Source organism: Podarcis bocagei, assembly GCF_964188305.1.
Source record: "Podarcis bocagei genome assembly, chromosome: 13".
NCBI classification, from domain to species: Eukaryota; Metazoa; Chordata; class Lepidosauria; order Squamata; family Lacertidae; genus Podarcis; species Podarcis bocagei.
In genome coordinates this window covers 44,316,926-44,447,396 of record NC_138138.1, presented here as the reverse complement: position 1 = coordinate 44,447,396, position 130,471 = coordinate 44,316,926, and the positions used below count along the sequence as shown (strand labels likewise).

The 130,471-nt window shown below is 42.4% G+C and overlaps 6 protein-coding genes, 1 long non-coding RNA gene and 1 pseudogene across 8 annotated transcripts in view; all 8 read right to left on the bottom strand.

Annotated features, from left to right (window-relative positions):
* Positions 1 to 27,023: 27,023 nt before the first annotated feature.
* LOC308571934 (vomeronasal type-2 receptor 26-like) lies at positions 27,024 to 37,675 on the bottom strand (the record flags this gene model as incomplete). Its single annotated transcript, XM_081167586.1, has 5 exons — positions 37,122 to 37,675; positions 34,105 to 34,405; positions 30,811 to 31,038; positions 28,732 to 28,858; positions 27,024 to 27,925 (listed from the first exon to the last, which is right to left on the bottom strand). Exons 1-5 carry the CDS (start codon positions 37,655 to 37,657, stop codon positions 27,024 to 27,026), a joined length of 2,094 nt encoding a protein of 697 aa, XP_081023712.1. The 5' UTR covers positions 37,658 to 37,675.
* Positions 35,038 to 35,680, bottom strand: LOC308571957. Its single transcript, XR_014001618.1, has 2 exons — positions 35,203 to 35,680; positions 35,038 to 35,163 (listed from the first exon to the last, which is right to left on the bottom strand). It is a non-coding gene; the product is annotated as an uncharacterized lncRNA (long non-coding RNA).
* A 5,376-nt stretch (positions 37,676 to 43,051) lies between the features above and the next one.
* Positions 43,052 to 48,390, bottom strand: LOC308571936 (vomeronasal type-2 receptor 26-like). The gene is made up of 4 exons (XM_081167588.1): positions 47,539 to 48,390; positions 46,187 to 46,414; positions 45,038 to 45,164; positions 43,052 to 44,011 (listed from the first exon to the last, which is right to left on the bottom strand). The coding sequence occupies exons 1-4, from the start codon at positions 48,370 to 48,372 to the stop codon at positions 43,110 to 43,112; spliced, it is 2,091 nt and encodes a 696-aa protein (XP_081023714.1). The 5' UTR covers positions 48,373 to 48,390; the 3' UTR covers positions 43,052 to 43,109.
* An 8,288-nt stretch (positions 48,391 to 56,678) lies between these two features.
* On the bottom strand, positions 56,679 to 71,043 carry LOC308571952 (vomeronasal type-2 receptor 26-like). The gene is made up of 6 exons (XM_081167610.1): positions 70,921 to 71,043; positions 68,395 to 68,686; positions 66,428 to 67,288; positions 65,685 to 65,912; positions 61,528 to 61,654; positions 56,679 to 57,673 (listed from the first exon to the last, which is right to left on the bottom strand). The coding sequence occupies exons 2-6, from the start codon at positions 68,521 to 68,523 to the stop codon at positions 56,772 to 56,774; spliced, it is 2,247 nt and encodes a 748-aa protein (XP_081023736.1). The 5' UTR covers positions 68,524 to 68,686; positions 70,921 to 71,043; the 3' UTR covers positions 56,679 to 56,771.
* Positions 71,044 to 74,235: 3,192 nt separating this feature from the next.
* LOC308571837 (vomeronasal type-2 receptor 26-like) lies at positions 74,236 to 86,715 on the bottom strand (the record flags this gene model as incomplete). Its single annotated transcript, XM_081167452.1, has 6 exons — positions 74,236 to 75,335; positions 80,968 to 81,094; positions 82,209 to 82,436; positions 82,949 to 83,809; positions 84,994 to 85,285; positions 86,498 to 86,715. 6 exons carry the CDS (start codon positions 86,713 to 86,715, stop codon positions 74,434 to 74,436), a joined length of 2,628 nt encoding a protein of 875 aa, XP_081023578.1. The 3' UTR covers positions 74,236 to 74,433.
* A 966-nt stretch (positions 86,716 to 87,681) lies between these two features.
* On the bottom strand, positions 87,682 to 97,349 carry LOC308571836 (vomeronasal type-2 receptor 26-like; annotated as a pseudogene). Its single transcript has 7 exons — positions 96,494 to 97,349; positions 94,744 to 94,971; positions 93,682 to 93,808; positions 92,897 to 92,984; positions 90,452 to 91,278; positions 88,162 to 88,253; positions 87,682 to 87,918 (listed from the first exon to the last, which is right to left on the bottom strand). The product of its transcript is annotated as a vomeronasal type-2 receptor 26-like (transcript).
* A 9,141-nt stretch (positions 97,350 to 106,490) lies between these two features.
* On the bottom strand, positions 106,491 to 111,205 carry LOC308571835 (vomeronasal type-2 receptor 26-like; the record flags this gene model as incomplete). Its single annotated transcript, XM_081167451.1, has 4 exons — positions 106,491 to 107,392; positions 108,977 to 109,103; positions 109,630 to 109,857; positions 110,369 to 111,205. The coding sequence occupies 4 exons, from the start codon at positions 111,203 to 111,205 to the stop codon at positions 106,491 to 106,493; spliced, it is 2,094 nt and encodes a 697-aa protein (XP_081023577.1).
* Positions 111,206 to 123,284: 12,079 nt separating this feature from the next.
* LOC308571931 (vomeronasal type-2 receptor 26-like) overlaps positions 123,285 to 130,471 on the bottom strand; it is a 20,165-nt gene continuing 12,978 nt past the window's right edge. The window contains exons 2-5 of the mRNA XM_081167583.1: positions 128,022 to 128,882; positions 127,282 to 127,509; positions 126,058 to 126,184; positions 123,285 to 124,221 (exon numbers count right to left, since the gene is read on the bottom strand). Of these exons, the coding sequence (XP_081023709.1) occupies positions 123,320 to 124,221; positions 126,058 to 126,184; positions 127,282 to 127,509; positions 128,022 to 128,882 (2,118 nt within the window). The 3' untranslated portion in view covers positions 123,285 to 123,319. The remainder of the gene's footprint in view (positions 124,222 to 126,057; positions 126,185 to 127,281; positions 127,510 to 128,021; positions 128,883 to 130,471) is intronic.

The following is a 130,471-nucleotide window of genomic DNA, read 5'->3' as shown; positions in this document are numbered from 1 at the left end:
TTAACACTTGATGTCTGGAGCAGGGCATTGTCTCTACTTCACTTAAAAACAAACAAAGTTTTTTTTATGTCATTGCAAAATTTGGCAGGGTCTTGTACAATGGATAAAAGTGGATGGGGGAACATACCATGCCCCAAACAGCAGATTTCCTGGACATTATCTGGCTTTGGCAGAATTGCAACTTGGGTTAGATGCACATTTCTTCTCTGGAGCTTCATCTTTCTTCTTCATGATGCACATGCCCCATCACACAGCAAAATGGTGCTGATTCTTCTCAGACTTTATTTATGAACATTTATTTCACTTGTGAATCAGCTGCTAACTACTTTCACTGTTTGCCTGCGGAACTGGATTTTATCTGCAGTTTGCCATAACTTCTCTGTATCTTTAATTATGTTGGGTGTGCTAAAGAGGAATAGTTATTGTACTGGCTCCTACCTGTTTTTTGTAGCTGTAAGCATTTTCCCCACTTCCCCAGCTTATTTGACATGCCCTCCTCACTAATTTTTCCACTGGCGCCTAAAATCTTATTTCTTTTATCCAGTAAGCAATTCCCCCCTTTACTCAGCAGCTCAATTCAGATACCCTCCTAACTAAGCAGAAAATGATGCATAACCAAAAACTGCTGGTGAGAGAGAAGCCCACTCTCCCATCAGTGTCATTCGTTATATACTGTAAGTGATCTAAATTTGTGTGTAAGACGTTAGAGTTACATATTTTTTTCAGGTATTGCACTAAAGGTAAAGGGACCCCTGACCATTAGGTCCAGTCATGACCGATTCTGGGGTTGTGGTGCTCATCTCGCTTTATTGGCCGAGGGAGCCGGCATACAGCTTCCAGGTAATGTGGCCAGCATGACTAAGCCACTTCTGGCAAACCAGAGCAGCACACGGAAACATCATTTACATTCCTGCAGGAGCGGTACCTATTTATCTACTTGCACTCTGACGTGCTTTTGGACTGCTAGCTTGGCAGAAGCTTGGACAGAGCAAAGGGAGCTCACCCCATCACGGGGATTTGAACCGACGACCTTCTGATCAGCAAGCGCTAGGCTCTGTGCTTTAGCCCACAGCGCCACCCGCGTCCCCACGGGTATTGCAACCTTCCCCTTTATTCAGGATTGTCTGTCTGTCTGTCTGTCTGTCTGTCTGTCTGTCTGTTGTTTGCTTATATTACAATTATGTACCATCTTTATTTTCCAAGAATCTCAAGGTGGTGTACATGGTTCTCCTTGCAATTTCATCTTCACCCAGAACTGATGCTGAGGAACCTGCCTCTTCTCTATGCAAGCTAATAGAGGTATTGATCATGAGTGTCCTACCTGCGGAATCTTATAGATATCCAAAATAGTTGCCACATAAAAGGAGATTTCAGAATCCAGTCCCCCAATGACCCCAGTCAGACTATTTTCAACATCACATATATAGTTAGGGACACATTTCTCCACCATGGATAAAAGCAGCAGTGTGGCAAGATATGTGCTCCTTGCACTGATATAGCTGTCATATAAGTGGAAGCCCAAGGTGATATTGGGTAGGATGTGAGGGTCTTCCTTGATCTGCTTGACTGCAAATGCCAAGGCCACAATGTGCTGGTAACCCTTAGGCACCACCCTAGAATAAGAGTTGCAAATGTATCAGCAGGAACTTCAAAATAAGTATTCTTTTACATATCAACAGAGTAGTTAATCATATCGAGTTCAGTGGGGTTAACTCTCAGTCTGATCCACTATTGAATAGCTCTTATCAATAGAAGGTTCTCTCTGATGTTTATTTGAAATCTCCTTTCTTGTAAATTGAATACCCTGGTTTGGAGCAAGAGAAAACAAGCGTGTTCCATCTTCCTGGTGACAGTTCTTGAGATGTTTTACAATGGCTATCATTCCTCTCCTCAGTCTCATCATAGATAAACATTCCAAACCCCCTCATCCGTTCCTCATAAGGTTTGCTTTCCAGACCATCTTTGTAGCCCTCCTCTGCACATGTTCCAGCTTGTCAATATCCTCCTTAAATTGTGGTGATCAGAACTGGACACAGACTTCAGGTGACCAAGGCAGAATAGAGCAGGACTATTATTTCCTTTCATCAGGACACTATACTTCTGTTGATGCAGATTCCTTGACCCTTTCCACATGTACTACTGGCATGCCAAGTTTTCCTTATCTTAGATTTGTGTATTTGTAGGTACCATTTGTAGTTTTTAAATATTTTAAACTCAGTAGTATCTAGAGTAGGGGTTGCTAATGTGGGGCTCATGGGACATCTTCCCTCACATGTCTGAGGTCTTTTTCTGACACTTACAAAGTCTCTGGTCTCTCTGGTGTCTCTCTGCAGTGACTTCCTTTTCGTGAGTCAGTGCTGGTCATTCTATACTTCATAATAAGTACCTTTCAGTGCTGAAACAAAGCTTAGTCTAAGTTCAGAAAATGAAAGCATAAGGACATTCAGCCTCAGAACAGGTTTTTAAAAATACATTCTTACTAATAGTCTAGTAGTTCAGATAAAGTCTAGCAAAATGGGCTGCTTATAAGGCCTCTCCCAAACACACAAACATGCATACATGCAATTCAATACATTTATATTCATATCTCTATCCAGAAATGGGAATTTCTCCTATAGTCTCTTAATTCACAAAACATTTGTTCCTTCTTTTTGCACCAGCACAAGTCCCATTCATATCTATAGTGGATTCCCCTGGTAAAAGGGTAAATGTTTGTTGCCTCACTCATTATTCTGAGGCTGCAACTCTAGGTTTGATCATTCTTTTGATGTAATACAATGAGTGGCTTAGTTCTTACAGAAGCTCTTCAGGCAGCGCTGGTGGGGGTTCCTCAGTGAATGTTGCTGGAGAGGCGATGAAGCCACCATGGAAAACTATGCCACCAATGAGGAACTCTCCTGGCTGATGATACGTGTGAAGTGGACGGTGTGGACCTTGGAGCCTGCATTTTGCTATGTGAGCCTCACATACATTGTAAGAAATCAGTTCCAGCAGCAAGAACACTAAAAACACCATCCTTAATACAAAGGCAACTCTTTGTTTTATGCAGAAACTATGTTTTTTTTCTGGCAATACTAGAATAGGTTTTTCCAAGATAAAAACTGTCTCATTTAAATGGTAGATTAATTTCCTGAGGGGACACAATATGGAAGTATCCAAAATAAGACTTGATGATCCCAGACAATATTTAAAGAATTCTGGTTAAGTTGTAGTATCCTTTGTGTTATGTTGCCAGGGGCCAGAGAAAATATACAGGGATTTTTGAGGAGCAGCATATTAATTATAGCCCTGTTAATAACCAAGCAGGAGTGTAGTTGTTCATCCAATGCTCAGGATTCCCTGTGGAATTGCAGAAGAAAATTGCTGAAGAAAATATTCAGAACTGTTATTTTAATTTCCCTTTCATTAGATAATAATAGACCAGTGGTGTATGGGTGAAATTAGAAGTTAGAAGCTCATAATAGAAGACCTTGTAGCCAATGAAGACTCCAACATGTAGCATGGTGCAATCTTCATCTTGGAATTTGGCTGAGTGGACCTGGAGTCACACCAGCATATGGCATGTCTGGATTGGCTGCTCATTGCTGTTCTGTAGGTTTACAGTTGTGTCCACTGGCTCTCAGCCTCCTTCCCCTGTGCCTTGGGAATGCATGTTTGCCCAAACCCTCAAGGGCAAATGCCCTTTTATACGACTCCTTTTATAGAGCCTTGTGTAAAATCTCTCTTGATTCTTTCAGCCTATGTGAGCTAGCACCTTGGGGAGAGAGAGGATTCTTGAAAACTCTCAGACCACACAGTTCCTACAGATGCAGCTGTGGGTGGTCATGATTCCCAAAGTTGCTGATCCTGACTTTCTAGCCTTTTGGGTGAATTTAATTCAGTGTCCACCTTCATTCAGGGATGCTGATATCTCTGGCTTCTTCTGCAAACTTCTGCATTTTATTTTTTAAATATGTATTCTGCTTCACTTCCACTAGGGCAAGAGTTGGGGATGTGTGGCACTTCCAAAACCAATCAACCCCAGACAGTATGGAAAATGGTCAGCAATGATGAGGGCTGTAGTCTAGCAACATCTGGAGGACTATAGGCTTCCCAGCCAAACTTTAGGGGATTAAAAGCAAATAACAAGAAAAGAAATAATATGTTTGCCTGTGTTTTTATATCTGCTGTATCCCACTCAAAGTGGCCGGGGAAACTTAGCCAGGTGGGTGGGTTATAAATAATAAAATTATTATTATTATTTCTATTATTATTATTATTATTATTATTATTATTATTATTATTATTATTATTCGTCCTACTTCCTTCCATTTCTGTCTCCACTTGAATACCCTGGACCTTCTGCAGGGAGGGCATAATCTTACAGACAATACTTAACAAGCATAATCCACAGATGTCCACAGAAAAATAAATGTTTTAAGGTTTAATGGGGCTTACTCTGGTTTACTTGCATTCTCCATTCATTATGGTTAGATCTAATCAATTTTATCTGCTCATCAAACATTTGATGAAGGGTGCCAACAGTCAGTGGAATTTCCAACAATATACTTGTCACATATATGATACGTATATGTATTAAGTATAGAGTGTTCTGATACATCACAAGTATTGGTGAAATAAAACTTTTCAATTGTAGCTCCCTATCTGTCAAATAACGGGATGCGGGTGGCACTGTGGGTTAAACCACAGAGCCTAGGACTTGCCGATCATAAGGTCGGCGGTTCGAATCCCCACAACAGAGTGAGCTCCCGTTGCTCGGTCCCTGCTCCTGCCAACCTAGCAGTTTGAAAGCATGTCAAAGTGCAAGTAGATAAATAGGTACCGCTCTGGCGGGAAGGTAAACGGCGTTTCCGTGCGCTGCTCTGGTTCGCCAGAAGTGGCTTAGTCATGCTGGCCACATGACCCTGAAGCTGTACGCCGGCTCCTTCGGCCAATAAAGCGAGAAGAGCGCCGCAACCCTAGAGTCGTTCATGACTGGACCTAATGTTCAGGGGTCCCTTTACCTTAACTATCTGTCAAATGCGTTGCACAGTGAGGTCTGCATGGTCCTTTGCTGCCATCTTTTCCAAGAATGAGAGGGCAGAATTCATTTACATTTTCTTATCTAGGACTCTGAATTTCTTCTAGGAGACATGATTCAGAAAAAATCTTGTGGGGAGGGAAACCCAATTCAATGGCGAGTATGTTACAGTACATTGATAAACTATGGAACTCACTGACACAGGAAACAATGGTGGGGACAGTGCATTTGCAGTTGGGTACGGCTTGAAGGTTTCCCACAGGTATCTGGTTGGTCAGTGAGAGTACAGGCTGCTGGACCAGATGGGCCATTGGCCTGACTTAAGAAAATCATCCTTCATTTCTACGATCTTGGGTATGGATAGGTTGATGGCAAAATCTGTTAGCAGAACAGAACAATAATTCATAAATGAATATTCCAATATTCCATGGCCTGCAATAGTCCAGTTTCACAGATCCTACTATGCTGAAAGCTGTGAAACAAGTTTGATCACTGAGAGTTAAGGACAGATAAAGATTTACTTGCACATATTTTGACAAGAATTGCTTTGAGTCTTCTTATTAGCACATGCTACAAGAGAATAATGTATGTGTAAACATATGATTGTTTTTTCAAAGCAAATAAGTCAATTTTACAAATGAATTTTCAATTATGGGAATTTGGACTCTAGAAAAAATTATAAAAGGCAGCAGCTGAACTTATATTTCCAAATATTCTACTGTTCACAGAGAAAAGCACGAAAGACAGCAAAGGGCAGGTTTATTAATTCTTTAATTTTTCTTCCTTATTAGCTGTTCTCTATTGTTCAGCTCAGGCCTCAGAATAATTATATAACATTTGGGGGAAAAGATGCAACCCAGCAACCCACCACCGGAGGCTAAGATGGAGAAGATCTCCACAGCTACCATGTATTTTCCCTTGGTGCTCAGGTAGGAAGGAGTAAAGGACAGCCAAACACTGCAGAAGACCAACATGCTGAAAGTGATAAACTTGGCTTCGTTGAAACTGTCTGGTAACTTCCTGGCGAGGAAAGCCACAGCAAAACTTACACTGGCCAGGCAGCCCATGTAGATGAGGACACAGTAAAACAGTGTTACAGACCCTTCATTACATTTTAGTATTATTTCTTCTGTCATTGAGTGCATGTCTACATCTGGGTATGGGGGAGAGGTTGCCAGCCACACAGTACATATCCCTGCTTGAACTATGGAGCAGAAAAGGAGAATGGAGTGGCCTAGTCCTTTTCCCACCCATTTCCTCATCCTGGATTCTGGTTTTGTGGCCATGAAGGCCAAAACTACCATGAAGGTTTTTGCCAGGACACAAGAAACAGCGGTTGAGAAGATGATACCAAAAGCTGGTTGCCGGAAGAGACATGTGACCTTGTCAGGTCGGCCAATGAAGAGCAAAGCACAAAGGAAGCAGAACAGGAGAGAGATGAGGAGAGTGTAGGTGAGGTTTCGGTTGTTTGCAATGACAATGGGTGTGTCATGGTGTTTTATAAATGTACCTAGTACCAGAGCTGTGATCAAGGAAAGGAAAAGAGAGAAGCAGGCGAAACTGATGCCCAAAGGTTCTTCATAAGACAAGAAGCTGATATCCTTGGGTAGACAGGCATCACGGTTCTTGCTTGGATAGTGTTTGTCTGAGCATTTATTACAGTCATTCATATCTGGGGGGAAACAAATATATTAGGTGATACTTTTCAGCTTGCTGAAAAGTTTATTTTCTGTCTGAGAAGGAAAGAGCTCTATTTAATTTAAAGCACATGTCTGATGCTCTGTAATATGGTATTGTTGCAATCTAAGCTTTCTCTGTCTCATGGATATGCCAATAAAACACATGAGACCGTGAGGGGAAAAGTAGTCCAAAGTGTTTAATTCTGCACAAAAGGTTTAGCTGGGGATAACTCCCTAAAACAACTAAACATCATACAAAGAGTTTCAAACAGTTTTTTACGTTTGCCATAAATTCCACACATTCCATTAAAGACTCTCCTCCCTGCAAGAGAGGGGAGTGGTTGTGGGCGGGAGCCCGGACTCCGCCCTGGCAGGGGCCTTAGCCCCTGCCCCTCCTTACCTTCTCCTACCCCTCAGTCCTCGTCGTCCTGCAGCGAGTCACCCACCCTCCACTCCCATTTAGCTCAGGGTCTAGGTTTTTGGCCTTGCTATGGACCTTAGGTTGGTTGCCCCGGTTGTCTGGGGGGCCTGGTAGGAATTATTCCATTTGGCATTAGGCTTTTTGGTTTTTCGCCTACCTCGTAGCAATCGTCACAACTTTTGTGGTATTGGTGGGTAGGTTAGGCATTGGATTCATGTGTGGCCATCGCCTATGCTATCTACCGTGGGTTATTCCGTTAAAGGAATCTGGCGGTCGTGTATTCCGTCCGATGCCTGCTTGACAGGAGGCCATGGCACGACCCTCGGTGACATCAGGGGGTGAGCCTATAGTTGGATGAGCATCAACAGGCTCCACCTACTGTTGAATAAACCCACCACCTATAGGCATCCAATGCCTAAGCCAATACCATTTCACTGCTGTAATCAATCAAGTTGTGGCCTTTTCTTGCCCATTAACCTTATATCACGTGTCCTTGTGTATTTATTTCACTTAGCGGGGTCGGGGCCCTCGATCCACAAGTTTTATTTCCTAACCAATCGAAACACTTTGTTTCCCTCACCCCATTTCCTCCTAATGCACTTTGTTGTCTCCTTATGATTGGTCCAAATCACAGTTTAAACGAAGGAGTTTCCTCATGGTCTGCTAAAATTTTATTTCAGGATTAGATTTCACCTCAGTATTGTATTTCACTCCAGTTACCGATTATAGTCTGACCACAGTCCGAGCATACTCAGTATGTCAAAACCTTATATGGTATGATTTTCTGTACAGTGGTACCTTGGGTTACAGATGCTTCAGGTTACAGATGCTTCAGGTTACAGACTCCGCTAACCCAGAAATAGTACCTCAGGATAATAACTTTGCTTCAGAATGAGAACAGAAATTGTGCGGCAGCAGCATGGCAGCAGCGGGAGGCCCAATTAGTTATAGTGGTACCTCAGGTGAAGAACAGTTTTAGGTTAAGAACGGACACCAGAACAAATTAACAATGGCTACAGCCAGTGCCATTGGCATCTGAATGTTTATGCACACTAGCCTGGGTGCAGCCTGTGCAAGTCAGAAGGAGTGCCAAGGCCCACTCTAGATATGCTCAGGACGCAAGATAGAAATGTGCAAAGAGAAAGGCACACTTGGCCAATCCACATAATGATCAACTCTGTTCCGGAAACCAATGTCCCCACTGTGGAAGGACGTGTGGATCCAGAACTGACCTCCACAGTCACTTACAGACTCATTGTTAAAACTGTGTTTATGGAAGACAATCTTATTCAGCTATGAGTGATGGAAGAAGAAGAAGAAGAAGAAGAAGAAGAAGAAGAAGAAGAAGAAGAAGAAGAAGAAATGCTTTGAACCACATACCATCCAACTACTCTGAATGCATGGTCATTCTCATTTGATTAGCATATTTAAACTATATGAAAGGCAATGATCAGAAAGAGGCAGGATCACACACATAGTAGATCATCTATTTTGAAACGTAAACTCAACTGTCCTTACAACACCTTTCAATTATTACTTTTGAGTCTGGATCTATTTAATCTATTTATTTTCCCTACCATATTGGTTTGCAATCTTCCCCTCTGCACATGGGATGCAATCGTAGCAGCAAGGTGGCTGTCCCTCCTTCACTTTCTTGCTGGATCCTGGAAGACATGTCTCAGTACAGAGAGAAAGAGGCCGAGTCTATTACGTAAATGAAAGAGCAGAAGGATCAGCAAGAGAACAATGAGTTTGGAAATCTTCATGTTCCTGGGCCCCTCTCTATGATGCAAAGCTGAATCAGCCTTTCAGCAATATGTAGAATGGCTATATTTTTTTAGTAGTAGTAATGGTTGAAGTGATGTCATACTCCCTCTATTGTTCTGGGATGTGTAGGTTCCCCACTTTTTAGCAAGAAAGGCAAAATCTTGGGGCTTATCTATCCTCTTTTCTTCAGTTAAAATCATTATTTTATAATGTTAAGAAATATTTATAAAATATTCATAAATATAATAAAATAAAATATTTGCCTTTATTCCTTGAGTGACTTCTATCAGTAAGCTTTTTGCTCTTTATGTGGTACTTGGATGCTTTGGTCATATTCTACACAGTGACATGTAGTTTATTTATTTTTTATTATGATATTTATTGAATTTTTTTTTAGAATTACAATAGAAAACAAGGCAGAAAAAGAGAAAGAAAAAACAAGAAAAAACAAACCACATCAAACAATACGAATTCAAAAAACAGAAATACACCACAAACACTCAAAAACAAATCCATCATTCTCAAATCCTCAACTGTCATTACCTTCTTTCTTTGACCTCCTCCTCCTCCCTTTTTTTGTATTCTGATTATTAATTGTCGCAGCAAATCCTTTCCATATTTCATAATATTCTGTCATTACATTACCTTAATCTATTTTAATCTTATCTTATTATAAAAAATCTTAAAGTTTAAAACTTAAGTCTTGTTTTTACCGACTTCTCATAACCATGATATTCTTACATAATTCTTGAAACATTTTTGCCAAAGCCAAGTAATTTCGTTCCAACATTTTTCTAACATTCATCCATTTTATAAGACAATCCTAGTAATAAAAAGAAAATAAAGACAATCCAATCTTCATCCAACGTCCCTTCCTCCTGGTCCCGGGTTTTGTCAGTCCTTTTTATCTCATCAATCTAGCGTGTTAACCTGGCAATCTTGAATCTGAGGCCCTTAAGTCTCTTCCATGTCCCTTTTTTTTTTTTTTTAATAAATTTTTATTGGTTTTACAGCATTTTTGAGAAAAACAAACAAACATAAAACAAAACAAACATACAAAATAATTTCAAAGATATTTTCATAAACCTCTTTTCTTGGACTTCCCCATACCCCCCCTCTCTGCATCCCAGTGTCCATATTTGAACTAGCAACTCCCAGATGTTACTTTCTAATCTCTGTCATCTTAGTCCTCCTTTATTGTCTAACCTTGTATCCCTGTACCCTGTTACTTCTAGCAACCACAACATTTTAACATTCGTTGAGTTTATAATAGTCCTTAAGATAGCTTTTAAATTTTTTCCAATCTTCTTCCACCATCTCTTTGCGTTGGTCACGGATTCTGCCTGTCATCTCAGCCAGTGTCATATAGTCCATCACTTTCATCTGCCATTCTTCCAGAGTAGGTAAATCTTGTGTCTTCCAATACTTTGCGATGAGTATTCTTGCTGCTGTTGTGGCATACATAAAGAAATTTCTATCTTTCTTTGTCACCAATTGGCCGACAATGCCCAAGAGAAAGGCCTCTGGTTTTTTAGAAAATGTACATTTAAGTACCTTTTTCATTTCATTATAGATCATTTCCCAGAAGGCCTTTATCTTCGGGCATGTCCACCAAAGGTGGTAAAAAGTACCTTCAGTCTCTTTACATTTCCAACATTTATTATCGGGCAAATGGTAGATTTTTGCCAGCTTGACTGGGGTCATGTACCACCTGTATACCATTTTCATAATGTTTTCCTTTAAGGCATTACATGCCGTAAATTTGATACCAGTGTTCCATAACCATTCCCAGTCATCTGACATAATGTTGTGTCCAACATCCTGCGCCCACTTAATCATAGCAGATTTAACTGTTTCATCCTGTGTGTTCCATTTCAACAGCAAGTTATACATTCTAGATAGATTCTTAGTATTGGGTTCTAGCAATTCGGTCTCTAGTTTTGATTTCTCCACTTGGAAACCGATTTTCCTATCCTGTTTAAAAAATTCCATTATTTGGCGATATTGAAACCAATTTTCTACTTTGTGCTTCAATTTCTCCTGACTTTGTAGTTTAAACTTGTCTCCATCCTGTTCTAAAATTTCCCAATACTTCGGCCATCCGACCTCCATATTGAGTTTCTTCACTGCTTTAGCCTCCACTGGTGACACCCATCTAGGGGTTTTATTTTCCAATAAGTCTTTATATCTTATCCAAACATTAAATAATGCTTTTCTAACAATGTGATTTTTAAAGGTACTGTTAACCTTGTCATACCAAAGATATGCATGCCAACCAAAAGCATTATTGAAGCCTTCCAGATCCAAGATGTCCGTGTTCTCGAGTAGCATCCATTCTTTCAGCCAGCAAAACGCTGCTGCCTCATAGTACAATTTTAGGTCCGGCAGGGCAAAACCCCCTCTTTCTTTAGCGTCAGTCAATATTTTGAATTTAATTCGGGGCTTTTTGCCCTGCCAGACAAATTTCGAAATGTCTTTGTGCCACCTCTTAAAACATTCCATCTTGTCGAGAATCTGCAAGGTCTGAAACAAAAATAACATTCTAGGCAATACATTCATTTTAATAACTGCAATTCGGCCTAACATTGACAATTTCAGATTTGACCATATTTCTAGATCTTTTTTAATCTCTGACCAACATTTTTCATAATTGTCCTTATACAAATTAACATTCTTAGGTGTTAAATAAACCCCTAGGTATTTGACTTTCTTAACCACTGTCAAACCTGTTTCCTCCTGAAATTTCTCCTTTTCCATATCTGTTAGGTTTTTCCCTAAGACTTTAGTTTTTTGCTTATTCAACTTAAATCCAGCCACCTGGCCAAATTGTTGAATTATTTCTAAAACCCTTTTCGTACTAGTGTTTGGCTCTTGCAAAGTCAATACTAGGTCATCTGCATACGCTCTTAACTTGTAATGTTTAGCTCCGACCTGCACACCTTTGACCTGCTGGTCATTTCTTATCATATTCAGCAACACCTCCAGAACCGAAATGAAAAGTAATGGGGAAATTGGGCACCCCTGCCGAGTTCCTTTTTCTATCTTAAGTTCCTCAGTCACAACATTATTTACAATCAGCTTAGCTTTTTGTTCGGAATATATTGCAGCCATACCATTCTCAAAACCCTGGCCTACCCCCATCCCATGAAGATTCTTCCTCATAAAACTCCAAGAGATATTATCAAAGGCTTTCTCCGCGTCCACAAAGATCAATACTACTTTAGTGTTTATATTCACCTCCAGCTTTTCCAAAATGTCTATTACATTCCTTACATTGTCAGCTAGGTGTCTTTTAGGGAGAAAGCCTGCTTGGTCTTTATGAATCTTCTCCATCAAAACTCTTTTAAGTCTTTTTGCCAAAATGTCTGCAAAAATTTTGTAATCCACATTGAGGAGTGATATCGGGCGGTAGTTCTTGAGTTGAGTCTTTTCAGTCTCTGACTTTGGTATGAGTGAAATATATGCCTCTTTCCACGATTCAGGTGCCCTTTTTCCCTCAAGAATCTCATTACACACTTCTCTTAGTGGTTGAATCAACCATTCCTTCAGCGATTTGTAGTATCTAGAAGTCAGTCCATCTGGTCCCGGAGATTTGCCCAGTTGCATATTCTGAATGGCAGCCTCTATCTCTTGTTCTGAGATTCTCTGGTTCAAGTCCATCTTACTTTGCTGAGAGATGTTTTGTAATCCATATCTTCCAAGGAATTTGTCTATATCTTCTTCATTTTGCGGGCCTTGGGTGTAAAGTTTTTTGAAATAACTTAAAAAGCAATTTCTAATTTCATTAGGTTTAGATATGTTCTTTCCATCGACCTCTAGGCTTGTAACTGTATTTAGTTTCTGCCTTTTCTTCAATTGCCATGCCAAAAGTTTACCACATTTATTTGCTGATTCAAAAGTCTTTTGTTTCATTTGCTTTATCTTCCATTCAATCTCTTGGTTCATCAATTCCATATATTGAGTTTGATATAACTTAATCTCTCTTAAAATGTCCTGAGACTTTGGTTTTGTTCTTAGTTTCCTCTCTCCTTCCTTTATCATTTCCAAGATCTTCTCTTTTTTCTCATTTTGTTTTTTCCTCTTTATTGAATTTTGTTGGATCAAAAATCCTCTCATAACAGCTTTACTTGCGTCCCAGATCACTCAAGTCTCTTCCATGTCCCTTCCGCGGCTCTTCTTCATATTTATAACTGTATTTTCCTTTGTCTCCTGCTCCTTTCACTCGTGGGAACTCCAGCTTAACAATGTTTTTGACCCTTCTCGACAAATCAGCCCCTTTTCCATAGTCCACACTAAACTCCATATGGTATTTAAGAACATGTTTCAAAGTCCCTCCAAAGTTAAGAGCCCCCACAACCCCAAACATCTCACGGCCCATTGCCAGACTCGAAAAGTCCAAACATCCCTGCATAGGGGAGGTCTATCCAACCCCCCATTTCCAAACAAAACCAAACTTTATCTTTCCAAATCTGGCTTTTTCCAAGTTCATTTGTCAAATCCAAAAGCTCATGATCCTGCTGGGCCACAGCTCCCTCCATCTCTGGCGCCCCAGATTCAGCAACATCCTCTTCCCTCATCTGTTCTGTCAGGGCATACTCCTGATTTAATTCCTGGGTGGGCTCCATATAATTTCCCATTGCCTGTTCAAAATTTCTGATCGCATCAGTCATCAAGTCAGTCTTCTCATGTAGCTGTTCCAGTAGGGCATTTGTTTTACAGAGAGCACACAACAGAGCTTCTGAATACATTGTCCTGCAAGGTCAGAGTCTATTCCCACGATTGTAATCAGTAGCAGCTGCAAGCTGGTTACAGTTTCACAGTCTCCCTCTAGGTGGAAAACTTCTATTTGTTCTTTCTTTTAAAGACAAGTCTGACAACAAAGTTTCCTTTTTCAGATATTTTGTCAATATTTGTTCCTTTAAAATGTGAACGGGAACAATGGAATCACTATGTTTCTCTTCTTTTAGCTATCTGTCAAAGACGTTTGTCTCTGGTCAATGAGCTTCAAAAAACGTCAGTCCTGACACCCCGCTCCAGGATCAAGACGGTGGAAAGTTACTTTATTTTGCACTCACTTCTGCAGGTTTAAACAGTCCGAAAGAAATCCCCCCTCTTCTCCTGCTTCCGAAGGGGGTTCAACAATTTTAAATGATGAAAGTTAACCTTTTACAAGCGATTTTCTGAGCTCTAGTTTGCCATGTCTTTGCTTCAATCTATCTACAAAGAAACAGAAGGCTGACTTCCTGTTTAGACCTTCCCGTTTCAGTGCCAAATTGAAGTAAACTTTTAAGTCCAATTTTCCTTTCTGCTCGCAAGTCCTTATTTAAAGTGCAATTGTCCGAGATTTAAGTACTCACGGGTGATTATTTTAGAAGCTAAATTGTCCCAGGAAAAAGGCAGCGCTCTCCGGCAACGGCTGTGCGGCTTCACTCCACGGAAGAAGCAGTTGACTCTCAGCACCGCGCCACTTCCCCCCCTTCGCTCCGGAGCCCGTTAGTGGGTTCCTTTGAAGTAACATGTAGTTTAAAAGACAATGAGTAGACATGCAGGTGAATATTCATTGCGTATGCAAGAATGAATCTCCTTGGAATTATCTAATTATACAATCCTACCTGATTAAACCAACTGTTCCATGTTATGGCATCTTCATCAATGATGAATGATGGTTCTGGAGAAGCCTGTGGATCTATCGTCCCAACACTCACTCTTTGCAAACTTTGGTTGGAGAATATAATCCAATTGACAATATTCAAGCTAGATACCACCTCACCATTCTGGTTGATGAAGACCACATCTCCAGTTGTATTGTTAAATGAGATACTTCTCAGAAAGTGATGGAGCTAGATTGAAAACAGACAAAGCAGGTTTGTAAAAGGCTGCAGTTCTAATACATGGCTAAGGTATCTTTATCCTGTGGGCAGGACCTACAGCAAGTGGTGGGTGGTGATACAGTCAACTGTGTGTGGAGTCAGGTCCAAGGATGGAGAGACCACCAATTTTCTCTCTCCCACATCCCTCACTTCGTTTTAACAACCTTTCTTTATCTCCCCCTCCCCACACCACTTTCCCTCTGTCCCTCTTCATCTCAGGAGACACCACAATGGTGTGCAACCACATGCTCTGAGGGAGGATTTTGTGTATATGGGATAAAGAGAATGCTGAACATCTCTCTCGATCATTACCGCTGCTTCTTATCTGTGAATGCAGTAACATATTAGTGGTCTGCAAACTTCTACCATGGAAGTGATTTTCCTTGTCTGAGATGAATGAGCAAGTTGACAACATTTTGGAAACCCATATCTTGTGGGGGAATAACAGGCCTCTTCCAGATGAGGATGTTTAGCCTATTACCTGCCAAAACTGTTGATTCCGATTCTTCCCTCTCCCTCTGTATGCCATTTCTCTGTGCCTGAGTCTGGATGTGGACATGGTATGTAAAGCATGGGCCATGGCATAGACAGCACAGTGGATACTGTAACTGTGGCCTGTCATGCTCATTTCAAAAAATGATCCAGGAAGGCTCTCCAGCTTCTCTTCTCCAGTGCAAATATTCCCCTCCACCTTGTCTGCAGTCATATCCGGGAACACACATTCAAAGGCCTGCTGCCAGAAGTCCCTGATAAAACCGTCCCCATCTGTACTGGAAGGGTTTCTGTGCACAACATATTGATGAAATCCTGGTGGGTTTCTGAAGTGAATTTCAAAGGATATAGCACCATTGAATATTCCTGCATCCCAGTTCCTTTGAATGACTAATGAAGCGAACTCAACCTGGGCCGTTATTATCCATACTTTACTTTTTATATTGTATATCATGTCATCATGTACTGATAGGTATGGAAGCCATCTCAAAATTGTCATGTAATAAGATTCTCCATAGGCAATTATTATATTAGCTGTACTGCTAAAAATTTTATGAATTATAATTGCCTCCTGCTGTAGCAAGCCATACATTTCAGAAATAAAACTTAAACTGGGGATTCTTTCTAGGAATGCAAAGCAGACACCACTCTTGGTAAATATTGGAGAGATGGTTTGCAGAAATCTTTCTCCATTGTCATTGTCCATTGCAACGACTCCAATCCATGTCCACCTGAAATGCAGAAGCAAAGAGAGAATTCCCTCATACTGAAGGGCTTCTGAGGCTGCCATCTGGTAGAAGGGAAGCCCTGGGCTTTTATCATTCATCACTGGAGCAGAGCCATAAATGAGCTAAAAAGTAAGTGCAGGAAGAGAAGAGACAAAGTAGATTCATTTCACAGTATTCATATACATTATGTGGTGAACCCTGTTAGTCATATATGCCCTTTGTCAACATTTCAGGGTTTGGTGCATCTCTCTCAGTTATACAAAAGACATACATGCAGATGGGCTGAAAACTGGGATCATCTCCCATTTGTGATTTGGAAACCTGTGCTTTGCTGAATGGAGAGGGGCACTGTGTCTGTTTTTTACTATTTTTATGAATCTTGTTAACACTTGATTCTGGAGCAGGGCATTGTGTCTACTTCACTTAAAAACAAACAAAAGTTTTTTTATGTCATTGCAAAATTTGGCAGGGTCTTGTACAATGGATAAAACTGGATGGGGGAACATACCATGCCCCAAACAGCAGATTTCCTGGACATTATCTGGCTTTGTCAGAATTGCAACTTGGGTTAGATGCACATTTCTTCGCTGGAGCTTCGTCTTTCTTCTTCATGATGCACATGCCCCATCACACAGCAAAACTGTGCAGATTCTTCTCAGACTTTATTTATGAGCATTTATTTCACTTGTGAATCAGCTGCTAACTACTTTCACTGTTCGCCTGCGGAACTGGATTGTATCTGCAGTTTGCCATAACTTCTCTGTATCTTTAATTATGTTGGGTGTGCTAAAGAGGAATAGTTATTGTACTGGCTCCTACCTGTAAGTTTTTTGTAGCTGTAAGCATTTTCCCCACTTCCCCAGCTTATTTGACATGCCCTCCTCACTAATTTTTCCACTGGCGCCTAAAATCTTATTTCTTTTATCCAGTAAGCAATTCCCCCCTTTACTCAGCAGCTCAATTCAGATACCCTCCTAACTAAGCAGAAAATGATGCATAACCAAAAGCTGCTGGTGAGAGAGAAGCCCACTCTCCCATCAGAGGCATTTCTTATATACTGTAAGTGATCTAAATTTGTGTGTAAGACATTAGAGTTACATATTTTTTTCAGGTATTGCAGTAAAGGTAAAGGGACACCTGACCATTAGGTACAGTCGTGACCGTCTCTGGGGTTGCGGCGCTCATCTCGCTTTATTGGCCGAGGGAGCTGGCATACAGCTTCCAGGTCATGTGGCCAGCATGACTAAGCCACTTCTGGCAAACCAGAGCAGCGCACGGAAACGCCATTTACCTTCCCGCAGGAGTGGTACCTATTTATCTACTTGCACTCTGACGTGCTTTTGGACTGCTAGGTTGGCAGAAGCTGGGACAGAGCAAAGGGAGCTCACTCCATCACGGGGATTCGATCTGACGACCTTCTGATTGGCAAGCGCTAGGCTCTGTGCTTTAGCCCAAAGCGCCACCCGCGTCCCCACAGGTATTGCAACTTTCCCCTTTATTCAGGTTTGTCTGTCTGTCTGTCTGTCTGTTGTTTGCTTATATTACAATTATGTACCACCTTTATTTTCAAAGGAACTCAAGGTGGTGTACATGGTTCTCCTTGCAATTTCATCTTCACCCAGAACTGATGCTGAGGAACCTGCCTCCTTCTCTATGCAAGCTAATAGAGGTATTGATCATGAGTGTCCTACCTGCGGAATCTTATAGATATCCAAAATAGTTGGCACATAAAAGGAGATTTCAGAATCCAGTCCCCCAATGACCCCAGTCAGACTATTTTCAACATCACATATATAGTTAGGGACAGTTTTTTCCTCCATGGATAAAAGCAGCAGTGTGGCAAGATATGTGCTCCTTGCACTGATATAGCTGGCATATAAGTGGAAGCCCAAGGTGATATTGGGTAGGATGTGAGGGTCTTCATTGATCTGCTTGACTGCAAATGCCAAGGCCATAATGTGCTGGTAACTCTTAGGCAGCACCCTAGAATAAGAGTTGCAAATGTATCAGCAGGAACTTCAGAATAAGTATTCTTTTACATATCAACAGAGTAGTTAATCATATCGAGTTCAGTGGGGTTAACTCTCAGTCTGATCCACTATTGAATAGCTCTTATCAATAGAAGGTTCTCTCTGATGTTTATTTGAAATCTCCTTTCTTGTAAATTGAATACCCTGATTTGGAGCAAGAGAAAACAAGTGTGTTCCATCTTCCTGGTGACAGCTCTTGAGATATTTTACAATGGCTATCATTCCTCTCCTCAGTCTCATCATAGATAAACATTCCAAACCCCCTCATCAGTTCCTCATAAGGTTTGGTTTCCAGACCATCTTTGTAGCCCTCCTCTGCACATGTTCCAGCTTGAGAGCCAGTGTGGTGTAGTGGTTAAGAGCGGTAGTCACGTAATCTGGGAAACTGGGTTCGTGTCTCCGCTCCTCCACATGCAGCTGCTGGGTGACCTTGGGCCAGTCACACTTCTGTGAAGTCTCTCAGCCCCACTTACCTCACAGAGTGTTTGTTGTGGGGGAGGAAGGGAAAGGAGAATGTTAGCCGCTTTGAGACTCCTGAAGGGGAGTGAAAGGCGGAATATCAAATCCACACTCTTCTTCTTCTTGTCAATATCCTTCTTAAATTGTGGTGATCAGAACTGGACACAGACTTCAGGTGACCAAGGCAGAATAGAGCAGGACTATTATTTCCTTTCATCAGGACACTATACTTCTGTTGATGCAGATCCCTTGAACCTTTCCACATGTACTACTGGCAAGCCAAGTTATTATCATCTTAGATTTGTGTATTTGTAGGTGCCGCTCTTACTTTTGTCCAAGTTTTTAAATATTTTAAACTCAGTAGTATCTAGAGTAGGGGTTGCTAATGTGGGGCTCATGGGACATCTTCCCTCACATGTCTGAGGTCTTTTTCTGACACTTACAAAGTCTCTGGTCTCTCTGGTCTCTCTCTGCAGTGACTTCCTTTTCGTGAGTCAGTGCTGGTCGTTCTATACTTCATAATAAGTACCTTTCAGTGCTGAAACAAAGCTTAGTCTAAGTTCAGAAAATGAAAGCATAAGGACATTCAGCCTCAGAACAGGTTTTTAAAAAGACATTCTTACTAATAGTCTAGTAGTTCAGATAAAGTCTAGCAAAATGGGCTGCTTATAAGGCCTCTCCCAAACACACAAACATGCATACATACATTTCAAAACATTTATATTCATTTCTCTATCCAGAAATGTGAATTTCTCCTGTATTCTCTTAATTCACCAGACATTTGTTCCTTTTTTTTGCCCCAGCATAAGTCCCATTCATATCTAAAGTGGATTCCCCCAGATAAAAAGGTAAACATTTGCTGCCTGACTCATTATTCTGAGGCTGCAACTCTAGGTTTCATCATTCCTCTGATGTAATAAAATGAGTGGCTTAGTTCTTACACGAGCTCTTCAGGCAGCGCTGGTGGGGGTTCCTCAGTGAATGTTGCTGGAGAGGCGAGGAAGCCACCATGGAAAACTATGCCACCAATGAGGAACTCTCCTGGCTGATGATACGTGTGAAGTGGATGGTGTGGACCTTGGAGCCTGCATTTTGCTATGTGAGCCTCACATACATTGTAAGAAATCAGTTCCAGCAGCAAGAACACTAAAAACACCATCCTTAATACAAAGGCAACTCTTTGTTTTATGCAGAAACTATGTTTTTTTCTGGCAATACTAAAATAGGTTTTTCCAAGATAAAAATTGTCTCATTTAAATGGTAGATTAATTTCCTGACGGGACACAATACGGAAGTATCCAAAATTAGACTTGCTGATCCCAGACAATATTTAAAGAATTCTGGTTAAGCTGTAGTATCCTTTGTGTTATGTTGCCAGGGGCCAGAGAAAATACACAGGGATTTTTGAGGAGCAGCATATTAATTATACCCCTGTTAATAACCAAGCAGGAGTGTAGTTGTTCATCCAATGCTCGGGATTCCCTGTGGAATTGCTGAAGAAAATTGCTGAAGAAAATATTCAGAACTGTTATTTTAATTTCCCTTTCATTAGATAATAATAGACCAGTGGTGTATGGGTGAAATTAGAAGTTAGAAGCTCATAATAGAAGACCTTGTAGCCAATGAGGACACCAACATGTAGCATGGTGCAGTCAGCATCTTGGAATTTGGCTGAGTGGACCTGGAGTCACATGAGCATCTGGCATGACTGGAATGGCTGCTCATTGCTGTTCTGTAGGATTACAGTTGTGTCCACTGGCTCTCAGCCTCCTTCCCGTGTGCCTTGGGAATGCATGTTTGCCCATACCCTCAAGGGCAAATGCCCCTGTGATTCTGGAGAGGTTGAGTTGGTGCTCCAGGTCCTGCTGTATGACTCCTTTTATAGAGCCTTGTGTAAAAACTCTCTTGATTCTGTCGGCCTCCATGAGCTAGAAACTTAGGGAGAAAAAGTATTCCTGAAATCTCTCAGACCCCACAGTTCATCCAGGTGCAGCTGTGGGTGGTCATGATTCCCAAAGTTGCTGATCCTGACTTTCTAGCCTTTTGGGTGAATTTAATTCAGTGTCCACCTTCATTCAGTGATGCTGATATCTCTGGCTTCTTCTGCAAACTTCTGCAAACTTCTGCATTTTATTTTTTAAATATGTATTCTGCTTCACTTCCACTAGGGCAAGGGTTGGGGATGTGTGGCACTTCCAAAACCAATCAACCCCAGACAGTATGGAAAATGGTCAGCAATGATGAGGGCTGTAGTCTAGCAATATCTGGAGGACTATAGGCTTCCCAGCCAAACTTTAGGGGATTAAAAGCAAATAATAAGAAAAGAAATAATATGTTTGCCTTTGTTTTTATATCTGCTGTAAGCCACTCAAAGTGGCCGGGGAAACTCAGCCAGATGGGTGGGTTATAAATAATAAAATTATTATTATTATTATTATTATTATTATTAGTCCTACTTCCTTCCATTTCTGTCTCCACTTGAATACCCTGGACCTTCTGCAAGGAGGGCATAATCTTACAGACAATACTTAACAAGCATAGTCCACAGATGTCCACAGAGAAATAAATGTTTTAAGGTTTAATGGGGCTTATTCTGGTTTATTTGCATTCTCCATTCATCATGGTTAGATCTAATCAATTTTATCTGCTCATCAAACATTTGATGAAGGGTTCCAACAGTCAGTGGAATATCCAACAATATACTTGTCACATATATGATACGTATATGTATTAAGTATAGAGTGTTCTGATACATCACAAGTATTGGTAAATAATAATAATAATAATAATAATAATAATAATAATAATAATAATAATAATAATAATTTATTTATACCCCGCCCATCTGGCTGGGCCTCCCCAGCCACTCTGGGCGGCTTCCATAAAAACCAAAAATACAGTAAAATATCACACGTTAAAAACTTCCCTGAACAGGGCTGCCTTAAGATGTCTTCTGAATGTCAGGTAGTTGTTTATTGCTTTGACATCTGCTGGAAGGGCGTTCCACAGGGCGGGCGCCACTACCGAAAAGGCCCTCTGCCTGGTTCCCTGTAGCTTTGCTTCTCGCAATGAGGGAACCGCCAGAAGGCCCTCGGCGCTGGACCTCAGCGTCCGGGCAGAATGATGGGGGTGGAGACGCTCCTTCAGGTATACTGGACCGAGGCCATTTAGGTCTTTAAAGGTCAGCACCAACACTTTGAATTGTGCTCGGAAACGTACTGGGAGCCAATGTAGGTCTTTCAAGACCAGTGTTATATGGTCTCGGTGGCCGCCCCCAGTCACCAGTCTGGCTGCCGCATTCTGGATTAGTTGTAGTTTATGGGTCACCTTCAAAGGTAGCCCCACGTAGAGTGCATTGCAGTAGTCCAAGCGGGAGATAACCAGAGCATGCACCACTCTGGCGAGACAGTCCGCAGGCAGATAGGGTCTCAGCCTACGTACCAGATGGAGCTGGTAAACAGCTGCCCTGGACACAGATTTGACCTGTGCCTCCATGGACAGCTGTGAGTCCAAAATGACTCCCAGGCTGCGCACCTGGACCTTCAGGGGCACAGTTACCCCATTCAGGGCCAGGGAATCCTCTACACCTGCCCGCCTCCTGTCCCCCAAAAACAGTACTTCTGTCTTGTCAGGATTCAACCTCAATCTGTTAGCCGCCATCCATCCTCCAACCGCCTCCAGACACTCATGCAGGACCTTCACCGCCTTCACTGGTTCTGATTTAAAAGAGAGGTAGAGCTGGGTATCATCGGCATACTGATGAACACCCAGCCCAAACCTCCTGATGATCTCTCCCAGCGGCTGCATGTAAATGTTGAAAAGCATGGGGGAGAGGACAGAACCCTGAGGCACCCCACAAGTGAGAGCCCAGGGGTCTGAACACTCATCCCCCACCACCACTTTCTGAACACGGCCCAGGAGGAAGGAGCGGAACCACTGTATGACAGTGCCCCCAGCTCCCAGCCCCTCAAGACGGTCCAGAAGGATGCTATGGTCGATGGTATCAAACGCCGCTGAGAGATCCAGCAGAACTAGGAAACAGCTCTCACCTTTGTCCCTAGCCCGCCGGAGATCATCAACCAGTGCGACCAAGGCAGTTTCAGTCCCATGATGAGGCCTGGGCTAATTGTAAACATGATGAGCTAAGCTAATTGTAAACAATGTGGTAACTGAGGAACTTAAGATAGAAAAAGGAACACGACAGGGATGCCCAATTTCCCCATTGCTTTTTATTTCGGTTCTGGAGGTGTTGCTGAATATGATTAGAAATGACCAGCAGGTTAAAGGTGTACAGGTCGGAGATAAACATTATAAGTTAAGGGCATTCGCAGATGACTTAGTATTGACCCTACAAGAGCCAAACACTAGTACGAAAAGGGTGTTGGAGATAATTCAACAATTTGGTCAAGTAGCTGGATTTAAACTGAATAAACAGAAAACTAAAGTCTTAGAAAAAAATTTAACAGTCATGGAGAAGGAGAAATTTCAAGAAGAGACAGGTCTGACACTGGTTAAGAAGGTGAAATACTTAGGGGTTTATTTGACATCTAAAAATTTGAACTTGTATAAGGACAACTATGAAAAATGCTGGTTAGAAATTAAAAAAGATCTAGAAATATGGTCAAATTTGAAACTGTCAATGTTAGGCCGAATTGCAGTGATTAAGATGAATGTATTGCCTAGAATGTTATTTTTGTTCCAAACCTTGCAGATTCTTGATAAGATGGACTGTTTCAAGAGGTGGCAGAAAGATATCTCGAAATTTGTCTGGCAGGGCAAAAAGCCCAGAATTAAATTTAAAATACTGACAGATGCTAAAGAAAGAGGGGGATTTGCCCTGCCAGACTTAAAATTGTACTATGAAGCAGCAGCATTTTGCTGGCTGAAAGAGTGGATGCTCCTCGAGAACACAGACATTCTGGACTTGGAAGGTTTTAATAATGCATTTGGTTGGCATGCATATTTATGGTATGACAAAATCAAGGTGCATAGGGCCTTTAAAAACCATATTGTTAGAAAAGCATTGTTTAATGTTTGGATAAGATATAAAGATCTGTTGGAAAACAAAACCCCTAGATGGTTGTCACCCTTAGAGGCTAAGGCATTGAAGAAACTCAATATGGAGGCCGGATGGCCGAAGTATTGGGAAATCTTGGAACAGGAGGGAGATAAATTGAAATTACAAAGTCATGAGAAATTGAAACCTAAAGTACAAGACTGGCTTCAATATTACCAAATAATGGAGATTTTTAAACAGGATAGGAAAATCGGCTTTCAGGTGGAAAAATCAAAATTAGAGACTGAACTGTTAGAACCCAATACTAAGAACTTGTCAAGAATGTATAATTTGCTGCTGAAATGGAATACACAAGACGAAACAGTTAAATTGGCTATGATTAAGTGGGCACAGGACATTGGTCATAACATTATGTTTGCTGACTGGGAATGGTTGTGGAACACCGGTATTAAATTTACGGCATGTAATGCCTTAAAGGAAAACATTATGAAAATGATTTACAGGTGGTACATGACCCCAGTCAAGCTAGCAAAAATCTACCATTTGCCTGATAATAAGTGTTGGAAATGTAAAGAAACTGAAGGTACTTTCTATCACCTTTGGTGGACATGCCCGAAGATTAAGGCTTTCTGGGAAATGATATATAATGAAATGAAAAAGATACTTAAATGTACTTTCCCTAAAAAACCAGAGGCCTTTCTCTTGGGCATTGTCGGCCAATTGGTGTCAAAGAAGGACAGAACTTTCTTTATGTATGCTACAACAGCAGCAAGAATACTCATCGCAAAGTATTGGAAGACATCAGATTTACCCACTCTGGAAGAATGGCAGATGAAAGTGATGGACTATATGACATTAGCCGAGATGACTGGCAGAATCCGCGATCAGGGAAAGGAGACGGCGGAAGAAGAATGGAAGAAATTCAAAATCTATCTTAAGGACTATTATAAACTTGCTGAATGTTAGAATGTCGAGGTTTGAGTAAGAAAGGGTTACAGCGAAATAAGATTAGATTGAAGGAAAGATTAAGAGGACAGAGGTCTGACAGATATATTTAGAGTTGCTAAAAACTTTTGGACATTGGGATGCAGAAAGGGGAGGTATGGGGAAGTCTGAGAAACACGGTCTATGAAAAAAAAGGTTATGAAATTATACGTGTTTGTATGTCTTTTTATATGTTTGTATTGTCTTAAAAATTTTGTAAAACCAATAAAAAATTTATATTAAAAAAAAAATGAGGCCTGAATCCCGACTGGAAGGGATCCAAATGGTCCGCTTCTTCCAGGCGTGCCTGGAGTTGTTTGGCAACTGCTCGCTCAATCACCTTGCCCAGGAACGGAAGATTTGAGACTGGGCGATAATTGGCCATCGTGGCCGCATCTAAAGATGGTTTTTTAAGAAGCGGTTTAATATTTTTAGTATATGTGCTGCCGAAGCGAGCACTAAGAAGCGGTTTAATAACCACCTCTTTCAGCGGGTCTGGGAAGGCTCCCTCACAGAGGGAAGCATTCACCACCCCACGAAGCCCATCACCCAGTCCTTCCCGGCTAGCTTTTATAAGCAAGGATGGGCAAGGATCCAGGAGACAGGTGGTTGGTTTCACTCGTCCAAGCAGGCTGTCCACATCCTCGGAGGTAACAGATTGGAATTGATCCCACTCAACTTGACTAGACAGAACTCTAGCACTCTCCCGCCCCGGCCCTGCTCCCACGGTGGAGTCTACTTCTTTCCGAATCTGAGCGATTTTATCTGCAAAAAACTTTGCAAAATCATTGCAGGAGAACATGTGGCCCGTACTGGGCCCCGATGTTGCAGGTGGTTCCGCTAAATTGTGAACCACCTGAAAAAGTCTCCTGCTGCTGTTTTCTGCAGATGCAATAGAGGCGGTGAAGAAATTCTTCTTCGCCGTCGCTATCGCCACTTGGTAGGCTCGACGTTGAGCTCTAACCTGTGTCCGGTCAGATTCGGAATGAGTTATCCGCCACCGGCGCTCTAGCCATCTCAACGATTGTTTCATTGCCCTCAGATCCGTGGAAAACCACGGGGCTGTCCGGGCTCCATGCAATTGGAGAGGGCGCTTCGGAGCCAAACAGTCAATAGCCCTGGTTAACTCCACATTCCAGCGGGCCACCAGGGAATCAGCTGAAAGGCCATCAACATGGGATAAAGCATCCCCTACCACTCTCTGGAAACCATTTGGATCCATTAAGTGGCGGGGCGGACCATCCGAATTGGTCCCACTTCCCTGCAGAGGGGACGGGTCGCAGAGAAGTCCAGTTGCACCAGGAAGTGATCTGACCATGGCACTTCTTTCGTTTCGCTCTTACTTAGTGTCAGATCACCAACATCCATAGAGGTAAACACCAGGTCCAAGGCATGTCCACGGCTATGGGTTGGGCCAGACTTATTCAGGGACAGCCCCGTGGTTTTCCACGGATAAAACTTTTCAATTGTAGCTCCCTATCTGTCAAATAACGGGATGCGAGTGGCACTGTGGGTTAAACCACAGAGCCTAGGACTTGCCGATCAGAAGGTCGGCGGTTTGAATCCCCACAACAGAGTGAGCTCCCGTTGCTCGGTCCCTGCTCCTGCCAACCTAGCAGTTCGAAAGCATGTCAAAGTGCAAGTAGATAAATAGGTACCGCTCCGGCAGGAAGGTAAACGGCATTTTGGTGCGCTGCTCTGGTTCGCCAGAAGTGGCTTAGTCATGCTGGCCACATGACCCGGAAGCTGTACGCCAGCTCCTTCGGCCAATAAAGCGAAATGAGCACCGCAACCCCAGAGTCGTTCATGACTGGACCTAATGGTCAGGGGTCCCTTTACCTTTACTAATCTGTCAAATGCGTTGCACAGTGAGGTCTGCATGGTCCTTTGCTGCCATCATTTCCAAGAATGAGAGGGTAGAATTCATGATTCAGAAACAATCTTGTGGGGAGGGAAACCCAATTCAATGGTGAGTATGTTACAGTACATTGAAAAACTATGGAACTCACTGACACAGGAAACAATGGTGGGGAAAGTGCATTTGCAGTTGCGTATGGCTTGAAGGTTTCCCACAGGTATCTGGTTGGTCAGTGAGAGTACAGGCTGCTGGATGAGATGAGCCATTGACCTGCTTCAAGAGGATCATCTTCCATTTATACGTTCTTGGGTATGGAAAGGTTGATGGTGAAATATGACTGTTAGCAGAACAGAACAATAATTCATAAATGAGTACTTGTATATTCCATTATGCTGAAAGCTGTAAGACAATTTTGATCATTCAGAATTAAGGACAGATAAAGATTTCCTAGCATATATTTTGACAAGAATTGCTTTGAGTCTTCTTGTCAGCACATGCTACAAGAGAGTAATGTATGTGTAAAAGTATGGTTGTTTTCCTCAAAGCAAATAAGTCAATTTTACAAATGAATTTTCAACTATGGGAATTTGGACTCTAGAAAAAATTATAAAAGGCAGCAGCTGAACTTATATTTCCAAATATTCTACTGTTCACAGAGAAAAGCACGAAAGACAGCAAAGGGCAGGTTTATTAATTCTTTAATTTTTCTTCCTTATTAGTTGTTCCCTATTGTTCAGCTCAGGCCTCAGAATAATTATATAACATTTGGGGGAAAAGATGCAACCCAGCAACCCACCACCGGAGGCTAAGATGGAGAAGATCTCCACAGCTACCATATATTTTCCCTTGGTGCTAAGGTAGGAGGGAATAAAGGACAGCCAAACACTGCAGAAGACCAACATGCTGAAAGTGATAAACTTGGCTTCGTTGAAACTGTCCGGTAACTTCCTGGTGAGGAAAGCCACAGCAAAACTTACACTGGCCAGGCAGCCCATGTAGATGAGGACACAGTAAAACATTGTTACAGACCCTTCATTACATTCTAGTATAATTTCTTCTGTCATTGAGTACATGTCCACATCTGGGTATGGGGGTGAGGTTGCCAGCCACACAGTACATATCCCTGCTTGAACTATGGAGCAGAAAAGGAGAATGGAGTGGCCTAGTCCTTTCCCCACCCATTTCCTCATCCTGGATTCTGGTTTTGTAGCCATGAAGGCCAAAACTACCATGAAGGTTTTTGCCAAGACACAAGAAACAGCGGTTGAGAAGATGATACCAAAAGCTGGTTGCCGGAGGAGACATGTGACCTTGTCAGGTCGGCCAATGAAGAGCAAAGCACAAAGGAAGCAGAGCAGGAGAGAGATGAGGAGAGTGTAGGTGAGGTTTCGGTTGTTTGCAATGACAATGGGTGTGTTGTGGTGTTTCATAAATATACCTAGTACCAGAGCTGTGATCAAGGAAAGGAAAAAAGAGAAAGAGGCCAAATTGATGCCCAAAGGTTCTTCATAAGACAAGAAGCTTATATCCTTGGGCAGACATGCATTCCGGTTCTTGCTTGGATAGTCATTGTCTGGGCATTTATAACAGTCATTCATATCTGGAAAAAACAAGGATATGGTCCTTAGCTCTATCGCCAGCTTGCTGAAATGCTTACTTTCTGTCTGAGAAGAAAAGAGCTCAGCTCAAAATAAAACATATGTCCAGTACTCTGTTATGTGCTTCAGAGTGATGTCGTCCTATAATCGACACAGGCAAGGCCATTCCTCCTCATGATATTTGAATGTATCGTCACACTAGCTTGAGTGCAACTTATGTAAGTCGGAAGTAGTGGCAAGGACCAGTCTGGATACGATTTTAACCACATACCACCTAGCCACTCTCAATGCAATTTTATTCTCATTTGATTAACATATTCCAACTCTCTCTCTAAATTTTGACCCTGTATACCCGCATCGTTCAGCCTGTATGCTGAGATTAAGGTCTGATTGCCTTTTGTCAGTTCTCCCATTGCAAGATGTGAGGTTACAGGGAACCGGGCACAGGGCCTCCTTTGTAATGGCGCCCACCCTAAGAATGTCTGACCATCAGATGTCAAGGATATAAACAACAATCTGACTTTTAGAAGACACCTGATGGCAGCCCTATATAGGGAAGCCCTTATTGTTTGAAGTTTTACTGTGGTTGATGTTTTGATTTGTTGGAAGCTGTCCAGCATTGTTGGGGCAACCCAGTCGCATAGACTGAATATATATTATTGTTACTACTGCTACTACCACCAATATCTGAAGGAGAATGAGGCAGGGACACACATACAATAACTTTTATCTTCTTTTGAAACTTAACCTCAGCCATCCCGACACCTTTCAATCAAATGGACCCATTTGATCAAATTTTTTCCCTTACCATCCTGGTTTGCAATCTTCCCCTCTGGACATGGGATGCAATCATAGCAGCAAGGGGGCTGTCCCTCCTTCACTTTCTTGCTGGATCCTGGAAGACATCTCTCAGTACAGACAGAAAGAGGCTGAGTCTAATGCATAGATGGAAGAGCAGAAGAATCATCGAGAGAATAATGAGTTCAGAATGTTTCAGGTTCTAAGGATCCTCTCTATGTTTCTAAACTGAGACAGAATGCCTCTACCAAGAGCAATTGCTACTTTTCTTTTTAGTAGTAGTAATGTTTGACGTGATGTAATATCTCCTCTATTGTTCTGGGTTGCGGAGGCACATTTTGAAGTTACTCTAGTGTCCCTGTTAATCTTGTTATAACCGTTACTTCTTAGTATGTTGTCCACTAGGTAGACATCTCTAGAATTGATTTGGTGTTGGTGGCTACACCTATTCTTGGACCCATCAGATGCTTTCTGGGGAAGAGTTCCTTATAGTTCCAAATAAGGGGTTTTTGAGGAATGTGTTCTGTATGAGTTCTCATACAAAAATAAAATAAAAATTATGGACAAATACATGAATTGGAATGATGCTATCCAAGAGATTTAGCACTGAGCATGTTAAGGGGAAAATATACTTTACAATACATATTTTGAGATACCTCTCTTTTTTCAGACTGATGCATCCATTCCCTATGCTCTTCACACCTTTGCTCTCAGCCCCCTCCTTCACTTTCTGTATCTTCACCACTTTTCCTGCTTCCACCTCTTCCACTGGCTCCCTTGGAAGACTAGTGGTATCCTGAACCTGCTGCTGCTGTCTGTTTTCACTTTTTCCCTCCTTTTCCCAACCACTTCATTTCTCCACTTTTCTCGCAAAAAGGCAAAATCATGGGGCTTATCAATTCATACATAGTCTTTCACTCAGTTCAAAACCAGTATTTAATATTTATAAAGAAATCCCAATTTCTTTGGTTTATTTTGCAATAATTTTCTTTATATACTTAGGATTCTGGTTGCAGTCTTTCAGAGGGGAAAAAAGAACCTATTTAATTAGTCCAACTGACCTCCTGTGTGCACTGTTTGATGTAAGAATGTTTCAAGGTCAACATGACCATGCAAAAATCCACTGGATAGCTAATTGGTCTTTCAGATGTACACCCTCTAGTGCAGGGAAAGTGTATGCCAAGGCCGTGATTGGCTGAAAGAAAACATGCCCTCCTGTGTCTAGGCCTTTTCATAGAAAAACTGGTATTTGACTTGGGCCTACTGATCCACATTCAGATGAAGATAGTGTGATGTAAAAATCACATTTGTGTGGATGAAGCTTGTGGTGGCGGTCTGTGAAGGGTTGGGATTAGGGTGAGACGACCTAGCTTTCGCTATTTTCGTTTCAATCAGATTCCCCAAGGTAAGTTTACACTGTTAGTCTTGCTTAACTGTATTTTATAGTAAAAGGGTTCTTCTGTTTTGTAACCTCCTTAATGAAATATTTGCCTTTATTCCTTGTTTTGACAGAGGGCTGCCTTCGGAGGTCTTCTAAAAGTTGTGTAGGTCTTTTTCCTCCTTGACATCTGGAGGGAGGGTGTTCCACAAGGAACACTGTTCTAGGGATATACATGGTGAATTGGCTTGTTTATTTATAAAGCGCTTTATCCAAACCTTTAAGCCTGGGATTCCCATGGCAACCTCATACAGCTCATTGGTGCATGCCCAGGCCCTCTCCTCTACCATTTTCAATTATTTTTGTTAATGAAATGAATTTTGCATTTTAAACTGAAGATGGAGCCAAAGTGACTGTAGAGTGGCATCTAGTGGCTCCTTAACTTTTCTCCAGAATGTTTCTGGATCCCACATGGGGCCTATAGAGAAGATAGAGGGAGCAGACAAGCTGGAGACATAAGTTACATAGAAGCAGTGGTGGGCTTACCTGCCCCTCCCCAATATTTTATTCAAGTTGTTGACCCTGCTTTGGCCATCCACTAATCAGTAACTTGCAGTTCAAAAGACAGTGATTAGAAAGGCAGGGGGATAAATATTGCTTAAGCTATATTGAATCTCTTCTGAATTACAGTAGATAAGAATGTGGACCTACCTGATTAAACCATCTATGCCATATTATGGCGTCTTCATCAAGGGTTAATTTTTGGTCTGGAGGAGCTTGTGGATCTATCCTCCCAACTCTCACTCTGTGCAAACTTTGGTTGGCGAATATGATCCAGTTGACAATATCCAAGCTAGATGCTGCCTCTCCATTCTGGTTGATGAAGACCACATCTCCTGCAGTATTGTTAAATGAGATACTTCTCAGAAAGTGATGGAGCTGGATTGAAAACAGAAAAGACAGGTATTTAGAAAAGACTACAGTCTAATACAGGACCGAGCAACCTTTTTTCCTGTGTGCAGAGCACTCAGTGAATGGTGGGTGGTGATTTAGGCAACTGTGAGTGGAGTCAGGTCCAAGCATGGAGAGAGCCAACCCATTTTCTTTCACAAGTATGCCAGTCTCCTTTTCTTACCCAAATTATTGATAGTCTCTCTCTCCCTGTCTACCTCCGCTTCCACTGTTTAATGTTATGGAATGGGGAATTGGACCAAAATATTAAATTCCATGTTCATTTTCTTGAGGTTAACTGATGATGTCATAACTTCACAATATACCGTGATTTTTTAAAAACGGTGACAGAAGTTTTCAGTCCTGCCAACTTTTGCTATTTTAAACAATGTATTGGAAAACTTTGACGCTACCTAAGCCTTGTAATGCTGGATTCAGCTGATACTACTGTTGTTAATGCATGACTGACCCACAGACATTACCCCCCAGTCACCTCAGAACAAGTTGTAGGAAAATATGAGAAGTGTGAAGGAATCATGCTTATTCTCTGATACGAGGAATTAGCATCTTCACTTTTGGTGGCTTCCTGTTGGGCATATCTTAAGGACAAACCTTTCATCCCAAGTTCATTTTTTTGTACTGAGAATATGTGACTTGTATGATCAAGTTGGCTGTGGCTTTGTCTTCTTCACCTGGTCTTTAGGATTGCTTTATTTTGTATTACCTTTAAGACTTAGAAGAAATATCCACAGGAATTGCTCTGTTGCTAAGAAATGTCTTTGCAGTGTGTAAAACAGAGGTCATTCCTAGACTGTTTGAAACTATAACAGAGGGCAACAACTTTAGTGTTGTCTCCAACTATGCTTTCCTCAGACCCATTTTAATTAAGGAACCTAAATAATATTACAAGTTTCACTAGGAAAGGACAAATTTTACCAAGGAAATTCAGGGTATACAGTGGTACCTCAGGTTAAGTACTTAATTCATTCTGGAGCAAACAAACTACACTATGAAGCCACAATTTCTTCTTGGCTTACTAACTGTGGTTTGTTTGAGCACACCAAATGAAAATCACTGGCTTGGATTTATCACAAAGTCAGGGACCATGGTTTGTTTACTCATCCTAACAGAGGAGTGAGGCTGGAGCAATCTCCACATTCATTATAAACTTTATAATGACGTGCAAACTGGACATTCAGGTTACAGACTCTGCTAACCCAGAAATAGTACCTCAGGTTAAGAACTTTGCTTCAGGATGAGAACAGAAATCTTGCAGTGGCAGCGGTGCAGCAGCAGTGGGAGGCCCCATTAGGTAAAGTGGTACCTCAGGTTAAGAACAGTTTCAGGTTAAGAACAGACCTCCAGAACAAATTAAGTTCTTAACCCAGGTACCACTGTACTGGCTTTTGCAAAGTAGCTGTAGAAATGTACCAAACGTTTTCTGGCACATTATGAGTTGAAACAAGTGTTATCAAACAAAATATTTGTAAATATGATGCAAATGATTTCTGAGAGATGTGATTTATTTGTCAATATGCCTAAAGGTAAAGGTAAAGGGACCCCTGACCATTAGGTCCAGTCATGACCAACTCTGGGGTTGCGGCGCTCATCTCGCTTTATTGGCTGAGGGAGCCGGCGTACAGCTTCCGGGTCATGTGGCCAGCATGACTAAGCCGCTTCTGGAGAACCAGAGCAGTGCACGGAAGCACCGTTTACCGTATTTTCTGCTCCATTGGACGCACCGGACCATAGGACGCACCGGACCATAGGAGGGGGAGAACAGGAAAAAAAAATTTTTCTTGTTCTCCCCCTCTAAAACAAGGTGCGTTCAAGGTACATTCACCAGAGCTTGTGGGGCTGGCGGTGGGGGGAAGCGCTGCTTTCCCCCACCGCCAGCCTCAAAGATCCCTGAAGCCTTTGGAGCGCAGCGCCCCGCTGCCCTGCAGAGGTTTGCGCTCAGCCATCCCCAAGCTAGAACAGCGAGATGGAGCCCTCCGTCTCACTGTTCTGGCTTGGGAACAGCCTTGCTAGCTTCTGCAGGACAACGGGGTGAAGACACCCCGCTGCCCTGGAGAGGCTGTGCGCGCAACCGTCCCCAAGCTAGAACAGCAAGACAGAGCCCTCTGTCTCGCTTTTCTGGCTTGGGAACAGCCTTGCTAGCTTCTGCATATCAATGCCTTCTTCTCTGTCAGCAGAATTATAGATTCATTTCTGGACTCTGCCCAAATGTTTGAACTCTGAGAGGACAGACTAAGGTGACAGCATTTTGTGAACCCATACATATTCAACAGAGTGGGGTGGGGTGGGTGCCCAGTGCCATATAATATTTCCAAAATAAAACCGTAATCCTCAAAAGGATGTGCCAGACTGAAGACTGTTGGGAGAACCCTCCAGGCTATCAGCAGCCCCCCCCCCCAATTTCTCTGAGCGTCCTCTGGTGAGCATTGCTCTGGAAAAGGCACCCCCTTCCTCTCCATGGCGCTCCAGCGACATAAACCAGCTTGGTTTATGCACACTAATCTTCTGGCTTAACACAGCAAGAAGAATGAAGCATCATAGTTATAAACTACTATTTGTTTACACTATATTACATGGACATGGACTCTCTCTCATCCAGGCAAACGTGAAAGTACATCACATAATACATACAGCTTTATCCAGTTCTCACGCTTCCTCACAAAAAGACTGTGTGATTTGCACTAATCACAAAATGCAGCCTCGGAGGAGTGAAATTACGAAAGTGTGAGAAAGAAGGCTATCTGCAGAAGAACTGCAGGAAGGGCCAGAAGCCCAAGAGATCTGGGGCAGGAGGGACCAGTGGCAAGAATTGTACCAAGCCTAGCTCTACCCAGACACATGCTTTGATCACACCAAGACCTCCCCAACTATCCAGAATGAAGCATCTTTGCCCTAGTGCATCCCTTTCAAGGAGGTAAGACGTAGGAGGGGGGGGGATGATAGGTCAACTGTGATGTCATGCACTCCTCCTCCCCCAGTGTTGGGCACAATTCTGATTATGAGGAAGCAACAGAGCTCTCACTGTTGAGGATGTACAACCTTTACCTGTGGATTCAGTTTCTTCCCTCTCCCTCCATACACCATTCCTCTGTGTCTGAGTCTGGATCTGGACATGGCATGTAAAGCATGGGCCATGGCATAAACAGCACAGTGGATGCTGTAACTGTGCCCTGTCATGCTCATTTCAAAAAATGATCCAGGAAGGTTCTCCAGCTTCTCTTCTCCGGTGCAAATATTCCCCTCCACTTTGTCTGTAGTGATATCTGGAAATACACATCCAAAGGCCTGTTGCCAGAAGTCCCTGATAAAACCGTCCCCATCTGTGCTGGAAGGGTTTCTGTGCACAACATGTGCTGTTTTATCAGCCGTGACCCCCGCTAATTGATTTACAAACCTCGATTAGCGGTTTATTGCTGCCCGGCACGCTTCCACTCCAGCTCCTCACCGTCACGGCCCAGCAGAGCTTCGCACAGCGTTGTAAAACTGTCACCTGCTGGATTCAGCTTCCAGTCAAACACACAGAGTCCCGTTTGTCTCTATACAGCTTTTATTTCCAACATTTCTCAGGTATTTCCAGGGCTAGTTGCAGCCATCACTGCCCTGCGTCTGTTCCCCACAGCTCACATAGTGGGACTGGCAAACTTTGCCCAAGCTCCGCCCGAGCTTCTAAAAATGACGTCAGAATGGTGAGGCATCATGGGAACAACTTAACCAGTTAAGTTCCAACTCCAACACCCCCCCTTGCATCACATTCTGACCACACCTTTTTGAGTTCAACACCTTCCCCTTTGCCTTGTGCTCTTTCCCAGCATCTTTCCCAGGCACCTGTTGAACTCCTTCAACACTCCCAGAATCACACTGTGCGACACTTTTCCACGCACCCGTGACCTGAAACCCCCCTGGCCCACTTGGGCCAGCAGTTGTGTCTTCTCCGTCAGACGTCTCCCCCTCTGACTTGACAACCCTTCCGTGAGCTTTCTCCATTACCGGAGATGAAGCCTCACACCTGGACACTCCTTTCACAACCCTTGGAGATGCCCAAACCTGCCCTGAACCCTGACCCTGGACCTGGTCCCCATCACCGGGATCTGAACCCTGATTCTGGACCTCATCCCTTTCACTGGGTTCAGCCACAGCCTCCCTTCTCCCTTGAGAAGACTTTGCACCCGTCACCTCGTGACGTATTTCCTTTTCCTTGAAAAACTTCTCCAGAGCGGACCCAGTAAACTGTGACCCTCGGTCGCTCTTGAACCCTTGCACCCTGGTGGAGAAACTTCGTTCCACCCCCGCAACCCATTCCTGGATCAGTTGCGTCACCTCCCCCTCTGATTTGAGAGAGAAACACCAGCCAACCTGGCTGTGGTCACCTGTCAGCGACAGCACATACCTGGCCCCACCCAGACTCTCAGACCTCTTGGGTCCTGACAGATCTGTGAGAACCAGCCCAAAGGGCTCTTTGGTTACCCTCCCAAACCCGGGAAAACCAAGCACCTTTGCACCTTTGCATGCCCTGCACCCTTGGGACCTCCCACATTGTGTGATTTTACACCCTTTTGTGCACCTGTGCAACTTTTGCACATCTTTGGGAACCTTAGCACACTGCACCTGTGCTTTAGCACACTGCACCTGTGCTTTACCAGCATTCCCACAACCCTCCAGAGGTGTCTCCAGAACAAAGACGTTGTTCCCCCTCTGCATGTTGACCCGTTGTCTCCCTCCTCTGAAAATGGAACAGGTGTCATTTTCAAAGCACATTTTTGAACCTCTGCTTCGTTAGAGCAGATACAGATAACTGACAACTATTCAGTCCCGGCACAACGCAGATCTCTAGCTCCTCCTGTGAAGGAGAAAAAAAAACACGTTAGCCACACCACAGACTGCCTTTTTGTGTTCCGTCTGTGAATAAAACAATTGTCATCCCTGTCAAAACAGCCCTGCATTTCCGCAGCTTCCCAGCAGATGTCTCTGGAATCAAGTTGCAATTAGCAGCAGAGCCAATAACAACACTCTGCTGTGGCCTTGTCCCACGAGTCTCTTGCTGGCACCTGGTACGTTCACCAGCCTCAGTCTCACGCCTGGTTGTTTTTCCAGACCAGTTGCCATGGAAACCCAACTGGTTCCCATGGGAATTCAACAGTTTGACCTTGCAAACATCCTGTCTTGTCTCTCTGCTCCGGTGGGGGCAACTGCCACGCAGACGTTGAACTCCAGTGGAAAAACACTGCCTGGGGCTCCTCCCAGCTGGCCTCCTTCTCCTTCTTCCGGAAAAACACTCCCAAAAACTCCTCCCAGCTTCTACAGCTGACGTCAGCTTGCCTTTAACCGTTAGGCACATTTCCAAGCTCTCTGTAGCCTTTCTGCACAGCGGCTTCAGCTTGCTTGCCTGCTTGCCTCAGACTCCGGCCTCCCGTTCTCCAAAGGCGCCCCCAAGCTGTACTCATAAGACTTCCAGCTCCCCTGGCGTGGAGAAACGCTTCCCTGCTGTTCTCAGCTCCTTGGCTCCACAGCAACGCAGGCACTTCTCTGCATCTTGCAGCCAGCTGCTTTCAAACTCCGCAGCTGCTCCTTTGCCTCTTAACACCAGGCAAAAAGTCCTTCCGCCTCCTGCCGGCCCCCTGCTCGACACCGCAGATCAAAGCTCCCGACAGTTTTACAAGCGGTGATGACCCATAACCTGTGCTGTTTTATCAGCCGTGACCCCCGCTAATTGATTTACAAACCTCGATTAGCGGTTTATTGCTGCCCGGCACGCTTCCACTCCAGCTCCTCACCGTCACGGCCCAGCAGAGCTTCGCACAGCGTTGTAAAACTGTCACCTGCTGGATTCAGCTTCCAGACAAACACACAGAGTCCCGTTTGTCTCTATACAGCTTTTATTTCCAACATTCCCCAGGTATTTCCAGGGCTAGTTGCAGCCATCACTGCCCTGCGTCTGTTCCCCACAGCTCACATAGTGGGACTGGCAAACTTTGCCCAAGCTCCGCCCGAGCTTCTAAAAATGACGTCAGAATGGTGAGGCATCATGGGAACAACTTAACCAGTTAAGTTCCAACTCCAACACAACATACTGATGAAATCCTGGTGGGTTTCTAAAGTGAATTTCAAAGGCTATAGCACCATTGAATACTCCTGAATCCCAATTCCTTTGAAAGACAAATGATGCGAACTCAACCTGGGCCGTTACTATCCATACTTTACTTTTTACATTATTAATCAAGTCATCATGTTTTGATAGGTATGGAAGCCATCTAAAATTTGCCATGGAATAAGACTCTCCAGAGGTCACCACTACGTTAGCTTTGCTGCTAAATATTTTGTCTTGTATATTGGCCGCCCGTTCTAGCAAGCCATACATTTCAGAAATAAAACTGAAATCGGGGATTCTTTCTATGAATGCAAAGCAGACACCACTCTTGGTAAACATGGGGGAAATAGTTTGCACAAATCTTTCTCCATTCTCATTGTCCGTTGCAATGACTCCAATCCACGTCCACCTGAAATGCAGAAGCAAAGAGAGAATTCCCTCATACTGAAGGGCTTCTGAGGCTGCCATCTGGTAGAAGGGAAGCCCTGGGCTTTTATCATTCATCACTGGAGCAGAGCCATAAATGAGCTAAAAAGTAAATGGAGGAAGAGAAGAGACAAAGTAGAGTTCTTTCACAGTATTCATAATCATTATGTGGAGAACCCTGTTAGTCAAATATGGCCTTTGCCAATGTTTTGGGGTTTGTGTGGCTCTCTCTCACATATACAAAAGACAAACATGCAGATGGGCTGAAAACTGGGATTATCTCCCATTTCTGGTTTTCAAACCTTTGATTTGATGACTGGAGAGGGGCACTGTTTGCTTTGTTTTATTTTATTTATAAATCTTGTTAACACTTTGATGACTAAAGCAGGGCATTGTCATTGTGTCTATTTTACTGTTTAGGGAAGCTTTTAATGTTTGACGGATGATTGTATTTTAATATTTTGTTGGAAGCTGCCTAGAGTGGTTGGAGAAAACCCAGTCAGAGGAGTGGGGTATAAATAAATTATTTTTATTATTATTAAAAAACAAAACAAAGATATTTTTATGTCATTGTAAAATTTGGCAGGGTCTTGTACAATGGATAAAACTGAATGGGGGAACATACCATGCCCCAAACAGCATATTTCCTGGACATTATCTGGCTTTGTCAGAATTGCAACTTGGGTTAGATGCACATTTCTTCTCTGGAGCTTCGTCTTTCTTCTTCATGATGCACATGCCCCATCACACAGCAAAACTGTGCTGATTCTTCTCACACTTTATTTATGAACATTTATTTCACTAGTGAATCAGCTGCTAACTACTCTTACATACCATGCCCCAAACAGCAGATAACCTAGACATCATGTAGCTATCTAAAAATTGCAAGCAATTTCCCGTTTCCAACAGCAATTCAATTTGGATACCCTCCTCACTAAGCAGAAATTGCTACATAACTAAAAACCGCTGTTGAGGTAGAAGCCCACTCTCCCATCAGAGGCTTTGGGATATCAGTGGTGTAGATGTGTGTGTCAGATAGGGGGAGTGACATATATTTTTTCTGGTATTACAACCTTTCCCCTTATTCAGGTTTCCTTCTTTCTTTCTTTCATCTATTATAATTATGGACCGCCTTTATGTTCCAAGTATCTCAAGGTGGTGTACATGGTTCTTCTTCCAATTTCATCTTTCTGGTATTGCAACCTTTCACCTTATTCAGGTTCCTTCCTTCCTTCCTTCCTTCCTTCCTTCCTTCCTTCCTTCCTTCCTTCCTTCCTTCCATCTATTATAATTATGTACCACCTTTATTTTCCAAGGATCTCAAGGTGGTTTTAGTGGTTCTCCTTCCAATTTCAGCTTCACCCTGAACTGCTGATACACCCTGAACTGATGCCAAAGAACCTGCCTCTTTATGCAAGCTAATAGAGGTATTGTACATAGGTGTCCTACCTGCGGAATCTTAAAGATATCCAAAACAGTAGCCACATAAAAGGAGATTTCAGAATCCAGTCCCCCAATGACCCCTGCCAGATAACTTTCAACATCACATATATAATTAGGGACAAATTTCTTCACCATGGATAAAAGTAGCAGCGTGGCAAGGTATGTGCTCCTTGCATTGGAATAGCTGTCATATAAGCGAAAGCCCAAGGTGATGTTTGGTAGGATGTGAGGGTCTTCGTTGATCTCCTTGACTGCAAATGCCAAGGCCACGATGTGCTGGTAACTCTTAGGCACCACCCTTGAATGAGAGTTGCAAACTGTTTTAATAGGAACATCAAGAGTTATTTCCTTTTCGATATCAACGCAGTAGTTAATCATACTGAGTTCAGTGGGGTTAACTCTCAGTCTGCTCTACTGTTGAACAGCTCTTATGAATAGAAAGTTATTTTTGATGTTTAGTTCAAATCTCCTATCTTGTAACTTGAATACCCTGATTTGGAGCAAGAGAAAACAAGTGTGTTCCATCTACCTGGTGACAGCCCTTGAGATATTTGAAAATGGCTATCATATTTCCCCTCAGTCTCATCATAACTAACATACCAAACTCCCTCAACCGCTCCTCATAAGGCTTGGTTTCCAGATCATCTTTGCTGCCCTCCCCTGTACATGTTCCAACTTGCCAATATCCCTTACACACCTGAAGTCTTTTTCTGACTCTTACAACATCTCTAGTCTTTCTGGTCTCTCCCTGTAATGTCCTCGTTTTCATGAGGCAGTGATGGTCCTTGGAATTCACTGTATTCTATACTTCTTAATAAGTACCTTTCAGTGATGAAACAAACAGTAGCGTAAGATCAAAAAAATGAAACCATAAGAACCTTCAGTATCAGAACAGGTTTTTAAAAAATCATTCTTAGTAATACTCTAGTTCAGATAAAGTTTATCAATATTGGCTATTCAAAGGAGCTCTCCCAGACACACAAATATACATCATTTTCAATACATTTCTATTCATTTCCCTATCCAGAAATTGGAATTTACCCCATATTGTCTTAATTCACAAGAGATTCCTGAAGTTTTTTGCCCCACCATATGTCCCATTCAAATCTAAAGTGGTTTTCCCCAGGTAAATTAGAAGAAGTTTGCAACTCTATGTTTGATCATTCCTCTGCTGTAATAAATGAGTGGCTTAGTACTTACACAAGCTCTTCAGGCAGCACTGGTGGGGGTTCTTCAGCGAATGTTAATGGAGAGGCGATGAAGCCACCATGGGAAACAATGCCACCAATGAGGAACTCTCCTGGCTGATGATACGTGTGAAGTGGACTGTGTGGACCTTGGAGTCTGCATTTCTCTAAGTGAGCCTGACATACTTTGTAAGGAAACAGTTCCAGCAGCAAGACCACTAAAACCACCATTCTCAATTCAAAGGCAACTGTTTGATCTACACAGAAACCACTATTTCTCTGGCAATAGTATAATTAACTTCTCCAAGATAAAAGCTGTCTCATTTGAATGGTACTTTATTTACCTGAAGCGATACAATCTGGGAGTATCCAAGATCAGACTTGAGGCTCCCAGACCCTATTTAAATTATTCTGGTAATTTTAGTATCCCTTGCGTTACTTTTGCCAGTGGCCATTGAAAGTCCACAGGGTTTTTTGAGAAGCCACAGCTTTAATAATAGCCCTGTTAATAACCAAGCTGGAATGTAGTTATTTATTCAATGCTTGCAAACCCCTGTGGTATTGCAGAAGAAAATGTGTTTATCACATATATGGAAATATTGTGTTAAATTCCCTTTCAGTGGATAATAAGGGGCCAGTGGTGTATTGGTGATGTTAGGAGTTCATAATAGAAGACCTTGTAAACAATGGAGACTCCAAAATGTAGTACGGTGTTGTCAGCATCTTGAAATTTAACTGAGTAGACCTGGATTCACATCAACCACGTGGCATGAGAACAATGGCTGCTCACCACTTTTTCAGGGGGCGAGAGTTGTGTTCCCTCACTCTCAGCCTCCTTCCCCAATAGCCTAGGCACACACATTTGCTGGCCTTTGAAGGGAAATTCTCCTTGGCCGGTGGATCTCAAAAGGGACAGGTCTTTCCAACCCAAAAGGCACTATAAATGGGCCGCTCATTGGTGTCTCCCATAGGGCACTGCCTTCCTGGCTGTAGGCATTGGCTGCTGTCTCATCTGGCCAGGCAGTGAGGCTTAAAAGGGCAGTTGCAGGAGGCTCTCGCAGCACGGTTGGGTGAAGAGCGACACCCTCCCAGCCTCCCTTATTATTTCCAATTACAATTCACAATTCCAATCACAATTCATAACACTCGCATCTATACTAAAAATGCAATCCGTGCACAGCAATCAAAGTTTAATTTATATTTTGTGTGTTATTTCATATATTAAGAAAGGAGATGATTTGTCCCCTTCCTCCACCCCCAGATGAGAACAGGAATTGAATTGTGGTGGAGTCTCCTTCTTTGGAGGTCTTTAATCAGAGGCTTGACAACCATATGTCAGGAGTGCTCTGATGGTGTTTCCTGCTTGGCAGGGGGTTGGACTCGATGGCCCTTGTGGTCTCTTCCAACTCTATGATTCTATGATTCTATGAATCTCGATGGGTGCTGTTTGCATAGGAGCACCCTGAAACTAGCTGGATCAAATTTTTCCCCAAACCAGCTGCTAAGCAGAAGTTTCTGCTTTCTGCACGGGGCGCAGAATCTTACAGACACTCATTAACAAGCATAGTTAACTTGCTGTATAACAGTGCAGATGTCTATGCAGAAATAAGTGTTTTAAGATTTAATGGGCCTTACTCCCAGAGAAGGGAGCACAAGCTGGCAATGTAGGCTCTGGTTTATGGTTGAAACTATGAGAAAGCAGTGGCTTTTTGCCCTTAAGAGCTGTATAACAGGAGGTATAATTCAGAGGTTAAGCCTGGATTCCAGAAAACTGAGGTCCATTATAGGAATACAGATGCAATCTGAAGATTCTCTTTCCTCTTTGATTCCACTTTCAATCTGATTAAACTCTGGTTTACTTGTATTCTCCATTCATCATGGTTAGGTCTAATCAATTTTATCTGCTAATCAAACGTTGGCTGAAGGATGCCAACAGTCAGTGGAAAGTCCAACAATATACTTCCCAGAAATATAATACGTATTTGTATTAAGTATATAGTGTTCTGATCCATCACTTGTGTTGGTGAAAATAAAACTTTTCAGTTGTGGCTTTGTTGAATGCTTTTCCCAGTGAACTGTGCATGGTTCTTTGTTGCCATCTTTTCCAAGCACCAGGGCAGAAATCATTCACACTTTCTTAACTAGTTCTCTGAATTTCACCAAGGAGACCTGATTCAGACAAAATCTTGGGGGGAGGGAATCCAATTTAATGGGGGGTGAATTATTTCACAGTGCATAGATAATATATAGAACTCACTGCCAAAGGAAACAATGTTGAAGACAGTGCATTTGCTTTTGGATATGGCTTGAAGGTTTAATCTCACTGTAAACAAGTGGTACAGTGACAATAAAGTATTTCTATTTCCCACAGGAATCTGATTGGTCAGTGTGAGTACAGGCTGCCGTACAAGATGGGCCATTGGCCTGACTCAAGAGGATCATCTTACATCTCTATGATTTTGAGTATGGATAGGTTGATGATGAAATCTGACTGTGAGCAGTACCAAACAAGAGACCATAAATGAATACTCAAATATTCCATGGCCTGCAATAGTACAGTTTCACATTATGCTGAAAGCTGTGAGAATTAAGGCTAGATACTGTGCTCACTTCGGCAGCACATATACGAGAATTAAGGCTACATACAGATTTGCTTACTTGTATATTTTGACAAGAATTGCTCTGAGTCTTCTTGTCAACACATGCTACAAGAGAATAATGTATGTGGAAATGTATTCCTCAAAGCAAATGAGTGAATTTTACAAAGGAAATTTCAACTATGGGAATTTGGAGTCTAGAAAAAATTGTAAAAGGGAGCAGCTGAATTTATATTTGCAAATATTCTACTGTAAACTCAAAGAAAAGCACAAAATACAGCAGATGACAGGTTTCTCATTTCTTTAATTTTTCTTCCTTATTAGCTGTTCCCTATTGTTCAGCTCAGGCCTCAGAATGATTATGTAACATTTGGGGAAGAAGATGCAAACCAGCAACCCACCACCGGAGGCTAAGATAGAGAAGATCTCCACAGCTACCATATCTTTTCCCTTGGTGCTCAGGTAGGAGGCAATAAAAGACAGCCAAACACTGCAGAAGACCAACATGCTGAAAGTGATAAACTTGGCTTCATTGAAACTGTCTGGTAACTTCCTGGCAAGGAAAGCCACAGCAAAACTTACAGTGGCCAGGCAGCTCATGTAGATGAGGACACAGTAAAACATGGCCACAGACCCTTCATTACATTCCAGTATAATTTCTTCTGTCATTGAGTGCATGTCCACATCTGGGTATGGGGGAGAGGTTGCCAGCCACACAGTGCATATGCCTGCTTGAACAATGGAGCAGGAAAGGAGAATGGTGTGGCCTAGTCCTTTGCCCACCCATTTCCTCATCCTGGATTCTGGTTTTGTAGCCATGAAGGCCAAAACCACCATGAAGGTTTTTGCCAGGACACAAGAAACAGCAGTTGAGAAGATGATGCCAAAAGCTGTTTGTCGGAGGAGGCACGTCACCTTGTCAGGTCGGCCAATGAAGAGCAATGCACAAAGGAAGCAGAGCAGGAGAGAGATGAGGAGAGTATAGGTGAGGTTTTGGTTGTTTGCAATGACAATGGGTGTGTCGTGGTGTTTCATAAATGTACCTAGTACCAGAGCTGTGATGAAGGAAAGGAAAAGAGAAAATGAGGCTAAACTGATGCCCAAAGGTTCTTCATAAGACAAGAAGCTTATATCTTTGGGTAGACATGCATCACGGTTTCTGCTTGGATAGTATTTGTCTGGACATTTATGACAGTCATTCATATCTGGGGGGAAACAAATATATTAGGTCTTACATTTCAATTTGGTGAAAGGTTTACTTTCTGTCTGAGAAGAAAAGAGCCCTATTTAAATCAAAGGACATGTTTAGTACTGTTTTATGCTATGCAATGTAGCATTGGTGTAATCTAAGCTTTCTCTATGTCATGGATATGCCACTAAACCACATGAGACTGTGCGGGGGAAAGTACAGTGGTACCTCGGGTTACATACGCTTCAGGTTACATACACTTCAGGTTACAGACTCCGCTAACCCAGAAATAATACCTCGCGTTAAGAACTTTGCTTCAGGATGAGAACAGAAATCAAGCGGCAGTGCAGTGGCAGTGGGAGGATCCATTAGCTAAAGTGGTGCTTCAGGTTAAGAACAGTTTCAGATTTAGATCGTATCTCCGGAATGAATTAAGTTTGTAACCAGAGGTACCACTGTAGTCCAAAGTGCTTAATTCTGCACAGAAGGTTCAACTGGCCTCTGGGGACACCGAGGAGAGATGCAGGCAGGTTCCCCCGATGTGGCTTCCTCTTTGGGTGGTTTACCCTTACTGACTTCCTGCAAAGGGGGCAGGAGTCTCATATAGTCCTTTGCCAATGCCTAAGCCAATACCACTCACATTTCTGTAATCAATAAAGTTGTGGCCCAAAATTTTGCCCAATAACCTTAAACTAAGATTCTGTGTCAGTGTGAATCTTATTCTAACAAGGGGCTGGTTTGGGGGCCTTGCCAAAGAAGAAGAAGAAGAAGAAGAAGAAGAAGAAGAAGAAGAAGAAGAAGAAGAAGAAGAAGAAGAAGAAGAAGAAGTGCTTTGAACCACATACCATCCAACTACTCTGAATGCATGGTCATTCTCATTTGATTAGCATATTTAAACTATCTGAAAGGCAATGATCAGAAAGAGGCAGGATCACACACACAGTAGATTATCTCTTTTGAAAAGTAAACTCAGCCGTCCTTACAACACCTTTCAGTTATTAGTGCTGAGTTTGGATCTATTTAATCTATTTATTTCTCCTACCATCCTGGTTTGAAATCTTTCCCTCTGCACATGGGATGCAATCGTAGCAGCAAGGTGGCTGTCCCTCCTTCACTTTCTTGCTGGATCCTGGAAGACATGTCTCAGTACAGAGAGATAGAGGCCGAGTCTATTCCGTAAATTAAAGAGCAGAAGGATCAGCAAAAGAACAATGAATTTGGAAATCTTCATGTTCCTGGGCCCCTCTCTATGTTACTAAGCTGAGTCAGCATTTCAGCAAGATGTAAAATGGTTGGTTTTTTTTAGTAAAGTGGTACCTTGGGTTACATACGCTTCAGGTTACATACGCTTCTGGTTAAAGACTCCGCTAACCCAGAAATAGTGCTTCAGGTTAAGTACTTTGCTTCAGGATGAGAACAGAAATCGTGCTCCGGCGGTGCGTCAGCAGCAGGAGGCCCCATTAGCTAAAGTGGTGCTTCAGGTTAAGAACAGTTTCAGGTTAAGAACGGACCTCCGGAACGAATTAAGTACTTAACCTGAGGTACCACTGTATTGGTAATGTTTGAAGTGATGTCATACTCCCTCTATTGTTCTGGGATTTGTAGGTGTTGTGATTACATAGCAGTTCCCCACTTTTTAGCAAGAAAGGCAAAATCTTGGGGCTTATCCTCTTTTCCTCAGTTAAAAACCAGTATTTTATAATTGTTAAGAAATATTTATAAAATATTTATAAATATAATAAAATAAAATATTTGCCTTTATTCCATTAGTGACTTCTAGCAGTAAGCTTTTGGCTCTTAATCTGGTACTTGGATGAAGAAGAAGTGTTTGGATTGGATATCCCACTTTATCACTACCCTAAGGAGTCTCAAAGTGGCTAACATTCTCCTTTCCCTTCCTCCCCCACAACAAACACTCTGTGAGGTGAGTGAGGCTGAAAGACTTCAGAGAAGTGTGACTAGCCCAAGGTCACCCAGCAGCTGCATGTGGAGGAGCAAGGACACGAACCCAGTTCACCAGATTACGAGTCTACCGCTCCTAGCCACTAAACCACACTGGCTCTCTGTATGCATTGGTCATGTTCTACACAGGAACATGCAGTTTAAAGGACAGTGAGTAGACATGCAGGTGAATGACCATTGCTTAGGCAATACTGAATTTCTTTGGAATTATCTGATAATGTGGTCCAACCTGATTAAACCAACTGTGCCATGTTATGGCATCTTCATCAAGGATGAATGATTGGTCTCGAGAAGTTTGCGGATCTATCCTCCCAACGCTTACTCTGTGTAAACTTTGGTTGGAGAATATAATCCAATTGACAATATCTAAGCTAGATACCACCTCTCCATTCTGGTTGATGAAGACCACATCTCCGGCCGTATTGTTAAATGAGATGCTTCTCAGAAAGTGATGGAGCTAAATTGAAAACAGAAAAGGCAATTGTTTGGAAAAAGCTGCAGTATAATGCAGGGTAGAGCATTATTTTTTTCTTCCTGTAGGAAAAACCTACAGCAATTGGTGGGGGTGAATCAGTCAAGTGTCAGGGGCTTCAGGTCCAAGCATGGAGAGAACACCAATTTTCTCTCTTCCACATCCCTCTCTCCCCCTCTCCCATTTTTACAGCTTTCTTTATCTCCCCCACCCCACACCTCTTTCCCTCTTTTCCTCTTCATCTCTGGAGACACCACAGTGGTGTATGATCACATGATCTTGTGGGAATGTTCTGGGGTGCAGGAGAAGATATATTGACTAATTATATCCTTATCCAACTTGTGCTAACAAGTTCCCAAAATATCAACAGAGTTTATAAACATTCCCCTTTAAGTTCGCAACGGTAACGTGAGCACAGGTTCGCTAGAACCTCTATAATAATTACTCTGGTAATTTCCCCTTTGTTCCCTCTTAAAATACAAGACACAACACAGTCTTTATAAAAGTATAAAAGAGTTTACTCACGTTCTGTTCACAACATGATCCCAGAAGGCAGACAGGCTTAAAAAGGTTACATATATTTAGAATCTATCTTGTTGCAAGATAGACCTTATCTCCTCTCTTGGCTGAGAGCCAAGAGTGCATCTTTAGATGCTTCCTCATCGAAGGAAAATGGCAGAGAAAGAGAGATGGCTGCCTGCCCTGTGCTTTTGTCATTACCTGCACAGGTGAGGCCACACCCACCTCTGGTCGCATGCGGAGGAAGTCCGTCCCCAGGAAGTTTACCTGCTTGCTGGACAGACATCCCTCCCCATGTTCTAACATGTACACTCTATGAATGTTGTCATTGACTGCTCCTGTGTTTACATCCCACAGATCTGAGGGAGGATTTGGTGTATATGGGATACAGAGAATGCTAAACATCTCTCTTGACCTTTACCACTGCTTCTTATCTGTGAATGCAGTGGCATCTCAGTGGTCTGAAAAGTTCTCTGATAGAAGTGCTTTTTCATGTCTGAGATGAATGAGCAAGGTGACAACACTGTGGAAACCCATACCTTGTGGGGGAATAACAGGCCTCTTCCAGTTGAGGATGCTTAGCCGATTACCTGCCAAAGCTGTGGATTCGGATTCTTCCCTCTCCATCCATACGCCATTCCTCTGTGTCTGAGTCTGGATGTGAACATAGCATGTAAAGCATGGGCCATGGCATAGACAGCACAGTGGATACTGTAACTGTGGCCTGTCATGCTCATTTCAAAAAATGATCCAGGAAGGCTCTCCAGCTTCTCTTCTCCCGTGCAAATATTCCCCTCCACCTTGTCTGAAGTCATATCTGGGAATACACATCCAAAGGCCTGTTGCCAGAAGTCCCTGATAAAACCGTCCCCATCTGTGCTGGAAGGGTTTCTGTGCACAACATACTGATGAAATCCTGGTGGGTTTCTGAAGTGAATCTCAAAGGCTATAACACCATTGAATATTCCTGCATCCCAGTTCCTTTGAATGACAAATGAAGTGAACTCAACCTGGGAAGTTGTTATCCATACTTTACCCTTTAAGTAAGTCATGTCATCATGTTCTGAAAGGTATGGAAGCCATCTAAAAGTTGCCATGGAATAAGATTCTCCATGGGCAACTATTACATTAGCTGTGCTGCTAAAAATTTTATGGTTTATACTTGTCCCCTGTTGTAGCATGCCATACATTTCAGAAATAAAACTTAAACTGGGGATTCTTTCTAGGAATGCAAAGCAGACACCACTCTTGGTAAATATTGGAGAGATGGTTTGCAGAAATCTTTCTCCATTGTCATTGTCCATTGCAAGGACTCCAATCCATGTCCACCTGAAATGCAGAAGCAAAGAGAGAATTCCCTCATACTGAAGGGCTTCTGAGGCTGCCATCTGGTAGAAGGGAAGCCCTGGGCTTTTATCATTCATCACTGGAGCAGAGCCATAAATGAGCTAAAAAGTAAATGGAAGAAGAGAAGAGACAAAGTAGATTCCTTTCACAGTATTCATATACATTATGTGGTGAACCCTGTTAGTCAAATATGCCCTTTGTCAACATTTCAGGGTTTGGTGCATCTCTCTCATTTATACAAAAGACATACATGCAGATGGGCTGAAAACTGGGATCATCTCTCATTTGTGGTTTGGAAACCTGTGCTTTGCTGAATGGAGAGGGACACTGTGTCTGTTTTTTACTATTTTTATGAATTTTGTTAACACTTGATGTCTGGAGCAGGGCATTGTGTCTACTTCACTTAAAAACAAACAAAAGTTTTTTATGTCATTGCAAAATTTGGCAGGGTCTTGTACAATGGATAAAACTGAATGGGGGAACATACCATGCCCCAAACAGCAGATTTCCTGGACATTTTCTGGCTTTGTCAGAATTGCAACTTGGGTTAGATGCACATTTTTTCTCTGCAGCTTCATCTTTCTTCTTCATGATGCACATGCCCCATCACACGGCAAAACTGTGCCAATTCTTCTCAGACTTTATTTATGAGCATTTATTTCACTTGTGAATCAGCTGCTATCTACTATTACTTTTCTCCTGCGTAACTGGATTCTATCTGCAATTTCCAATACCTTCCCTGTGTCTTTCATTATGGCGGGTGTGCTAAAAAGGAATAGTTATTGTACTGGCTCCTACTTGTAAGGTTTTTTTAGCTGTAACCCTTTCCCCCAGTTCCCGAGCTACATATTTGACATGCCCTCCTCACTAATTTTTCCATTGGCACCTAAAATCTTATTGCATTTATCCAGTAAGCAATTATCCCTCTCCCTCAGAAACTCATTTCAGATACCCTCCTAACTAAGCAGAAAATGATGCATAATGATAAACTGTTGGTGAGAGAGAAGCCCACTCTCCCATCAGCACCCTTTGGCATATACTGTAAGTGATCTAAATGTGTGTGTAAGACAGGGAAAGTTACATATTTTTTGAGGTATTGCAACCTTCCCCTTTATTCAGGTTTGTCTGTCTGTCTGTCTGTTTGTTTCCGTATATTACAATTATGTACCATCTTCATTTTCCAAGGGTCTCAAGGTGGTGTACATGGTTGTCCTTGCAATTTCATCTTCACCCTGAACTGATGCTGAGGAACCTGCCTCTTCCTCTATGCAAGCTATTAGAGGTATTGTACATAGGTGTCCTACCTGTGGAATCTTATAGATATCCAAAACAGTGGCCACATAAAAAGAGATGTCAGAATCCAGTCCCCCAATGACCCCAGTCAGATTATTTTCAACATCACATAGATAGTTTGGGACAAATTTCTTCACCATGGATAAAAGCAGCAGTGTGGCAAGATATGTGCTCCTTGCACTGATATAGCTGTCATATAAGTGGAAGCCAAAGGTGATATTGGGTAGGATGTGAGGGTCTTCGTTGATCTCCTTGACTGCAAATGCCAAGGCCACGATGTGCTGGTAACCCTTAGGCACCACCCTAGAATGAGAGTTGCAAACTGTATCAGCAGGAACTTCAACAGATCTTTCCTTTTATACAATAGTTAATCATACTGAGTTCAGGGGGGTTTACACTCTGCCCGTTCTAGTATTTATTAGATCTTATCAGTGGAAAGTTCTTCCTGATGTTTAGTTGAAATTTCCTTTCTTGTAACTTGAATACCCTGATTTGGAGCAAGAGAAATCAAGTGTGTTCCATCTTCCTGGTGACAGCCCTTGAGATATTTGAAAATGGCTATCATTCCTCCCGTCAGTCTCATCATAGCTAAACCCATCAAACTCCCCCAACCATTCCTCATGAGGCTTGGTTTCCAGACCATCTTTGTTGCCCTCCTCTGCACATGTTTCAGCTTGCTAATACGTATCCTTCTTAAATTGTGGTGGTCAGAACTGGATACAGGACTCCAGGTGACCAATGCAGAATAGAGCAGTACTATTACTTCCTTTGATCAGGACACGATACTTCTGTTGATGTAGATCCCTTGAACCTTTCCACATTTACTACTGGCAAGCCAAGTGTCCCTCATCTTCGATTTGTGCATTTGTCTCTACTGAAATTCATGTTGTTACTTTTGTCCCAGTTTTCCAATATTTTAAGGTGTATCTAGAGTAGGGGTTGCTAATGTGGGGCTCATGGGATGTCTTCCCTTACATGTTGGAGGTCTTTTTCTGACACTTACAAAGTCCCTGGTCTCTCTGGTCTCTCTCTGCAGTGACTTCCTTTTCGTGAGTCAGTGCTGGTGGTTCTTTACGTCATAATAAGTACCTTTCAGTGCTGAAACAAATTTTAGTCTAAGTTCAGAAAATGAAAGCATAAGAACCTTCAGTTTCAGAACAGGTTTTTAAGAATTCATTCTGACTAACACTCTAGTAGTTCAGATAAAGTCTATCAAAATTTGCTGTTCAAAAGGCCTCTCCCAGACACACAAACGTGCATACATTTCAATACATTTATATTCTTTTCTCTATCCAGAAATGCAATTTCTCCAGTATTCTCTTAATTCACAAGAGATTCCTTCCAGTTTTTTTGCCCCAGCATAAGTCCCATTCATATCTAAAGTGGATTTCCCCAGGTAAAAGTGTAAAAGTTTGCAGTCTCAGTCATTATTCTGAGGCTGCAACTCTAGGTTTGATCATTACATGGATGTAATAAATGAGTGGCTTACACAAGCTGTTCAGGCTGCGCTGGTGGGGGTTCCTCAGTGAATGTTGCCGGAGAGGAGAAGAATCCACCATGTGAAACAATGCCACCAACGAGGAACTCTCCTGGCTGATGATACGTGTGAAGTGGATGGTTTGGCCCATGGAGGATGCATTTCGCTATGTGAGCCAGACATACATTGTAAGAAATCAGTTCCAGCAGCCAGAAAACTAAAACCACCATTCTCAGTACAAAGGCAACTGTCTGTTCTACATGGAACCCATGATTTCTCTGGCAATATTATAATTAGCTTCTCCAAAATAAAAATTGTCTCATTTGAACGGTAGTTAAGTTTCTTGAGACGATTCAATCTGGGAGTTTGAATGATCAGACTTGTGGATCCCAGACCCTATTTAAATTATTCTGGTTAATTTTAGTATCCTTTCCGTTACTTTTGCAAATGGCCCCTGAAAGTCCAGAGGGAATTTTGAGGAGCAGCGGATTCAATTATAGCCCTGTTAATAACCAAGCTGGAATTTAGTTATTTATTCAATGCTTGCGAACCCCTGTGGAATTGCAGAAGAAAATGTGTTTGTCACATATTCAGAACTATTGTGTTAAATTCCCTTTCAGTGGATAATAAGGGGCCAATGGTGTATTGGTGATAATAATAATAATAATAATAATAATAATAATAATAATAATAATAATAATAATTTATTATTTGTACCCCGCCCATCTGGCTGGGTTTCCCCAGCCACTCTGGGCGGCTTCCACAGAAACCAAAAAACACTAAAATATCATACATTAAAAGCTTCCCTGAATAGGGCCGCCTTAAGATGTCTTCTGAATGTCAGGTAGTTGTCCATCACCTTGACATCCAATGGGAGGGCATTCCACAGGGCGGGCGCCACCACCGAAAAGGCCCTCTGCCTGGTTCCCTGTAGCTTCGCTTCTCGGAATGAGGGAACCACCAGAAGGCCCTCGGCGCTGGACCTCAGTGTCCGGGCAGAACAATGGGGGTGGAGACGCTCCTTCAGGTATACTGGGCCGAAGCCGTTTAGGGCTTTAAAGGTCAACACCAACACTTTGAATTGTGCTCGGAAACGTACTGGGAGCCAATGTAGGTCTTTCAAGACCGGTGTTATGTGGTCTCGGCGGCCGCCCCCAGTCACCAGTCTAGCTGCCGCATTCTGGATTAGCTGTAGTTTCCGAGTCACCTTCAAAGGTAGCCCCACGTAGAGCGCATTGCAGTAGTCCAAGCGGGAGATAACTAGAGCATGCACCACTCTGGCCAGACAGTCAGCGGGCAGGTAGGGTCTCAGCCTGCGTACCAGGTGGAGTTGGTAGACAGCTGCCCTGGATACAGAATTGACCTGTGCCTCCATGGACAGCTGTGAGTCCAAAATGACTCCCAGGCTACGCACCTGGTCCTTCATGGGCACAGTTACCCTATTCAGGACCAGGGAGTCCTCCACACCAGCCCGCCCCCTGTCCCCCAAAAACAGTACTTCTGTCTTGTCAGGATTCAACTTCAATCCATTAGCCGCCATCCATGGTGAAGTTAGAAGTTCATAATAGAAGACCTTGTAAACAATGGAGACTCCTAAATGTAGTACGGTGTTGTCAGCATCTTGAAATTTGACTGAGTGGACAAGGATCCAAATGAAACATGTGGCAATGACCCCTCACCACTTTTCCAGGGGGCGACAGTGTGTTCCCTCACTCTCAGCCTCCTTCCCCAATGGCCTAGGCACACAAATTTGCTGGCCTTTGGAGGGAAATTCTCCTTGGCTGGTGGATCTCAAAAAGGAAGGGTCTTTCCAACCCAAAAGGCACCATAAATGGGCCACTCACTGGTGCCTCTTGGAGGGCAGTGCATTGCTGGCTGTGGCTATTGGCCGCTTTCTCGTCTGGCCTGGCAATGAGGCTTAAAAGGGTGGTTCCAGGAGGCTCTCGCAGCAAGGCTGGGTGAAGAGCAACACCCTCCCACCCTCCCTTTTTACTTCCATTCACAATTCAGGTCAATTTATTATCGTGCTTGTAAAATGTATTTTCCTTTTCAGGTCATGATCTAACAGAGGTTTTCTCCCAAAGCGTCATTCCGTTTAACCACTTTATTTTACTTCTGCCTGCTGACCTTACTATGTTTGCTTACGGGTGCCATATTCGGAGCTGGGAAGGAATTTGCCTATAGACAAATTGGCTAGCCTGGAGGTTTTGCCTTCCTAATAGCAAAACATCAAAACTTTTGGTGGTTAAGCCATTGGGTGGAATCCCAGTCTTCAAGTGCTGGGTGAAGTAGCGCCTCACTAAGTACCGAATGAGTGATGTATTCTGGGTACCCCATTAGCTCTACCTGCACACAAAATTACCTTGAGACCTGCCTGATTGGTCACCCCAGGTTGAGGGTGATGGAACTGTGTAAAGCCTTCATATTTGTGCCATTTTCTGCACCCATTACCCATATGACTTCACCAGGTACTGGTGCCTAAAGCTCTGTACAGCCTGGGACCTAGAAACCTGAAAGATTGTCTAATGTTGTTTTAAACTGTTTTTAATAGGGTGAATGATGGGTGATTAATAATTAAATATCCCTGCTGTAACAAACTGGCAACTGCAGGTTCAGGGAACCTGTAGCTGTTTAGACAAAAACTCTCCCTGGATATGGAGAGGCAATTGTTTTTGAATAAAGGGAATATGTTATTATAGCATAACACACATCTATACTAAAAATGCAATACGTGCACAGCAATCAAAGTTTAATTTATATTTTTGTGTTATTTCATGTATTAAAAAAGGAGATGATTTGTCCCCTTCCTCTGCCCCCAACTGGGAACAGGAATTGAATCCCGATGGGTGCTGCTTGCATAGGAGCACCATGAAACCAGCTGGATCAAATTCTCCCCCAAACCAGCTGTTAAGCAGTAGTTTCTGAAGGGAACATGGTCATGAAATAGACCCTCACAGTTCTTTCCACCCACCACTCAAACCCTGAAAATTCCAGATCACACTGCGTATCTCACCCCATAATGGGACAATCTGTGCCTGTCTTTCCTGAACTTGGCCCAAGCAAAGTCTAAAGTGTGCAATATAAAGAATGACTTCCTTCTCCTTCTTCTTCAAAGCATATATGGTTGGGTTTTGCAAGGGGGTGAAACATGATACAGACGACAGAAATCACTTTATCGATCATGAACTGGGCTGATGGAGGCAGGTAAATAAACAAACAGGGCCCAAATACATGGTGACCACAATGAGGAGAGAAGTGCATGTCAAGGCAGCCTTGATGGTCCCGTCAGAGGGACCCTGGGAGCAGATTGTGTAGAGAATGAATCCATATGAGATGAGCAGGCCAATAAAAGAAACTAGTGACAAAATTCCAGTGTTGGTGACCATCATGACTTCCAAGGGATTTGTGTCCATGCAAGCCAACTTGATGACTATGGAGAGGTCCCAGAAGAAGCTGTCCACTTGATTTTGCCCACAGAAAAGCACATTAATGATGAAACCCAATTGCACAGTGCCATGGAGGAGCCCACCAGCCTAAGAGACAAGGAAAAGTGCCATGCAATGAGGCCGGCTCATGAAGCATAACGGAGGAGATGGGAAATGGCCACATAGCGGTCAATTGCCATGGCTACCAGCAGGAGCGTCTCACTGCCTACAAACACATGGAGAAAGAAGATTTGTGCCATGCAGCTCCAGAAGGAGATGATCTGATGTTGGGCAAGGAAATGCAAGAGAGATCTTGGGATGGCAAAGGAGGATAGGCAGAGGTCCAGGAAAGCCAAGTGACCTAGCAAAAAGAACATGGGTGAATCTGAAAGACAGTGATCCTGGAAAATGGCTGAGAAAATGAGAGTGTTGCTGATAGAAGACTGCAAAATTAGTATGGTGTGGTCAGCATCAATGGAATTTGGCTGAGTGGACCTGGATTCACACCAGCCATGTGGTATGTTTGCAATGGCCACTCTTGGTTGTTCTGGGCGATTACAGTTGTGTCCCCTTCCTCTCAGCCTCCTTCCGCAATGGCCTGGGCACACACGTTTCCCACACCCCCATGGGCAAATGCCTCTGTATCTCTGGAGAGGACCCCACAGTTCATCCAGATGCAGCTGAGGGTGGATAAGATTCCCAAAGTTGCTGAGTCTGACTTTCCAGCTTTTTGGTGAATTTCAATTCTGCGTCCAAATGCATTCAGTGATGCTGATGTCTCTGGATTCTTCTGCAAACTTCAGCATTTTATTTTTTAAATATGTATTCTGCTTCACTTCGGCTAGGGCAGGGGTTGGGGATGTGTGGCACTTCAGATGCTGATGGATTCCAAAACCCACCAACCCCAGTCAGTATGGAAAATGGTCAGCAATGATGAGGGCTGTAGTCTAGCAATATCTGGAGCGCTATAGGCTTCCCATCCCTGCACTAGGGGGACAGAAAGCATATAGCAAAATAAGAAATAATATGTTTTACAGTGTTTTTATATCTGCTGTAAGCCAGAAGTGAGCACAAGCTGGCAATGTAGGCTCTGGTTTATGGTTGAAATTAAGAGAAAGCTGTGGCTTTGTGCCCTTAAGAGCTGTATAACAGGAGGTATAATTCAGAGGTTAAGCCTGGATTCTAGAAAGCTGAGGTCCGTTATGGGAATACACATACAACCTGAAGTCTCTTTGTCCTCTTTGATTCTACTTTCAATCTGATTAAGCTCTGGTTTACTTGTAATCTCCATTCATCATGTTTAGGTCTAATCAATTTTATCTGCTTATCAAACATTTGCTGAAGGATGCCAACAGTCAGTGGAAAGTTCAAAAATATACTTTCCACAAATACAATACATATTTGTATTAAGAATATAGTGTTCTGATCCATCACTTGTGTTGGTGAAAATAAAACGTTTCAGTTGTGGCTTTGTCGAATGCTTTGCCCAGTGAACTGTGAATGGTTCTTTGTTGCCATCTTTTCCAAGCACCAGGGCAGAAATCATTCACACTTTCTTATCTGGTTCTCTGAATTTCACCAAGGAGACCTGATTTAGACAAAATCTTGGGGGGAGGGAACCCAATTCAATGGGGGGTATGTTATTTCACAATACATAGATAATCTATGGAACTTGCTGCCATAGGAAAGAATGGTGGAGACAGAGCATTTGCTTTTGGATACGGCTTGAAGGTTTAATCTCGCTGTAAACAAGTGGTACAGTGACAATAAAGTATTTCTATTTCCCACAGCAATCAGGTTAGTCAGTGTGAGTACAGGCTGCCGTACAAGATGGGCCATTGGCCTGACTCAAGAGAATCATCTTACATTTCTACGATCTTGAGTATGGATAGGTTGATGATGAAATCTGACGGTGAGCAGTAGAGAACAATAGACCATAAATGAATACTCAAATATTTCAGGGCTGCAATAGTACAGTTTCACATTATGCTGAAAGCTGTGAGAATTAAGGCTAGATACAGATTTCCTTACATGTATATTTTGACAAGAATTGCTCTGAGTCTTCTTGTCAACACATGCTGCAACAGAATAATGTATGTGTAAATGTATGATTGTTTTCCTCAAAGTAAATAAGTCAATTTTACAAAGGAAATTTCAACTATGGGAATTTGGAGTCTAGAAGAAATTATAAAAGGGAGCAGGTGAACTTATATTTCCAACTATTCTACTGTAAACACAGAGAAAAACACAAAATACAGCAGATGACAGGTTTCTCATTTCTTTAATTTTTCTTCCTTATTAGCTGTTCCCTATTGTTCAGCTCAGGCCTCAGAATGATTATGTAACATTTGGGGAAGAAGATGCAACCCAGCAACCCACCACCGGAGGCTAAGATGGAGAAGATCTCCACAGCTACCATATCTTTTCCCTTGGTGCTCAGGTAGGAGGGAATAAAGGACAGCCAAACACTGCAGAAGACCAACATGCTGAAAGTGATAAACTTGGCTTCGTTGAAACTGTCTGGTAACTTCCTGGCAAGGAAAGCCACAGCAAAACTTACAGTGGCCAGGCAGCTCATGTAGATGAGGACACAGTAAAACATGGCCGCAGACCCTTCATTACATTCTAGTATCATTTGTTCTGTCATTGAATGCATGTCTACATCAGGGTATGGGGGAGAGGTTGCCAGCCACACAGTGCATATGCCTGCTTGAACTATGGAGCAGGAAAGGAGAATGGAGTGGCCTAGTCCTTTCCCCACCCATTTCCTCATCCTGGATTCTGGTTTTGTAGCCATGAAGGCCAAAACCACCATGGAGGTTTTTGCCAGGACACAAGAAACAGCAGTTGAGAAGATGATGCCAAAAGCTGTTTGCCGGAGGAGACATGTGACCTTCTCAGGTTGGCCAATGAAGAGCAAAGCACAAAGGAAGCAGAGCAGGAGAGAAATGAGGAGAGTGTAGGTGAGGTTTCGGTTGTTTGCAATGACAATGGGTGTGTTGTGGTGTTTCATAAATGTACCTAGTACCAGAACTGTGATCAGGGAAAGGAAAAGGGAGAAGCAGGCTAAACTGATGCCCAAAGGTTCTTCATAAGACAAGAAGCTGATATCCTTGGGTAGGCATGCATCCCGGTTTCTGTTTGGATAGTCTTTGTCTGGGCATTTATGGCAGTTATTCATATCTGGGGGGAAATAAAGAAATTAGCTCATATCTTGTCAACTTTCTGAAATGTTTACTTTCTGTCTGAGAAGAAAAGAGCTCTCTTTAAATCAAAACACATCTCTGGTACTGTCTGGTGCTCTGCAAAGTGCTATTACTGATTTTAATTGGTTCAGAGCTGTGTGGTGCCACAGCCAGAGCCACTAACATATAAATGTTTATTCACACTGTCCTTGATGCAGCCTATGTGAGTCAGAAGGAGTAACAAGGCCCCCTCTAGATATGATTTGAACCACATACCATCCAATTACTCTCCATGCATAGTCATTGTCATTTGATTGGCATATTTAAACTACAGTGGTACCTCAGGTTAAGTACTTAATTCGTTCCTGAGGTCCGTTCTTAACCTGTTCTTAATCTGAAGCACCACTTTAGCTAATGGGGCCTCCTGCTGATGCCGCGCTGCCAGAGCCCAATTTCTGTTCTTATCCTGAAGCAAAGTTCTTAACCTGAAGCACTATTTCTGGGTTAGCGGAGTGTGTAACCTGAAGCGTATGTGTCAGAGCTGCTTCCAGATCCTAGCTCACAGAGGATCACGCTAGCCAGCGGTCACTTTTCCAGCTTGGCGTAAAGCCTATGCTGCTGTAGTCTGCTCAGCACTTCCTTGACGTGTCTGTCGTGATCCTGCTGCGATTCAGAAAATATCAGGATGTCATCCAAGAAGCAGACACACGTCTTGTAGAGGAGCCCCGCCAGCACGTGATGCATGAAAGCTTGAAAACAGTGGGAGCCATTTTGCAATCCAAAAGGCATAACTCTGTATTCGTAGGTGCCCAGGGGCGTGAACATGGCTGTCTTCCACTCATCACCCTCCCGCATGCGAATGAGGTTGTACGCCCCACGCAGGTCCAACTTGGTGAACACGCGGCCCTTGCGTACCGTCGCGAGGAGGTCGTCGATCCTGGGCATGGGGAAGTCCGATGGCTTGGTCACACTGTTCAAGATCCGATAGTCCACCACAAGTCTTTTTTGGGGCGTGTCCTTCTTCTTAACAAAGAATACAGGACTGCCCCCCACTGCCTTCGACTCTCGGATGAAACCGCGCTCCAAATTATGATCTATGAACTCTTTGAGTTCCTGTAGTTTGTCCTCAGACATGGAATACAGCTTCCCTTTGGGCAGCGCCGCCCCCGGCAGTAGGTCAATCTTGCAGTCATATGATCTGTGGGGGGGTAGCTTGTCCGCCTCCTTCTCGCAGAAGACCTCTAAAAATCCCGCGTATTTGTGGGGGATTGCTTGCAGCGTCCCCAGCTGCAGCTGCGCTTCCTCCTCCTCCTCTCCCTCCTGCCGGGGCAGAATGCAGTGTTCAGCGCAGTATGATGAGCCGAAGACTAGCTGCCGCTGGTACCAAGCCAACGTCGGACTGTGTCTGTCCAGCCAACTCATGCCCAAGACAATAGGCGTGTCCGACAGTCTGGTGACATTGAAACTGATGACTTCCCTGTGATTTCCAAGGCGCATCACCATTGGTGGCGTTTGCTTCACCACCTGCCCCCCTAGCAGCTCCCTGCCATCCACCGTGACGACCTGCAGGGGCAGTGTGGCAGGCAGCAGCTGTATAGCGTGTTTATCTACAAAGTCTTGCCCTATAAAGTCCGCATTGCTTCCTGAGTCAACGGTGATTGGCACGTCTAGAGTGAGGCCATTGGGTAGCTGAAGCGATGCAGTGAGTTGCACTACTGGTTTGGGCGGGAGGGGGTCTGTGGGCTGCAAAATCTCTGGGGACTGCTTCACTGACTCGTCTGGCTGGGCCCCAGTGCCTCTGTCTCCAGCCAGACTCCGTCGTTTCCCTGCTGTGGTTCTCCTTGCTGCGTTGCTGCAGTTACCATTGCTGAGGCTGCATTGAGCTTGTGGATCCTCTGGGGACACTCTTTCGCCATGTGCTGCGGACGTTCGCAGATGTAACACTTCCTGCTCCCTCTAGGAGGCTTCGCTTTCACTGCTCCCGGTGCTAGGGCTCTGGTTGCTGACTGAGCCCTGGCACCGCCAACCTCCATCGGTTCCGCTCCCCCTCCTGGCGGAGGTGTGGATTGCGCACGCGCAGCTTCCCTGGGAACGAAGGAGAACCCTCTCGCTGGTTCGCGCCCTCCACGCCCTTCGTCCCTGCTCCATGGACATTCCTCCAGCCGCACTCCCACCGCCAGCGCCCTCTGAACGACCTCCTGCGTGGTCCTGGGTCTCTCCCCCCTTGCAATTTCGTCTTTAACCGCACTGTTCAATCCTTCCCAAAATAGGTCTCTGACTGGAGCTGAATCTCTGTCCCATTCCAGGGCACTGACCAATGCAAAAAAGCGGGCATGGTACTGTCTTACGCTGGCCCTCCCTTGCTTCAGCCCATGTACCTCCTTCCGGGCAAGATCCACGTCTATGCTAGATAAAAAGCAGCCATCCATCGCTTTAATAAAGGCATCTGCGGTTTGGAGCGCCGGATCCTTATCTCTCCACAAATTGCGCAGCCATGCTTTAGCATCTCCATGCAAATGGGACATGATAAATCCCACCTTCTCTTGCTCATCTCTAAAGTCTTTGTTCAGCAGTTGCAGTGCACACTGTACATCTGCTCTAAAGTTGGGGTACAGTTGTAAATTCCCATCGAAGTGAGAGACTAGACCGCCTGTTCTTCTCCCCAACCCAATCCCCTCCGGTTTGGGTGTCAGTTGCCCTTGCTTCGTAAGCACTTCCAACCTGACCTGGAGATCCCTGTAGGCGGCAGCTGCGTCCTCCTCTCTCTTCCTGGATGCAAGTATCTCGGCATTCAGTCGTGACACTGCTTCTCTGAGTTCTCCTATCTGTTGTTCGGCCGTCATATTGTCTGCCGTTCGTGAGCTGGGTCGTAGGCACCCGCCTTCTCTCCTGTCCGCGAGGCTGTAGATGCCCACAACTGGAGACGGAGCTTACTGTCAGAGCTGCTTCCAGATCCTAGCTCACAGAGGATCACGCTAGTCAGCGGTCACTTTGTAAAAGTCTTTATTGAGTTACAGTTTCCATTCTCAAGCTGCTGCGCGCAGCTCTACGTCTTACGGGTTAGACCGGCGAAGCTCCGTCTGAGTCTCCGCCCCCTGTGCACCAGCTTACTAACCTAGCCTTACTCCACCTTTTCCGCCTGACCGTTCTTCTCTGGGTCCCTCTGCCCCCCGGGGTCTCTTCCTTCCGGGATTCTTCTGACGCTGACCCCCCGGACCCTCCTGTCTCCTTGCGCCGGGCTTTAGGACCTGGCTCCCTTTCCAGGCTGCTAACTGCGCCACCTTCCTGTGCATTTGAACTTGGCGCGCGCGCCCAACCTTCCACTTTCCGCCCGACCGTTTCTTCGCTCCCCGATGGAGGTGTGGCCACTCCTGACTCGTGCCCTCCCTCCTGTTGCGAGCTGCCAGCGCTTGATACCTGGCGCCCTTCTTCTCCCCTGCTCTCTGTTGGTGACGCTGGTCCCGATTTCCAACTGCTCCCCTCTGAGCCCTCTCTGGACCCTTCTTCCTGGGGTGTCCCCCTAGGCTCCCCCCTTGCTCTGGCCACTGGTGCTCCTTTCTGTGAATCTTCTGATTCACTGGAAAGACTCGGAGATCTCGGGTCGTCGTCATCACTCATCTTTTCTTCTGCCTCCTCCCCCTCACTCTCTGTTTCCTCCCTTGCCCTCGCCTCTGCTCCTGAACCCCTGACAGTATGTAACCTGAGGTACCACTGAAAGGCAATGATCACAAAGAGGCAGGATAATGCATACAGTAGATTATCTAGTTTGAAACGTAAATTCAGCTATCCTTACAACACCTTTCAATTATTACTGCTGAGTCTGGATCTATTTAATCTCTTTATTTCTCTTACCATCCTGGTTTGCAATCTTCCCCTCTGCACATGGGATGCAATCGTAGCAGCAAGGTGGCTGTCCCTCCTTTACTTTCTTGCTGGATCCTGGAAGACATCTCTCAGTACAGACAGAAAGAGGCTGAGTCTATACCATAAATGAAAAAGCAGAAGGTAACTCTTTTTAAACTTTAAGAAGATAACTCTTTTTTAAAGACTAATGTATCCATTCCTAATGCCCAGTCACTTGCTCTTTACACCTTTCTTCTCAGCTCTCTCCTTCACTCTCTCAATTTTCACCACTTCTCCTGCTTCCTCCTCTTCCACTTATGAACTTAGAAGACTAGCGGTCTCCAACTCAGAGCTAAACCAAAATCATAAGAGATATTGAGAGAAATTAAGCTATACCAAGTACAATATATGAAAATGATAAATCAGGACATTGAATGGAAAGTTAAACAGATGAGACAAAAGACCTTCGAATCAGCTAATAAATGTGGGAAGTTGTTAGCATGGCAGTTGAAGAAGAAACAAAAGTTAAACACGGTTACCAATCTTGAAGTGGATGAAAAGAATATACAGAACCCACAGGAGATTAGAAGTTGCTTCCAGAGATACTTTAAACAACTTTATACACAAGGGCTGCAGATTGAGTCAAAAATTGACCAATTTTTGAAAATTAATGGATTACAAAAAATTTCTCAAGAAAATAAAGTATTATTGAATTACAAAATAACTAAACAAGAGGTGGAAGGCGCGATCCAGAATATGCAACTGGGCAAATCTCCAGGGCCGGACGGATTAACCTCCAAATATTACAGAACTTTGAAAGACTATTTAATCCAACCATTAAAGGAGGTTTGTAATGAAATTATGGAGGGGGAAAAGGCGCCGGAGACGTGGAAAGAAGCTTATATCACACTTATACCGAAAATTGAGTCTGAAAAGACACAACTTAAGAACTATCACCCCGTATCCCTACTCAATGTGGATTACAAAATCTTTGCAGACATTTTGGCTAGAAGACTGAAAAAGGTTTTGGCAGAGGTGATACATAAAGACCAGGTTGGCTTTCTCCCTGGAAGACATCTATCGGACAATACGAGGAATATAATAAACATTTTAGAAAAGCTGCAGATGAACATTAACACAAAAGCAGTTTTGATTTTTTTAGATGCGGAGAAAGCCTTTGACAATATTTCTTGGAGTTTTATGAAGAAGAATCTTCAGGGGATGGGGGTGGGACAAAACTTTGAAAACGGTATAGGTGCGATATACTCTGAACAAAAAGCTAAATTGATAGTAAACAATATGGTTACAGAAGAGTTCAAAATAGAGAAAGGGACACGACAAGGTTGCCCAATTTCCCCATTACTTTTCATCTCGGTCCTGGAAGTTTTGCTAAATATGATCAGAAGGGACCACTCGATACAAGGTATTCAGGTCGGAGTTAAACAATATAAACTTAAAGCTTTTGCAGACGACCTTGTTATGACATTACAGGAGCCGATATTAAGCACTAAGAGGGCCTTGGAAGTAATCCAGGACTTTGGTCAAGTGGCAGGCTTTAAATTGAACAAACTGAAAACTAAGGTTTTGGAGAAAAAATTGACGCCGATAGAGAAAGAGAGGTTTCAGAAAGAGACAGACTTAACATTAGTAAAGAAGGTAAAATATTTGGGGGTGAATATGTCATCTAAGAATGTGAATCTATTCAAAGATAATTATGAGAAATGCTGGTCAGAGGTGAAAAAGATCTAGAAATCTGGACGAATTTGAAGCTTTCCTTGCTGGGTCGAATTGCTGTTATTAAGATGAATGTATTGCTGAGAATGTTATTTTTATTCCAATCACTGCAAATTATTGATAAGATGGACTGTTTCAAGAAGTGGCAAAGAGATATATCTAGATTTGTCTGGCAGGGCAAAAAGCCCAGAATAAAATTTAAAATTCTTACTGATGTTAAAGACAGAGGGGGGTTTGCCCTGCCAGACTTAAAACTTTATTATGAGTCAGCAGCTTTTTGCTGGCTGAAGGAATGGCTACTTCTTGAGAATAAAGATGTCTTGGATCTTGAAGGGTATAATAACATATTTGGGTGGCATGCATTGTCAGGAAAGCACTGTTTAATGTCTGGATAAGGTACAAAGACTTTCTGGAGAGTAAAACCCCAAGGTGGCTGTCACCTATGGAAGCGAAAGCTTTGAAAAAACTCAATATGGAGGCTAAATGGCCAAAATATTGGGAAATTTTAGAACAGGAAGGTGACAAATTGAAACTGCAGAGCTATGACAAACTCAAAGAGAAGGTGTGAGACTGGCTACATTACTTTCAAATAAGAGAGGTTTACAACTTGGATAAAAAAATTGGTTTTCAGGTGGAAAAATCAAAGCTAGAAACAGAACTGTTAGAACCCAATGCTAAGACACTTTCAAGAATGTATAATCTGCTGTTTATGGAATGGAATACTGAGGAAGAAACGGTAAAATCTGCAATGATAAAATGGGCACAAGATATAGGACACAATATTATGTTTGCTGACTGGGATAAGTTGTGGACCACCGGGATTAAATTCACGGCATGTAATGCCCTAAGAGAAAATATTATGAAAATGATGTACAGGTGGTACATGACTCCAGTCAAGCTTGCAAAAATATATCATTTGCCCGATAACAAATGTTGGAAATGTAAAGAAACTGAAGGTACATTTTTTCACCTTTGGTGGACGTGCCCAAGGATTAAGGCTTTCTGGGAAATGATATATAATGAACTGAAAAAGGTGTTGAAATATACTTTCCCGAAGAAACCAGAGGCCTTTCTCCTGGGCATAGTTAGCCAATTGGTGTTAAAAAAGGATAGAACTTTCTTTATGTATGCTACAGCAGCAGCAAGAATTCTTATTGCAAAGCATTAGAAGACACAAGACCTACCCACCTTGGAAGAATGGCAGATGCAACTAATAGACTATATGGAGATGGCGAAAATGACTGGCAGAATCCGAGACCAGGGAGAAGAGTCGGTGGAAGAAGATTGGAGGAAATTTAAAACTTATTTGCAGAAACATTGTAAAATTTTTGAATGTTGAGGACATTGAAATGAATTGCAGGGGTTCTAGCAACAAGGTAAAATGTAAGATTGGATTAATAATAGATAGACTAATAAGACATGAATTTGCTGAACCAATTTTTAAAAGGGATACAAAAATGGGAGATGTGAGGAACTCAGGAAAATAAGTTAACTAAAGAGGAGAAATCAAGAAAGAGGGAATTTTTGTCTTTTTTTATTACATGTGTTTTTTCTATTTCTTTTTTGTGTTTAATGTCTGTATCTTTGTATTTTATAACTTTGTATCTTTTTTGTTTTTTGTATTTTTCTAAACTTCTCTATTGATAAAACCTAATAATATATATATATATATATATATATATATATATATATATATATATATATATATCGGTCTCCTGCACCTGCTGCTGTCGGTTCCCATTTTCTTGCTCTGGTATTATTATACCTCCCTTTCCCAACCAGCTCATTCCTCCACCTTTTAGCAAGAAAGGTGAAATCTTGGGGCTTATCTATTAATGCATCCTCTTTAACTCAGTTTAAAATCAGTATTTTGTAAATGTAAAGATATCCTAATTCTTATGTTTATATTAATATAGATTTCTATTTTTACTTAAAATTCACATTGCAGTCTTCCAGAGGAAAGGAAAACCCTTTAGTTACTCCAACTAACCACTTATGTGCACTCTCTGATGTAAGATTGCTTCAAGGTCAAACAGATCATCCACATCATATTTTCCTGGTCTTTCACCACGTACACCCTCTAATGCAGGCAAAATAAATGCAGAGGCCCTGATTGGCTGGGAAAAAACCCTGCACTCCTATCTCCAGGCCTTTTCATAGAAAAACTGGGTTTTGACCTAGATCAAAGCACCCATATTCACATGAAGGCTCTCTGTGTTCTGTTTTGTATCATCCTTAATAAAATATTTTCCTTTACTCCTGTAGTGGCTTCTAGCAGCAAGCTTTTGGCTCTTAATCTAGTACTTGGATACATTCGTCATGTTCTACATAGTAACTTGCAGTTTAAAAGACAGTGAGTAGACATGCAGGTGAATGATCATTGCTTATGCAAGATTGAATCTCTTTGGAATTATCTAACAATTCGGCCCTACCTCATTAAACCAACTGTGCCATGTTATGGCATCTTGATCAAGGATGAAGGATTGGCCTGGAGGAGCCTGTGGATCTATCCTCCCAACTCTCACTCTGTGCAAACTTTGGTTGGAGAATATAATGCAATTGACAATATCCAAGCTAGATGCCGCCTCTCCATTCTGGTTGATGAAGACCACATCTCCTGCAGTATTGTTAAATGAGATACTTCTCAGAAAGTGATGGAGCTAGATTGAATACAGAAGAGGCAATTGTTTGGAAAAGACTGCAGTTCTAATACAAGACTGAGGTATCTTTTTTCCTGTGGGCAGGACCTAGAGCAAGAGGTGGGTGGTGATACAGTCAACTGTGAGTAGAGTCAGGTCCAAGGATGGAGAGACCACCAATTTTCTCTCTCCCACATCCCTCTCTCTCCCTCTCCCCTTATTTACAACCTTTCTTTATCTCGCCTGCCCCACACCAGTTTTCCTCTGTCCCTCTTCATCTCAGGAGACACCACAGTGGTGTGCAACCACCTGCTCTGAGGGAGGATTTGGTGTATATGGGATAGAGAAAATGCTGAGCATCTCTCTCGGCCATGACTACTGCTTGTTATCTGTGAATACAGTGGCATCTCAGTGACCTCCAAACTTCTGTCATACAAAACCTTTTTTTCTCTGAGAGGAATGAGCAACATTTTGGAAACCCATACTTTATCAAAGAATAACAGGTCTCTTCCAGTTGAGGATGTTCAGCCTATTACCTGCCAAAACTGTAGATTCAGATTCTTCCCTCTCCCTCCATATGCCATTCCTCTGTGCCTGAGTCTGGATGCGAACATGGCATGTAATGCATGGGCCATGGCGTATACAGCACTGTGGATGCTGTAACTGTGGCCTGTCATGCTCATTTCAAAAAATGATCCAGGAAGGCTCTCCAGCTTCTCTTCTCCAGTGCAAATATTCCCCTCCACCTTGTCTGAAGTCATATCTGGAAACACACATTCAAAGGCCTGTTGCCAGAAGTCCCTGATAAAACCGTCCCCATCTGTGCTGGAAGGGTTTCTGTGCACAACATACTGATAAAATCCTGGAGGGTTTCTAAAGTGAATTTCAAAGGATATAGCACCATTGAATACTCTTGAATCCCAGCTCCTTTGAAAGACAAATGAAGCAAACTCAATCTGGGCAGTTGTTATCCATACTTTGCTTTTTATATTGTTTATCATGTCATTCTGTTCTGATAGGTATGGAAGCCATCTAAAAGTTGCCATGGAATAAGATTCTCCATTTGCCACCATAACATTAGCTTTGCTGCTAAGAATTTTATGGTTTATAATTGCTCCCTGTTCTAGCATGCCATTAATTTCAGAAATAAAACTAAAATCAGGGATTCTTTCTAGGAATGCAAAACACACTCCACTCTTGGTAAACATTGGGGAAATAGTTTGCACAAATCTTTCTCCATTCTCATTGTCCATTGCAATGACTCCAATCCACGTCCATCTGAAATGCAGAAGCAAAGAGAGAATTCCCTCATACTGAAGGGCTTCTGAGGCTGCCATATGGTAGAAGGGAAGTCCTGGGCTTTTATCATTCATCACTGGAGCAGAGCCATAAATGAGCTAAAAAGTAAATGGAAGAAGAGAAGAGACAAAGTAGATTCTTTTCACAGTATTCATATTTACTATGTGTTGAACCCTGTTAGTCAAATATGCCCTTTGCCAACGTTTCACGGTTCGTTTGCCTCTCTCAGTTTTACAAAAGACACACATGCAGATGGGCTGAAACCTGGGAACCTCTCCCTTTCTCATTTTTCAACCTTTCACTTTTATGACTTGAGTAGGGCATTGTGTCTATTTTACTTTTAAAAAACCAAACATTTTTTGAGTTGTTGCAAAATTTGCCAAGGTCTTGTATAATGGATAAAACTGAATGGGGAACATACCATGCCCCAAGCAGCAGATTACCCAGACATTATCTGACTTTGTCAAAATCGCAAGTTGGATCAGATACATATTTCTTCTCTGGAGCTTCTTCTTCATGATGCACATAACCCACCCCACAGCAAAACTGTGCTGATTCTTCTCAGACTTTATTTATGAACATTTATTTCACTTGTAACTCAGCTGCTTTCTATTATTACTGTTCTTCAGCAGAACTGGATTGTATCTTCAATTTTACATAACTTCTTTGTGTTTGGTGCAATAAAGAAGAAGAATTATGGTACTGGAACCTACCTGTCAGTTGTTTTAGCTATAAGCAATTTCCCCCCTCTTCCCCAGCAGCTTTTTTGAGATGCCCTGATTACTAATTTTACTATTGACACCTACCTGTCAGCTTTTATCCTCTAAGCAAGTTCCCCTATACCCCAGTTATTCAATTCAAATAACCTCCGCACTAAGCAGAAAGTACTGCTTAACCAAAAAGCAGCTGGTGAGGGAGAAGCCCACTTTCCCATCACTGGCCTTTGGGATAACAGTGTTTTAGGTGTGTGTGTAAGACGGGGAAGGGGGAGTGACATATCTTTTCTGGTTTTGCACATTTCCCCTTACTGATGTTTGTTTGTTTATATTATAATTATGTACAATCATTATCTCAAGGTGCTGTACATGGTTCTCCTTGTAATTTCATCTTCACCCAGAACTGATGATACACCCTGAACTGATGCTAAGGAACTTGCCTCTTCCTCTATGCAAGCTAATAGAGGTATTGTACATGGGTGCCTTACCTGTGGAATCTTAAAGATATCCAAAACAGTGGCCACATAAATGGAAATTTCAGAATCCAGTCCCCCAATGACCCCAGTCAGATTATTCTCAACATCACTTATATAGTTAGGGACAAATTTCTTCACCATGGATAAAAGTTGCAGTGTGGCAAGATATGTGCTCCTTGCATTGTTATAGCTGTCATATAAGTGGAAGCCCAAGGTGATATTGGGTAAGATGTGAGGGTCTTCGTTGACCTCCTTGACTGCAAATGCCAAGGCCACGATGTGCTGGTAAATCTTAGGCACCACCCTAGAATGAGAGTTGCAAACGGTATCAGCAGGAACTTCAGCTGTCATTCGGCTATCATTCCTCCCCTCATTCTCATCATAGCTAAACATACCAAACTCCCTTATCTGTTCCTCATAAGACTTGACTTGGTTTCTAGACCATCTTTGTTGCCATCCTCTGCACATGTTCCAGTTTGCCAATATCCTTCTTAAATTGTAGTGATCAGAACTGGACACAGGACTCTAGGTGACCAAGGCAGAATAGAGAGGTACTATTACTTCTTTTCATCAGGACACTATACCTCTGTTGATGCAGATCCCTTGAACCTTTCCACATGTACTACTGGCAAACCAAGTGTTCCTCATCTCAGATTTGTGCATTTCTCCCTATTGGAATTCTTGTGTCATTTTTGTCCCAGTTTTCCAATATTTTAAGGTGTATCTAGAGCAGGAGTTGCTAATGTGGGGCCCATGGGACGACTTCCCTTACATGTCTGAGGTATTTTTCTGACACTTACAAAGTCTCTGGTCTCTCTAGTCTCTCCCTGCAGTGACTTCATTTTCATGAGTCAGTGATGGTCGTTGGAATTCACTAAATTCTATACTTGATAACAAGTACCTTTCAGTGCTGAAACAAACCTTAGTCTAAGTTCAGAAAATGAAAGCATAAGGATATTCAGCTTCAGAACAGGTTTTTCAAAAATACATTCTTGCTAACACTCTAGTTCAGATAAGGTCTATAAAAATTAGCTGATCAAATGGTTCTCCCAGACACATAAACATTCATACATTTCAATACACTTATATTTATTTTTCCTATTGAGAAATGGGAGCTTCTTCAGTATTCTCTTAATTCACAAGACATTCTTATGAATTTTTACATCAGCCTCTGTACCACTGATTTGCAAAGTTGTTATTCCTAGGTAAATGTGCAGAAGTTTGCAGCCTTAGTCATTATTTTGAGGCTGCAACTCTACGTTTGATCATTCCACGGATGTAATAAATGAGTGGCTTAGTTCTTACACAAGCTCTTCAGGCAGCGCTGGTGGGGGCTCCTCAGTGAATGTTGCTGCAGACGAGATGAAGCCACCATGGAAAACAATGCCACCAATGATAAAATCTCCTGGCTGATGATACGTGTGAAGTGGATCGTGTGGACCTTGGAGCCTACATTTTGCTACGTGAGCCTGACATACATTATAAGAAATCAGTTCCAGCAGCAAGAACACTAAAACAAACATTCTCACTAAAAAACCAACTGTTTGTTCTACACAGAACCCATGATTTCTCAAGCAATATTATAATTAGCTTCTCCAGTTTAAAATTGTATCATTTGAATGGTAGTAACGCCTCCTGAGATGATGCAATCTGTAAGTATGTAAGAACAGACTTGTGGATCCCAGACCCTATTTAAATCATTCTGGTTAATTTGGGTATCTTTTATGTTACTTTTGCAAGTGGCCACTGATAGTCCACAGGGTTTTCTGAGAAGCAGTAGATTTAATTATAGCCCTGTTAAAAACCAAGCTGGAATATAGTTATTTATTCAATGCTTGTGAACCCCTGTGGAATTGCAGAAGAAAATGTGTTTGTGACACATTCAGAACTGTTGTGTTTAATTCCCTTTCAATAGATAATAAAGGACCAGTGGTGTATTGGTGATTTTTGAAGTTTGAAGTTCATAATAGAAGACCTTGTAAAAAATGGAGACTTCAAAATGTATTATGGTGTTTTCAGCATCTTGGAATTTGGTTGAGTGGACCTGGATCCACATCAACCATGTGGCATGAGAACAATGGCTGCTCACCACTTTCCCACGGGGTGACAGTTTCGTAACCTCACTCTCACCCTCCTTCCCCGATGGCCTAGGCACACACATATGCTGGCCTTTGGAGAGGAATTATTCTTTGCCGTTGGATCTCAAAGGGGAGGGGTCTTTCCAACCCAAAAGGCACCATAAATGGGCCACTCACTGGTGCCTCCTGGAGGGCAGTGCCTTGCTGGCTGTAGCCATTGGCTGCTGTCTCGTCTGGCCTGGCAGTGAGGCTTAAAAGGACGGTTGCAGGAGGCTCTCGCAGCAAGGCTGTTTGAAGAGTGACACCCTCCCACCCTCCCTTTTTATTTCCATTCACAATTCAGGTCAATTAATTATCGTGCTTGTAAAATGTATTTTCCTTTTCAGGTCATTATCTAAAATAGCTTTTCTCCCTAAGCGTCATTTCGTTTAACCACTTTATTTTTCTTCTACTTGCTGACCTTACTATGGTTGCTTACGGTTGCCATATTCAGAGCTGGAAAGGAATTTGCCTGTAGACAAATTGGCCGTAGGTTTTGCCTTCATTGTAGCAAAACTTCGAAACTTTTGGTGGTTAAGCCATTGGGTGTAACCCCAGTCTTCAAGCGTTGGTTGAAGTAGCGTCTCACCAAGTACCGAATGAGCGATGTATTCTGGGTACCCCATTAGCTCTACCCACACCCAAAATTACCTTATACAATCAGGAGAGGGGAAAACCTCTCCTTATTTACTTCTCCTATATACTTTTTCCACCATGTGTAAATGCATTGAAACAGTGAATTAAATAACTGACCATTCTGAGACAGGCAAAATCAGCTGCTAGAGGTGGCTACGTCATGCTGTCTAATGGTGGGGAGGGCCCTGAGTGGAAACCTGCCCAGAAAGCCTTGTTGAAAGGCTTCTGATTGCAGCCTTTACCTCCTTCTTCTTCAAAGCATAAATGGCTGGGTTTTGCAAGGGGGTGACACAGATATGGAAGACAGAAAACACTTTATCGATCATGAACTGGGCTGATGGAGGCAGGTAATTAAACAAACAGAGCCTAAAGACATGGTGACCACAATGAGGTGAGAGGTGCATGTGGAGGCAGCCTTGGTGGTCCCTTCAGAGGGACCCTGGGAGCAGATTGTTTAGAGAATGAATCCATATGAGATGAGCAGGCCAATAAAAGAAACTAGTGACAAAATTCCACTGTTGGTGACCATCATGACCTCCAGGGGATTTGTGTCAATGCAAGCCAACTTGATGACTCTGGAGAGGTTGAGTTGGTGCCCCATGCCCTCCTGTATGACTCCTTTTATAGTGGCTTATGTAAACCCTCTCCTAATTCTGTCAGCCTATGTCAGCTGGTACCGTAGGGAGAAAGAGGATTCTTGAAATCTCTCAGACCCCACAGTTCATCCACACCCAGGTGAGGGGGTCAGGATTCCCAAAGTTGCCGAGCCTGACTTTCCAGCCTTTTGGGTGAATTTTAATTGTGTCCAAATACATTCAGTGATGCTGATGTCTCTGGCTTCATCTGCAAACTTATGCATTTTATTTTTTAAATATGTATTCTGCTTCACTTCGGCTAGGACAGGGGTTGGGGATGTGTGGCACTCCAGATGTTGAGGGATTCCAAAGCCCACCAACCTCAGTCAGTATGGAAAATGGTCAGCAATGATGAGGGTTGGAGTCTAGCAATATCTGGAGGGCTATAGGCTTCCCATCCCTGCACTAGGGGGATTGAAAGCAGATAACAAGAAAAGAAATAATATGTTTTACTGTGTTAAATTGGCTGGGGAACACAGCCATATGGGTGGGCTATAAATAACAAAATTATTACTATCATTAACATTATTATTAGTTCTACTTCCTTCCATTCCTGTCTCCACTTGAATACCTGGACATTCTGCAGGGGGGGGGGGACATAATCTTACAGACACTCATTAACAAGCATAGTTAGCTTGCTGTATAACAGTACAGATGTCTACTCAGAAACAAGTGTTTTAAGATTTAATGGGCCTTACTCCCAGATAAGTGAGTACAAGCTGGCAACGTAGGCTCTGGTTTATGGTAGAAACTAAGAGAAAGCAGTGGCTTTGTGCCCTTAAGAGCTGTATAACAGGAAGTATAATTTAGAGGTTAAGCCTGGATTCTAGAAAGCTGAGGTCCGTTATGGGAATACACATACAACCTTAAGTCTCTCTGTCCTCTTTGATTCCACTTTCAATCTGATTAAGCTCTGGTTTACTTGTATTCTCCATTCATCATGGTTAGGTCTAATCAATTTTATCTGCTCATCAAACATTTGCTGAAGGATGCCAACAGTCAGTGGAAAGTCCAACAATATACTTGCCACAAATATAATACCGTGGTACCTTTGCTTAAGAACTTAATTCTTTCTGGAGGTTCGTTCTTAACCTGAAACTTTTCTTAACGTTAGGTACCACTTTAGCTAATGGATCCTCCTGCTGCCACCATGCTGCCGCACGATTTCTGTTCAAATCCTGAAGCAAAGTTCTTGACCCGAGGTACTATGTCTGGGTTAGTGGAGCCTGTAAACTGAAGCCTCTGTAACCCTAGGTACCACTGTACGTATTTGTATTAAGAATACAGTGTTCTGATCCATCACTTTTCAGTTCTGGCTTTGTTGAATGCTATGAACTGTGCATGGTTCTTTCTTGCCATCTTTTGCAAGCACTAGGGCAGAAATCATTCACACTTTCTTATCTAGTTCTCTGAATTTCACCAAGGAGACCTGATTCAGACAAGATCTTGGGGGGAGGGAACCCAATTAAATGGGGGGTAAATTATTTCACAGTACATAGATAATCTATAGAACTCACTGCCATAGGAAACAATGGTGGAGACAGTGCATTTGCTTTTGGATATGGCTTGAAGGTTTATTCTCAGTGTAAACAAGTGGTACAGTGACAATAAAGTATTTCTATTTCCCACAGGAATCTGATTGGTCAGTGTGAGTACAGGCTGCCGTACAAGATGGGCCATTGACCTGACTCAAGAGGATCATCTTATATCTCTACAATCTTGAGTATGGATAGGTTGAGGATGTAATCTGACTGTGAGCAGTACAGAACAAGAGAAAATAAATGAATACTCGAATATTCCATGGCCTGCAATAGTACAGTTTCACATATCCCATTATGCTGAAAGATGTGAGACAAGTTTTATCTTTGAGAATTAAGGCTAGATACAGATTTGCTTACATGTATATTTTGACAGGGACGCGGGCGGCGCTGTGGGTTAAACCACAGAGCCTAGGGCTTGTCAATCAGAAGGTCAGTGGTTCAAATCCCTGCAGTGGGGTGAGCTCCCGTTGCCCGGTCCCTGTTCCTGCCAACCTGGCAGTTGAAAAGCAGGAAGTGCAAGTAGATAAATAGGTACCACTTCGGCGGGAAGGTAAACGGTGTTTTCGTGTGCTGCTCTCGTGTGCCAGAAGCGGCTTAGTCATGCAAGGCACATGATCCGGAAGCTGTGCGCCTGCTCCCTCGGCCAATAAAGTGAGATGAGCACCTCAACCCCAGAGTCGTCTGTGGGTGGACCTAATAGTCAGGGGTTCCTTTATCTTATATTTTGACAAGAATTGCTCTGAGTCTTCTTGTCAGCACATGCTAGAAGAGAATAATGTATGTGTAAATGTTTGGGTCTTTTCCTCAAAGCAAATAAGTCAATTTTACAAATGAATTTTCAACTATGTGGATTTCAATTCTAGAAAAAAATTATATAAGGCAGCAGCTAAACTTATATTTCCAAATATTCCACTGTAAACACAGAGAAAAACATAACATACAGCAGGTGACATTTTCTCATTTCTTTAATTTTTCTGCCTTATTAGCTGTTCTCTATTGAACTATGGAAATTTGGAGTACATAAAAAATTATATAAGGCAGCAATTGAACATATATTTCCAAATATTCTGCTGTACACACAGAGAAAAGCACGAAAGGGCAAAGGGCAGGTTTATTATTTCTTTAAATTTTCTTCCTTATTAGCTGTTCCCTATTGTTGAGCTCAGGCCTCAGAATGACAATGTAACATTTGGGGAAGAAGATGCAACCCAGCAACCCACCACCAGAGGCTAAGATGGAGAAGATCTCCACAGCTACCATGTATTTTCCCTTGGTGCTCAGGTAGGAAGGAATAAAGGACAGCCAAACACTGCAGAAGACCAACATGCTGAAAGTGATAAACTTGGCTTCGTTGAAACTGTCTGGTAACTTCCTGGCGAGGAAAGCCACAGCAAAACTTACAGTGGCCAGGCAGCTCATGTAGATGAGGACACAGTAAAACATGGCCACAGACCCCTCATTACATTCTAGTATGATTTCTTCTGTCATTGAGTGCATGTCCACATCTGGGTATGGGGGAGAGGTTGCCAGCCACACAGTACATATCCCTGCTTGAACAATGGAACAGGAAAGGAGAATGGAGTGGCCTAGTCCTTTCCCCACCCATTTCCTCATCCTGGATTCTGGTTTTGTAGCCATGAAGGCCAAAACCACCATGAAGGTTTTTGCCAGGACACAAGAAACAGCAGTTGAGAAGATGATGCCAAAAGCTGGTTGCCGAAGGAGGCACATCACCTTCTCAGGTCGGCCAATGAAGAGCAAAGCACAAAGGAAGCAGAGCAAGAGAGAGATGAGGAGAGTGTAGGTGAGGTTTCGGTTGTTTGCAATGACCATGGGTGTGTCGTGGTGTTTTATAAATGTACCTAGTACCAAAGTTGTGATCAAGGAAAGGGAAAGCGAGAAACAGGCTAAACTGATGCCCAAAGGTTCTTCATAAGACAAGAAGCTTATATCCTTGGGTAGACATGCATCTCTGTTCTTGCTTGGATAGTCTTTGTCTGGGCATTTATTACAGTCATTCATATCTGGGGGGAAACAATTATATTAGGTCATATATTTTAGCTTGCTGAAATGTTTATTTTCTGTCTGAGAAGAATAGAGCTCTGTTTAAATCAAAGCACATGTTTAGTACTGCCTGATGCTCTGTAATGTGGTATTGTTGCAATCTAAGCTTTGTCTATCTCATGGATATGTCAATAAACCACATGAGACCGTGAGGGGAAAAGTAGTCCAAAGTGTTTCATTTTGCGCAGAAGGTTCAGCTGGGAATAACTCCCTAAAACAGCTAAATGTCATACAAAGAGACTTCTGGGTTGGCACCTCTGGCAATGGCGGACTTCCTCCGAGCGGGAGGAATCCGCTCCGTGGAAAACAGGGTCTGAACCGCCACGGCGAGGCGGAGACCCATCAGAAACCACAGGCGGGAGAAGCCTGTGGATGTGGGATTCAGCTGGCACCTTTGCGCCGCCTCTACTCATGGGGAGACCCGATTTCGGGGCTCCGGAGCAATGTGGGGTGAGTGGCGCGGTGCCTTGAATCGACTGCTTCTTTCACGGAGTGAAGCCGCATTTCTTTTAATTTTAATTTGGCACTGAAGCGGGAAGGTCTAAACAGGAAGTCTGCCTTCCGCTTTTTGTAAATAGATTGAAGCAAAGACACGGCAAGCTAGAGCTTAGAAAATCGTTTGTGAAGGATCAATTTTCATCATATAAAATTACTGAACCCCCCTTGGAAGCATGAGAAGAGGGGGGAACTTTTTCTGGACTGATTAAACTTGCAGAAGACAAGCAAAAAAAAACAATTCTCCACCGTCCTGAACCTGGGAGCGGGGAGTCAGGACAGACGTCTTCGGGAAGTTCATTGACTATAGACAAACGTCTTTGACAGATAGTTAAAAGAAGAGAAACATATTGATTCCATTGTTCCCCTTTGCATCTAAAAGGAAAAAAAAATATTGACTAAATATCTGAAAAAGGAAACTTTGTTGTTAGATTTGCTTTAAAAAAAGAAAGAGAGAGAGATGGATACAAATAGAAGCTTTTTCCCCTAGAGGGAGCTTGTGAAACTGTTATTAAATTCAAACTGGGAAGCTTTGCAGCTGCAATAGATTAAGATCGTGGGAATAGACTCTGACCTTCAACAACAATGTACTCGGAGGCTCTGGTGTTGGCCTTTTGTAAGACAAGTGCTTTATTGGAACAGTTACATGAGAAGATGGATTTGATGACTGTTGGGATCGGAAAGTTTGGACAGGCAGTGGGCACTTATATAGAACCCACTCAGGAATTAACTCAGGAGTGTGCTTTGACAGATCAGATGAGGGAAGAGGTTGTTGCTGGACCTAGTGAGGCAGAGAGTGTGGCCCAACAGGAACATGAGTTGTTGGACTTGACGAATGAACCTGGAGAAAGCCAGATTTGGAGAGACAGAGTTCTGTTTGGTTTGGAGATGGGGGGCTGGATAGACCCCCCTATGCAGGGATTTTTTGACCTTTCAAGTCTGGCTTTGGGCCCGGAGGCGTTCGGAGTTGTGCGAGCCCTTAACTTTGTTTTTTTTTTAATAAAATTTTTTATTAGGATTTTCTCGTGTTTTTTTTAGACAAACACAAAAACATAAACATACACATCAACACTACATACAAATAACACATATAATTTTAAAACCTTATTTTCTTAACCACTTTCCCGGACTTCCCCCACCTCCCCTTCTTGCATCCCAATTCCAAAATTTAGCTCAGCAAGTTCTTTATACCCAAATTATCCCTTATTAATATTTTACTTTATTCGTCTTATTTAGCCAATTTTAAACTTCTAAACCTCATTTTAATACTCGACATTAACCCCTTTTTCTAAAGTCGACCCAAATTCCCTTTCACGAAATTCCCAATTATTAAAATAATTATAAAACAACCTAACAAATGAAAACCTATAATTGTACCCCTTTGGATTCCAAAACTCCCCCCCTCCCCCAGTTTCGATCCCCAGAAATTGTCCTTCAGTCTGTCAGTTCTCAGCCTGGATCTATCACGTCCGAGGCCCTTAAATCTCTTTCAGTCCCTTTCAGCCGGTTTTGTTGACAGTCCTTTATGTTGAACATCAGATCTCGGAGCATCTTTGACCCGGTAGGGTCTATGTTTTTTCCAACCAGGCCTCTATACTCAAAGAAAGAGTCCAGGTCCTGCTTCTTACTCTTTTTAAGGCCAAGTGTCCCAAATGTCCCAAACATTCCAGTTTTCGCCTTGATCAAATTTGTAATCCATGGGTCTTCCGGACTCCCCATAGGGAAAAATCCCCAATCTTCATTCTCCATTTCAAACCAAATTTCCATCTTCCAAACCTTGCTTTCCTTATATTCCAACTTAACAGGCCTCTGGTTGTCCTTTTTCACTTGCAGCATTTCAGCTCCTCCTTCTCATTCCTCCAAAACGGCACATGTATCTTCCTTTCCAGCTGCAGATTTTTCTTGAGTCAAGTCCTTAACCACTTCAGCAGATTTGTTTATTTTAAAGATCAAGGTTGTAAGATTTGTAGCCATAATATCACTCTGCTCTTGCAGCTTTCCCAGGAAATCAAGCACTCTATCCAACTCTGCCTGTGTTTTTCCATCAGCAGCCATTGTAATATCTCAGAACCCCCTCTAGAGGGATTCTGGTTACTAAGTGTTCTTTCTCCAACAATCAGGTTATTTTGTTCTTATTTCCTCTCTATTTTCAAAAGCTTAAAGTCCAATGTTACAAAAGTAGCCGGCACAAGTAGCAAAGAACAGAATTTCCTGACTTTGACAGCTCATTTGACAGCTGTCAAACTCTGTAAATATCTTCTACAGGCTCTCTCGAGGATCGCTCCCGGATCCGGGTGGGGGGGGGTTACACTTCAACTCTAACGTTCAGTTCTAATCCTCCAGTAATAAACTTATACATCCAAGTCGTGAAATTAAAAATTTCTGGCTCGAAGAGAAGAAGACAGTCTCTCCTCTTTAGTTATCTAATTCTTGTTTTAAATTGTCTACAAGGGGGGGGGGTGGAGGCGGACTTCCTTTTGGCACCTCCCCCGGTCATACCGAATTCAATTGAAAAAGATTTTTAATTCCAATTTCCGTATTATTCACGGGTTGTTACTTTTTGTAGTCCAAATGATCAAGGAAAGAAGTCAGCGCTCTCCAGCCATGGCTTGCGGCTTCACTCCGTGGAAGAAGCGGTCTACTCACAGCACCACGCCGCTCTCCGCCACCCGCTCCGAAGCCTTTAAAAAGGCTTCTTTGCAGGTCGGAGGGGGCGCAAATGGTGCCCGCTGAGTCACCAAGTCCACAGGCTTCCGCGCCTGTGGTTTCTGAGGGTCCCCGCGTCGCCGTCGCGGCAGGACCCCTCTTCCACCAAGCCGATTCCCTCCGGAGTTCGGAGGGAATCCGCCATTTGCTGATCGCGCTAACCCGGAAGTCCTCGCGGGCCCTTAACTTTGGAGGGACTTTGAAACATGCTTTTAAATACCACATGGAGTTCAGTGTTGACTTTGGAAAAGGGGCTGATCTGTTGAGAAGGGACAAAAACATTGTCAAGCTGGAGTCTCCCCGAGTGAAAGGAACAGAAGACAAAGTAAAGTACAGGTATAAATATGAAGAAGATCTGTGGATGGGACATGGAAGAGATCCAAGGGCCTCGGATATAAGGTTACCAGATTGATGGACTAGATGGATCGGATAGAAAGGACTGACAAAACCCGAGACCAGGAGAAAGAGACATTGGATGGAGATTGGAAGAAAGTTTTAAACAATTTATTTAGGGAAATCTTGTAAAAGTAAAGAGTATTAGAAAAATGTTGGAATGAAATTATTTGGCCTTAGCAGAAATGTTAAAAAGAATTATGTAAGAATATGTCATGGTTAAGAGAATTTGGTATAAATAAGACTTAAATTTTAAGTTTTAGGGCCTTTTATGGTAAGATAAGGTTAAAATACATTAAGGTAATTTAATGACAGAATATTTAGGAAAGATGGAAAGGATTTGCTGCGATAATTAACAACTAGAATACAAAAAAGGGAGGTGTGAGGAGGTCGATGAAACAAGGTAATGACAGTTAATGATTTGGGAATATTGGATTTGTTTTTAATTTTTTTGTCTATTTTTGCTTTTTGCTTTTGATGTATTATGTGTTTTTCCCCTCTCTTTTTGACCTTGTTTTTTATTAATTTGTATTGTTTAAATGTTATTTGTTTTTTCCTTCCTTTTTTCTTTGTTTCTTTGTAATCTTAAAATTTTCAATAAATATTATTTAAAAAATAAAAATAAATGTCATACAAAGAGTTTCAAACAGTTTTATACATTTGGCACAAATTCCACACATTCCATTAAGTTTAAATTTCCTATCCAATTGAAATGCTTCCCCCCCCCTCACCCTATTTCTCTTAAGGAACTCTTAAGGAACTTTGTTGTCTCCTTATGATTGGTCCAAATTACAGTTTAAACAATTGAGCTTCCTCATGCTCTGCTAAACTTTTATTGCAGGATTAGATTTCACTTTAGTATTGTCCAGTGGTACCTTGGGTTACATACGCTTCAAGTTACATACACTTCAGGTTACAGACACCGCTAACCCAGAAATAGTGCTTCAGGTTAAGAACTTTGCTTCAGGATGAGAACAAAAATGTTCCTGTGGCGTGGCAGCAGCAGGAGACCCTATTAGCTAAAGTGGTGCTTCAGGTTAAGAACTGACCTCCAGAACGAATTAAGTACTTAACCCGAGGTACCACTGTATTTCACTCTAGTTACCGAGAATAGTCTGAGGACAGTCTGAGCATGCTCAGTATGTCAAAACCTTATATGGTTCTCTGTACAGTAGTACCTCGGGTTATAGATGCTTCAGGTTACAGACTCCGCTAACCCAGAAATAACTTTGCTTCAGGATGAGAACAGAAATCGCACAGCAGCGGCAGCACAGCAGCAGCGGGAGACTAAAGTGGTACCTCAGGTTAAGAACAGTTTCAGGTTAAGAACCGACCTCAAAAACGAATTAAGTTCTTAACCCAAGGTCCATTGTATTTCATTACTACAGTATTCTTGAATTTAATTGGTTCAGGGCTATGTGGTCCTGTAAGTGCCACAGCCAGGGCCGTTGCCATCTGAATGTTTATTCACACTAGCCTGGGTGCAGCCTGTGTAAGTCAGAAGGAGTGGCAAGGCCCCCTCTAGATATGCTCAGGACGCAAGGTAGAAAGGTGCAAAGAAGCATGCTTGGCAAATAACATCATGGTAAACTCTCATCAGGAAACCAATGTCCCCACTGTGGAAGGACGTGTGGATCCAGAATTGGCCTCCACAGTCACTTACAGACTCATTGTTAAAACCGTGTTTAGGGAAGAAAATCTTACTCGGCTATGAGTGATAAGAAGAAGAAGAAGAAGAAGAAGAAGAAGAAGAAGAAGAAGAAGAAGAAGAAGAAGAAGAAGAAATGTTTTGAACCACATACCATCCAACTACTCTCAGTGCATGGTCATTTCCATTTGATTGGCATATTTAGACTATCTTGAAGGCAATGATCACAAAGAGGCAGGATCACGCACGCACACACACACTATTTTGAAAAGTAAACTCAACTGTCCTTACAACACCTTTCAATTATTACTTTTGAGTCTGGATCTATTTAATCTATTTATTTTCCTTACCATACTGGTTTGCAATCTTCCCCTCTGCACATGGGATGCAATCGTAGCAGCAAGGTGGCTGTCCCTCCTTCACTTTCTTGCTGGATCCTGGAAGACATCTCTCAGTACAGAGAGAAAGAGGCCGAGTCTATTACGTAAATGAAAGAGCAGAAGGATCAGAAAGAGAACAATGAGTTTGGAAATCTTCATGTTCCTGGGCCCCTCTCTATGTTACTAAACTGAGTCAGCATTTCAGCAATATGTAGAATGGCTATTTTTTTTTAGTAGTAGAAATGTTTGAAGTACAGTGGTACCTCGCAAGACGAATGCCTCGTAAGACGAAAAACGCGCAAGACGGAAGAGTTTTCCGTTTTTTGAGTCATTCCGCAAGACGAATTTCCCTATGGGCTTGCTTCGCAAGACAAAACGTCTTTCGAGTTCTTGCGAGTTTGTTTCCTTTTTCTTAAAGCCGCTAAGCCGTTAATAGCCGCTAAGCCGCTAAGCCATTAATAGCTGCTAAGCCGCTAATAGCTGCTAAACCGCTAATAGCCATGCTTCGCAAGACGTAAAAACCGCAAGATGAAGAGACTCGCGGAACGGATTAATTTCATCTTGCGAGGCACCACTGTAATTTGATACCCCTCTATTGTTCTTGTATGTGAAGGTATTGTTCCCCACCTGTTAGCCAGAAAGGTGAAATCTTGGGGCTTATCTATCCTCTTTTCTTCAGTATTTTATAATTGTTAAGAAATATTTATAAAATATTAATAATATAATATAAAATATTTATAAATATAATAAAATAAAATATTTGCCTTTATTCCGTTAGTGACTTCTAGCAGTAAGCTTTTGGCTCTTAATCTACTTGGATGAAGAAGAAGAGGAGGAGGAGGAGGAGTTTTAATTTGATATCCCATTTTATCACTACCCTAAGGAGTCACAAAGCGGCTAACAATCTCCTTTCCCTTCCTCCCCCACAACAAACACTCTGTGAGGTGAGTGAGGCTGAGAGACTTCACAGAAGTGTGACTAGCCCAAGGTCACCCAGCAACTCTATGTGAAAGAGCGGGGATGCAAACCCGGTTCACCAGATTACGAGTCTACCACTCTTAACCACTACACCACACTGGCTCTCTGTATGCATTGGTTATGTTCTACACAGGAACATGCAGATTCAAAGACAGTGAATAGACATGCAGGTGTATGATCATTGCTTAGGTAATATTGAATTTCTTTGGAATTATCTAATAATGTGGTCCTACCTGATTAAACCAACTGTGCCATGTTATGGCATCTTCATCAAGGATGAATGATTGGTCTCCAGAAGTTTGCGGATCTATCCTGCCAACGCTCACTCTGTGCAAACTTTGGTTGGAGAATATAATCCAATTGACAATATCTAAGCTAGATACCACCTCTCCATTCCGGTTGATGAAGACCACATCTCCGGCCGTATTATTAAATGAGATACTTCTCAGAAAGTGATGGAGCTAGATAGGAAAGAGAAAAGGCAATTGTTTGGAAAAGGCAGGGTGGAGCATTTCCCCCCCTCTTCCTGTAGGAAAAACCTACAGCAATTGGTGGGGGTGATTCAGTCAAGTGTTAGTGGATTCAGGTCCAAGCATGGAGAGACCATCAATTTTCTCACTTCTACATCCCTCTCTCTCCCTCTCCCCTTTTTTACAACCTTTCTTTATCTACCCTCCCCACACCTCTTTTCCTCTGTCCCTCTTCATCTCTGGAGACACCACAGTGGTGTGCAACCACCTGCTCTGAGGGAGGATTTTGTGTATATGGGATAGAGAGAATGCTGAACATCTCTCTCGACCATTACTGACGCTTCATACCTGTGAATGCAGTAACATATCAGTGGTCTGCAACTTCTTTCATAAAAGCGCTTTTTCATGTCTGAGATGAATGAGCAAGGTGACAACACTTTGGAAACCCATACCTTGTGGGAGAATAACAGGCCTCTTCAAGTTGAGGGTGTTTAGCCTATTACCTGCCAAAACTGTGGATTCTGATTCTTCGCTCTCCCTCTGTATGCCATTCCTCTGTGCCTGAGTCTGGATGTGGACATGACATGTAAAGCATGGGACATGGCATATACAGCATTGTGGATACTGTAACTGTGGCCTGTCATGCTCATTTCAAAAAATGACCCAGGAAGGTTCTCCAGCTTCTCTTCTCCAGTGCAAATATTCCCCTCCACCTTGTCTGAAGTGATATCTGGGAATACACATCCAAAAGCCTGCTGCCAGAAGTCCCTGATAAAACCGTCCCCATCTCTGCTGGAAGGGTTTCTGTGCAGAACATACTGATAAAATCCTGGTGGGTTTCTGAAGTGAATTTCAAAGGATATAGCACCATTGAATGCTCCTGAATCCCAATTCCTTTGATAGACAAATGAAGTGAACTCAACCTGGGCTGTTATTATCCATACTTTACTTTTTATATTGTATGTCATGTCATCATGTTCTGATAGGTATGGAAGAAATCTCAAAATAGCCATGGCATAAGATTCTCCATAGACAACTATTACATTAACTGTGCTGCTAAAAATTTTATGATTTATACTTGCCCCCTGTTGTAGCATGCCACCTATTTCAGAAATAAAACTTAAAGTGGGGACTTTTTCCAGGAATGCAAAGCAGACACCACTCTTGGTAAATATTGGGGAAATGGTTTGCACAAATCTTTCTCCGTTGTCATTGTCCGTTGCAATGACTCCAATCCACGTCCACCTGAAATGCAGAAGCAAAGAGAGAATTCCCTCATACTGAAGGGCTTCTGAGGCTGCCATCTGGTAGAATGGAAGTCCTGGACTTTTATCATTCATCACCGGAGCAGAGCCATAAATGAGCTAAAGAGGCAATGGAAGAATAGAAGAGACAAAGTAGATTCCTTTCGCAGTATTCATATAAATTATGTTAGTCAAATATGCCCTTTGCTAATGTTTCAGGGTTTGTTTGCCTCTCTCTCAGTTTTACAAAAGACACATATGCAGATGAGCTGAAAACTGGGATCATCTCCCTTTTCTCATTTTTAAATGAGATTTGATTTGATGACTGGAAAGGGAACTGTGTCTGTTTTTTATTATTTTTATGAATCTTTTTAACACATTGCTGTCTGGAACAGGGCATTGTGTCTACTTCACTTAAAAACAAACTTTTTTATGTCATTGCAAAATTTGGCAGGGTCTTGTACAATGGATAAAATTGGATGGGGGAACATACCATGCCCAAACAGCAGATTTCCTGGACATTATCTGGCTTTGTCAGAATTGCAACTTGGGTTAGATGCACATTTCTTCTCTGCAGCTTCGTCTTTCTTCTTCATGATGCACATGCCGCATCACACAGCAAAACTGTCCTGATTCTTCTCAGACTTTATTTATGAGCATTTATTTCACTTGTGAATCAGCTGCTAACTACTATCATTTTCCTCCTGCAGAACTGGTTTCTATCTGCAATTTCCCATAACCTCTCTGTGTCTTTCATAATGCCGGGTGTGCTAAAGAGGAATAGAATAGGCTCCTACCTGTAAGGTTTTTGTAGCTGTAAGCATTTCCCCTACTTTCCCAGCAGCTTATTTGACATGCCCTCCTGCACTAATTTTTCCATTGGCACCTAAGATCTTATTGATTTTATCCTGTAAGCAATTCCCCCTTTCCATCAGCAACTCATTTCAGATACCCTCCTAATTCAGCAGGAAATGATGCAATATGTTAAAATGTTGGTGAGAGAGAAGCCCACTCTCCCATCATTGGCCTTTGGTATATACTATAAGTGATCTAAATGTGTGTATGTGTAAGACAGGAGAAAGTTACATATTTTTTCAGGTATTGCAAACTTTCCCTTTATTCAGGTTTGTCTGTCTGTTTGTTTGTTTGCTTATATTACAATTATGTACCACCTTTATTTTCAAAGGAACTCAAGGTGGTGTACATGGTTCTCCTTCCAATTTCATCTTCACCCTGAACTGATGCCGAGGACCTTTCCTCTTCTCTATGCAATCTAATAGAGGTATTGTACATAGGTGTCCTACCTGCGGAATCTTATAGATATCCAAAACTGTTGCCACATAAAAGGAGATTTCAGAATCCAGTCCCCCAATGACCCCAGTCAGATTATTTTCGACATCACATATATAGTTAGGGACAAATTTCTTCACCATGGATAAAAGCAGCAGTGTGGCAAGATATGTGCTCCTTGCACTGATATAGCTGTCATATAAGTGGAAGCCCAAGGTGATATTGGGTAGGATGTGGGGGTCTTCGTTGATCTGCTTGACTGCAAATGCCAAGGCCACGATGTGCTGGTAACCCTTAGGCACCACCCTAGAATGAGAGTTGCAAACTGTATCAGCAGAAACTTCAACAGATCTTTCCTTTTACACAATAGTTTATCATACTGAGTTCAGGGGGGTTTACACTCTGCCCATTCTACTATTTATTAGATCTTATCAGTAGAAAGTTCTTCCTGATGTTTAGTTGAAATTTCCTTTCTTGTAACTTGAATACCCTGATTTGGAGCAAGAGAAAACAAGTGTGTTCCATCTTCCTGGTGACAGCCCTTGAGATATTTGAAAATGGCTATCATTCCTCCTCTCAGTCTCATCATAGCTAAACCCATCAAACTCCCTCAGCCATCCCTCATAAGGCGTGGTTTCCAGACCATCTTTGTTGCCCTCCTCTGCGTATGTTTCAGCTTGCTAATACGTATCCTTCTTAAATTGTGGTGGTCAGAACTGGATACAGGACTCCAGGTGACCAAGGCAGAATAGAGCAGTACTATTACTTCCTTTGATCAGGACACTATACTTCTGTTGATGTAGATCCCTTGAACCTTTCCACATGAACTACTCGCAATCTAAGTGTTCCTCATCTTAGATTTGTGCATTTGTCCCTATTGGAATTCATGTTGTTACTTTTGTCCCAAATTTCTAATTGTTTAAGGTTTATAGCATCTAGAGCAGGGGTTGCGAATGTGGGGCTCATGATACGTCTTCCCTTATATGTCTGAGGTCTTTTTCTGACACTTACAAAGTCTCTGGTCTCTCTGGTCTCTCTCTGCAGTGACTTCATTTTCATGAGTCAGTGATGGTCGTTGGAATTCACTAAATTCTATACTTCATAATAAGTACCTTTCAGTGCTGAAACAAACTTTAGTCTAAGTTCAGAAAATGAAAGCATCAGAACCTTCAGTTTCAGAGCAGGTTTTTAAAAATTCATTCTTACTCACACTCTAGCAGTTCAGATAAAGTCTATCAAAATTTGCTGTTCAAAAGGCCTCTCCCAGACACACAAACGTGCATATATTTCAATACATTTATATTCATTTCTCTATCCAGAAATGGAATTTCTCCTGCATTCTCTTAATTCAGACGAGATTCCTTCCAGTTTTTTGCCCCAGCATAAGTCCCATTCATATCTAAAGTGGATTTCCCCAGGTAAAAGTGTAAAGGTTTGCAGTCTCTGTCATTATTCTGAGGCTGCAACTCTAGGTTTGATCATTCCGTGGATGTAATAAATGAGTGGCTTATTTCTTACACAAGCTCTTCAGGCAGCGCTGGTGGGGGTTCCTCAGTGAATGTTGCTGGAGAGGAGAAGAAGCCACCATGGGAAACAATGCCACCAATGAGGAACTCTCCTGGCTGATGATATGTGTAAAGTGGATGGTGTGGACCTTTGAGGATACATTTCGCTATGTGTGCCAGACATACATTGTAAGAAATCACTTCCAGCAGCAAGAACACTAAAACCACCATTCTCAATACAAAGGCAACTGTCTGTTCTACATGGAACCCATGATTTCTCTGGCAATACTATAATTAGCTTCTCCAAAATAAAAATTGCCTCATTTGAACGGTAGCAACGGATGCAATCTGGGAGGATATAAGATCAGACTTGTGGATCCCAGACCGTATTTAAATTATTCTGGATAATGTTAGTATCCTTTCCGCTACTTTTGCAAGTGGCCCCTGAAAGTCCCAAGGGATTTTTGAGCAGCAGCAGATTTAATTATAGCCCTGTTGATAACCAAGCTGGAATTTAGTTATTTATTCAATGCTTGCGAACCCCTGTGGAATTTCTGAAGAAAATGTGTTTGTCACATATTCGGAACTATTGTGTTATATACCCTTTCAGTGGATAATAAGGGGCCCGTGGTGTATTGGTGAAGTTAGAAGTTCATAATAGAAGACCTTGTAAACAATGGGGTCTCCAACATGTAGTACGGTGTTTTCAGCATCTTGAAATTTGACTGAGTGGACCTGGATCCATATCACCCATGTAGCAATGACCCCTCACCACTTTTCTAGGGGGGACTGTTGTGTTCCCTCACTCTGAGCCTCCTTCCCCGATGGCCTAGGCACACAAATTTGCTGGCCTTTGGAGGGGAATTCTCCTTGGCCAGTGGATATCAAAGGGGAGGGGTCTTTCCAACCCAAAAGGCACCATAAATGGGCCCTTCAGTGGTGCCTCCTGGAGCACCATGCCTTGCTGGCTGTTGCTATTGGCTGCTGCCTTGTCTGGCCTGGCAGTGAGGCTTAAAAGGGTGGTTGCAGGAGGCTCTCGCAGCACGGCTGGGTGAAGAGCGACAACCTCCCACCCTCCCTTTTTACTTCCATTCACAAATCAGGTCAATTAATTTTCGTGCTTGTAAAATGTATTTTCCTTTTCAGGTCATGATCTAACATAGCTTTTCTTCCTAAGTGTCATTCCATTTAACCACTTCATTTTTCTTCTTCCTGCTGACCTTGTTGTGGTTTCTGACAGTTGCCATATTTGGAGCTGGGGAGGAATTTGCCTGTAGACAAATTGGCCGTAGGTTTTGCCTTCATTGTAGCAAAACTTCGAAACTTTTGGTGGTTAAGCCATTGGGTGTAACCCCAGTCTTCAAGCGTTGGTTGAAGTAGCGCCCCACCAAGTACCGAATGAGCGATGTATTCTGGGTACCTCATTAGCTCTACCTGCACCCAAAATTACCTTATGCAATCAGGAGAGGGGAAAACCTCTCCTTATTTACTTCTCCTATATACTTTTTCCACCATGTGTAAATGCATTGAAACAGTGAATTAAATAACTGACCATTCTGAGACAAGCAAAATCAGCTGCTAGAGGTTGCTATGTCATGCTGTCTAATGGTGGGGAGGGCCCTGAGTGGAAACCTGCACAGAAAGCCTTGTTGAAAGGCTTCTGATTGCAGCCTTTACCTCCTTCTTCTTCAAAGCATAAATGGCTGGGTTTTGCAAGGGGGTGACACAGATATGGAAGACAGAAAACACTTTATCGATCATGAACTGGGCTGATGGAGGCAGGTAATTAAACAAACAGAGCCTAAATACATGGTGACCACAATGAGGTGAGAGGTGCATGTGGAGGCAGCCTTGGTGGTCCCTTCAGAGGGACCCTGGGAGCAGATTGTTTAGAGAATGAATCCGTACGAGATGAGCAGGCCAATAAAAGAAACTGGTGACAAAATTCCACTGTTGGTGACCATCATGACCTCCAAGGGATTTGTGTCAATGCAAGCCAACTTGATGACTCTGGAGAGGTTGAGTTGGTGCCCCATGCCCTCCTGTATGACTCCTTTTATAGTGGCTTATGTAAACCCTCTCCTAATTCTGTCAGCCTATGTCAGCTGGTACCGTAGGGAGAAAGAGGATTCTTGAAATCTCTCAGACCCCACAGTTCATCCACACCCAGGTGAGGGGGTCAAGATTCACAAAGTTGCTGAGTCTGACTTTCCTGCTTTTTGGTGAAGTTTAATTGTGTCCAAATACATTCAGTGATGCTGATGTCTCTGGCTTCATCTGCAAACTTATGCATTTTATTTTTTAAATATGTATTCTGCTTCACTTTGGCTAGGGCAGGGGTTGGGGTTGGGGATGTGTGGCACTCCAGATGTTGATGGATTCCAAAGCCCACCAACCTCAGTCAGTATGGAAAATGGTCAGCAATGATGAGGGTTGGAGTCTAGCAATATCTGGAGTCTAGCAATATCTGCTCTAGGGGGATTGAAAGCATATAACAAGAAAAGAAATAATATGTTTTACTGTGTTTCTATATCTGCTGCAAGCCGTCCATAGTGGCTGGGGAAACGCAGCCAGATGGGTGGGTTATAAATAATAAAATTTTTACTATCAGTATCATCATTATTTGTCCTACTTCCTTCCATTCCTTTCTCCACCTGAATACCTGGACATTCTGCAAGGGGGGGGGGATAATCTTACAGACACTCATTAACAAACCTTGTTAGCTTGCTGTATAACAGTACAGATGTCTACTCAGAAATAAGTGTTTTAAGATTTAATGGGCCTTACTCCCAGATAAGTGAGTACAAGCTGGCAATGTAGGCTCTGGTTTATGGTAGAAATTAAGAGAAAGCAGTGGCTTTGTGCCCTTAAGAGCTGTATAACAGGAAGTATAATTTAGAGGTTAAGCCTGGATTCTAGAAAGCTGAGGTCCGTTATGGGAATACACATACAACCTTAAGTCTCTCTGTCCTCTTTGATTCCACTTTCAATCTGATTAAGCTCTGGTTTACTTGTATTCTCCATTCATCATGGTTAGGTCTAATCAATTTTATCTACTCATCAAACATTTGCTGAAGGATGCCAACAGTCAGTGGAAAGTCCAACAATATACTTGCCACAAATATAATACATATTTGTATTAAGAATATAGCGTTCTGATCCATCACTTGTGTTGTGGCTTTGTCGTATGCTTTGCCCAGTGAACTGTGCATGGTTCTTTGCTGCCATCTTTTCCAAGCACCAGGGCAGAAATCATTCATACTTTCTTTTCTAGTTCTATGAATTTCACCAAGGAGACATGATTCAGACAAAATCTTGGGGGGAGGGAACCCAATTCAATGGGGGGTATATTATTTCACAGTACATAGATAATCTATAGAACTCACTGCCATAGGAAACAATTTTGGAGACAGTGCATTTGCTTTTGGATATGGCTTGAAGGTTTAATCTCACTGTAAACAAATGGTACAGTGACAATAAAGTATTTCTATTTCCCACAGGAATCTGATTGGTCAGTGTGAGTACAGGCTGCCGTACAAGATGGGCCATTGACCTGACTCAAGAGGATCATCTTACATTTCTACGATCTTGAGTATGGATAGTTGATGATGAAATCTGACGGTGAGCAGTAGAGAACAATAGACCATAAATGAATACTCAAATATTCCAGGGCTGCCATAGTACAGTTTCACATTATGTTGAAAGCTGTGAGAATTAAGGCTAGATACAGATTTCCTTACATGTATATTTTGACAAGAATTGCTCTGAGTCTTCTTGTCAACACATGTTGCAACAGAATAATGTATGTGTAAATGTATGATTGTTTTCCTCAAAGCAAATGAGTCAATTTTACAAAGGAAATTTCAACTACGGGAATTTGGAAAAATTAGAAAAAATTATAAAAGGGAGCAGGTGAACTTATATTTCCAACTATTCTATTGTAAACACAGAGAAAAACACAAAATACAGCAGGTGACAGGTTTCTCATTTTTCCTCCTTATTAGCTGTTCCCTATTGTTCAGCTCAGGCCTCAGAATGATTATGTAACATTTGGGGAAGAAGATGCAACCCAGCAACCCACCACCGGAGGCTAAGATGGAGAAGATCTCCACAGCTACCATATATTTTCCCTTGGTGCTCAGGTAGGAGGGAATAAAGGACAGCCAAACACTGCAGAAGACCAACATGCTGAAAGTGATAAACTTGGCTTCGTTGAAACTGTCTGGTAGCTTCCTGGCAAGGAAAGCCACAGCAAAACTTACAGTGGCCAGGCAGCTCATGTAGATGAGGACAGAGTAAAACATGGCCACAGACCCTTCATTACATTCTAGTATAATTTGTTCTGTCATTGAATGCATGTCTACGTCAGGGTATGGGGGAGAGGTTGCCAGCCACACAGTGCATATCCCTGCTTGAACAATGGAACAGGAAAGGAGAATGGAGTGGCCTAGTCCTTTCCCCACCCATTTCCTCATCCTGGATTCTGGTTTTGTAGCCATGAAGGCCAAAACCACCATGAAGGTTTTTGCCAGGACACAAGAAACAGCAGTTGAGAAGATGATACCAAAAGCTGGTTGCCGGAGGAGGCACGTCACCTTCTCGGGTCGGCCAATGAAGAGCAATGCACACAGGAAGCAGAGCAGGAGAGAGATGAGGAGAGTGTAGGTGAGGTTTTGGTTGTTTGCAATGACAATGGGTGTGTCGTGGTGTTTCATAAATGTACCTAGTACCAGGGAAAGGAAAAGAGAGAAGCAGGCTAAACTGATGCCCAAAGGTTCTTCATAAGACAAGAAGCTGATATCCTTTTTTTTTTCAAGCATGATTTTTTTATTAGTTTGCATTATACAAAATACATAAAAGAAAATTCAATTCTCATTTTCACAGATTTCTGGTATGACTTCCTTCAACCTTTCCACAAATCATCCGTAATAGTCTTTTATGTAGGTTCGCATTTCTTAGTTCTTCCGTTTCTCTATAGACAATACCCTTTACCTTTTACAGAGCTCCTTTAAAGCCCACTAGTGTTATCTGTCCATCACTTAGATATTCCAGATATTCCGTAAAACTTTCCCAATCCTTAATGAACCTCTGGTCTTTTGAGTATCTAATTTTCCCTGTCATCTTATCCATCTCCGCATAATCCAACATTTTTGCTCTCCATTCCTCAACTGTCGGCAAGCCCTCAGATTTCCAATTTTGAGCTAATAGGACTCTTGCAGCCGTTATTGCATACTGGAAGAGCTTGTGATCTTTCTTCTTAATCTCCCTTCCTACCATTCCCAGCAAAAATGCCTCGGGTTTTTTAACAAAAGTATATCTTAGAATTTTCTTCATTTCGTTATATACACTCTCCCAAAACTCTTTAACTTTTTGGCATTCCCACCACATATGGTAGAAGGATTTCCTTGCACTTCCAGCATTTATTACAAGTTCCATACATTTTAGCTAACTTTGCAGGAGTCATATACCATCGGTAAAACATTTTCATTAGGTTCTCCTTCAATGTCACACAAGCTGTAAACTTAAGATGTTTTTTCCAGAGATTCTCCCATTCTTCGAAATATATATTATGACCGATATCTCTAGCCCAGTGTGTCATGACCGACTTTACTTCCTCGTCTATCAAATTCCATTCCAATAACTGATTGTACATTTTAGATAGAGTTTTATGACTATTATTCAATATCTCAGTCTGGAATCTAGAATCTTTGTCGGCATATCCTTTGTCTTTAATATCTTTCCTAAACATTGCATTTATCTGGAAATAGTGCATCCAATCATAGACTTTCTCTTTGACCTCATCGTAAGGCTTCATTTTCCACTTTCCTTCTTTTTTCACTAACAGTTGTTCATAGGTAGCCCAATTATCTCTCATATTAATCTTTTTAACACTCATGACTTCTAGTGGCGATAGCCAATGGGGTGTTTTGGGTTCTAACATATCTCTATTCCTCTCCCATACCTCAATCAATGGACCTCTAAAGATATGATTTTCGAAGCCCCTGTGTACTTTTCTCTTCTCATGCCATAAGTAGGCGTGCCACCCAAATCTGTTAGTCAATCCCTCTAGGTCTAGCACTTCCTTATCTTCCAATCTTATCCATGTTTTGACCCAGCATAGGCATGACGCCTCATAGTATAGTATCAGGTCTGGCAGAGCAAAGCCCCCCCCCCTTTCCTTCGCATCTGTCAGCAGTTTAAATTTTATTCTCGGTTTCCTGCCCTGCCAGACATATTTTGAGATCACTCTCTGCCAGTATTTAAATATCTTTGTACCTTTGATTACAGGAACGTTCTGAAACAGAAATAACACCTTTGGGAGCACACTCATCTTGATTGTGGCTATTCTGCCCCAGAATGACAGTTTCAACTTGCCCCACATTTCAATATCTTTCTTGACTCCTTTCCATACTGGAGAAGCTGATATTCCTTGGGTAGGCATGCATCCCGGTTTCTGCTTGGATAGTCTTTGTCTGGGCATTTATGGCAGTCATTCATATCTGGGGGAAAAAAAAGAAATTAGCTCATATCATGTCAACTTTCTGAAATGTTTACTTTCTGTCTGAGAAGAAAAGGGCTCTCTTTAAATCAAAACACATATCTAGTACTGTCTGGTGCTCTGCAAAGTGCTATTACTGATTTTAATTGGTTCAGAGCTGTGAGGTGCCAAAGGCAGAGCCACTAACATATAAATGTTTATTCACACTATCCTTGATGCAGCCTGTGTAAGTCAGAAGGAGTAACAAGGCCCCCTCTAGATATGATTTGAACCACATACCATCCAATTACTCTCAATGCATAGTCATTGTCATTTGATTGGCATATTTAAACTACAGTGGTACCTCAGGTTAAGTACTTAATTCGTTCCTGAGGTCCGTTCTTAACCTGAAACTGTTCTTAATCTGAAGCACCACTTTAGCTAATGGGGCCTCCTGCTGCTGCCGCGCTGCCAGAGCCCAATTTCTGTTCTTATCCTGAAGCAAAGTTCTTAACCTGAAGCACTATTTCTGGGTTAGCGGAGTGTGTAACCTGAAGCGTATGTAACCTGAGGTACCACTGAAAGGCAATGATCACAAAGGGGCAGGATAATGCATACAGTAGATTATCTATTTTGAAACGTAAAATCAGCTGTCCTTACAACACCTTTCAATTATTACTGCTGAGTCTGGATCTATTTCATCTCTTTATTTCTCTTACCATCCTGGTTTGCAATCTTCCCCTCTGCACATGGGATGCAATCGTAGCAGCAAGGTGGCTGTCCCTCCTTTACTTTCTTGCTGGATCCTGGAAGACATCTCTCAGTACAGACAGAAAGAGGCTGAGTCTATACCATAGATGAAAAAGCAGAAGATAACTCTTTTTTAAAGACTAATGTATCCATTCCTAATGCCCAGTCACTTGCTCTTTACATCTTTCCTCTCAGCTCTCTCCTTCTCTCTCTCAATCTTCACCACTTCTCCTGCTTCCTCCTCTTCCACTTATGAACTTAGAAGACTAGCTGTCTCCTGGACCTGCTGCTGTCGGTTCCCATTTTCTTGCTCTAGTATTATTATACCTCCCTTTCCCAACCAGCTCATTCCTCCACCTTTTAGCAAGAAAGGTGAAATCTTGGGGCTTATCTATTAATGCATCCTCTTTAACTCAGTTTGAAATCAGTATTTTGTAAATGTAAAGATATCCTAATTCTTATGTTTATATTAATATAGATTTCTGTTTTTACTTAAAATTCACATTGCACTCTTCCAGAGGAAAGGAAAACCCATTAGTTACTCCAACTAACCACTTATGTGCACTTGTAGAAATGAAAAATCACGGGAGACGAGAGAGGCAGGTGTAACGTAAGATTGCTTCAAGGTCAAACAGATCATCCACTTCATATTTTCCTGGTCTTTCACCACGTACACCCTCTTGTGCAGGCAAAATAAATGCAGAGGCCCTGATTGGCTGGGAAAAAACCCTGCACTCCTATCTCCAGGCCTTTTCATAGAAAAACTGGTATTTGACCTAGATCAAAGCACCCATATTCACATGAAGGCTCTCTGTGTTCTGTTTTGTATCATCCTTAATAAAATATTTTCCTTTACTCCTGTAGTGGCTTCTAGCAGCAAGCTTTTGGCCCTTAATCTAGTACTTGGATGCATTCGTCATGTTTTACATAGTAACTTGCAGTTGAAAAGACAGTGAGTAGACATGCAGGTGAATGATCATTGCTTATGCAAGATTGAATTTCTTTGGAATTATCTAACAATTCGGCTCTACCTCATTAAACCAACTGTGCCATGTTATGGCATCTTGATCAAGGATGAATGAATGGCCTGGAGGAGCCTGTGGATCTATCCTCCCAACTCTCACTCTGTGCAAACTTTGGTTGGAGAATATAATCCAATTCACAATATCCAAGCTAGATGCCGCCTCTCCATTCTGGTTGATGAAGACCACATCTCCTGCCGTATTGTTAAATGAGATACTTCTCAGAAAGTGATGGAGCTAGATTGAATACAGAAGAGGCAATTGTTTGGAAAAGACTGCAGGACCCATCATTCTGCCCGGACGCTGAGGTCCAGCGCCGAGCGCCTTCTGGCAGTTCCCTCACTGCGAGAAGCAAAGCTACAGGGAACCAGGCAGAGGGCCTTCTCGGTAGTGGCGCCCGCCCTGTGGAACGCCCTTCCAGCAGATGTCAAAGTGATAAACAACTACCTGACATTCAGAAGACATCTTAAGGCAGCCCTGTTCAGGGAAGTTTTTAACGTGTGATATTTTACTGTATTTTTGGTTTTTATGGAAGCCACCCAGAGTGGCTGGGGAGGCCCAGCCAGATGGGCGGGGTATAAATAATAAATTATTATTATTATTATTATTATTATTATTATTATTATTATTATTATTATTAAAGCAAGGAAGAAGGGCTACCCCTACGCTATCCATATTATCAGTTATCAGTAATCAGTCTATTCAAATATGCTTACACATAATCAAGGATGACAGTATTTTATAATCCATTTTGAATGAGAGGGAAGCTGTGCCTTAGCTAACTGCAAACTGCTTGGAACAGCAAAGTTAGGAACCGACCTTTCCCCTACAAACATCCGTGTACCCTGGACAAGGGGAGACGTGAATCAGAGATTCTGGTACAAATTCCCCTCAGATACAGGCTAAATTAATCCACAGAACAGGAAGAGCGAAACCACAACATCTCCAAACTCCCTGTCCTGTCATAACTGGGAGAAAGGTTAGACTAAGCGTCACTGCAAGTATCGGAAAGCAGAACTAGAACCCGGTGCTTGACCAGTGCTTGACCAGGAGCTGGTAGCGTGACAACAGCTTGCTGATTGACTGATTCTCGCTGACAATATTGTGAGTCCCTCATGGTTGTCTCATGATCTATGATTTGCTGTGATTTGCTTAGGTAGAAAGACCTCTGGATTTCTGTCAATCGGGGTCCCAGTTCCTTTTGGAAGCGATTCCAAACTGGGTCCTTATTGCCTGGCAATAAACTTCACCTTCTTATTCTCCATTGCTGAGTCTGCCTGATCCTTATTTTGCGCTTGGCCAGAAACCACTAACTTTCACGTGCTTCATTATTAGAGCAAGAGGTGGGTGGTGATACAGTCAACTGTGAGTAGAGTCTGGTCCAAGGATGGAGAGACCACCAGTTTTCTCTCTTCCACATCCCTCTCTCTCCTTCTCCCCTTATTTACAACCTTTCTTTATCTCCCCTGCCCCACACCAATTTCCCTCTTTCCCTCTTCATCTCAGGAGACACAACAGTGGTAAGTGACCACCTGCTCTGAGGGAAGATTTGGTGTATATGGGATAGAGAGTATGCTGAGCATCTCTCTTGGCCATGACTACTGCTTGTTATCTGTGAATACAGTGGCATCTCAGTGACCTCCCAACTTCTGTCATACAAAACCTTTTTTTTCTCTGAGAGCAATGAGCAACATTTGGAAACCCATACTTTATCAGAGAATAACAGGTCTCTTCCAGTTGAGGATGTTCAGCCTATTACCTGCCAAAACTGTAGATTCTGATTCTTCCCTCTCCCTCTGTACGCCATTCCTCTGTGTCTGAGTCTGGATGCAAACATGGCATGTAAAGCATGGGCCATGGCGTAGACAGCACTGTGGATACCGTAACTGTGGCCTGTCATGCTCATTTCAAAAAATGATCCAGGAAGGTTCTCCAGCTTCTCTTCTCCGGTGCAAATATTCCCCTCCACCTTGTCTGCAGTCATATGTGGGAATACACATTCAAAGGCCTGTTGCCAGAAGTCCCTGATAAAACCATCCCCATCTGTGCTGGAAGGATTTCTGTGCAGAACATACTGATTAAATCCTGGTGGGTTTCTAAAGTGAATTTCAAAGGCTATAGCACCATTGAATACTCTTGAATCCCAGTTCCTTTGAAAGACAAATGAAGCAAACTCAATCTGGGCAGTTGTTATCCATACTTTACTTTTTATATTGTTTATCATGTCATCATGTTCTGATAGGTATGGAAGCCATCTAAAAGTTGCCATGGAATAAGATTCTCCATTTGCCACCATAACATTAGATTTGCTGCTAAGAATTTTATGGTTTATAATATCCCCCCTGTTGTAGCATGCCATCAATTTCAGAAATAAAACTAAAATCAGGGATTCTTTCTAGGAATGCAAAACACACACCACTCTTGGTAAACATTGGGAAAATGGTTTGCACAAATCTTTCTCCGTTGTCATTGTCCATTGCAATGACTCCAATCCACGTCCACCTGAAATGCAGAAGCAAAGAGAGAATTCCCTCATATTGAAGGGCTTCTGAGGCTGCCATCTGGTAGAAGGGAAGCCCTGGGCATTTATCATTCATCACCGGAGCAGAGCCATAAATGAGCTAAAAAGTAAATGGAAGAAAAGAAGAAACAAAGTAGATTCCTTTCGCAGTATTCATATACATTATGAGCTGAAACCTGTTAGTCAAATATGCCGTTTGCCAACTTTTCAGGGTTTGTTTGCCTCTCTCTCAGTTTTACAAAAGACACACATGCATATGGGCTGAAACCTGGGATCATCTCCCTTTTCTCATTTTTCAACCTTTCACTTGATGATAGGGGACTGTGACTGTTTTAGTTTTGGAAATTTTGTTAACACTTTGATGACTGGAGCTGGGCATTGTGTCTATTTTACTTTTAAAAAACCAAACATTTTTTGAGTCGTTGCAAAATTTGGCAAGGTCTTGTACAATGGATAAAACTGAGTGGGGAGCATACCATGCCCCAAGCAGCAAATTACCTAGACATTATCTGACTTTGTCAAAACTGCAAGTTGGATCAGATTCATATTTTTTCTCTGGAGCTTCTTTCTTCTTCATGATGCACATAACCCATCACACAGCAAAACTGTGCTGATTCTTCTCAGACTTTATTTATGAACACTTATTTCACTTGCAGAACTGGATTTTATCTTCAATTTTCCATAACTTATTTGTGTTTGGTGCAATAAAGAAGAATAATTATGGTACTGGAACCTACCTGTCAGTTGTTTTAGCTATAAGCAATTTCCCTCCTCTTCCCCAGCAGCTTTTTTGAGATGCCCTGATCACTAATTTTACTATTGGCACCTACCTGTCAGCTTTTATCCTGTAAGCAATTTCCCCTATACCCCAGTTATTCAATTCAAATACCCTCCTAACTAAGCAGAAAGTACTGCTTAACCAAAAAGCAGCTGGTGAGGGAGAAGCCCACTTCCCCATCACTGGACTTTGGGATAACAGTGTTTTAGATGTGTGTGTAAGACGGGGAGGGGGGGATGTGACCTTTTTCTGGTATTGCACATTTCCCCTTATTGATGTTTGTTTCTTTATATTATAATTATGTACCACCTTTATTTTCCAAAGATCTCAAGGTGGTGTACATGGTTGTCCTTCCAATTTCATATTCACCCGGAACTGAGGCTGAGGAACCTGCCTCTTCCTCTATGCAAGCTAATAGAGGTATTGTACATAGGTGTCCTACCTGTGGAATCTTAAAGATATTCAAAACAGTGGCCACATAAAAGGAAATTTCAGAATCAAGTCCTCCAATGACCCCAGTCAGATTATTTTCAACATCACATATATAGTTAGGGACAAATTTCTTCACCATTGATAAAAGCAGCAGTGTGGCAAGATATGTGCTCCTTGCATTGTTATAGCTGTCATATAAGTGGAAGCCCAAGGTGATATTGGGTAAGATGTGAGGGTCTTCGTTGATCTCCTTGACTGCAAATGCCAAGGCCACGATGTGCTGGTAAATCTTAGGCACCACCCTAGAATGAGAGTTGCAAACTGTATCAGCAGGAACTTCAGCAGATCTATCATTTTACATAAAAGCACAGCAATTGATTATCTTGTGTTCATTCGGATTAACTCACAGTCCATTCTTCTATTCAACAGCTCTTATCAATGAAAAATTCTTCCTGATGTTTAGTTGAAATCTCCTCTCTTGTAACTTGAAGCAGCTAATTTGAGTCCTAACCTCCGGAGCAAGAGAAAACAAGTGTGTTCCTGGTGACAGCCCTTGAGATATTTGAAAACATCTATAATTCCCCCCTCATTCTCTTCATAGCTAAACATACCAAACTCCCTTATCTGGTCCTCATAAGACTTGACTTGGTTTCCAGACCATCTTTGTTGCCCTCCTCTGCACATGTTCCAGTTTGCCAATATCCTTCTTAAATTGTGGTGATCAGAACTGGACACAGTACTCCAGGTGACCAAGGCAGAACAGAGTGTACTATTACTTACTTTAATCAGGACGCTATACTTTTGTTGATGCAGATCCATTGAGTTTTTTGTCATGTACTACTGGCAAGCCAAGTGTTCATCATCTTAGATTGCATTTGTCCCTGTTGAAATTCATGTTGTTACTTTTGTACCAATCTTTTAAGGTTAATAGTATCTAGAGTAGGGGTTGCTAATGTGGGGCCCATGGGACGACTTCCCTTACATGTCTGAGGTCTTTTTCTGACACTTACAAAGTCTCTGGTCTCTCTGGTCTCTCCCTGCAGTGACTTCTTTTTCATGAGTCAGTGATGGTCGTTGGAATTCACTAAATTCTATACTTGATAATAAGTACCTTTCAGTGCTGAAACAAACCTTAGTCTAAGTTCAGAAAATGAAAGCATAAGGTTATTCAGCTTCAGAACAGGTTTTTCAAAAATACATTCTTGCTAACACTCTAGTTCAGATAAGGTCTATAAAAATTAGCTGATCAAATGGTTCTCCCAGACACATAAACATTCATACATTTCAATACACTTATATTTATTTTTTCCTATTGAGAAATGGGAGCTTCTTCAGTATTCTCTTAATTCCCAAGACATTCTTATGGATTTTTACATCAGCCTATGTCCCACTGATTTGCAAAGTTGTTATTCCTAGGTAAATGGGTAGAGGTTTGCAGCCTTAGTCATTACTCTCAGGCTGTGACTCTAGGTTTGATCGTTTCTCTGCTGTAACAGAAGAGTGGCTTAGTTCTTACACAAGCTCTTCAGGCAGTGCTGGTGGGGGTTCCTCAGTGAATGTGGCTGGAGAGGAGATGAAGGCACCATGGAAAACAATGCCACCAATGATGAAATCTCCTGGCTGATGATACGTGTGAAGTGGGTGGTGTGGACCTTGGAGCCTGCATTTTGCTATGTGAGCCTCACATACATTATAAGAAATCAGTTCCAGCAGCAAGAACACTAAAACCACCATTCTCACTAAAAAACCAACTCTTTGTTCTACATGGAACCCATGATTTCTCTAGCAATATTATAATTAACTTCTCCAGGATGAAATTGTATCATTTGAATGGTAGTAACGTTTCCTGAGACGATGCAATCTGGGAGTATGTAAGATCAGACTTGTGGATCCCACACCCTATTTAAATTATTCTGGTTAATTTTGGTATCTTTTATGTTACTTCTGCAAGTGGCCACTGAAAGTCCACAGGGTTTTTTGAGGAGGATCAGATTTAATTATAGCCCTGTTAATAACCAAGCTGGAATTTAGTTATTTATTCAATGCTTGTGAACCACTGTGGAATTGTAGAAGAAAATGTGTTTGTGACAGATTCAGAACTGTTGTGTTTAATTCCCTTTCAATAGATAATAAGGGACCAGTGGTGTATTGGTGAATTTTGAATTTTGAAGTTCATAATAGAAGACCTTGTAAAAAATGGAGACTTCAAAATGTATTATGGTGTTTTCAGCATCTTGGAATTTGGTTGAGTGGACCTGGATCCACATCAACCATGTGGCATGAGAACAATGGCTGCTCACCACTTTCCCACGGGGTGACAGTTTCGTAACCTCACTCTCAGCCTCCTTCCCCGATGGCCTAGGCACACACATATGCTGGCCTTTGGAGAGGAATTATTCTTGGCTGTTGGATCTCAAAGGGGAGGGGTCTTTCCAACACAATAGGCACCATAAATGGGCCACTCACTGGTGCCTCCTGGAGCATAATGCCTTGTATGCTGTGGCTATTGGCTGCTGCCTTTTCTGGCCTGCAGTGAGGCTTAAAAGGGCGGTACGGCTGGGTGAAGAGTGACACCCTCCCACCCTCCCTTATTATTTCCACTCTCAATTTGGGTCAATTAATTATCATGCTTTTAAAATGTATTTTCCTTTTCAGGTCATGATCTAACATAGCTTTTCTCCCTAAGCGTCATTCCATCTAACCACTTCATTTTTCTTGTACCTGCTGACCTTGCTATGGTTGATAACAGTTGCCATATTCAGATCTGGGAAGGAATTTGCTTGTAGACAAGTTGGCTGGCCTGGAGTTTTAGACTCACTAATAGCAAAACATCAAAACTTTTGGTGATTAAACCATTGGGTAGAATCTCAGTCTTCAAGCACTGGGTGAAGTAACGAATTACCCAGTACCAAACCAGCGATTTATTCTGGGTACCCCATTAGCTCTACCTGCACCCAAAATTGCCCTGAGTCCCGGCTGGTTGTTCACCCCAGGTTGAAGGTGATGGAACTGTGCAAAGCCCTCATATTTGTGCCATTTTCTTCCCCCATTACCCAAATGACTTCACCAGCCACTGGTGCCTAAAGCTCTGTACAAACTGGGACCCAGAAACCTGAAAGATTGTCTAATGTTGTTTTAAACTGTATTTAATAGGGTGAAGGATGAATGATTAATACTTAAATATCCCTGCTGTAACCAACTGGCAATTGCAGGTTCAGGGAACCTGTGGCTCTTTAGACAGAACACTCTCCCGGAATATGGAGAGGCAATTGTTTTTGAATAAAGGGAGAATGATATTATAGCTTAACACACACATATTCTAAAAATGCAATCTGTGCACAGAAATCAAAGTTTGATTTGTAATATTTTTGTGATATTTCATATAATAAAAAAGGAGATGATGTGTCCTCTTCCTCCACCCACAACTGAGAACAGGAATTGAATTCCGATGGGTGCTGCTTGCATAGGAGCATCCTGGAACCAGCAGGATCAAACCCTGCCCTAACCAACTGCTGAACAGAGGTTTCTGCAGGGGACATGGTAGTGAAATAGACCCTGGCAGCCTTCCCACCCACCACTCAACCATTCAAAACTCTGGATCACTCCATGTGGCCCATCTCAAAATGGGACAATCTGTGTTTGTCTTCCCTTGACTTGGCCCAAGCTTTGCATGATCCAGTTTGGATCTTCATCCAAACCGCTGAAATCCCTTGTGACAGCAAAGTCTATTGTTCAAGAATGTGCAATATTTCAGCTCCATTGGATCAGCCTGGGTTATACAATCAGGAGATGGGGGAAAATTCTCCTTATTAACTTTTTCCACCATGTATAAATGCAAATTAAATAACTGACCATTTACTATTATTCTGTGACAGACAAAATCATCTGCTAGAGGTGGCTGCCTCATGCTGTCTAATGTTTGGGATGTCACTGAGTGGTAACCTGCCCAGAAAGCCTTGCTGAAAGGCTTCTAATGGTAGCCTTTATCTCCTTGTTCTTCAAAGCATAGATGGTTGGGTGTAGCTAGGGGGGGGGACACAGGTATAGAAGACAGAAAGCACTTTAGCGATCATGGACCGGGCTGATGGATGCAGGTAAATAAACAAACAGGGCCCAAAGTACATGGTGACCACAATGAGGTGAGAGGTGCATGTGGAGGCAGCCTTGGTGGTCCCTTCAGAGGGACCCCTGGAGTGGATTGTGTAGAGAATGAATCCATATGAGATGAGCAGGCCAATAAAAGAAACTAGTGACAAAATTCCACTGTTGGTGACCATCATGACCTCCAAGGGATTTGTGTCAATGCAAGCCAACTTGATGACCAATGGGAGGACACAGAAGAAGCTGTCCACTTGATTTTGCCCACAGAAAGGCACATTAATGATGAAATGCAATTGCACAGTGCCATGGAGGAGCCCACCAGCCTAGGAGGCAAGGAGAAGTGCCATGCAATGAGGCCGGCTCATGAGGCATAATGGAGGGGATGGGAAATTGCCACATACCGTTCAATTGCCATGGCTACCAGCAGGAGCATCTTGCAGCCTACAAACACATGGAGAAAGAATATTTGTGCCATGCAGCTCTGGAAGGAGATGATCTGATGTTGGGCAAGGAAATCCAAGAGAGATCTTGGGATGGCAAAGGAGGATAGGCAGAGGTCCAGGAAAGCCAAGTGACCTAGCAGAAAGAACATGGGTGAATCTGAAAGACAGTGATCCTGGAAAATGGCTGAGAAAATGAGAGTGTTGCTAATAGAAGACTCCAAAATTAACATGGTGTGGTCAGCATCTTGGAATTTGGCTGAGTGCACCTGGATTCACACCAGCCATGTGGTATGTGTGCATTGACCACTCTTTGCTGTTCTGGGGATTACAGTTGTGTCCCCTTCCTCTTAGCCTCCTTCTGCAATGGCCTGGGCAAACGTTTGCCCACACCCCATGGGCAAATGCCTCTATGACTCCGGAGAGGTTGAATTGATGCTCCATGCCCTCCTGTATTACTCCTTTTATAGAGCCTTATGCAAAATCTCTCCTAATACTGTTAGCCTATGTCAGCTGCCACCATAGGGAGAAAGAGGATTCTTAAAGTCTCTCAGACTCCACAGTTCATCCAGACCCAGGTGATGGTGGACAGGATTCCCAAAGTTGCTTAGCCTGACTTTCCAGCTTTTTGGTGAATTTTAATTCAGTGTCCAAATACATTCAGTGATGCTGATGTCTCTGGCTTCATCTGCAAACTTATGCATTTTATTTTTTAAATATGTATTCTGCTTCACTTTGGCTAGGGCAGGGGTTGGGGATGTGTGGCACTCCAGATGTTGATGGATTCCAAAACCCACCAACCCCAGTCAGTATGGAAAATGGTCAGCAATGATGATGGCTGTAGCCTAGCAATATCTGGAGGGCTATAGGCTTCCCATCCCTCCTCTAGGGGGATTGAAAGCAGATAACAAGAAAATAAATAATATGTTTTACTGTGTTAAATTGGCTGGGAAACACAGCCAGAAGGGTGGGTTATAAATAACAAAGTTATTATTATCTTTATCATTATTATTAGTTCTACTTCCTTCCATTCCTGTCTCCACTTGAATACCTGGACTTTCTGCAAGGGGGGCACATAATCTTACAGACAATCATTAACAAACATAGTTAGCTTGCTGTTTAACAGTACAGATGTCTACGCAGAAATAAGTGTTTTAAGATTTAATAGGCCTTACTCCCAGAGAAGGGAGTACAAGCTGGCAACATAGGCTCTGGTATATGGTTGAAACTAAGAGAAAGCAGTGGCTTTGTGCCTTTAAGAGTTGTATAACAGGAGGTATAATTCAGAGGTTAAGCCTGGATTCCAGAAAGCTGAGGTCTGTTATGGGAAAACAGATGCAACCTAGGTCTAATTTTATCTGCTCATCAAACATTGGCTGAAGGATGCCAACAGTCAGTGGAAAGTACAACAATATACTTGCCACAAATATTATACATATTTGTGTTTGTTTGGGGTTTTTTGCAGTTTAGTTGCGCTGCAGAAAGCTTGCTGGGGAGACCACACATTACAAGGAACTAAAAAATAACTTTTACAAGGTTTTAATAACAAAAATAAAAACTCATTTTACACTAAATATATCAACAAGCATGACCCAACCAGCAACCCATCCCCCAGGGTACTGCGAGAGCTAGGTCTGCTCTTTATATATTATACCCAATTGCTGATACAGATAATTAACATAACTTAGCAGCAATTGCTATACTGTTTCACAGCTGTAAAACTGGGTCTTGTTATTTGCTCTGGCCCTACACATCTTGTGGAACAATAATGAACCTTCACATTTAAAAAGACAAATCAACAGTATTAAGAATATAGTGTTCTCATCCATCACTTGTTTTCTTGAAAATAAAACTTTTCAGTTGTGGCTTTGTCAAATGCTTTGCCCAGTGAACTGTGCATGGTTCTTTCTTGCCATCTTTTCCAAGCACCAGGGCAGAAATCATTCACACTTTCTTATCTAGTTCTCTGAGTTTCACCAAGGAGACCTGATTCAGACAAAATCTTGCGGGGAGGGAACCCATTTCAATGGGGGATAAATTATTTTACAGTACATAGATGATATATGGAAATCAATGCCATGGGGAACAATGGTGGAGACAGTGCATTTGCTTTTGGATACAGCTTGGAGGTTTAATCTCACTGTAAACAAATGGTACAGTGACAATAAAGTATTCCTACTTCAGGTTGATGATGAAATCTGACTGTGAGCAGTACAGAACAATAGACCATAAATGAATACTCAAATATTCCATGGCCTGCAATAGTACAGTTTCACATTATGCTGAAATCTGTGAGAATTAAGGCTAGATAGAGAATTTGCTTACATGTATATTTTGGCAAGAATTGCTCTGAGTCTTCTTGTCAACACATTCTGCAAGAGAATAATGTATGTGTAAATGTATGATTGTTTTCCTCAAAGCAAATAAGTCAATTTTACAAAGAAATAATAATAATAATAATAATAATAATAATAATAATAATAATAATAATAATAATTTATTTATACCCCACCCATCTGGCTCGGTTTCCCCAGCCACCATGGGCGGCTTCCAAAAGAATATTCAAATACTGTGATACATCAAACATTAAAAGCTTCCCTAAACAGGGCTGCCTTCAGATGTCTTCTAAAAGTCTGGTAGTTATTGTTCTCTTTGACATCTGGTGGGAGGGCGTTCCACAGGGAGGGCGCCACTATTGAGAAGGCCCTCTGCCTGGTTCCCTGTAACTTGGCTTCTCGCAGTGAGGGAACCGCCAGAAGGCCCTCGGTGCTGGACCTCAGTGTCCGGGTAGAACGATGGAGGTGGAGACGCTCCTTCAGGTATACTGGACCGAGGCCGTATAGGGCTTTAAAGGTCAGCACCAACACTTTGAATTGTGCTCGGAAACGTACTGGGAGCCAATGTAGGTCTTTCAAGACCGGTGTTATATGGTCTCGGCGGCCATTCCCAGTCACCAGTCTGGCTGCTGCATTCTGGATTAGTTGTAGTTTCCGGGTCACCTTCAAAGGAAACCCCATGTAGAGCGCATTGCAGTAGTCCAAGCGGGAGATAACCAGAGCATGCACCACTCTGGCGAGGCAGTCCGCGGGCAGATAGGGTCTCAGCCTACGTACCAGATGGAGCTGGTACACAGCTGCCCTGGACACGGATTTAACCTGTGCCTCCATGGACAGCTGTGAGTCCAAAAGGACTCCCAGGCTGCGCACCTGGTCCTTCAGGGGCACGGTTACCCCATTCAGGACCAGGGAATCCTCCACACCTGGCCGCCTCCTGTCCCCCAGAAACAGTACTTCTGTCTTGTCAGGATTCAATCTCAATCTGTTTGCCGCCATCCATCCTCCAACCGCCTCCAGACACTCACACAGGACCGTCACCGCCTTCACTGGTTCTGATTTGAAAGAAAGGTAGAGCTGGGTATCATCTGCATACTGATGAACACCCAGCCCAAACACAAAATACAGCAAAGGGCAGGTTTCTCATTTCTTTAATTTTTCTTCCTTATTAGCTGATCCCTATTGTTCAGCTCAGGCCTCAGAATGATTATGTAACATTTGGGGAAGAAGATGCAACCCAGCAACCCACCACCGGAGGCTAAGATAGAGAAGATCTCCACAGCTACCATGTATTTTCCCTTGGTGCTCAGGTAGGAAGGAATAAAGGAGAGCCAAACACTGCAGAAGACCAACATGCTGAAAGTGATAAACTTGGCTTCATTGAAACTGTCTGGTAACTTCCTGGCAAGGAAAGCCACAGCAAAACTTACAGTGGCCAGGCAGCTCATGTAGATGAGGACACAGTAAAACATTGTTACAGACCCTTCATTACATTCTAGTATGATTTCTTCCATCACTGAGTGCATGTCCACATCTGGATATGGGGGAGTGGTTGCCAGCCACACAGTACATATCCCTGCTTGAACAATGGAGCAGGAAAGGAGAATGGAGTGGCCTAGTCCTTTCCCCACCCATTTCCTCATCCTGGATTCTGGTTTTGTAGCCATGAAGGCCAAAACCACCATGAAGGTTTTTGCCAGGACACAAGAAACAGCGGTTGAGAAGATGATGCCAAAAGTTGGTTGCCGGAGGAGGCACGTCACCTTCTCAGGTCGGCCAATGAAGAGCAAAGCACAAAGGAAGCAGAGCAGGAGAGAGATGAGGAGAGTGTAGGTGAGGTTTCGGTTGTTTGCAATGACAATGGGTGTGTTGTGGTGCTTCATAAATATACCTAGTACCAGAACTGTGATCAGGGTAAGGAAAAGAGAGAAGCAGGCTAAACTGATGCCCAAAGGTTCTTCATAAGACAAGAAGCTGATATCCTTGGGTAGACATGCATCCCGGTTCTTGCTTGGATAGTGTTTGTCTGAGCATTTATTACAGTCATTCATATCTGGGGGGAAACAAATATATTAGGTGAGACTTTTCAGCTTGCTGAAAAGTTTATTTTCTGTCTGAGAAGGAAAGAGCTCTATTTAATTTAAAGCACATGTCTGATGCTCTGTAATATGGTATTGTTGCAATGTAAGCTTTCTCTGTCTCATGGATATGCCAATAAAACACATGAGACCATGAGGGGAAAAGTAGTCCAAAGTGTTTAATTCTGCACAAAAGGTTCAGCTGGGGATAACTCCCTAAAACAACTAAACATCATACAAAGAGTTCCAAACAGTTTTTTACGTTTGGCATAAATTCCACACATTCCATTAAGTTTAATTTCCTATCCAATCAAAACACTTTGTTTCCCTCACCCCATTTCCTCCTAATGCACTTTGTTGTCTCCTTATGATTGGTCCAAATCACAGTTTAAATGAAGGAGTTTCCTCATGGTCTGCTAAAATTTTATTTCAGGATTAGATTTCACCTCAGTATTGTATTTCACTCCAGTTACCGATAATAGTCTGACCAAAGTCCGAGCATACTCAGTATGTCAAAACCTTATATGGTATGATTTTCTGTACAGTGGTACCTTGGGTTACAGATGCTTCAGGTTACAGACGCTTCATGTTACAGACTCCGCTAACCCAGAAATAGTACCTCAGGATAATAACTTTGCTTCAGAATGAGAACAGAAATTGTGCGGCAGCAGCACGGCAGCAGCGGGAGGCCCAGTTAGCTATAGTGGTACCTCAGGTGAAGAACAGTTTTAGGTTAAGAACGGACACCAGAACAAATTAAGTTCTTAACCCGGGGTACCACTATATTTAATTACCACAGTATTCTTGAATTTAATTGGTTCAGAGTTATGTGGTCCTGTAAGTGCAACAGCCAGTGCCGTTGCCATCTGAATGTTTATTCACACTAGCCAGGGTGCAGCCTGTGCAAGTCAGAAGGAGTGCCAAGGCCCCCTCTAGATATGCTCAGGACGCAAGATAGAAATGTGCAAAGAGAAAGGCAAGCTTGGCCAATCCACATAATGATAAACTCTGTTCCGGAAACCAAAGTACCCACTGTGGAAGGACGTGTGGATCCAGAACTGACCTCCACAGTCACTTACAGACTCATTGTTAAAACTGTGTTTATGGAAGACAATCTTATTTGGTTATGAGTGATCGAAGCAGAAAAAGCAGAAGCAGAAACAGAAGCAGAAGCAGAAGCAGAAGCAGAAGCAGAAGCAGAAGCAGAAGAAGAAGAAGAAGAAGAAGAAGAAGAAGAAGAAGAAGAAATGCTTTGAACCACATACCATCCAACTACTCTCAATGCATGGTCATTCTCATTTGATTGGCATATTTAGACTATCTTGAAGGCAATGATCAGAAAGAGGCCACTCACATTTCTGTAATCAATAAAGTTGTGGCGCAAAATTTTGCCCAATAGCCTTAAACCAAGATTCTATATGAAAGGCAGTGATCAGAAAGAGGCAGGATCACACACACAGTAGATCATCTATTTTGAAACGTAAACTCAACTGTCCTTACAACACCTTTCAATTATTACTTTTGAGTCTGGATCTATTTAATCTATTTATTTTCCCTACCATATTGGTTTGCAATCTTCCCCTCTGCACATGGGATGCAATCGTAGCAGCAAGGTGGCTGTCCCTCCTTCACTTTCTTCCTGGATCCTGGAAGACATTTCTCAGTACAGAGAGAAAGAGGCCGAGTCTATTCCGTAAATGAAAGTGCAGAAGGATCAGCAAGAGAACAATGAGTTTGGAAATCTTCATGTTCCTGGGCCCCTCTCTATGTTACTAAACTGAGTCAGCATTTCAGCAATATGTAGAATGGCTATTTTTTTTAGTAGTAGTAATGGTTGAAGTGATGTCATACTCCCTCTATTGTTCTGGGATGTGTAAGTTTTGTGATTACATAGCAGTTCCCCACTTTTTAGCAAGAAAGGCAAAATCTTGGGGCTTATCTATCCTCTTTTCTTCTGTTAAAAATCATTATTTTATAATGTTAAGAAATATTTATAAAATATTCACAAATATAATAAAATAAAATATTTGCCTTTATTCCTTGAGTGACTTCTAGCAGTAAGCCTTTGGCTCTTAATGTGGTACTTGGATGCTTTGGTCATATTCTACACAGTAACATGTAGTTTAAAAGACAATGAGTAGACATGCAGGTGAATATTCATTGCGTATGCAAGAATGAATCTCCTTGGAATTATCTAATTATACAGTCCTACCTGATTAAACCAACTGTTCCATGTTATGGCATCTTCATCAAGGATGAATGATTGGCCTGGAGGAGCCTGTGGATCTATCCTCCCAACACTCACTCTTTGCAAACTTTGGTTGGAGAATATAATCCAATTGACAATATTTAAGCTAGATACCACTTCACCATTCTGGTTGATGAAGACCACATCTCCAGCTGTATTGTTAAATGAGATACTTCTCAGAAAGTGATGGAGCTAGATTGAAAACAGAAAAAGCACATTTGTAAAAGGCTGCAGTTCTAATACATGGCTAAGGTATCTTTATGCTGTGGGCAGGACCTACAGCAAGTGGTGGGCGGTGATACAGTCAACTGTGTGTGGAGTCAGGTCCAGGGATGGAGAGACCACCAATTTTCTCTCTCCCACATCCCTCACTTCGTTTTAACAACCTTTCTTTATCTCTCCCTCCCCACACCACTTTACCTCTGTCCCTCTTCATCTCAGGAGACACCACAGTGGTGTGCAACCATATGTTCTGAGGGAGGATTTTGTGTATATGGGATAAAGAGAATGCTGAACATCTCTCTCGATCATTACCGCTGCTTCTTATCTGTGAATGCAGTAACATATTAGTGGTCTGCAAACGTCTACCATGGAAGTGATTTTCCTTGTCTGAGATGAATGAGCAAGTTGACAACATTTTGGAAACCCATATCTTGTGGGGGAATAACAGGCCTCTTCCAGTTGAGGATGTTTAGCCTATTACCTGCCAAAACTGTTGATTCTGATTCTTCCCTCTCCCTCTGTATGCCATTTCTCTGTGCCTGAGTCTGGATGTGAACATGGCATTTAAAGCATGGGCCATGGCGTACACAGCACAGTGGATACTGTAACTGTGGCCTGTCATGCTCATTTCAAAAAATGATCCAGGAAGGCTCTCCAGCTTCTCTTCTCCGGTGCAAATATTCCCCTCCACCTTGTCTGAAGTCATATCTGGGAATACACATCCAAAGGCCTGTTGCCAGAAGTCCCTGATAAAACCGTCCCCATCTGTGTTGGAAGGGTTTCTGTGCACAACATATTGATGAAAATCTGGTGGGTTTCTGAAGTGAATTTCAAAGGATATAGCACCATTGAATACTCCTGAATCCCAATTCCTTTGAATAACTACTGAAGCGAACTCAACCTGGGCCATTATTATCCATACTTTACTTTTTATATTGTATGTCATGTCATCCTGTACTGATAGGTATGGAAGCCATCTCAAAATTGTCATGTAATAAGATTCTCCATAGGCAATTATTATACTAGCTGTGCTGCTAAAAATTTTATGAATTATAATTGCCCCCTGTTGTTGCATGTCATTTATTTCAGAAATAAAACTTATACTGGGGATTCTTTCTAGGAATGCAAAGCAGACACCACTCTTGGTAAATATTGGAGAGATGGTTTGCAGAAATCTTTCTCCATTGTCATTGTCCATTGCAACGACTCCAATCCATGTCCACCTGAAATGCAGAAGCAAAGAGAGAATTCCCTCATACTGAAGGGCTTCTGAGGCTGCCATCTGGTAGAAGGGAAGACCTGGGCTTTTATCATTCATCACTGGAGCAGAGCCATAAATGAGCTAAAAAGTAAATGGAAGAATAGAAGAGACAAAGTAGATTCATTTCACAGTATTCATATACATTAGTCAAATAAGCCCTTTGTCAACATTGCAGGGTTTGGTGCATCTCTCTCATTTATACAAAAGACATACATGCAGATGGGCTGAAAACTGGGATCATCTCCCATTTGTGGTTTGGAAACCTGTGCTTTGCTGAATGGAGAGGGACACTGTGTCTGTTTTTTACTATTTTTATGAATCTTGTTAACACTTGATGTCTGGAGCAGGGCATTGTCTCTACTTCACTTAAAAACAAACAAAAGTTTTTTTATGTCATTGCAAAATTTGGCAGGGTCTTGTACAATGGATAAAACTGGATGGGGGAACATACCATGCCCCAAACAGCAGATTTCCTGGACATTATCTGGCTTTGGCAGAATTGCAACTTGGGTTAGATGCACATTTCTTCTCTGGAGCTTCATCTTTCTTCTTCATGATGCACATGCCCCATCACACAGCAAAATGGTGCTGATTCTTCTCAGACTTTATTTATGAACATTTATTTCACTTGTGAATCAGCTGCTAACTACTTTCACTGTTTGCCTGCGGAACTGGATTTTATCTGCAGTTTGCCATAACTTCTCTGTATCTTTAATTATGTTGGGTGTGCTAAAGAGGAATAGTTATTTTACTGGCTCCTACCTGTAAGTTTTTTGTAGCTGTAAGCATTTTCCCAATTCCCCAGCTTATTTGACATGCCCTCCTCACTAATTTTTCCACTGGCGCCTAAAATCTTATTTCTTTTATCCAGTAAGCAATTCCCCCCTTTACTCAGCAGCTCAATTCAGATACCCTCCTAACTAAGCAGAAAATGATGCATAACCAAAAACTCCTGGTGAGAGAAAAGCCCACTCTCCCATCAGTGGCGTTTGTTATATACTTTAAGTGATCTAAATTTGTGTGTAAGACGTTAGAGTTACATATTTTTTTCAGGTATTGCACTAAAGGTAAAGGGACCCCTGACCATTAGGTCCAGTCATGACCGATTCTGGGGTTGTGGTGCTCATCTCGCTTTATTGGCCGAGGGAGCCGGCATACAGCTTCCAGGTAATGTGGCCAGCATGACTAAGCCACTTCTGGCAAACCAGAGCAGCACACGGAAACATCATTTACATTCCTGCAGGAGCGGTACCTATTTATCTACTTGCACTCTGACGTGCTTTTGGACTGCTAGCTTGGCAGAAGCTGGGACAGAGCAAAGGGAGCTCACCCCATCACGGGGATTCGAACCGACGACCTTCTGATCAGCAAGCGCTAGGCTCTGTGCTTTAGCCCACAGCGCCACCCGCGTCCCCACGGGTATTGCAACCTTCCCCTTTATTCAGGTTTGTCTGTCTGTCTGTCTGTCTGTCTGTCTGTTGTTTGCTTATATTACAATTATGTACCATCTTTATTTTCCAAGAATCTCAAGGTGGTGTACATGGTTCTCCTTGCAATTTCATCTTCACCCAGAACTGATGCTGAGGAACCTGCCTCTTCTCTATGCAAGCTAATAGAGGTATTGATCATGAGTGTCCTACCTGCGGAATCTTATAGATATCCAAAATAGTTGCCACATAAAAGGAGATTTCAGAATCCAGTCCCCCAATGACCCCAGTCAGACTATTTTCAACATCACATATATAGTTAGGGACACATTTCTCCACCATGGATAAAAGCAGCAGTGTGGCAAGATATGTGCTCCTTGCACTGATATAGCTGTCATATAAGTGGAAGCCCAAGGTGATATTGGGTAGGATGTGAGGGTCTTCCTTGATCTGCTTGACTGCAAATGCCAAGGCCACAATGTGCTGGTAACCCTTAGGCACCACCCTAGAATAAGAGTTGCAAATGTATCAGCAGGAACTTCAAAATAAGTATTCTTTTACATATCAACAGAGTAGTTAATCATATCGAGTTCAGTGGGGTTAACTCTCAGTCTGATCCACTATTGAATAGCTCTTATCAATAGAAGGTTCTCTCTGATGTTTATTTGAAATCTCCTTTCTTGTAAATTGAATACCCTGGTTTGGAGCAAGAGAAAACAAGCGTGTTCCATCTTCCTGGTGACAGCTCTTGAGATATTTTACAATGGCTATCATTCCTCTCCTCATTCTCATCATAGATAAACATACCAAACCCCTTCATCCGTTCCTCATAAGGTTTGGTTTCCAGACCATCTTTGTAGCCCTCCTCTGCACATGTTCCAGCTTGTCAATATCCTTCTTAAATTGTGGTGATCAGAACTGGACACAGACTTCAGGTGACCAAGGCAGAATAGAGCAGGACTATTATTTCCTTTCATCAGGACACTATACTTCTGTTGATGCAGATTCCTTGACCCTTTCCACATGTACTACTGCCAAGCCAAGTTTTCCTTATCTTAGATTTGTGTATTTGTAGGTACCATTTGTAGTTTTTAAATATTTTAAACTCAGTAGTATCAAGAGTAGGGGTTGCTAATGTGGGGCTCATGGGACGTCTTCCCTTACATGTCTGAGGTCTTTTTTCTGACACTTACAAAGTCTCTGGTCTCTCTGGTCTCTCTCTGCAGTGACTTCCTTTTCGTGAGTCAGTGCTGATCATTCTATACTTCATAATAAGTACCTTTCAGTGCTGAAACAAAGCTTAGTCTAAGTTCAGAAAATGAAAGCATAAGGACATTCAGCCTCAGAACAGGTTTTTAAAAATACATTCTTACTAATAGTCTAGTAGTTCAGATAAAGTCTAGCAAAATGGGCTGCTTATAAGGCCTCTCCCAAACACACAAACATGCATACATGCAATTCAATACATTTATATTCATATCTCTATCCAGAAATGGGAATTTCTCCTATATTCTCTTAATTCACAAAACATTTGTTCCTTCTTTTTGCACCAGCACAAGTCCCATTCATATCTATAGTGGATTCCCCTGGTAAAAGGGTAAATGTTTGTTGCCTCACTCATTATTCTGAGGCTGCAACTCTAGGTTTGATCATTCTTTTGATGTAATACAATGAGTGGCTTAGTTCTTACAGAAGCTCTTCAGGCAGCGCTGGTGGGGGTTCCTCAGTGAATGTTGCTGGAGAGGCGATGAAGCCACCATGGAAAACTATGCCACCAATGAGGAACTCTCCTGGCTGATGATACGTGTGAAGTGGACGGTGTGGACCTTGGAGCCTGCAATTTGCTATGTGAGCCTCACATACATTGTAAGAAATCAGTTCCAGCAGCAAGAACACTAAAAACACCATCCTTAATACAAAGGCAACTCTTTGTTTTATGCAGAAACTATGTTTTTTTTCTGGCAATACTAGAATAGGTTTTTCCAAGATAAAAACTGTCTCATTTAAATGGTAGATTAATTTCCTGAGGGGACACAATATGGAAGTATCCAAAATTAGACTTGCTGATCCCAGACAATATTTAAAGAATTCTGGTTAAGTTGTAGTATCCTTTGTGTTATGTTGCCAGGGGCCAGAGAAAATATACAGGGATTTTTGAGGAGCAGCATATTAATTATAGCCCTGTTAATAACCAAGCAGGAGTGTAGTTGTTCATCCAATGCTCAGGCTTCCCTGTGGAATTGCAGAAGAAAATTGCTGAAGAAAATATTCAGAACTGTTATTTTTATTTCCCTTTCATTAGATAATAATAGACCAGTGGTGTATGGGTGAAATTAGAAGTTTGAAGCTCATAATAGAAGACCTTGTAGCCAATGAAGACTCCAACATGTAGCATGGTGCAATCTTCATCTTGGAATTTGGCTGAGTGGACCTGGAGTCACACCAGCATATGGCATGTCTGGATTGGCTGCTCATTGCTGTTCTGTAGGTTTACAGTTGTGTCCACTGGCTCTCAGCCTCCTTCCCCTGTGCCTTGGGAATGCATGTTTGCCCAAACCCTCAAGGGCAAATGCCCTTTTATACGACTCCTTTTATAGAGCCTTGTGTAAAATCTCTCTTGATTCTTTCAGCCTATGTGAGCTAGCACCTTAGGGAGAGAGAGGATTCTTGAAAACTCTCAGACCACACAGTTCCTCCAGATGCAGCTGAGGGTGGTCATGATTCCCAAAGTTGCTGAGCCTGACTTTCTAGCCTTTTGGGTGAATTTAATTCAGTGTCCACCTTCATTCAGGGATGCTGATATCTCTGGCTTCTTCTGCAAACTTCTGCATTTTATTTTTTAAATATGTATTCTGCTTCACTTCCACCAGGGCAAGAGTTGGGGATGTGTGGCACTTCCAAAACCAATCAACCCCAGACAGTATGGAAAATGGTCAGCAATGATGAGGGCTGTAGTCTAGCAATATCTGGAGGACTATAGGCTTCCCAGACAAACTTTAGGGGATTAAAAGCAAATAACAAGAAAAGAAATAATATGTTTGCCTGTGTTTTTATATCTGCTGTATCCCACTCAAAGTGGCCGGGGAAACTTAGCCAGATGGGTGGGTTATAAATAATAAAATTATTATTATTATTATTATTATTATTATTATTATTATTATTAGTCCTACTTCCTTCCATTTCTGTCTCCACTTGAATACCCTGGACCTTCTGCAAGGAGGGCATAATCTTACAGACAATACTTAAAGCATAGTCCACAGATGTCCTCAGTGAAATAAATGTTTTAAGGTTTAATGGGGCTTATTCTGGTTTACTTGCATTCTCCATTCATCATGGTTAGATCTAATCAATTTGATCTGCTCATCAAACATTTGATGAAGGGTGCCAACAGTCAGTGGAATATCCAACAATATACTTGTCACATATATGATACGTATACTTATTAAGTATAGAGTGTTCTGATACATCACAAGTATTGGTGAAATAAAACTTTTCAATTGTAGCTCCCTATCTGTCAAATAACGGGATGCGGGTGGCACTGTGGGTTAAACCACAGAGCCTAGGACTTGCCGATCAGAAGGTCGGTGGTTTGAATCCCCACAACAGAGTGAGCTCCCGTTGCTCGGTCCCTGCTCCTGCCAACCTAGCAGTTCGAAAGCATGTCAAAGTGCAAGTAGATAAATAGGTACCGCTCTGGCGGGAAGGTAAACGGTGTTTCCGTGCGCTGCTCTGGTTCGCCAGAAGTGGCTTAGTCATGCTGGCCACATGACCCGGAAGCTGTATGCCGGCTCCTTCGGCCAATAAAGCGAGAATAGCGCCGCATCCCTAGAGTCGTTCATGACTGGACCTAATGGTCAGGGGTCCCTTTACCTTTACTTATCTGTCAAATGCGCTGCACAGTGAGGTCTGCATGGTCCTTTGCTGCCATCTTTTCCAAGAATGAGAGGGCAGAATTCATTTACATTTTCTTATCTAGGACTCTGAATTTCTTCAAGGAGACATGATTCAGAAAAAATCTTGTGGGGAGGGAAACCCAATTCAATGGCGAGTATGTTACAGTACATTGAAAAACTATGGAACTCACTGACACAGGAAACAATGGTGGGGACAGTGCATTTGCAGTTGGGTACGGCTTGAAGGTTTCCCACAGGTATCTGGTTGGTCAGTGAGAGTACAGGCTGCTGGACCAGATGGGCCATTGGCCTGCTTCAAGAGGATCATCTTCCATTTATACGTTCTTGGGTATGGAAAGGTTGATGGTGCCCCCCCAACCCGCAAAGGAACCCACTAATGGGCTCCGGAGCGAAGAGGGGGAAGTGGTGCGGTGCTGAGAGTCAACTGCTTCTTCCGTGGAGCGAAGCCGCACAGCCGTTGCCGGAGAGCGCTGCCTTTTTCCTGGGACAATTTGGCTTTTAAAACAATCACCGTGAGTACTTAAATTTCGGACAATTGGACTCTAAATAAGGACTTGCGAGTAGAAAGGAAAATTGGACTTAAAAGTTTATTTCAATTTGGTACTGAAATGGGAAGGTCTAAACAGGAAGTCAGCCTTCCGTTTCTTTGTAGATAGATTAAAGCAAAGACATGGCAAACTAGAGTTCAGATAATCGCTTGTAAAGGATTAACTTTCACCATTTAAGATTGTTGAACCCCCTTCGGAAGCAGGAGAAGTGGGGGGATTTTTTTTGGACTGTTTAAACCTGCAGAAGTGAGTGTAAAGCAAAGTAATTTTCCACTGTCTTGATCCTGGAGCGGGGTGTCAGGACTGACGTTTTTTGAAGCTCATTAACCAGAGACAAACGTTTTTGACAGATAGCTAAAAGAAGAGAAACATTGTGATTCCATTGCTCCCTTTCACATTTTAAAGGAACAAATATTGACAAAATAACTGAAAAAGGAAACTTTGTTGTTTGATCTGCCTTTATAAGAAAAGAACAAATAGAAGTTTTTCCCCCAGAGGGAGCCTGTGAAACTGTAACCAACTCTGAATCGGGGAGCTTGCAGCTGCTACAGATTACGATCGTGAGAATAGACTTCTGACCTTGTAGGACAATGTATTCAGAAGCTCTGTTGTGTACTCTCTGTAAAACAAGTGCCCTATTGGAACAGCTACATGAGAAGATGGACTTGATGACTGATGCGATCAGAAATTTTGAACAGGCAGTGGGAAATTATATGGAGCCCAACCAGGAATTAAATCAGGAGTATGCCCTGACAAAACAGATGAGGGAAGAGTATGTTGCTGAATCTGGTTAGCGCCAGCGACTAATAGCGGATTCCCTCCGAGCTCCGGAGGGAATCGGCTCTGCAGGATCGGGTCTTGCCGCTGCGGCGAAGCGGGGACCCTAAAAAATCACAGGTGGAGAAGCACCATTTGCGCCCCCCCCGATCTGCGAAGGAGCCTTTTTAAAGGCTCCGGAATGGGGTCGGGGTGCGGCGCTGAGCTGAGAGTAAATCCTCTTCTTCTGTGGAGTGAAGCCGTGAGCCATTGTCGGAGAGCGCTGACTTCTTCTTTTGAATAATCGGATTTCAAAGTAACAACCCGTGAGTAATCATGGAAATTTGGGCTCTAAAGGAAGAATTTCTTTGAATTAGGAACGAGCGGGGAAGGGCTAAAAAGGAAGTCCGCCCCCCCCCTCTTTGTAAACCTCATAAAGCAAAGGACCTGCTACCTAAGTTCGTAAGAATTTTTTTTTTCTTCTTTCTTGCAAAAGATTTTAATTTCCCGGTCTGATATTACAAAATTTTCACTGGAGGATTAAGAACTGATTTCGAGAGTTGAAGTTCCACCCCCCCCGGATCCGGGATCGCCCCGAGAGAGAGCCTGATGATGAAGTATTGCAGAGCTTGGCAGCTGTCAAGTCGGCTGTCAAGACGGAAAAAGAGAACTGTGTTATCATTGTTTCTGCCGGTTATATTGGTTATAATTTGTTACAATTTGTTGACAATAAGGAAGGGCTGTTACAAAATAACTGGATCTCTGGACTCGAGCTGAGAAGAATATTAAGGAACTAAAACCCCCCTAGAGGGATTTGGCGATATAACAGAAATGGCTGGAGGAGGGAAAATCCAGGATGAATTGGATAGAGCATTTGTTCTCTTGGGAAAGTTACAAGGTCAATTTGATGTTATGGCTACAAATGTTTCAACTTTGGACTTAAATGTTTTAATTTTGGACTTAACAGTAAATAACATTCTTGGATTGGATAAGGATTGGAAACAAGGAGCCTATTTAACTGGACAAATAGAGAAATCCGAGAGTTTTGAGAATATGGATAAGGAGACATATGTTGTCCCTGAAGAAAAGGGAGGAGGAGCTGGTGTGCAGATGTTAAAAGAGAGTTTTACTTTGAGGCCGGACATGGTGGTAATGAAGGAAAATAAAAATCTGATGTGGGAAGCTTGGCCTGAACTGGGGATTGAGAAATGGAGAGATCTTCTTATGTGGAGATCAGAAGACCAAAGGATTACAAATGTGATTAAGGTGGAGGCTAGAGCTTTGGGGATTTTTGGATTGGAAAGGAGCAAGAAACAAGAAATGGAACACCCCATAGGCTCTACCTTTAAGTATGGAGGCCTAGCTGGAAAAAGCATAGATCCTGTTGGGCCGGAGCTTCTCCAAGATTTGGTGTTTAGTATCAAGCTCTATCAAAAAGACCGGCAGAGAGGAACTGAGAGACAATCAAGCGCCTCGGACGTGAGATCTCCAGGCTGATAGTAGATTAAGACTGATGGACATTTTGGGGGACTGAAACCGGGAAAGGGGGGTGGAGTTTGGGATTCCAAAGGGTTCATAATTACAATTTATTTTGTTGCTTTTATTTTTTCTTATCATTGTTTTGTAAATTGGGAAATTCGTGGAAGGGAACCTTGGTCGGCCTTAGAAAAAATGGTTTAAGAATAAGAACTGATGTATAAGTTCGATGATTAAGTTTGGATAAGGTAAAACTGGATTTTGTAAATGAACTAAACTAAATGAAGATAAGGTTATTATCATGGGAATTGGGGTTGCTTGTGTGTAAACCTCCAGCCGTTCCCAACTGCTTGGGGTGGTTGCGTCTTTCCCTGGCTGAGCAGCCCTTCTGCGCTGCTGCTCAGTCGCTGGCAGAATCCGTCAGTGGGTGTCTCCTAAATATCCTCCAGCATAAGAATTCCTTAACGGACAACCTTCGCCTCGCCTCTCTGCGCGGAAGCCTTCTGCGCAGAGTGGGCGTGCCAAGCGGTGTTCCTCCACTCTCCTCACTGACTTCACTGGAAGAGTCTCGGAGCCTCCCCTCCGAAGTGCTCTCTGCCTCTCCCTTCTTCCTGGTGTCACCGGGACTTCTTTCCCCAGAGGACGTTCTCTCTCTTCCCTTACTAGTTCCCTCTCCTGCAGAATCTGGGAGCCTAGCCTCTCCACTCTGCTCCGATGTCAGTTCCCTGACAGTTATCAAAAATAAACTGAAGAAAGGGATGAGAAACACTGCAAAATTAATGAATGTTAGAACGATGACGGCTTAGAAGCTAGGTGGTTTATAGCAATAATGTTCAAGTTAAAAGAAAAGAAAGGTTAAAACTAAATGAAATTAAGGGAGAGGACTTGCTGAATAAATATTTTGAAATTGGAATACAGAAAGGGGAGGAAGGAGGAGGTCAGCGAAGTAAGGCATAAGAAAATAAGGGATTGAAATTATACTTGTTCTTTTTTGTCTGTGTTTTGTTTGTTTTTCTTTTGTATATAATTTCTGAAACTGCAATAAATATCTATTAAAAAAAAGAGAGAAGACGGACTTGATGACTGATGCGACCAGAAATTTTGAACAGGCAGTGGGAAATTATATGGTGCCCACCCAGGAATCAAATCAGGAGTGTGCCCTGACAGAACAGATGAGGGAAGAGGATGTTGCTGAATCTTGGGCGCCAGAGATGGAGGGAGCTGCGGCCCAGCAGGAACATGAGTTTTTGGATTTGACAAATGAGCTTGGAAAAAGCCAGATTTAGAAAGATAAAGTTTGGTTGGTCTTGGAAATGGGGGGTTGGATAGACCCCCCCTATGCAGGGATGTTTGGACTTTTCAAGTCTGGTAATGGGCCGTGAGATGTTTGGGGTTGTGGGGGCTCTTAATTTTGGAGGGACTTTGAAACAGGTTCTTAAATACCACATGGAGTTCAGTGTAGACTATGGAAAAGGGGCTGATTTGTCGAGAAGGGTCAAAAACATTGTTAAGCTGGAGTTCCCACAAGTGAAAGGAGCAGGAGACAAAGGAAAATATAGCTATAAATATGAAGAAGAGCCGCGGAAGGGACATGGAAGGGACTTAAGGGCCTCGGATATAAGATTACCAGGTTAATGCACTGGATTGATGGGATAGAAAGGACTGACAAAACCCGGTACCAGGAGGAAGAGACGCTGGATGAAGATTGGATTTTTTTTTTTCTATTAGGAGTGTTTTACAAAATTGATGAATGTTAGAAAAATGCTGGAACAAAATTATTTGGCTTTAGTAAAAATATTTAAAGAATTATGTAAGAATATTATGGTTATGAGAAATTGGTAAAAGATTTAAGTTTTAAGCTTTAAGGTTTTTTATAGTAAGATAAGATTAAAATAGATGAAGGTAATGTAATGACAGAATATTATGAAATATGGAAAGGATTTGCTGCGACAATTAACAACTAGGATACAAAAAAAGGGAGGAGGAGGAGGTCAAAGAAAGAAGGTAATGACAGTTAAGGATTTGAGAATATTGGATTTGTTTTTTAAATGTTTGGGGTATATTTTTGTCTTTTGATCGTGTTGTGTTATTTTTGGATTTTGATTAATTTGTATTGTTTGATGTGGTTTGTTTTTTCTTGGTTTTTTCTTTCTTTTTTCTACCTTGTTTTCTTTTGTAATTCTAAAAAAATTTCAATAAATATCATTTAAAATAAAGAAAAGGTTGATGGTGAAATATGACTGTTAGCAGAACAGAACAATAATTCATAAATGAGTACTCGTATATTCCAATATGCTGAAAGCTGTAAGACAAGTTTGATCATTCAGAATTAAGGACAGATAAAGATTTCCTTGCATATATTTTGACAAGAATTGCTTTGAGTCTTCTTGTCAGCACATGCTACAAGAGAATAATGTATGTGTAAACGTATGGTTGTTTTCCTCAAAGCAAATAAGTCAATTTTACAAATGGATTTTCAACAATGGGAATTTGGACTCTAGAAAAAATTATAAAAGGCACTTCCGGGTTAGCGCCATCGGCGAATGGCGGATTTCCTCCGATCGGAGGAACTGGCTCCGTGGAAACTGGGTCTTCCCGCCGCGGCGAAGGTGGGGACCCGCTAGAAATCCCAGGCGGAGGAAGCCTGGGAATGTGGGGTTCGGCAGGGCACCAGGAGTGCCTCCCCTACTCACAGGGAACCCCATTTCGGGGTTCCGGAGTGAAGTGGGGTGAGAGGCGCGGTGCTGCGAATTGATTGCTACTTTCACGGAGTGAAGCCGCACAGCCATTGCCGGAGAGCGCTGACTTTTTCCTGTGGACAATTGGATTTAAAACAAGTACCCGTGAGTAGAAACGGAAAATTGGATCAAGAAATATCTTAATTTGGCACCAAAGCGGGAAGGTTCAAACAGGAAGTCCGCCTTCCGCTTTTTCTATATAGACTGAAGCAAAAACCTTGTAAGCTAAAGTCTGGAAAGTCATTTAAAAAGTCTAAATTTCCTTCATTTATAACCACTAAAACCCCCTTGGAAGCAGGAGAAATGGGGGGGGGGACTTTGTTTAAGCCTGCAGGAGAGGGAGTGAAGAAAGATAAGTTTCCACCGTCTCAAACCTGGGAACGGGGTGTCAGAGACAGAAATTGTTGGAGAGGTTCACTGATTGTGAATGGAATACTTTGACAGATAGCTAAAGAAGAGAAATAAACTGATTCCAATGTTGCCTTTTGCATTCTAAAGAAACAAAATATCTGAAAAATGAAAGTAATTTTCCTTTGTTGGACTTGCCTTAAAAAGATGGATACAAATAGAAACTGTCTCCTCTAGAGGGAGCTTGTTAAATTGTTGCTGCAGTCTACTTGAGGACTCTACAGCTGTGAGATTAAGATCGTGGGACCAGTCCTTTTGACCTTGAATAAAAATGAGCTGGGAGGAAGTTTTGGTGCTTGCTTTATGCAAGACAACTGCTTTGTTGGAACAGATGCATGAGAAGATGGATTTGATGAATGAGAAAACGGATTTGATGACTGTTGTGCTCAATAACTGTGGACAAACAGGGAATATTGATACAGAAACCATTCAGGGACCAACTCAGGAACCTGTATTGATTGGGCAAGTGCAGAGGATAATGGAGGAGGTTGCGGTTGCATCTCAAATAATACAAATGGAGAGATCCGAGGCCCTGCAGGAGCATAAGCCGCTGCTTTTGAAGATTGAAGTTGGAGTGGGCCAGGGGGAGTCTGGAGCTGAGGAGGTTCTTAACTTGACTTGACTTGACTTCGGAGGGACTTTGAAATATGCTCTTAAATATTTTTTGGATTACATTGATGACTGTGGGGAGTGGGACTGTGGGGAATGGGCTGGTTTCATGAAGGGAGATGGAGATAATTTTGGGCTGGAACCTTTTTTTTCTTTCCTGTAATTCTGAAACTTTTAATAAATATTATTTTAAATATATATATATAAAAGGCAGCAGCTGAACTTATATTTTCAAATATTCTACTGTTTACAGAGAAAAGCACGAAAGACAGCAAAGGGCAGGTTTATTATTTCTTTAATTTTTCTTCCTTATTAGCTGTTCCCTATTGTTCAGCTCAGGCCTCAGAATGATTATGTAACATTTGGGGAAGAAGATGCAACCCAGCAACCCACCACCAGAGGCTAAGATGGAGAAGATCTCCACAGCTACCATGTATTTTCCCTTGGTGCTCAGGTAGGAAGGAATAAAGGACAGCCAAACACTGCAGAAGACCAACATGCTGAAAGTGATAAACTTGGCTTCGTTGAAACTGTCCGGTAACTTCCTGGCGAGGAAAGCCACAGCAAAACTTACAGTGGCCAGGCAGCTCATGTAGATGAGGACACAGTAAAACATTGTTACAGACCCTTCATTACATTCTAGTATAATTTCTTCTGTCATTGAGTGCATGTCCACATCTGGGTATGGGGGAGAGGTTGCCAGCCACACAGTGCATATGCCTGCTTGAACAATGGAACAGGAAAGGAGAATGGAGTGGCCTAGTCCTTTGCCCACCCATTTCCTCATCCTGGATTCTGGTTTTGTAGCCATGAAGGCCAAAACCACTGTGAAGGTTTTTGCTAGGACACAAGAAACAGCGGTTGAGAAGATAATGCCAAAAGCTGTTTGTCGGAAGAGGCATGTCACCTTCTCAGGTCGGCCAATGAAGAGCAATGCACAAAGGAAGCAGAGCAGTAGAGAGATGAGAAGAGCGTAGGTGAGGTTTCGGTTGTTTGCAATGACAATGGGTGTGTCATGGTGTTTCATAAATATACCTAGTACCAGAACTGTGATCAGGGAAAGGAAAAGAGAGAAACAGGCTAAACTGATGCCCAAAGGTTCTTCATAAGACAAGAAGCTGATATCCTTGGGTAGACAGGCATCACGGTATTTGCTTGGATAGTCTTTGTCTGGGCATTTATTACAGTCATTCATATCTGGGGGGAAACAAATATATTAGGTCTTACATTTCAATTTGGTGAAATGTTTACTTTCTGTCTGAGAAGAAAAGAGCTCTGTTTAAATCAAAGGACATGTTGAGTACTGTTTTATGCTATGCAATGTAGTATTGTTGTAATCTAAGCTTTCTCTATGCCATGGATATGCCACTAAACCACATGAGACCGTGTGGGGAAAAGTACAGTGGTACCTCGGGTTACATACGCTTCAGGTTACATACACTTCAGGTCACAGACTCCGCTAACCCAGAAATAATGCCTCGCGTTAAGAACTTTGATTCAGGATGAGAACAGAAATCACGCGGCGGCGCAGTGGCAGTGGGAGGACCCACATGAGACAGTGAGGGGAAAAGTAGTCCAAAGTGTTTCTTTCTGCACAGAAGGTTCAGCTGGGAATAACTCCCTAAAACAGCTAAATGTCATACAAAGAGTTTCACACAGTTTTATACATTTGGCACAAATTCCAAACATTCCATTAAGTTTAAATTTCCTATCCAATTGAAATGCTTTGTTTCCCTCACCCTATTTCTCTTAAGGAACTCTTAAGGAACTTTGTTGTCTCCTTATGATTGGTCCAAATTACAGTTTAAACAATTGAGCTTTCTCGTGCTCTGCTAAACTTTTATTGCAGGATTAGATTTCACTTTAGTATTGTCCAGTGGTACCTTGGGTTACATACGCTTCAGGTTACATACACTTCAGGTTACAGACACCGCTAACCCAGAAATAGTGCTTCAGGTTAAGAACTTTGCTTCAGGATGAGAACAAAAATGTTCCTGCGGCGTGGCAGCAGCAGGAGGCCCTATTAGCTAAAGGTTTGCTTCTGGTTAAGTACTGACCTCCGGAACGAATTAAGTACTTAACCCGAGGTACCACTGTATTTCACTCTAGTTACCGAGAATAGTCTGAGCACAGTCTTAGCTTGCTCAGTATGTCAAAACCTTATATGGTTCTCTGTACAGTAGTACTTCAGGTTATAGATGCTTCAGGTTACAGACTCCGCTAACCCAGAAGTAGTAGCTGAGGTTAAGAACTTTGCTTCAGGATGAGAACAGAAATCGCACAGCACCGGCAGCACAGCAGCAGCGGGAGGCTAAAGTGGTACCTCAGGTTAAGAACAGTTTCAGGTTAAGAACGGACCTCAAAAATGAATTAAGTTCTTAACCCAAGGTCCATTGTATTTAATTACTACAGTATTCTTGAATTTAATTGGTTCAGGGCTATGTGGTCCTGTAAGTGCCACAGCCAGGGCTGTTGCCATCTGAATGTTTATTCACACTAGCCTGGGTGCAGCCTGTGTAAGTCAGAAGGAGTGGCAAGGCCCCCTCTAGATATGCTCAGGACGCAAGGTAGAAATGTGCAAAGAAGCATGCTTGGCAAATCACATCATGGTAAACTCTCATCAGGAAATCAATGTCCCCACTGTGGAAGGACGTGTGGATCCAGAATTGGCCTCCACAGTCACTTACAGACTCATTGTTAAAACCGTGTTTAGGGAAGACAATCTTACTCGGCTATGAGTGATAGAGGAAGAAGAAGAAGAAGAAGAAGAAGAAGAAGAAGAAGAAGAAGAAGAAGAAGAAGAAGAAGAAGAAGAAGAAATGTTTTGAACCACATACCATCCAACTACTCTCAGTGCATGGTCATTTCCATTTGATTGGCATATTTAGACTATCTTAAAGGCAATGATCACAAAGAGGCAGGATCACGCACGCACGCACACACTATTTTGAAAAGTAAACTCAACTGTCCTTACAACACCTTTCAATTATTACTTTTGAGTCTGGATCTATTTAATCTATTTATTTTCCCTACCATACTGGTTTGCAATCTTCCCCTCTGCACATGGGATGCAATCGTAGCAGCAAGGTGGCTGTCCCTCCTTCACTTTCTTGCTGGATCCTGGAAGACATCTCTCAGTACAGAGAGAAAGAGGCCAAGTCTATTCCATAAATGAAAGTGCAGAAGGATCAGCAAGAGAACAATGAGTTTGGAAATCTTCATGTTCCTGGGCCCCTCTCTATGTTACTAAACTGAGTCAGCATTTCAGCAATATGTAGAATGGCTATTTTTTTTTTAGTAGTAGAAATGTTTGAAGTACAGTGGTACCTCGCAAGACGAATGCCTCGCAAGACGAAAAACGCGCAAGACGGAAGAGTTTTCCGTTTTTTGAGTCATTCCGCAAGACGAATTTCCCTATGGGCTTGCTTCGCAAGACAAAACGTCTTTCGAGTTCTTGCGAGTTTGTTTCCTTTTTCTTAAAGCCGCTAAGCCGTTAATAGCCGCTAAGCCGCTAAGCCATTAATAGCTGCTAAACCGCTAATAGCCATGCTTCACAAGACGTAAAAACCGCAAGATGAAGAGACTCGCGGAACGGATTAATTTCGTCTTGCGAGGCACCACTGTAATTTGATACCCCTCTATTGTTCTTGTATGTGAAGGTATTGTTCCCCACCTGTTAGCCAGAAAGGTGAAATCTTGGGGCTTATCTATCCTCTTTTCTTCAGTATTTTATAATTGTTAAGAAATATTTATAAAATATTAATAATATAATATAACATATTTATAAATATAATAAAATAAAATATTTGCCTTTATTCCGTTAGTGACTTCTAGCAGTAAGCTTTTGGCTCTTAATCTACTTGGATGAAGAAGAAGAGGAGGAGGAGGAGGAGTTTTAATTTGATATCCCACTTTATCACTACCCTAAGGAGTCACAAAGTGGCTAACAATCTCCTTTCCCTTCCTCCCCCACAACAAACACTCTGTGAGGTGAGTGAGGCTGAGAGACTTCAGAGAAGTGTGACTAGCCCAAGGTCACCCAGCAACTTTATGTGAAAGAGCGGGGATGCAAACCCGGTTCACCAGATTACGAGTCTACCGCTCTTAACCACTACACCACACTGGCTCTCTGTATGCATTGGTTATGTTCTACACAGGAACATGCAGTTTCAAAGACAGTGAATAGACATGCAGGTGTATGATCATTGCTTAGGTAATATTGAATTTCTTTGGAATTATCTAATAATGTGGTCCTACCTGATTAAACCAACTGTGCCATGTTATGGCATCTTCATCAAGGATGAATGATTGGTCTCCAGAAGTTTGCGGATCTATCCTCCCAACGCTCACTCTGTGCAAACTTTGGTTGGAGAATATAATCCAATTGACAATATCTAAGCTAGATACCACCTCTCCATTCCGGTTGATGAAGACCACATCTCCGGCCGTATTATTAAATGAGATACTTCTCAGAAAGTGATGGAGCTAGATAGAAAGGAGAAAAGGCAATTGTTTGGAAAAGGCAGGGTGGAGCATTTCCCCCCCTCTTCCTGTAGGAAAAACCTACAGCAATTGGTGGGGGTGATTCAGTCAAGTGTTAGTGGATTCAGGTCCAAGCATGGAGAGACCATCAATTTTCTCTCTTCCACATCCCTCTCTCTCCCTCTCCATTTTTTTACAACCTTTCTTTATCTACCCTCCCCACACCTCTTTTCCTCTGTCCCTCTTCATCTCTGGAGACGCCACAGTGGTGTGCAACCACTTGCTCTGAGGGAGGATTTTGTGTATATGGGATAGAGAGAATGCTGAACATCTCTCTCGACCATTACTGACGCTTCATACCTGTGAATGCAGTAACATATCAGTGGTCTGCAACTTCTTTCATAAAAGCGCTTTTTCATGTCTGAGATGAATGAGCAAGATGACAACACTTTGGAAACCCATACCTTGTGGGAGAATAACAGGCCTCTTCAAGTTGAGGATGTTTAGCCTATTACCTGCCAAAACTGTGGATTCGGATTCTTCCCTCTCCCTCTGTAAGCCATTCCTCTGTGCCTGAGTCCGGATGTGGACATGACATGTAAAGCATGGGACATGGCATATACAGCATTGTGGATACTGTAACTGTGGCCTGTCATGCTCATTTCAAAAAATGATCCAGGAAGGTTCTCCAGCTTCTCTTCTCCAGTGCAAATATTCCCCTCCACCTTGTCTGAAGTGATATCTGGGAATACACATCCAAAAGCCTCTTGCCAGAAGTCCCTGATAAAACCGTCCCCATCTGTGCTGGAAGGGTTTCTGTGCACAACATACTGATGAAATCCTGGTGGGTTTCTGAAGTGAATTTCAAAGGATATAGCACCATTGAATACTCCTGAATCCCAATTCCTTTGATAGACAAATGAAGTGAACTCAACCTGGGCTGTTATTATCCATACTTTACTTTTTATATTGTATGTCATGTCATCATGTTCTGATAGGTATGGAAGAAATCTCATAGTTGCCATGGAATAAGATTCTCCATAGACAACTATTACATTAACTGTACTGCTAAAAATTTTATGATTTATACTTGCCCCCTGTTGTAGCATGCCATCTATTTCAGAAATAAAACTTAAAGTGGGGACTTTTTCCAGGAATGCAAAGCAGACACCACTCTTGGTAAATATTGGAGAGATGGTTTGCAGAAATCTTTCTCCATTCTCATTGTCCATTGCAGCGACTCCAATCCATGTCCACCTGAAATGCAGAAGCAAAGAGAGAATTCCCTCATACTGAAGGGCTTCTGAGGCTGCCATCTGGTAGAAGGGAAGCCCTGGGCTTTTATCATTCATCACCGGAGCAGAGCCATAAATGAGCTAAAAAGTAAATGGAAGAAGAGAAGAGACAAAGTAGATTCCTTTCGCAGTATTCATATAAATTATGTTAGTCAAATATGCCCTTTGCTAATGATTCAGGGTTTGTTTGCCTCTCTCTCAGTTTTACAAAAGACACACATGCAGATGAGCTGAAAACTGGGATCATCTCCCTTTTCTCATTTTTCAACCTTTGATTTGATGACTGGAAAGGGAACTGTGTCTGTTTTTTATTATTTTTATGAATCTTTTTAACACATTGCTGTCTGGAGCAGGGCATTGTGTCTACTTCACTTAAAAACAAACTTTTTTATGTCATTGCAAAATTTGGCAGGGTCTTGTACAATGGATAAAACTGGATGGGGGAACATACCATGCCCCAAACAGCAGATTTCCTGGACATTATCTGGCTTTGTCAGAATTGCAACTTGGGTTAGATGCACATTTCTTCTCTGCAGCTTCGTCTTTCTTCTTCATGATGCACATGCCGCATCACACAGCAAAACTGTCCTGATTCTTCTCAGACTTTATTTATGAGCATTTATTTCACTTGCGAATCAGCTGCTAACTACTATCATTTTCCTCCTGCAGAACTGGTTTCTATCTGCAATTTCCCATAACCTCTCTGTGTCTTTCATAATGTCGGGTGTGCTAAAGAGGAATAGAATAGGCTCCTACCTGTAAGGTTTTTGTAGCTGTAAGCATTTCCCCTACTTTCCTAGCAGCTTATTTGACATGCCCTCCTGCACTAATTTTTCCATTGGCACCTAAGATCTTATTGATTTTATCCTGTAAGCAATTCCCCCTTTCCATCAGCAACTCATTTCAGATACCCTCCTAATTCAGTAGAAAATGATGCAATATGTTAAAATGTTGGTGAGAGAGAAGCCCACTCTCCCATCATTGGCCTTTGGTATATACTATAAGTGATCTAAATGTGTGTGTGTGTAAGACAGGGGAAAGTTACATATTTTTTCAGGTATTGCAAACTTTCACTTTATTCAGGTTTGTCTGTCTGTTTGTTTGTTTGCTTATATTACAATTATGTACCACCTTTATTTTCAAAGGAACTCAAGGTGGTGTACATGGTTGTCCTTCAATTTCATCTTCACCCTGAACTGATGCCGAGGACCTTCCCTCTTCTCTATGCAATCTAATAGAGGTATTGTACATAGGTTTCCTACCTGTGGAATCTTATAGATATCCAAAACAGTGGCCACATAAAAGGAGATTTTGGAATCCAGTCCCCCAATGACCCCAGTCAGATTATTTTCGACATCACATATATAGTTAGGGACAAATTTCTTCACCATGGATAAAAGCAGCAGTGTGGCAAAATATGTGCTCCTTGCACTGATATAGCTGTCATATAAGTGGAAGCCCAAGGTGATATTGGGTAGGATGTGGGGGTCTTCGTTGATCTGCTTGACTGCAAATGCCAAGGCCACGATGTGCTGGTAACCCTTAGGCACCACCCTAAAATGAGAGTTGCAAACTGTATCAGCAGAAACTTCAACAGATCTTTCCTTTTACACAATAGTTAATCATACTGAGTTCAGGGGGGTTTACACTCTGCGCATTCTACTGTTGAA

What these genes read in the sequence shown, in the direction of transcription:
- LOC308571936 (XM_081167588.1), bottom strand. Translation starts at nt 48,372, where the DNA reads ATGAATGATAAAAGCCCAGGGCTTCCCTTCTACCAGATGGCAGCCTCA. An exon ending in GGCACAGTTGGTTTAATCAG is followed by an intron (nt 45,165 to 46,186) that starts GTTGGACCACAT and finishes TTTACGGAATAG; the next exon opens with ACTCGGCCTCTATCTCTCTG. An exon ending in AAAGATTTCAAACCAGGATG is followed by an intron (nt 44,012 to 45,037) that starts GTAGGAGAAATA and finishes GTTTCCCCCCAG; the next exon opens with ATATGAATGACTGTCATAAA.
- LOC308571952 (XM_081167610.1), bottom strand. Translation starts at nt 68,523, where the DNA reads ATGGTGAAGAAATTTGTCCCTAACTATATAAGTGATGTTGAGAATAAT. An exon ending in TGAATCTACAGTTTTGGCAG is followed by an intron (nt 65,913 to 66,427) that starts GTAATAGGCTGA and finishes TATTCAATCTAG; the next exon opens with CTCCATCACTTTCTGAGAAG. An exon ending in GGCACAGTTGGTTTAATGAG is followed by an intron (nt 61,655 to 65,684) that starts GTAGGGCCGAAT and finishes TTTATGGTATAG; the next exon opens with ACTCAGCCTCTTTCTGTCTG.